Genomic DNA, 136,701 nt, shown 5'->3' on the forward strand with positions numbered 1-136,701 from the left:
ATGACTACAAAGCCTCTGAAAAAGTAGGCTAAAGGAAATACTAGAAGTACTACATTGGTACTTGTCAAGGGACTTGATGATAATAATACATGTGCAGCATTTGGCAAAACAACAGACACCCTTCAGCAAATTAAAATCACCAGAGTCAACAAAGCGCAGGGAGGAGAAGGTGAAGGAAAAACGGAAGAGTTAGGAAAGGATAAGAAGAAGATAGCAAGTAAGGAAAGAGGCAGTGAGGCAAGATGTTTTAAGATGTCCCCGTCCACATAATCATTTTTTAATAACTTCAGATGATACTTAGAAATCATGTGTCTAGTTTTGTGCAGTACAGTACAGTATCTCAGTGTGGGTAGCTCTATCTGAGTCTCCAGTCTGCCTTTAATGAAGTGTCAGCTAATGACATAATCACAAAGAGAGGGCTCCAACCGCTTCCTCTGTGACCTTATAAGACAGTAGTGACTCCAACAAGCCTTTCACAAATCCATCTAGCATTCAGTATAAGATCAGTACACAACCTTGCAACAACACTGTCACTCACCACTGTGGCCTTCGATATACAAAAGAGTTGCTTATATTGTATGCTGAGCACATTGTCACAGCCTTTGTCCTTGATTTCCTTAAGGTTGAGAGTTCAGTCTCAACATGTGTACTTAGGGTTTTGTTTGAGAATGGGAGGTTGTTCAGGTCTCTCAGCAAAGGGAAACTATCAATAGCAGGAGTACTACAAGGGTAAAAGTGAGCTGGATGATGGGGGGATGATGGAAGGAGGCCCGTCCAGACAATTGGTCATCACACTCCTCGGGGCCCTGGCAGCGAGCTCTCTCGCACAGGACGCCGGTGAAGCCAGGGGAACAATGGCACCGCTGATGGTGGTGGCAAGTGCCACCGTTCTGACAGCGCAGCATCGCGTTGTCACACACCCGAGCTGCAGAGACAAAGCAAAAAGGGCAGGGGAGACAGGAAGGGGTGATTAATAGAGCACTCAGTGATAGGGCGGCAGAGAACATCAACAGGCAAGTTCACAGGGCACAAGCTGCCTCTTCTTGTCCTGTCTGCATCGCTCTGTGTCCTTAGAGCACAGCTGACACATTAGGGAGGGTGAAGCCAAGGACTTTTGTGGAGAAGTGTGGTGGAGAAAGAGGAGACGGATAACCAGGGCACATACTGCTTGCAGCCCATAGCCTGTGAAAACCCTTTTCATGAGTTACTGTTTATGACAAAAGAACACAGAAAGACGTTTTATGGATTTATGGATATTTTTAGGAGCACCAAAGGGACTTTAGAGCAAATAATCCTGGCAAAACAAAAGACCAAAGAAACCATGGCAGTGATGAGGTGAAATTAATGATTAGTGAATCAAAGGATGCCAGAGTATTGTGAAACAGCCCCCCTGAGCAGGACAGGAGAATTCAATTTTGCTTCCCTCTGGCACAATGATACTCAACAGAAAGAGGAGAAGACATGGGATGGATACCTGGCTCCACCTGCACCACCACTATCTTTGATATGCAAATAAGCATTTCTAGTGATTCAGCAATTGCTGTTATTTTCTTCTCTGCCTGCGGTTAACCTTACAACAAACAGTACAAACCGGTAAGAGGAAAATAATGTAACATCCAGGACTGCATTGTTCTAGTGGCCACCAAACATTTCTTTGTTTTGATATAGATTGATTAGGATTACAAAAGCTAATATTCACAATTATAGACAAAAAACCCAAGAATCAATTATCCCAGGAAGCCTCTCTGCTGGCAGAAGTGAAATCTTGGAAGAAGTAATATTTGCCGAGTGATTTCAGTGTAATTGGATATCTCTCCCTGCATAAATAGAAATTGCATTTTTGTTTTTCAGTAATGTGGCTCATGCATCCGAATAAACTAAACAAATAGCCATTGCTTCTGCCAAAACTGATTAGAATGGCATAGGTATTGCATTAAACTTAATAGAATTCCCATCCCCCTCACACAGACACCACTGCTGTTTTATATTTTATATGTAAAATGAACTCTATAGTACCCTTACTATGTAAATTTTGTGACTTTGCAGCTTATTGTTTTGGTTTTCTGGCCTGCAACTTTACTGTTTTGGTTCACTTTCACCGCTCTCATAGCGTTTTTGGCAGCAGCAGGCTTTTTTTTTAGGCTGTTTCAACTGTTTTTAGCAAAAAGCACTCAAAAAGCATCGTACACTAACTGGCCAGCAGGTAGACAGACAGTAAGCAACTTACTGGTGAACAACAGTGGAGCATTTAGCAGCTAAAGAGCCAGAAACTTCCCTCAGAAGTTGAGAAGAGTTAGTATTGAACACCAAATAAATGCCAACCTTGATTTGTGTCTGCTGGATTTGTAAATACAGTAAACAACTGTTTAATTACCAGTTTGCAATATCAACTTAAAGTGTGATAATATGTCAGCATTGTGTTAACAGCTTGTTTCCACTGATCCTAGGTGGCAATATTCAGTTATTGCAGGTTTGATCCTACTTTAATTGTAATATTTATAATCAAGCCTAACCCTAACCTAAACCTGCCCCACAACACTGCATGCAAAATGAGCTTAAGCCCAGCTGAAATATGTCTAAGGCTCTGACAGTCTTTCTCCAAGTCTGACAGTACCAAGACTTCTAGTCATTCCACTCATACCCAATGAACACCTTACTGGTGTAAAAGTGTCTTGAACTTTGCTTACTTGTGTCTTGAACTTTGTGTCTTGAACTTTACATGCATGAAAAGAATTACGGATTGCTGCTGTCCTGTCCTCAGTGGGTTCAAGCATTAATGGCCTTCGGCTACACCCTAATCAGTAATGCCAAAGCAGCTAATTTTACAGCTAATGGAAAACACCTGCTCTGTGTGTTTTGGTTAAAATTACCATGGGATCAGCTGAATCTCCATTGTCTAGTCTATACATTAACTTTGTTTCCTGTGGCCGAAGGATAATCTCTGTGTCTTTCAGCAGACCCTTAGGACCATTGTCTTTCTAAAAGCATCTGTAGCCCAATTAGTTTGCTGATGCCAAGCCTTAAGCCTGCGGTATCTTTGTGGAGCAACAGGGCCCTTCTGTCATGACAAAATATAGAGAAAAATAAGTCAATTATTCTGTGTTGTTTAAAAAAAGGGTATGTGTGAAATAATAAAAAGTTGGTATTTTCAGTTACTATCTATTATAGAGATGAACATGTCAGTAACAGTTTGTGTGTGTTGAAACAACACGTGAGACAAATTTGAGATTTTAGGCTATATTTTGGACTTTGCTCAACAATGTGCATTTACACGTGCATAGTAATCTTCAATATAACTAATTCTAAATAATTAAATTTAAACATTTAAATTGAGATATGAAATATAAAATGTTATTATCTCATGAAATATTTTTTTATTATTTGTCATTGTTATGAAATCGTGCAGGGTACAATTCCAGTACAAAGTCTAATCACATCAGCTTCTTCAATTTGTGCATGATCATTAAGCGATTAATGTGGGGGTGATAGATAGGAAGGACAAAGAGCTGAATACAATTTCATATTATTACGTGTGACTGGAGGCATGATGCAATTGAAAGGTGTGTTTCTAAATGTGATTTTGTCTTGTCGTACTGTAACACATTCTGTAACACACTGCTGATTGGATTGTTTTGTCAATTAGGACACAGTTAATCTACTGTGATACTGAATATATTGTTCCTTCTATTGTGACTTTTTTCAGAGGATCTGGCAGTCTGTTTATGTCCTAAACATACTCAGGCAGTTCTCTAATCCTCTTATCTCAGTGAACTCTTGATGTCCTCAGATACTCTGCGACTGAAGTTTCTGAGAAACTGTTTTTTGTGAAAGATATATCGTATGTGGTTGAAATAAGTTCTATTGAATAGCTAACCTTTTTAAATGCGTCAATATCAAAAGGTCTGATATTGCACATTACTGAGTTTTGTTGGTCATGCAGAGCCTCAAACTGAGCAATGAGTCCTCCAAACCCAACCCCAATTTATTCCTACCCTCTAATATGAACCACAGGAGCGTTATATTAATTAGAGAGCCCCTAGAGGTGACAGGAAATACAACCCACAGGGGCGTTTTCCGCCCTAATATCTAACCAAAGAACATGATGCTTAAGTTTTTAAACACGTCATTTATGTTGTGAAACGGTTGCAGTTTTGTTAGGTTGAGAAACAAAAACTACATAGTTAAGTTTAGAAAAAGGTTGTGGTTTGGGTTCATATCTGTACATTTGTTACCTTACTTCACTTCCTGTTAAGCATGTGACCGCCGTTTACATTTTTTTTTTCAAATGGGACACAAACCCCGGTCTCAAAATCTCCGGGATGGGAGAAAAATGTGCTCTAGTTTATTGGCATTTCTTTAAACCAATCACAATCGTCATGGGTGAGGCTAAGCTCCACACATAGCCGCTGCAAAAGAGTTGTGCGAGAGAAAACTCAGATTGGACAGATAGTCTAGCTAGCTGTCTCAATTTACCCTGCAGAGATCTGAGGAGCAATTAACCATAGTCCTCATAAATCAACCAGAGTTTAAAATTCCAACACAAAGAAAGTGGAAGGAAACGGACATCGGCGAAAATACATGCATCCGGCGGAATTTTCTGTGGCACCGGAACAATTCCCGAAGTGGAACGTCAAGGATATACTACCTTACTTCCTGCTTTGTTGCTGTCATAGTCACCGGATCACCTACAAAATCCTGGTCCTCACCTACAAAGCTCTCCACCATCTGGCCCCCTCATACCTCACTGACCTCCTCTCCCCGTACCAACCCTCACGGTCCACCTCAGCTGGTCTCCTCTGCATCCAAAAGTCCAACCTCCGCAGTTTTGGGGACAGAGCATTCTCCAGGGCAGCTCCCAGGCTCTGGAACTCCCTATCCCAAGAGATCCGCACCTCTGAGTCGCTCACCATCTTCCAGTCTCACCTCAAGACCCATCTCTTCACCTCTGCCTATCCCTAGCCCCACGCCCCTCCCCTTTTCATCTGTGCCTGAATCTTGTTTTGTTTTGTTTTGTTTGTTTGTCTTTATTATCTATACCCTGTAAAGCAACTTTGAGTTTGTGAAAAGCGCTATATAAATTCAATTTATTATTATTATTATTATTATTATTATTATTATTATTATTATTATTATTATTACTACGGCCACTAGAGGGCACCGCTGCTATAAACATAAATATGAGTTGAATTGCTGCTTGAACAAACAACTTATGGTGATGTTTTTTTCAGGGAAGCACAGTCTCAAACTGAGTCATAGTATTAAAGTTCCCTCTTTTTTCTTTTTAACAAGAAAGACCCCACAGAGACAGCAGCACCTCCATTTAATTACAGCCAGGGAAATGATATAGTAGTTATTTATACTATAGCTATTCATAGTGATTCATTTAATATTTAAAAAGCCTTTAGAACTATAGATTCACCAGTGCAATTAACTATAACTGGAGACAGTTTTCAGATACAGGATCTGCTAATTATATGCTTTGAGACAGAATAGTGTTGCTTCAATTACATTAGATCAATATCTATTGCCACAGTGTCAGGGTAAGCTCACACCATGTCACCATGCCTCCTGTTATTATATTAACATGAAGGCTTTGTCATGAGTCATGACTCAAGGCTCTGAAGTTCAATGTAAGGTGTCAGCTGCAAAGTAACACTTGACAGTGGCAGGGATACAATACTGCATCTGAAACGAGAAAGTGCCTGATTTTCCTTTCATTCAAATAAAAGTCCTGTGTTAATAAATGTGTGTCAAGTTAGAATTGGAGGATTAGAAAGTTACATTTAAAGCGTAACTCTCGCCAAAATGCAACCTAGGGTCTTTTTGTGAATGTACCCGAGTCAAACTTTCGTTTAAAAGCATATTTAGGACGCCACTTTTAAGATGTACCGTATTTAAATTTTTCTGTCAAATGGCCTTTTGAATGGGAGTAATAGGGGCACTTTTATGCTAGCCTCAAAATAGCTATTTTTAAAACACTAAGGAGGCTCGACACAACATGAAACTTTGCTCGAAGTATCACGGGGGGGCTCTACACCTCAACGACACCGGTGCACAAGGGATATACTAAATCTGTGGCTACTTGTTTTGATATCGACTTGTTTTGACTGCCGAGGTGGTAGCGGCCGGAAACAACAAGAGCTACGTGAGTTGTTCAAAACCTTTCTTTTTAGTAAACTCTGGGTACACAAACAATGTTCTCAATGCTTTTGTTCAGGTGTAGAGCCCCTGGTGATACTTCGAGCAAAGTTTCATGTTGTGTCGAGCCTTCCTAGTGTTTTAAAAATAGCTATTTTGAGGCTAGCATAAAAGTGCCCCTAGCACTCCCATTCAAAAGGCCATTTGACCAAAAAACGGAAATACGGTACATCTTAAAAGTGGCGCTTCTGTCCTAAATATGCTTTTAAACGAAAGTTTGACTCGGTTACATTCACAAAAAGACCCTAGGTTGCATTTTGGCGAGAGTTACGCTTTAAGGAGCAGTTAAAAAAAGGGAAATATTCTCTTTCTTGCTGCGAGTTAGATAAAAAGATTGTTACCACACTCGTGTATGCTAAATCTGAAGCTCGAGCCAGCAGTCTGCTAGTTTAGCTTAGCAGAGACTTAAAGCAGGCTAATTTGGCTTTGTTGAAAAATATGCACCAGCATCAACAAAGCTCACTAATGTATACGATGAATCTTGTTTGTTTTGTCTGTACACAACACGTCAAGAAATAGTTACAGCATGTAACAAGATACAGGGTGTTTTTTTAGTTAGCTTAAGAGGTGCTATTAGGCATATGTTTCCCACGGCTTCCAGTCTGTATGCTAAGCTATGCTATAGGCAAGAAAGCAAATAAACATAATTCCCAAAATGTATAACTATTTCTTTAAAATATTGGTACTTTTTAAGATAATTTAAAAATATCCATTATTGAAGTCCACACTGGTTCACTGTGAATGTTGCATGTTTACGCAAGAGGCAACATATGTAACGATTACCTCTTTTTTTTAATTGTTACAAAATCATTGGTTCTAACAAGATATAACAAGAAAAAGTGTTTTTCATTTTGACCTTCCCAGCAAAAACATTTCCAATCAAACCATGTTCAGGTTGAGATTTAAGTACATTGAATTTGAGAGTTTTCTTTAATGACATAGTTTATAGGTTAGATTGAAGTGTGAACTGTTTTATATGGAATTGAGTTGTTTGTAATCCACTCCAGTACTACTGGTTTCTTTTCACCTCTGACCACAGCAAGCATCTTGTTCCCAGCTTGTGAGTCTAAAGAAGAGAAGGAAAAACCCTCTCTTGATCGTGGAAATCCTGAAAGTCCTCTTTTAATTTTTTTCCTCTTCTGGCTGTGAGAGCAGTGGTGCAGATGCAACTTAACACTCACTACACAGGATATCTGGGCCTGAGGATTATCTGGAGATCAATCTACATAACCCCCCCCTGGAGCCTCTTCTTTCCTTCTCTCTCCTTCTCCTCTTTCCTTTTTTCCTTGTCAACATGGGCCTAAAGAGTGCACCCCCAGAGAGCATTCTGGGTAATTAAAAAGAGGTCATGATCAAATCATGGATCAAATGGGTTAGGAGGCTGTGGACTCTGTGATCATGAGGCATGTGCTCCATTTCTACAGTGTTCTCACAAAGGGTCTGTCTTGTAAGGACTAGCGTGTTTTTTTGTGCATGCAGGACGAAAGCATCTGGGCTTTAGGAAAACAACCTACTGCATACCTCTATTTGCATATTCTACATTACACTTTTTTGTCAGTTCTTTCTATGGATCGTTAATGTCATGCTGAAGTTGCAAAGCCTATAAGCCTACCTTGGTTACGATTTGCAACACCAAGAGATGAAGCATTTGCTCGATCTGTGTAAAAATGGGAAAGGTTATATATTACACTGAGTTGTCGTATAACTATTAGTTATGTAGTTAAAGCACAGGGACAGCATGCACAGGTTCTTATTTTTTATTAACGTTTACAATAATCTGTGAGTTATCTGGGCTGATATGCCTCAGAATTATTAGTGTTTTGGAGCTGTAAATGGACTGATGTAGAATAATGTGCATGCAGCTTAAATGAGTGAATCTTCCACAAGACATAGGCAGAGACATGTACATATGGTAGCTGCTTTTGTTATCCAGTATGAGGAGTCACCTTCAGGCATCAACATGCTTAAGGATGCATGATGGAAGCCATGTCTTCATAAAATATGTTTTTCTTTTCTTTGGCTTTGGGAAAAGGGAGATAAGTGTGGAAGGGAGATACTGATTCTCAATAGTGGCTGCTGATGCAATGGCTCAAACATGCAGGACTCCTACAATATTTTATGAACTATAAATTGTTCATAAAATAAATTCCATTGTTTTTAATTGGTGCATTACATTAATTTCTGTGCAATATCAAAATAAGCCATTGGTTTCCAATTATTTCCAAGAAAGGCAGAAAAACAACATTTCCAAAATATGAAACAGGACAGCATGGTTTTCAAAACTGTTAGCAGGAATGTGAAGTATATATATGATTTGTAATAAAACGTAGTCCTTACAAAAAGATAGACATTTTTTCAATGGGATGAGAAAATTGTACTTGTTTCAAAGGCAGTGTCAGACAAGAGTTAGCCAACACAGGGAGAAATCAATTAGTCAGCATGCCAATTTAAAAAGGTTGATCAACTTACGCACTGGTCCATGATTACTGGGGATACCTGTGGAAAGAGCAAAGACACAATGTTTTCATAAAAGCATGGACTCATGTCATTTTACCAACAAGTCCTTCAAACCATACAACCACATAGGAGCGTTTTCCGTCCTCATACCAACAGTCTGGGTTTTAAACACGTTTTTAACGTTGTGAAGCGGTCACAGTTTGGTTAGGTTTAGTCACAAAAGGTACTATGGTTAGGTTTAGAAAGAGATTGTGGTTTGGGTTAAAATCAGTACATTCTCAAACACGACAGTCTCAAACAGAGTTTTCTTATACTTCGTCACCTTACTTTCTGCTTTGTTCCCGTCATAATTACTATGGCTACTAGAGGGCGCCGCCACAATAAAGGTAAACATGGGTAGTACTTGCTACTTGTACAAAAGATGGGGGCGTTTTTCAAGGAAAGACAGTCTCTGATTAACAGTGGCCATGGCTCTGCAGAGAACCTAGCCACTGCATAGGCCAACACCCGCCTACTTCTGATGATAATAACAGGTCTGCCAATGACAAAATGTCAACAGAATCAAAACTTAAAAAAACCAAAAAACTGATAAAGTATTTTCATTAGCGTTTTAATTTATGTTTCAAATAACATGTTGTCGACAGTCTGCTTTTCTTATTTGCCTTAAAAGGTAGTTTTTTTCCTATCATCTTTGAATCAACAAATATCTGAATCAAACCAGTCAAACAGCATCTGCAAATAATTCATAGTTATTTTGTAATCTTCTCAGTTTGTCAAGATGCTTGCCAATCAAAGAAACCAAAGAATAAGAAAAATGCTTTCAAACATACCTATGATTGATTGTAAAGACAAAGACAAAGACTAAGACTAAGACTAAAACTCAAACAGAGAGTAAAACAGGGCTTGTCTGTGAGCTGGAGCTGACTTTGGCAACCCTGTTGCAGCCTTTGTCTGAAATATGTGTTATCAGTATCTGGCTGTGGATTCACCATCTTTGTGTCACATTAATGTAATCAGCAAATTCTACCCCACAATTGTGTATTGCAATTTCTGATTTTTTCATGCTTTAGCAATTTATCCTTCTGTGATTATGTTTCAGTGGGGTTTTCATATTTGTTTGCACCCCTTTCCTCACTTCATTACCAGTTTGGAGCTGTCACAACAAGTGTTGGGAAGTGCACAACATTGCAGCAGCAGGGAAAGTACAGATTTTATGCTTCAATTTGCCAGAAAGCAACAAGCCACAACTCCTAACTAGTAGTTGTTCTGTGTGAGAAATGGAGGGCAAGCAATATTGCCCTTTGAAGCCAAAGCACATTCTACAGTCTGATCAAACTCTCAGCCCCAACCCCTCTTAACCTGTGAACCTGCTTTGGAACACAAGATGAGTTGACGCTCCCTGCAAAATGGACTGTCAACATAATTCCCAAAGTAATTCCTCTTCTGCTCTGCAGGCAACTAACAACTTACTTTTCTCCTTATTTTAGGGAAGTCTTGGATTTGAATCACTCTCACTCCCTCTCTGCTGCTGACAGCTATGGCCTATAGCAACGCAGGGCTCCATTTCAGGCTTTAATTTATTAGATGAAGGGTCATGTATGTTCATATATCTGCATGTGCAGGGATTTGAATATGTAATAGACCTCGCCCTGTTCCTACCTGCGAGATAAATGACTTCTATGATTAAATAGGAAGACTTGATGACAGATGAAAGCTATTAAACCATAATTACATTTTGTACGTTCAGCATATTTGTCTTGATACAAGGTCTGTATGTTTAATATCCTCATAGGAAATATGAGCTTCACATAATGTATTAAGGCGTGTTACAAGACCTGGGCTTTACTTATGAGAGAAATAAGAATAATTCAAGACAAAAGTGTGTTCATTCAACACCTGGGGACCAATATGTTTACGTCACTTCCATGTGCAACATTATTGCATGTTATGCCACTGCCAAACAAGTGCTAATATTGCTTTTGATATAGCTAGAACTTGGTTTCATTAGTTCAGTGCAGATGCGGCCAAGTGTTGGATTTTTTAATAACGGCCTGTCAATCCGATAGTGAGCATCACATTGCAGGGAGACTCATAACACAGAAGAGGTACAGGGGTAAATCCAGCAATATCTCCTTAGAGTCCACAGACGCTCCAAAAAACAAACTCCCACTCACTCCTCAATCAAATGTGTTGCGTGTGCATGCAACAGAGACTCATAACACATATAAGACATATACAAATGTAATCCTTCAATTCATCATCAACAAATAGTCCAAAGAAGAGCAATCAAAAGCACTGTTACTGCACAAATGTACTCACACCAAATCAGTGGATCAATAGCAATAACACATATCTGTACAAATCTAATCAGAGCACAATGTCTGAGAAATCAAGTCAGACAATCAAACTAAGCATCTGAAAAACCTGCTGTCAATCCCAGCAGACTGCTGCCATGCCAGTTTCTGACTGTAAGGCTGAATCAGTGTGAATGGAGGACCAGAGGGCTAGATCCTCCACCATCTGGCCTCGCCAGGCCGTCCACCTCACGTCCCTGAGTGGCTGTATTAGATTTATTGAGGCAATGAGCCCCCTGCCTCAGGCATGGGATTTGATGAATGTGACTCAACTCCCGTCCAAGATTATAATGGGGATAATGCAAAAGAGCACCTTCTGCCTCAGAGATACCACGTGAACAGGCAGGAAAAATATCCAGCATTAGTTCACACTACTAAATTCATTGTTAAAGTATTGGAAGGAAGTTATGTTTACTTAATAATGAATAAATAAACACATCATGACTTAGCAATTATTAAGTCCCAATAAAACAAACCCAACATGCTCAACAAGTGCTCATATCTAAATAACAAAATAGCTCACCAATATAACTGTTCTAAAAATGACTCTTATGAGGGTTTTCTGATTGGCCACCACTATGGTTCAAGTATAGGTTATGTTTAGAAAGCTAAAACTACCTGTCTGACAAAATAATCTTAGGTCAACGTCCGCTTACAAGCCTTTTGAGGAGCTTTCAACTGTATCTTATTGTCTTCATGAGCAGATGGACTTTGCTCACTTGTCACAGAGATGGCTTGGCTATCATCATGTGACCTACCTATGGAACATATATCAGGTTATAACAGGTGTTCCTATAAGGGGTGGGGGTGTGGGGGGGCAATCGTGAACCCTGTGTCTGTTCAAGGATCCTAGGTGTGAAAGTGGCTGTACTATTTACACAACACAACTTGCTGTCTTGTTTTCACACTACCTGACTGACCGGCGACAGGGGCTCACACACTACTAGCTCTTTCACCAGGAGGAATCCCAGAATGTAGTCCCCAAACTCATGTAAACACACGCAAGAAGTGACACGGGACATGGCGTAATACCATTTGCGAGACAGAATTTGTTTTGAAAAATGTCCACCAGAAACAAGCACTCTGAGTTGTTGGTGGCTGATTTGCAGCGATAAAACAAAAAAGAAAAAGAAAGATCAGACAGAGTGCTTTTAGGGGATGTTGGAGTTGGCACATGCACATGTACACGTACGTAAAGTACAGGCGACCCCTCCCCATGGTTTCCCCTTAAGCGTGATTTATACTGGCCGCAGCCCAGCTGGCGCGCGCAAATGTGACGTCATGGAACCGCCGTAACTATTTATACCCGTGCTGGTGGTCGCGACACTAGTTGCAGTCTTCTCCTGAACAGAGGTGGCGCTAATGAGGAAAGGCTACCGACTTTATCTTTCTACGGACTAGAAGAAGAAGAAAAAGATAAACAACGGCAGAACTGGCAGCAGCATTGCCGTCAATGCTTCGATTTGATTCAATGACCTATTTGGTCGGATCAAGCCTTTCATTAGCCATAAAAGAACTCATCTTAACCCAGTAAGTTTACAAAAGAGACTTGCAGTCACTCTGAGAGTCCTGGCATCCGGTTGCCCGGATTTTCAGCCAGGGTCGCACACCACTCTTTTTTTTTTCAGCGGCGCGACAAAGCGGAAACAGGAAGCATGAACGAGCTCCTGGGCAAACGGATGCCAGGACTCTCACAGTATAATTCACGCTTTAGCCTGTGTCTCTTTAGCCTGTGTCTTGCGCTCTCATTGGCTGTAGCTTCCACGCAGAGTCCCCGACAGCTCCAGATATTTGGCCTGCTTGATATCTGGAATGTGTCTGCTTGGCACCAGTGAGCCTCTGGTCTCGCATTTTTAACAGTTCACACTTCACACTCAAATGTATGCATGTGAGCATCAAGCCAATGGGATGTGCCTCCAATATGGGGATTTTTTTTGGGGAGCTCCGAAAACTGTTGACGAGCAGAAAATCAGGGCTAAGTCCTTTGGTGGGCACTTGCCATAACTTGACACGGCAGATGTTTTGTTACACAGAACTGTTTTTTATTTCATACAAAGTCAATGTAAAGACACGATTATACGCACAAAGCAAAAATGATTATACTTATCCCGGAGCTTTATGAAAATGCTTCAGTAAAGAGACAAAAGGAAAAAGGAGAGAAACTAGAGGGAAATGACTGAAAGAACTGGAGTTTCTGGTGAGTTCTGATTTCAGTCAGAGACTAAGCTTAACATAGACACATACAGTACTGACACACTCCAACAGACACAAAATGGTGTGTTACTACCAGCACCGTCATACTAGTAAAGCTGCATGGATACTATATCTACTGAACATTATAAATACTGATATACTTACATATATTTGCCGTTCCTTTGGGTATAGGGAGGTAGGAGCCCACACTCCAGGCTCTTCCGTGGTAGTGCCTCTTACAGCGGCTGCAGTCCGGCCCTGTGGTGTTGTGTTCACACTCACAGCCCAGCTTCCCCTTGTCAAACACACAGCTGTTGGCATGCAGGTTACACTTGCACCTGAGACAGAAAGATAACAACAAAAGACGGACACATGAATAGGCATTATTCTGCAGCCATTGAATCAATACCCTCTGGAGGGAACAAAGTCTGATGCGACGTGTATTTGTGGGTTTCAAATTTTTTGACGGTAAATTGAAATCCTGGTGGGTTATCTGACTTGGATCGTGCCTCCACAAAGCTTCATTATGCTCTCCTTTAAAAATAACAAGGCCTCATTTGTCGCTGCCTCTGTGGAGAGAACAGCAATGCAAATAAGGTCACTTTTGCCACTCTGCGAGCTAAATGAAAGGCACTTTGTAAGATTCACTAATTGAGCACAAAACGGATCTGATAGAGAGATGATAGCATAAAGAGAAGCCGTGTAGCCTGAGAATTCTCTTTTTTCTTACTCTTCAAAGTTACTGTGTTATTCGGCAAAGGAGCCTTCAGGCAGGAAACCCTACTGGTCGACTGAGCTAGTTTATTAGACAGAACTATAGCAGAGCTGACAGACACTTGTGACCGGAGAGGAGAGAAGGCCTGACAGCTTTCAACACTCAATCAAATCCACCACCTCTTTTGACCACATGGAACAAGTGCGCTTGTATTTTCAAGCTTTTGAAAAAAAACAAAAACAGGTGAGTTGCAGTCTCACTTTTGTGTTTCTAACAACCTGAATGAGCATTATAAATGATGTATTATGAGTGTTGTTTACACCCAGTGAAGAGCCCTGTCAGAGGCAGACCAGGCTGTTTGTTGTCACATGGAATTTTACAGTTTCATATTCCACGTGTATTCCAAATATAATACTCTGTATTTGATTTTACTCCTTAGAGGGTAAAAGGTTACAACTAGTGACCTCAGCTTCTTGGGAGATCGGGGGGTGATACAGAAACAGTTGGAGGGGGGGAGAACATTGGGTGGATCGGACACACTACCCGTCCCCAGGGGTTTGGGCAGCTCATGGTTTCACATCATGACTGTTTGTTTTTACGAAGTGCTTCCGAGGGAAGATTTCTCCTGTTTGAGACTGAGGAGCCGGGTAACTGTTGCCTACTATCAGTAGTGAACATGAGACTGAGAAATGACAGCAGTAGTCAGAAATACATCCATTCTAATTGACTTCCTGGCCTTACTATGACATCTCACATTAATGATAGATAACTGCGGGAAACAAAGGAAACTGTAGCCTGTTCGGTATAGCTGATAAGCAGTCAATGAATAAAGTCTATATGGGTAATATGGTAATATGGGTGTCTGCCAACATCTACTATGGGTGACACTTTATTGTAACACTATTTAGCATTTATAAGCATCATACAAACAAATACTAAATATTTATAACATTACAACACAACTATTGTATTGTAAAAATGTATTTATAAAAAGATATGTATTTGAATTAAAGATATCCTTACAGCTCATTGCAATTTTATAGTGTATAATTATCATTTACTAAATTATTATGCACACATATTTTTATGTAAACAGTGTTTTATAAAAAGAGTAACATATACATTATAGTGTTTTAAAGCATGTATTACCTGTTGGTATACATAACACTATAAATGTATTTACAATACAGTAATTTAAACATACAACATTATATATGTATATGTTAAACTGTTTAAAACAATAATTCAATAACTGTTTAGTTATTGATGTGTAAAGAAAGGGTTAAAATCCTTATCTGTTAACAACTATGTAACAGTGTGTTACAAAAATATATTCACTGTCTGGTATCGATTATAAATGTTAGATAGGGGGGTTTAAAAGGTGTTGCCCCAAAAGGGAAAATTGGGATAATTAAAGTTAATTGGGAATGTAAGTAAAAATACCTTTTTTTTTTTTTTTTTTAAGGGGCATTGTGATTAATACTTTCTGTGATGAGAGGTGCTCCCTTGTAACAGAAGTGCCTAAAATAGCACAAGCATTAGGAACACCAGAATTAATATGTAAAAGTATCACTGCAATTTTTGAAATTTTACAGAACGATGTTGACTGTTTTAATGACTCAAAGTACACACGACACACGGAAATCTTCTGCGACCGTGCAGGAATTTCCATAAACCTTAGATGACCATGCAAACCTTTCAGTTCAAACCAGTTTGCAGTTTGCATCATCGTTTGCAGTTACATGGATTTCCACAGCTACAGCAACATCAACGTTGAAAACAACTTCTATCTGTAAAAGAAAATCACCATCTTTCCTTAGGTTAAATGCTGTCTGACAACATTAGCAGCCATAATGGATGCGACTGAATACCAGCTCGCAGTCACAGCAACTAAATGCTAGTGCCTCTCGCCCCGCATTCCCTATAGTCCCTAACTTTTAATCAATTAAGTTTCAGTCAATTTAGTCCCTTCTCCATAAAATTAATGACTATGTGTAGCTCTTCTGCCATGCAGACAGCAGCATCTCCCTGAAGTCAAGAGTGATGCGAGTTGACCTTCCACTTAATTAAAAACCAGCAAAATCTGGATCCTCGAGCCCAACCGGTGCACGTAGCACGCTGATAGAGTAGAGGATGTGCGCTCAGTGGAGCTCTGGGATGTGATGCTTTTGCCGCTGGCATTGTCATATTGAAATCAGAGAGTTTTTATGTCCAAGGTTTGGGCCACAAGAGGGAAGAGATCCCCTGTACGTCCAGCCTTTTCAACCGGCACCATTATGAATACTCATAAAGTTTTAATGACCTTTTATCCATTGTACAGCCCAATAATAATTGGTGTTATCCATTATACAAACAAGTGACCCTCCCTTAGGAGACACTAGAGATCATCAAGCATCTTTGTCCCTCCTTCATCAATTGTATTTCTTCAGCTGGCGGGGTCAAATGCTCTTAGAAAGGATGCAAAGAACAATGTTATGAATGCCTTTTTTGTTCAGGTGTATGTGTGCGCAAGTAATGGGTAGTAGGAATCATTACAAGACACTACTTAAAGGATTAGGTCATTAAAATCACAAAAAGCATATTTTCATATCGCTATAGTTAACTATAAAAATACTTTATATTTTATTTGTTCAGCAATATCTTTGTCCAGAGAAAAATCACAATTATTATCAATGTGTTGTCAACAGTTGTTATTGGGGCAATAGTAACAAGGACATCAACAAATCAATCAATCAATCAATCAATCAATCAATCAATCAATCAATCAATTTGTATTTGTCACATGAAATTTTACGAGGTACAAATCCAGTGAAATGTAATCCCATCAGCACCTTAAACCATGATTCATCATAAAGCAGAATATGGCCATGAGATTGGCACACAGAAAAAGAGTCACCCAGTTAAATGGCACTTCCAGGATCCAGCCAAGTCTCTGCAAAAGGACACCACTGATCCTGACATCCCGCTGGAAACGAATGCAGGCACGGAGGCCACCAAGTCTCATCCACATTGCCTCTGTTAAATTGTATACATTAAATCTCTCAATGCTGTGAACACTACAAATTAAATTCCCTTTACCTTCTGTGAACTGGTGTGGAGGAAGAACTATCAGAGAGAGATATCTCCAAAAATGGGCAAATAAAATCAAAACTATCTGCAATGGTAAATCCCATTCTAGGTAAGTAAGAAAAATATATATTTTTTAATTTTTTGTTTTCTGTATGGACCATAGCTTTTACATTTAATAGGGTAGACTTGAGGCTTCATATAATTATGAATGATGGTACGACCTTCTTAGTTCTAAATTACCTTCTTTAATCCTCACATAAAAAAAAGAAGACACTATAATGTTCTGCATTTGATTTATGCTGCATCTGGTGAATAATGTGATACTAAATTGTGGCCTGCGAATGGGCATGCTAAATGTAACAAAGGACAAATCATTGAAGTGAAGGTGAGGCTAGTTTATGTTGATATTCTGGAGTAGACAGCAGCAGTGCCCTGTGTCTCCTGCCTAACCTTGATTTTTCCTAGCTGCTTGGCACTGTGTTGACAAGCTCACTATGTTTAACACAGCTTTTCTTCCTTATGACAGCTTCTACTGTAGCATCTCTGATTCAAGACTAGAGAGGAGAACATAACTCGTTAAATAGGAACCTCAAAGAAGAAGAGCCTCAATTGACAGATTATGAATACTTCAGCCCTATTTTAACGATCTAAGCGCACTGCGTGAAGTGCCTGGTGCAGGTGTGTTTAGGGTGTGTACGAATCCCCTTTTGCTAGTTTAACAGCGGAAAAAAGGGTCCGTGCGCCAGGCGCATGGTTCAAAAGGGTTGTACTTAATGTCTTAATCATAGGTGTGTTTTGGGCATAACATGCAATAAACCAGTCAGTGTCATCTCTCATTCCCTTTAAAAGCCAGGCATGTTTGTACCTTGGCGTGTTGCTATTATGATGGTGGATTTGCTAAGCAGGAAGGAGAGATTTTCAGGAGAAGAAACTGATCTGCTCGTGCGTGAAGTGAAAGAGCGCGAGCAGATCATATATGGCACGAGCACTATGCCACCAAAACTCCACGAGGTGAAGCAGGCGTTAACATAACAGTGAAATGCTGCGTTATTGACTTTAGACCAGGTTTTTGTTGGTCAATGGCACAATCACTTTCTGCTGCCTCAAGATAGCAATATGCCAAGAATGCACCTGAACACACCTCCCTGTAAAACCAGCATGCCCATGGGCGCAGGCACATTTGCGGTTTAAACAAATTGGGCGCTGGTCGGGAAATGACAACTGCATCGGTCTTAAACTAGCAAAGACACTTATGTCGGGCTTTGCGCTGCGCCGGGTGCTAATTTTTTTGCTAATTTTTTAAGTTAAACCCTACAGGGACTTCCAAGAAAAATCACATTAAGGCCACTGATTTCATAAAGTCTAAGTTTTGCTCATTCCTGTAAAATATTTTTTCTGGTCTTGGCCACATTTACAGTTATCAAACTTTTAATGGAATAAACTGCAATTTTGCCAAAGTATAATAATCTTTGTTATACATGTAAAGGATACAGCCCTGAGGTAATTGTGGAAAACTAAGAATATGATATAACTTGTCGCATTACCTCTCAGACAAATTAACAGCTGATACATTACACTGAACTCAGTGTCAAGCAATACAACTGTTTGAAAAGGGAGAAATCACAGTTATGAAAGCCATACTACGAGTCTAATAGTCTAAAAAGCAGATTAAGTGATTAGTTATGTCCTGTTAACTGGTGCCTTCAAGTAGACATCATTATTTGAAAATCTGCATAAAAAATATAGGGATTAATATGGCTTTGATTGATTTTAGCTGATATCTTCCTTCAGATTTTCTTACATGCCCTACAAGTCCATCCACACAAGTGTTAATAATAACATAATTATTTTCCTAGTTAGACCTCTCAAGGTCACTTACTCTCCTGTAGTAGGCCTACCAGTAAAGGTTTGTATTTGTACAGGCCTTTTTCACAGAAGCCATTTTTGACATGTAACAATAGGAAAAGCACAGGTGTAAATAGCAAACTGTGCTGAATATTATTTTGCTGTATTGGTTTTAGTGTCCTTGTATTGTGGGACACTTGAATAGAACAGAGCCATCATTAATGTCATTAGCAACACCTGGGCTTTTCCTACTTTAACAAGACAAAGTGACTGCTGTAAAAAAGGCCTGTTGGTTTGGTGACCTTTTATAATTCCTAGCATAGCTCTGCCAACTTCAGCCTGAGGTCCAATTAATAGGAACAACTATAAACACCTGTGTGTTGTTATTAATACGTGTGCAGACCATTGACATTAAAGGAGAATATAAGCATTGGTTGATGTTTCGATTAAAACTGGGCTAAGTTTAGATGAGAAGTTGCTTTGACACCTTGTTTTTTTTAACCATCGCTTCAAAAGCATTTCAGTGTAGGTCCTAACTACACATTGATATTATGCTTATGAGATAAAGTCTGCACTCTCTGTTTTTCACACTTCAATTCATGGCTTCCTTGCTGCTATAAATCTGAGAATATCTTTATTTTGTTTGGCATTTTAGGCCTTTATTTGTGACAGGACAGCTTAGACATGAAAGGGGAGAGATAAGGGGAATGACATGCAGCAAAGGGCCGCAGGTCGGAATCAAACCCGCGGCTGCTGCATCAAGGACTGAGCCTCTGTATATGGGCGCACACTCTGACGCTGACTAATAGACAATACTATATGTGCCTGGTATTTCGTCTTGGTCCCTATAGTTCAACTTGGATTCTCTTTCACTTTGTGGAGGTAATGGTGTGGGTGACCTTATTGATTGTTTGCACCTGTGGTAGGGTATACATCCTGAGGCTCACAGGGCCAGGTTACACACTGATAAAGGGCTGATAGTTAAATGTATTTCTGTACATTATTCCCCACTGCTATGAAGATAAGGAAAATAAAGATAATAAGAATTGCATATTATCTAGTATCATCCTACAAAATGTTTTCTTAAAAAAGAGACTTCTCCTAAGCCATTGCTTAAAGCCTGCAAATGTGTACTGTATGCAGACATTAGTTATTGAGAATTTTATAAAATGTCTGGGCAGAATTTTAGACTGGAAAGCCCCTTTTTCCATTCTATTTCCATCCCATTACCGCTACTCTGACTGCTAAGACTGACTGAGCAAGACCAGTCTCCCTCAGCTCTATATCTCACCTGTTCCCTCATACAATTTGCCCATGGTCAGAACCTGTAATGTGCCTCCATGCTGTATAAATACATACTGAGGTTTCCTGAAACTTTACTCGACAAGACACTTTGAGAGCCTCACATATGCTGACCAGTGATAGCTCTGACAGATATGGAGAGATCAAGGCTGTTGAGGTGGAAACTTTGGCCTTGCTGAAAGTTTTAGAGAATACTCTGCCAACACCTAACATGACAAAGAGGCTGTTTGATGTCTTTAAGATAAGAGGAAGGAACACTGTGATACATTTGAGCTACACAAGGACCAATATAGGAGAATTTCTTTTAAAAATCAGGAAATTGGTCCTGTTTCCATATGATGTTTACTACAGTTGTGGGATCTTGTCTGTTACTGTCCTGTAGGAAATGGCAATATTTCCTCTAGCTAAAAAAACAGAAAACAGAAAAAGCCAAAGAACAATGATTATCATGGTCGATTTAAATACTGGTCAGCTGCTATGTGATGATTATCCAGATCTCTCAGATCTCCTGGAAAAGGAGGCCTAAACCCTTGTCATTTCCTTTACTAGAGGTTTTCAAGCTAAGGTGCTAAAGGTTAGTATATGTGTTACTTATATCTCATTGCCATATGCTAATTCTTTAAAAGCCATTTCAGTGCATTCATTTAAGTGGGTTAAGTAAACTAAGTCTAATAATAGTTATTACAGATGATATAAGGTGGCTAAAGAACTCAAGACATTTAAAAGGTAAATAGGTAAAAGATAAATAGTACAACATTGCTTTAGGTATTCTTTACTGTGAACTACGTTAACTGATACGAACTCAGGGCCCTCCCCTGACTAAACTGGGGATAGGTGGGCTACACATGCCACTTTTCTGTCCACTAGAGGGACTTCCAACATCAGCCTGGCCTTGAAGGGGATCTACGTCATGGCGCATTGCATTTCTTGCATGCCGCTCTCTGTTTACATTATATTCCACCATGAGCACACAGCGACAAACACAAATCAACAGCTAACTCTGTAATGAAACATTATCTAACAAGTGTATTGAAGCTGCTCTGTTGTAAAGGCTAACGTTGCTCGGTTAGCACAATGACATCATGTTAGAAAGAACAGACGAAATGATTTGTCATAAAGTAAAGTAACAACAGTGTTAGCCACGATGCTAACTGCATTGATAACTAAGCCAAACGGTGCTGCCACTACTATTTTAGTGATTTATAATCAAGCTGTTTCTTGCAGATTGTCACGTTACTGAGAATCCAGCTGTTAGAAGGTAATATATGACGTCGATGCTAACTCTGACAGCTGTAGGGTAGCTAACATTACCTTTAGCTGTCTCCATGAAGCTGCCAGCTAAGCTCCTATAACTCGTGACGCAGTTAGGAAACCAGAACGAGCTAACTAATGATAACATAAGCACTTTGGCTTGGTGGATGTCGATTATAAAGTCATGTGAAAACTATTTCCCATCCTTCTTCCGATTTCCAGCCACAGCCTGTCACTTCCCCTGTACTAACGTTACTCGGTACGTAACGTTAGCTCACAATGCCTTGTGTTTCTTACTCCCGTAACTTATTGTTCATCAGATGTGCTTGCTTGCTCACTAACTGGTCAGCTACTAATACATATCGAATCAAGAAAAATTTAATTATGTTGGGGAAACTGTAGCTATTTCATTAGAATTACATGAATAAACGTTACTAAAGGTAACTTGAATAAAACTTGAATGGGTAATGTTAAACACGTCCGTGAACAGATGCATTCTAAACGGCGATGGTGTTTAACAATAAAAACAACTCCCAGAATTCCCTGCAACTTCCCAACGTCATCAAAAGTCTCAGTTTCAGTTCCAGTTTATTTATAAAAGGGACAATGTGCAATTAAAACATAAATGTGACCATTTGATGCATTGCACCAGATTTAGCCTTTGGCTAATTTACATCTGCAGTCCCTCGAAAAACACAAATACAAATACAACATTTTAAAAATTGAAACATCGCTTAATGACTAAAAAGAAAACATTCAACAAATAACAATATTTTACATTTCATATCACTCACACACTCTCTCTCACACACACACACACACACACACACACACACACACACACACACACACACACACACACACACACACACACAGTCAGCCCCGCTCGAGAGACAAGTAAGACCAACAGTTGTAAGGAATGATTAACTAACAGTGTGCGTGCATTGCTGAGTCATTTTTAGGTGATTTTTTAGATTAGCTTTGAAGCTACTAAACAAACCACAACTTTTTACATTGTCCGGGATAGTATTCCATTGGTTAAGGGCTTTAAAAAAGAAAGTTGCCTGCCCAAAGGCTGAAGAGCGAAAGGGTACAGTACAGTTATGTATGGAAGCTATTCTAGTAGACCTTACAGAACCAGCCGCACGGTAAGTAACAAATTTGCACAAACAGGTAGGAGCCAAGCCATTTAGGATTTTGTAGACTGTACACAAATTTGAAAACACTCTAAAGTTTTCAAAAGTACGTAAATTAACTTATACCTTAATGGCTTTTTGTCGAAGACTTTCAAAGCCTGTTTGTACAAGGATTCTAAGGGCTTTATTGTTGTTGGACTTGCCTGCCCCCAACAGGTAATACAGTATGAAATGTGAGAGAAAATGAGAGCATGGAGAAATGTCTTTGCAGCCTCTGTAGAAAGAGAAGATCTAATCTGTCTAAAATTTGCCATGTTGTATTTAATAATATTAGTCATTTTCTTAATATGTTTTTTGAAATTGAGATTTGAGTCCAGTACAACACCTAGATATTTAAATTCAGTGACAGTCTCAATTTGTTCACCCTTGATACAGATGTTTACATCTGGGGTGTGAAGCTTGGTTTTGGAAAAGAACATGCCTTTTGTTTTGCTTAAATTTAAAGTGAGGCATGATTGATCTAGCCATTCGACCACTCCATCCAGGGCACTAGCTAATTTCTCAGCTGCCAGCTGAGCTGATTTAGCATGTGTATATAGAACAGTGTTGTGGGCGTATAGTTGTACCTCTACATGACAATTCTGTGGAAGGTCATTGATGTAAAGACTAAAAAGTAGTGGGCCTAATACAGATCCTTGAGGTACACCCATTGTGCACTTCAAATTACTAGAGCACACATCTTTGATTTTCACACACTGTGTTCTGTTGGATAGGTATGACAATATCCAAGGGTCTGTGTTTACCATCCATTGTTTTGATTGATTATACATCCAAACTTAAACTTAAGCATAAGTTTGGATATGGTTTAGAAACAGCATTTAAACCTTATTATAAATATTTACAGATAAATACAATATAACAATTAACTGAATAAATTAAATATGAATGTGGGAGGGAATTTGACTCATGACCTCAGTATTTCTAAAATCTAAAAAGTCCATTTGTTGAAAGGTGCTAAACTGGATATTTTCTTGTGGATTTTTTTTTAAATGTTATCTGGTTTACTAAAATGTATTTACTCTTTTGGAATAAACAAAATTCATGAACATTCAAAGAATTAATACAGCTTGCATAATGTGATTTGAAAATACATATGGAGTTAACACAGTTAAATCTTAAATCTATAAAAATGTCCCTGAAGGTAAAAGGTTCATAACAGTAAATTAAATACAATATCCATCCTAGTTTCATTAACTAGCATAAGGAAAAAGCCTTTACAGTAGAAAACTCCATAACACATAGTTGCAGGGATAAGGAAATAAAAGACTTAAGGCCCTAACATCAACAACAATAATTTGAGCAGGCACAAGGCATATCCAGCTAACATAATGAGTTTGATGCGTTACTTTACAATGACTCCTTTTGCATTTCGGATGGCATTGAACTCTTTCTCGAGGAGAGGAGGAGAGTCACAGAGTTACCTCATTACACCAGGCTATGTCACCGTGAAATTGAAGAGTCCGATTAGGCTTGTTTTCATCGCTCTGTGCTGTGGCCAATTTTGTCATTCTTCGGGGTGTAATGTTATACATCTCAAGCAAATTGTTTGCGTCCTCCATCCAAATATAAAGTAGCTACGCCATGCCTGCCCAAATTGTTGGAGAAATATTAGGAACGGCTCACAAGTTAATTCCCCCTGCTCCAATTTTCTGCCGAGGCGAAATTAAATTTAAATTTACGTGGCTTGGGCCACTGCCACTGAAAGACTGTGATTTGTTTCAATGACGGGGCCTATTATTGAGGTTGTGCATTGATGTAGGCATACAGTATGGTAATGTGTACCCACCCAAGCAATATGAGGTCCGTCTCATTCATGTGTGCTGTAAGCCACTGAGACAAGGAGGAAGCCGTGAAGAAAGTGTGTGTGTGTGTGTGTGTGTGTGTGTGAAGAAGCATGCAAGTGGTGCTTACTGCATGCGTTTACCTATTACTGTGTAAAGGGTGAAAGTACACACACACACAGACACACATACATAAACACACGTATACACCATTTGAACTCACGAAGCCACAGCAACCTTGTCTGTAGCACTGCTTGTAAAGCTTGATCATAAAATAAGTGTAGCAAAAGGATGTTGATGATTTTACTATTCATGGCTTCCTGCCCACCAGAGACAGCTTATGTTGATGCACTTTCTCTCCATATATTATTTACAAAGAAAGCCTGGGCCTTAATGAGCACTAATTAAACGCTGGAGACTGGGAGATGACTGGCAGAAAACATTGCAGCATGTGACAGACATCTGGTGGAAGATAAGTTAGAAGGCGTTGGCAGAGCCAGAGAGAGCCTTACGGTGGTAGCGGAGTAATGCTGGGGGTCGTGTGAACCTGCACTTTTAAACTCTGTCAATCAAGCTGGCTACAGCTGTGATGGTTCACAGGGCACAGGCTTGGAGGATTGGAGGTATGTATGTGTGAGTGTATACTATATGTGAGAGGCTGGATAACAGCCAGTGAGTTTTTGTGTGCATGTGTGAGTGTGTGCAATTTGTGTTGGCTGATACTGTTATATGTTATGTGAAGGGCAACACTGCAATGTAGCCATTTAAAGTTAGATTCCAGTCCAGTACTAAAAACTGTGTTTACTCTGGCTGTCAGCCATATAAATTTATCCCTTCCCAACTAGTCTTATTTAATTTTTTTTAAATAATAGACAATATAAGATATCCTCTTCAGTAAACAATTTGGATAGCCATATTTAGGTCATGAACCACACCCATAAAAGAACCACCACTCACTACGCAAGTTTTGCCTGCTACGCAGACCAGCAACTCAGCCTGCGGGGACGCTTGATGCCGCTAGCCGGGGAAGGGGACATCAAAAGCAGTGTGAGGAAGCGGAAACGTGGAACGAGGGCAGGAGTTTGAGCTAGGTGGAAAGCTAACGCTAGCCGGCCACCTGTTCCATCCATCCTGCTTGCAAATATACGCTCATTAGACAACAAACTGGACTACATCCAACTTCAACGAAACTCCCAACGTGAGTTCAGAGACTGCTGTGTTTTTGTTGTTGTGGAAACATGGCTGAACAACAGTGTACCGGACTCCGCAATCCAGCTACCCAGCCTGCTAGCCTTCCAAGCAGATAGAGATGCTGCTCTGTAGGGTAAGAGATGGGCTGTGCATATATGTTAACACACAGAAATGCGGTGCTTGTGTCCAACTACTGCCCACCGCTGGTGGAGTTTGTGACTGTTAAATACCGACCATTCTACATTTCCACGCAAATTCACGGCTGTGTTTATACTCTGTGTTTACATCCCACCAAACGCTAATGCTACCAATGCGTTAGCTGAACTTTACGGAGCTATCAGTGAGCTCCAAAGCGCACATCAGGATGGACTATTTATTGTTGCTGGTGATTTTAACCATGCAAATCTCAAGAAAGTTCTTATATTCTACCTTCACCTCACGGTGAACCTAACCCAATCAGTGCTCTGTTACAAGTCTACTTATGCCCTGTCTTTTGTTGTCTGTTGCCTGTCCCTTGTCTGTCTTAAATGCTCTACTTTTCACTTTATGGATAGTCTATGTGTGTGCACTAAATGTAGCCTGTCTCTTATTTCGTTTTTATATAATGTTGTTTTTATATAATGTCGTTTATATAATGTCGTTTTTATATAATGTCATTATAAAATGTTGTTTTTATATATTTTAAATGTGTAACACCACTTGAGCCACGGTGAAACGTTGTTTCGTTTCACTATATGCAGTGTATATGGTTGAAATGACAATAAAACCCACTTGACTTGACTTGACTGCACTCTGTAACCGGTAGGCGCGAAGCAAGTGCATTCTGGGAGTTGCTGTCTTTCATCCACATGAGCCAAAAATACATTTTCTGGCTTTTCTCGGTCTAGAAGGCACCAACTTCTAAAATTATTTCACATTTCTACTACATAAGTGACCCAATTTAAATACACATTCATCTTTCCAGCAGTGAAATATCCCTTTAATCATATCGCACTAAATGGTCTAAAAGCTGTTCACAACTTCAGCCAGGGCCACGTTCAGCCCCGACAAAACGTAGCAACACATTTTTTCTGTAGCGGGAGTGCTTTGAACACCATGTTCTGTGCGCAAGCACTTTTTTTACATACATGTCTCTGCTGATTGGGTATCACCTGTGACACAGCAAATTAACGAGAGACACACCTAACAAACGAGAAAAAAAACCATATCTCAAAGCTGTTTCATACCGTTCTGAGGAAACCTGTCGTTCAACCAGGAAACTGTAGCAAAACGGTGCACATCGTTTTGAGATTGAAAGTGATGCTATTGGGTTCTTGCCTGCGTCTTGTGAAACCTGATGGCTGTTTTAAATGCCAAAATTCTTGTGGAAAAACACTAAATCCTTTTAAAGGTAAATTAGAGAGATTTAGAGAGATTTAATCTAAAATGTAGAGGGATGACATTTAAAAACCAATCAAAGCAGCCTTAAAATCTCAGTGCGTATTTGTAGAATGTAAACTCCTTCTGCCTTTAAACCCCCACATTTCCATAAACTGCCTTAATAATCGTTACCGACTTGCTCGTTAGCTATTTAAAAGTCTGTGAAAATCAGAATTCTTACTGCTTACCGTTCTGCACAACCTAACTATGAAGTCAATCTGGTAACTGTCAGGGACAACAATTTAACTTTGCCAATGGCTGATTCACATAAACAGCAGGCTTTGACAGTGTTCACCAGGCATCAAAACAAAAAGCATCCATCTGAGGCAGCAAATATCCCAAAAGGGACACAGAAATTGCTCAAAGATGAGGGTGAATCTGGGTTCAAAAACCTTTTTGAATGTGAAAATACTAAGGGAGGAAAAAGATGAAACATGGCTGGGTTAAAAACCCAGCTACACGCTGTGCAACTGTGGACGCTTTGCCATATTTGCCGTAGTCTATTTTGCAACAGTAAAAAAAAATGAAATCATTTTCACCCATTGAGCTAAAAATCAACAATAAATGTCATCAAGCTACTCAACAACATCCTTTATAGAGCTCAACAGTCCCGCCCCTCCTCTGAGAGAACTTGGGTTCCGGAAGTAAATTTCCCATTCATTTCTCCCATTGACGTCTGGAAAAATCCGTATATAAAGAGTTTTAGACCATGCCTTAGGCTAACCAGACGGTACGTGACTCATAAGCATACAACGTATCATTTCAAGTAAAAAAACAGAAAATCCCAAAAAAGTCAAAGGTACAAGACTGTGTACATATCTTCATTTCAGAGCGAAGGAACTACTCATCCCATAAATCAGCTAACAGTTAATTCGGCTAACTGCTAGCTGAGACAGCATGTAATAACTTTAAAAGACCCTCAAAATAAAACCTGAAAATAACCGTTAAATATATAACGGCTGTTACGTCAGCTGTAGCTGGCTTTATCCAGTGTTAAGTTTGAGTTAATGCTATTTTAGACTGAATCAAGCTGTCAGCTAGCAGTTAGCCGAATTAGCTGTTAGCTAAACTAACGTTAGCTTCCCGGCAGAGGCTAACGGCAGAAGCGTGGAACAGATCGTAATTCATGCACATGGATGTATTAAGAGAACTTCGTGCAGTGTCGTAAATCCTCGTGACGGATCGTGCAGGCAGCACAGATCGGGTACTGACCCCCCCTCCTCACCAACATGAGTTCCACCAATCAGAGGCATCACCGTGGGATTGTGGGATTGTTCAGGATTGTAGGTACTTACCCAAGACATCGCGAATAAAAGATATTTATCTCAAAACAAGGGTAGTGCCCCATGATTTTTGGCGTCTATATGAGCATATACAATCGCTTAGTCATGTCGGCATGCTGGTTTTAAGTCTATCATCGACAGTTACGATTTTATGGCGTATATTCCAATTTGTCAATGGAGAAATTGCATTGTATTTTTACTTCCGGAACCCACTGTGGGCGGGACTGTTGAGCTCTATTTTCTCATGCTGTATCCTGTCCTGCCATTTATAAGTGGCAAGCTCTAGAGAGAGAGAGGGAGAAACACATAAACATAGTAAGGAAGGCTATTTCTTCAGAAGAGAAGGGTATTTAAATGTCAGTAGTTTAAATGAGGGAGGAAAATATCCTGGCACATTATACAGTCCATCATATGGCGTAATATCATATACTTTCGACAGTTAAAAGGCATATTGTAGATATCCTCAGGGGTTAAAGTGCTCATATTATGCTCATTTTCAGGTTCATAATTGTATTTAGAGGTTATATCAGAATATGTTTACATGGTTTAATTTTCAAAAAACACCATATTTTTGTTGTACTACACATTGCTGCAGCTCCTCTTTTCACCCTGTGTGTTAAGCTCTCTGTTTTAGCTACCCAGTGAGGAACTTCTGTTCCATCTTTTTTGGGAGTCACACATGCGCAGTAGCTAGGTAAGGACTACTACCCAGTCAGAAGCAGAGTATAAGGGCGTGCCATGCTAGCAGCTAGGCAACCATTATAACGTGTGTTACAAAGTGACGCACGTTCGTCATGGAAGTAAAGGCTGGACTACAATACAGCTGTTTGGAGCAATTTATGAACAGTGTTTTTTGTTGGAGATGGTAAGTGCCTTTGGGGTGGACTTTGGGCTTTGTCACTTTGTAAACCTATAACATGCACAAAAAAGATATATAACACAATAAATTAAAGGGAAAAAGCCAAAAAGCATAATATGAGCACTTTAAGATCTTCTAAATGTGGTCCAGCACGGTGCAATGCTCGTCCTATGCACTGTGCAGGAGCTACATTTACATTGTAGATAGACTCTTTAAGTGTAAGATACAGTTGACGTGTGTGAGACAGTACATTTTATGAGCTCAGGATTCCCATCAGAAGAGGGGAATGCAGAGTTTGTCTATAGCTCGAGAGGAACATGGGGGGGGCATATAATATTAGTAAAATATTTCATATCTTATCTAAAACTATTCTTTTGTATCTAAATTGCCTTTGATTATCTCTCATGTATACCTCAGAGGAAAGATTCAGGATATTTTGAGAGAAAGAGCACAGTAGCACTTATGGATTAGCTGCCTCTCATTCCCAGGCCCCACTGCAGCCCTGCAGATGTGCAGCTCTGACCGCGTAGCCAGCCGGTAGCGGTCATGTCTTAATTAACCAGCAGACATCTGATCAATAAGTGAGAAACGATGGAGAGGGAAACGTGAAAGGTGGGACAGCCTGCACGGTTCAAGGTTTTTGTTTTCTGTTGATGTGGAATAACATTAGAGATCGATAGCACGGCTTGCCCCGCCACACACGACTCCCTACTCAGGAGAGGTGGAAAAAATAATAATATAATAATAATAATCCCCCTTCTATCTTTTCCTCATGTCTTCTTTTACTCATAACCTTTCATATAAGATACAAGATCATCGTACAGGAAGATTTTTAGACAGTTGTTTCAGTGCAATGTGATTCTAAGCCTTGTAAAGCCAGTTTTATAAACTTGTGTTCTTCAACAATTCTTAGATTATTTAAGGAGACATATACTCTGGTTCTTTTATGTTGTCATGCGTGGCATCCAAAGCTTCCTAGGATTTCTACTTTAATCGGTGTGCCTGCTTTGATTTCTACCTGCCTTGGGCACTTAAATCTGGGGTTTAATTATGTTTTTCTCAATGGCTTCCAAGAGCCTGCAGGTTATGAGCCTCATTCTTAAAGAGACATAAGAGGAGGGAAGAGTAAGTCGTGTCTACCTGCGTGGTGACTCAGCAGGGATACGACTAAATGAGAAAAGTTTATCTACAGGACAATAAATATTTGAATTTAATAGAGCCTTACTCTTATTATACTTTATATATTTTAAATTGTCACTTGGTGCCCTTTTGTGTTTTTCCTTAGATATTTCTACCATAAATTGAAGCAGAAAAGGCACAAATTAGTGCGCACAAATTCTGTGTTCAAGTAGTTTTCCTGGGGGAGGTAAGAACTTTGCTTGAAGAAATGTTCTCTTTTTAGAGCATGCCATATGAACTTTTCTCTGAATCACTTATTTCTCAGACCCTTGTCCCTGGTCTCGTCTCTCCCCTGTGTGCATCTCCCTCAATGACTTGAGTCGCAATGCTTATCAGAATGCACAGATTTGATTGGCTGAGTAGCATCATGTGAGATGATTTACAATTAATCTGCACGCAATTAATCTGTGAGTTTCCTGGGCTGCTAAACCTGTGCCATAAAGGCTAGAAAAGCTACGCCTGTTCAAACAGAAATGCTCCATCAAAATGTGATAGTTCTCAATATTTATCGGTTATAGGTCCAGGTCAGGATAGGACGGTGTCTGGGTACAAAGGGGATGGAGAGGGGGGATGGAAGGTTAACAAGGGGATGGATTCCGGTAATTTTGCTACCTAGAGTGATGGCATCCCCCCCCTCAAATTGCCTAAGTTTTTATTGTTCAGAGTCGGCTTTCTACTCATCGGAACACGAGACGGATGTAACGTTATCAATCACCAAAGACATTGCTTCATTCACTGTGAAAGAGAGCGGGGTTCACAGCGACCAGAAAGTTTGCAGTGGAAATGGATTCGATGTGTGTTACTGAAAAGGAGAAGAAAAGATATGGCCGCTCACAAGCTCCAGTCCCCTGTGTGAAATTCCACCACCATAACCTCTGGAGGTATTTAAAGTGACAAAAGTTAAAATATAAAACATTCATAAGTTACAAAATGATCCTCAAAAAAGTGTTTTGCTTATAGCTAGAGGTAAATGAGATTGATGATGATTCCCCAAATTAAATGACTTATTAATTTGTGAGAAAAATGCATACATATTTGCAAAGCTTCTCATGAACCTTACACAAACTTGGCAAATTCATATTACTTTTGTCATTTCTGAAATATATAATATATACATATTCATAAAATGAAATATAAGTGTAAAATGAGGCAAAACCATTCACAGATTATTGTGGAAATATAATTTGATGTTTCTAAAGCATGCCGGTCTCCATCCATTCAGAGCTGTGACATTCATGAACACATCCGCAGGTTACCTGACCAAATATTCAGCATATGAGTGCAAGTTAATCAGTGTTTGTGGAGTATTCTGGGAATTCTCGGACAGAATGGTCATTCTGTGATAAGGCTTTCATATTTGGTTGCAGCCAGAAGGCTGCTGAGGCTGGTGGGAGCTCTAATCAGTCTCTCCCCACCCGTCTCTATCACCCTCTTTCGAGTGAGTTACTGATCCACCTCTGGACAAAAATCGCATGTTTATTTTCTTTTCTTTCTCACTGCAAACTTTTGGGGGGAAATTGAATTTGATGCCCAGGGGCAGGATGGGAAATTGAGCAAAATAGCTTATTTTCCTCCCATCCAACCCGTTGCCACTTTTTTCTAATGAATGGTAAAATAAGATATCTGTGGGAGATGCTAGTCTGTGCTGGGTAGCAAACCTTGCAATATAGAACTAATCAATTCATGTTTACAGTATGAGTGTGAATATTGGAAGAGTGTGTCTGACTGCAGAACATGTATCTCTCTGATAGGGCTAAATAGCAAATATCACTTGCCACCATTATGAATGGCATGTGTTCATGGCATGTGATCAAATACATCAAACATCATGAAGTGCTGTGTCATGTTCTTTGCAGTTATGACAGCTCATGTTCAGTGACTAGCAATAAGCAGTCAAATATTATTAAAACATACTAGAGATGTCTGAAAATGTGTGTTATTTAAAGCATAAATTGTAGCATAAATAGCTTGCTCAAAAAAGGAAACCTCATAGATTAAACCATCATTCCACTTATTATTAAACAGGGCAAGGCTATATTTGGAACCACGGCCTGGCAATTCTGAATGTCTCCACGTTTCACTAATGTGTCTCTGATGATTACCATTTAATCAGCTGCAAATGCTCTTAATTACAAGATTAGTCTCCTACCAATTAGCCAACATGCTAATGGTTCTAATCTGCCATAGTAGTCGACTGAATTCTAATTAGGGACTAACTGTTTCAATTCACCGAGGGCCCATCTGATGGGTCATTACCAACCAAGTTATCCTCATATAAACCAACTGCAGCAAGCAACACAGGTCCCATTTGAAGAGCAGCTGTAGAGGCTTTATGACTACCACGTGGGCCATTTCCATGCATCATGAAACGACAATGTTTCCATTCCCTGAAAATCACAGAGGCATTTTGATGACTCACTGATGAATATATTATACGCTGCAACATTGCAAGCTGTGTTAATGACATAAGCAAAGGAATCTTCTTAATCTTACTGAAAATGTAGGTTTTAAAATTGGAAAATTAAGAAAACTTTTACCTTAAGTGGAGATGGAGGAGTATCCAAATTCAAAGAGATTACATACTTTAACTAAAGCTGCATCTTCATCTTCATCTTTTATATTAACAATGAATCAAATTAGTATGTGTAATGTGAAAGAGCAGTAACAAACCAACAGAAATCACCTCTATCAGCTCTACAGACCTTTTTTTAATGCAGTTTTGAATTGTTTTTGGTTTTCTGGCCTGCAAATGCATTATTCCATCATCCTCATTTACCAGCTATGAAATCTGATACACTGTACAATACCCACTCAGCATGAAATGGCAGACAGACAAAAGATAAACTAGTTGAACGTAGTATAATTAGCAGCTAAAAAGTTTTCCCCTCAGTTGACCAGACCAGAGCTAAAAGGAGAGTGAAAATTTGACTAACATTAATAAGAAACATGACTCCAAATGGATGCTAATTTTGCTACGTGTCTGGTGGAATACAACAGTTTGCTATAAATTTAGACTTATACGTAAGCTTATATGTCCATGTCGTGTTTGTACTGCTGCCCCCAAGTGGCCAAAAATCACTTAGTGCAGTTATTTCTTTTTTTTGAAGATTATTTTTTAGGCATTTTAGGCCTTTATTTTTTATAGGACAGCTGAAGACATGAAAGGGGAGAGACAGGGGGAATGACATGCAGCAAGTGTTGAGGAGTAAACCTCTATATATGGGCGCGCGCTCTACCAGGTAAGCTGCCCAGGCGCCCACGCTTAGTGCAGCTTTAATGAAACTGAAGCCATATATCATGTGCTGTCAATTAATCATACTGTTATTCATGTGTTTATTATTACGTGAACATAACTTTACACTGAACATTACATTGCAAAAAATAACCAGGCTATGGAAATAAAATTAGCCACACAAAAGGTTCCCTTCCTAAAACACAGCTCACGTTTCTTATAATCATTCATCCAGAAGAACTAAAAAATTAAGGACATTTCTCTAAAAAGAGCCCTTAAATCATCATAATGAGCAATAAAACTTCAAAACTACTTTATCAGTCTCACTTAAATCAAGTCTTTTGTCTTCATGGAGACCGTTAAACCTGCCTGTTTCTATAGCTAATGGTAATATACCTGGACAACCTACAAGACTTGACTTGTGGCTAAATTTTGCTTCACATAAGATTCCACACTAGTTGTTTTACATCCGATAAAAAATAAAACAAATACAAATACTTTAAATTTCTTTATGTTCATGTATTGTATTCTTATAGCTTTTCTCTGCTGTCTTGTGTCCTCCATGTCCCCTGTATTGTGTGAAGGTAAATAAACTAAACTGAACTAGTTCCATTGGACTAAAAAAAACAGTATTAAACATTGTATCACATATGATTCTGTTAACAACCTTAGCAGCTGACTTCTGCTGGCGATTTAGGAGACCAGTGTATATTGCAGAAATGTGTGTTTGAACTGTGGATTGTGATATCTGTGGGTGTAATACATTTGAAATAGTTAATTAATTACAATAACAAACTTTGTGTAATTATACAAAGTTTAGTAGTGATGTAAACATATTCATCAAAAGTCGAAGTAATCGAAAGAAAACATCTATGTTGTTATTTAAACTGAAAATGTAACCAAAGTTACCTGACCCAATAATCATATTATGGGATTATGAGATGTCTCTGGAATCTTAATGTGTGTCTGCAATAAAAAATGCAAAGAGACATGTATTAAAACTCTTCTCTTCACCACACCTCACAGGAGGCAATCTCAGCCTTCTGTCCTTGTCGACTTAGGGTTATAATAAGTAATTTAGGGGAGTAGAGTTCAGTATCTGCTGAGGCTGCTCCTTTTTTAGGGTTATTTTAAAAACAGAATTTTGAGCTGTTTTGAAATTACTCTGGGCCTTAAACACAATTAGGAATTCTCCTTATCGAAATGCATTTATAGAATTCCATTCATGTTTAGACTGTGGCAGTTCAATTTTCTAGTCAGTTGATGGTGTTTTCTAAAATCATAATTAGCAACATTTTTGATGTTCCTTTGTGGAAATGGGAAAACACATCAGATTTTGTTGTGCCAAAACTGGACCATTAGAACAACACCAAGAGAAGGCAACTTTTACTCAAAAGAGAGAAAGGATAGGTTGGTTTATACCAGAGGTGGTGCCATGTACCACGGAGAAGCCCCTGTCTTCAGGTTTTCATTCCAGCCGATCACCTCAGCAGGTGATTTCAATAATGAGCTCTTGCCCGCTACTTGGAGTAGTGTTAATTAGTGTGTGGTGTCTTTGTTTGGAATGAAAACCTGCAAACTGTTGGCACTCAACAGCACAAGGTTGGCCATCCCCAGTTAATACTGATATTCCGTGATAATTATAATGCCATAAATTCTATCAATCCATCCATAACGTCCGTCAATATTGATAGACTTTATCTTATGCTGAGGACTACAGGAATCTCAGGAGTATTGATATAGTTCCTCATCATATAATTCATGCTATTTGAAAAAGTAGTTTTCCCTAACAAAGGACAATTTTAGTTTACAGAAAATTTCAGGCTCTTTTGGTGCAAGTTTCTTGTGAAAAAAAGACCTCCACTTAGGTTTTGTCAACAACTGTGCAAATGAGTGCAGCATGCACTAGCAAAGGTAAAGAAGCTTGCAAACAGGTAAACATGGATGTAACCCATGCACAATTTCCAAGATTGAAATATCAGCTCTGTAAATGTTTCATGAGGAAGGATTTGAACTCATGTTTGTTTAGACCTTAAGGATACACAGTTGTTTTTGGTGAAAAACACTGCATGCAAACATAATTTTAGTTTGTTTACCAGCAAACTCAAATCCTTTTTAGATATGTTACAAATGTATAAAACGTAACTGCAAACTGAAGCTGCTGTAAAAGACAGCTTAAGCTTTTGAAGCGACCAAACTTCAAGACTTCAAGATTTTATTCAATGCAAAAACCAGTAAGAAATATAAATGGGTTTACCTGCCCTGCACCTTGATGTCAGAGATGGCGTAGAAGTATCTGGACAGGTTATTCTCATCCACCATGGTGGCTCCAGTGGCTGGCTTCAGCAGCTTAATCCTCAGATCAGTGATGGTGAAGAAGTCCCTTAGGTTCTTGGTGGTATCCAGCTGGCCGTAAAGTGAGGCCATGTTGTGTAGCCGAGGCCCGGCAAAGAGGGCAAAGCGGTCCTTTATCTCAAAACGTACTGTCTTGTCATTCTTCCACACGTAGCCTCGGGAGTAGTCCTCAGTGCAGATGATATCCAGCAGGGTGCGCTGGGTGAGGTCATTGACTGTTTTGGGTTCCATGGTGAAGGCGTCCAGGCAGTCGGTGGCATAGAACTGGTAGGGGGTCCAGGTCCGGCCGTAGTCGAGTGACTTTTCCAGGACCATCTGCTCCGGTCGGCCTGATTCAAAGGTCAGTATGATGTCGTCAGTCAGCTCGATGGTTTTGTTCCACGACAGCGTGATGTTAACCTGGAGGGGCTTTGGGTATTTCTTCCATGAGGTGGACTGCCAAAATGTTGTAGGATTGCGACCCTCAAAGTCAAACATCAACTCTGGAGGATGAGCCAGCTCCTCAGTGGTAGCATCACATTCATTATTGCACATATAAGGATTCTCCTATAAAGAAACAAATAGATACACACATATAAGTACAGATTGCAACCAGGGTATAAAATGTGTATGGTGCAACTCTTAGGTATTGTATAGTTACATTTGAAATTTGAAGACTAATTTGAATGAGTTGTTACAAGAGTAATGCCCAAGATAAAAAATGTATCTGGGCTTAAATTCAGGGACACTAGCCTATACAATACAGAGAGAAATATGAAATCCAGTGAGTACATTTTTTTCATCTTCATGCTATTTGTTGAACTCTGGGGGTGTGATTCAGTGCTGCTTTTTTTTTATGAAAAGGTATCAATAACCAAAGACAAATTACATTTCTATTTTTTTAATATCACAAAAATTGCAAAAACTTTCTTTTACTCTCCTTTTGGTTTTATGAATGGAGGAAACTGTCAATTGTGGATTTAGTATTTATTTCTTTAACATTCAGATATGCAGATTGTATGTGTATACTGTTATATATTAGCAAACTCATGGCTGTCTTTTCAAAAGAAATGCAAAAACAAATATGTTACACCTACAGTCATTATACCTGAAAGCCAGGTCATAAAACGTATGTTTCCCTATTAGCTGACAATAGGTTTAGGGCATGATTTAATAGATTTGTGTGTTAGACTGCTTGAGATTATTGTTGACTCCTTTGGATTGTAACAGAGAGCAGCCCTCGCTGCTAGCTGTGGAGTAATTAAGTCTAAAAATCCATGCCCTGCTGAAAATATCTGGAATTTTAATCAGTACACCATTGTGCAAAAAACTAGGAACAAACTAGTAGTTTAAGGAAGGGAAATTAAGCAATTAAAATGTCAATAAGGTATTTAGTTTTGCATAAAATATTTTGAGTAAAAGTGAAATGCTAGGAACACTTGTTGGTTATAAAGCAGCTTGCTGTAGTAGTCCCACCCTCACAATTACAAACCCTAAAGCATCTCCCAGGTCGGGTGTTGGTCCACTTTCCCTCGAAACAACGTGATATCATGACTTTGCGTAAACATACACTTCCTAAAGCCAACTGGCGTGTTATCTGTACGCATTTTGAGCTATCTGCGTGTATATCTACGCTGTATACAGCAGACGGCAGCGTAAACATACACGCCACTTTCTAAAGCCACGTGGCGTGTTATCGTGAGGCTACGTGTTATCACGAGGCTACCGAAGGCAAACAAAGGAAACATCACATGCAGGACTCAATCCCTGCTCTCCTGGGTGCAAGTCCTGTGTTTTACCCATCCACCACCCCAACTAACCTCCCTATGTGGATTTTCGCCCTTTCATACTACTCGCTACGGCGTCAATTCACATGCAAACGCAAGGTAATGTAAGTCAATGGAGGCCAAACAGCGTTGATAAACATGCTGAAAAGCGAGTGTGCGTCTTCATAACACGCCAATAACGGCATACCAATTGGCGTGTCATACATACGCCACTTCATGAGATCACTCTGCTCGAAAAGTTATTTGCTTTTCCACTGCCTCGTTGGCTCAACATCCAATCATGATTCACCCACCGTACTCAATAACACTACTATCACATTCAGGCAAACGTGTATTTTATAATCTGCGCAAGCAATGTTGGCCCTAGAGCTGCAGGAGACAATGACCCTCTCATTATCATGACACTCGTTCAGTGCCATTCCTGCCTACACTGTCACCCAAATTGCCAGTGTAATTGATATTCCTGTGTGGTGTTTCAGCAGAGATGGGAATGGAATCCCAATGAGTGTTTCTTATGAAACACGCAAAGGGACATGCATTTTTCATGGGCCTGTGTCTGCTCTGTACCATAGACATGCACTGAGTCTGGATGTTTGTGTGAGCATGTTAGTTGGGGAGAAAGAGGAGCTCTTGATATGTTTGTGTTTGTTTGTGAGAGGGATAGAGTGCTCTGAATGAGTTTGCTTCTGTGTGCACACGCAGTATGTATCCTTGTGTGTGTGTGTGTGTGTGTGTGTGTGTGTGTGTGCGTGTACGTGTGAGTGAATGGCAAAGAGGGAAAGAGAGCGAGAGAGAGCTGAAACAGAGCCAGAAAGCACAAGACACACTTCAATTGACATTCCTCTCACCTCTGCTCCAGGAACAATGAGGTTAAGTGCAGATGAGATTCAGATCAACTGTAAAGCGGTTCGATAATCAGCAATCATCTGACACTCGCACACGCAAAATTATCTAAAGGTGAGAACAGTGCTATCTGCAACATTACTCGCTCATCTCTCCGGTATTGCAGTGCATTCAAAGGAGACTGCAACTTTGTTGAGTGAGGATCACTGGCAGGAATACTGATAAGCAGACGCCATTATATATATTTTATTTGAAAAGACCAATGGCTGCTTTTAGTCTTTGAATAAGGACCCTCAATTTATCTCGCCCAAAGAAAAAATGTATTTAATATTTTATCTTCTTCACAGTAAGACCTATGTATGACTACCCTGTTTTAGATACTGATCTTGTCAGTCCATTTTATTTCCTGTGACATGCTATCATGTCCTCAGCCACAGTACAGTAGAAGCGATAACAATGGGATGAGGTAGAACAAGACTAAGGAATTGTGGGTCACTAGGCCTGATCAGCTGACTCAAGCATTGCATGATTCAATTAGGAGGGTAATAAGGGTTATGCTGCTAAGACAGAGAGCATAAGAGAGAGTGGGAGGGAGAGAGAATGTATAACATAGTACACTTTTTTTTTTTAAATCTTAGTTGCTGAAAGTATTCTCTCACGCCCTCGCACACCCACACATGCAAAGCCAACATGTAGCTTGAAAGGCCATACTGAAAGCAGAAACAGAGAAAGAGAGACAGTGATCTGAAAGAGAGAGAGTTCAGGGGTAATAGGGAGGACGTTGATTGCTTGAGTTTGACCACAGGGAAAATAAATTGTACTAGTCAACTGTTTGCCAATAATGTGTGCTGAGGCTCGTTATATTCCCTACTTGTGCTTGAACAGCCTTGGAGGTCTGGTCAGAGCTCAGACCTTGATTGTCCATGGAGAGTGAGGGAGGAAGAGTAACACAGACGTGTAAGAGAGTGATTTCTTTGTTGAAGAGCATGAATTTTCACTTTCACAGGTTCGGGGGAGTAGCGGGGGGGCTGCCTGCATCTTCTGAAATGGGAGCCTTATTCACAGACGATATAAAGAACTCAGACTGCAGCATCGGTGGCTTATGAGAAAAACTATTTCCTGACTAAATAGTAACAAGCAGAGTAGATAGAAAAAACTGCTTTAAAAGCAGAGAAATTAGCTTCATCATGCCAGCAGAAGTGAGACTAGTAGAAAGCAAATATAAATTCAATCCATCATTCTCTCAATGCCTGCCTCGACTTCAGGCCTTCAGGGAAGTGATCATTCTAACCGTTCACATATGGGAGCTGGCTGTGGACAAACCTTTCATAAAAGCCCTTTCCATCATTAATAACACTCAGTAATGTGAAGGCACTTTTCCAATTTAACAAAAAGTGCATGTAAAGTATTTACTTTCTCCTATTAAGGCCCACCATACTAGAATGCCTTTATACAGCCCAGTGAAGGTGGAATGATAGAAGCTTAGACAAAGGTCAGGCCCTTTCATTGGATTTCCTGTCTTGGTTATTTAACAACAAAAACAGTGCCTTATGAACATCAATACCTTCTGTGGTCATTTAAGACCTAGGGCTTCAGTACTCCGCCGCAGGGCAGCTATTGAAAAACAATAAACCCTCTCAGCTTGATCCTTTACCTGTGATCATGGCTGTGGGAGAGGGATATAGTCTGCAGAGAGTTAGAAAGAAACCGGAGTTTTGTACCAAAATGAGATATCGACCAACTGAAAAATGTTGTACAAAAGAATAACTGCCATAAAAGTATAATTTAGCATGGATTACTATTGAAGTTAAAGGTTATCGTAATGCCACTTTTAATCAAAATGTAATATTTTGATGATGTAATTAGATTATTGAAAAATACATTAATGCGTTTGAAATATTATAAATGTGTTTTGATGTCTGGATGAAAGCCCCTTGCAGATATACATACACTTACTCGTACATTCTATCATAATTGTTAATGCTAGTTAATAGTAGAATATCATATCACATGCCGTATGGCATAATTATATGATCCTTATGCAATGCTGCTTTATTCAGTTATTATGTTAGTTATCTCATACAGCATATTTAAAATGTTACATATTAATACATATTTGTTCTAGGTTTGTAAGTTTAAAGGATCCTTATGAGGTCATGTCATAGCAGTCAGATAGTCTTCCTTAGTCCACACCTATTGACATTACATACAGCACTGCAAGGGCTTCTAATGGCCTGTCTCTTCTTTGTATTGCTGACATCTCTATTGCCACCATGGCTGCTGTGTAACTGAGCCCAGCTGGTTTCTATCAGTGCTATATGATCTGTCCGGGGGCAGTGGCTTAGTGCAGCAGGCCTGAGCAGCAAGTCTGTGGCTGGTCGCAGCTAATGATGTCCCGATCTCTGCAGCCTGTAAGGTCAATTCAATATCAGGGTGTCACACAGCAAGAGAGCAAGAGAACAAGGAAGAGAGAGAGAGAGAGAGAGAGAGAGAGAGAGAGAGAGAGAGAGAGACAGGGACTTGAGCTAATAATGTGCATTCAAATGGCATCGTCAATGGAATATAATAATAACAATAAATAATTTAAAGTTTCTATTATAGGAATCAATGAACAGTGACAGATCAAACAACACAGCACAACACAGCGCAAACCGATTATATCTTAAACTCTTTGAAATATTGACACAAAAATGTACTAAAAGTACAGCCTAGAAATCTAGACGCACCCTAGCGGCAGCAAATGTAATTTGCAGCCAGGGGGTCTAGCAACTCTTCGTTGGCTTACGAGCTGGAAAAGCCAAACTCCAGTCGGGCCAAGCACATTGTGTATAGAGTCGGTGGGCGGGCTTAACATAATGATGGCAGAGTTAGGACGGTTCCGCGTGAATTCCATTCTACTTGAAAACAAAGAAGATGGCTGCTGCTGCTGGCGAACAGCGGTCTTTTGAATCGGCTTTGGCTGCGACTCTGGAGCAAGCAAACTGGAGTTGCTGCAGCTACCTCTTGAGGGTCCACTGAGCTAAAACGGCAGTTTTCGGGGCAAGTTTTAGAGTGCCTTTGTGCCTCTTAACAGACACAAAATGCAATTAATATATCTGTGCAACATGAACAGGGCCCTAACGTGACAACAAGATGCGTTTTCAACTCAGACATTGTTTGAATTCACCTACCCAGCCTTGGGTAGCTTGGCCTGTTAGCTGCTAGCTGCTAGCTGCTAGCTGTTAGCTGGTAACTGGTAACTACCGTCCGTGATAAGTGTGTTCAGCCAGGCTTTCATCAAATCATCACACAGCAGTTCTGTGTGTATTTGTAGCTCATCCATTTTGTGATCGATTTGGTTGATGAGTCGGAGGCTTGTCAGTGTCGATCTGGGTGGTAGTTCCCTTAGCCGGGCAAGCAGCCTTCATCCCCGCCTTCTGCAGCAGACAAAAATCCCCTGAGCACCCAGTGGTCTGGTGGATGTCCTCCAGAGAACAGATCATGCCTTCACGACGAAAAATTGTAGTTCATTTCCCCCTCAAAAATAGGTAATTGAGCACTGTAGTGGTTATGACTATATCAGTGACTATGTAACTACATGGAAACGGGATAAATTATGTCTGTGGCTTGCACAGTAATAGCGTTACTGGCTACAGGCTAGCTGTAGCTCACGCTTGGCAGCTGCTTCATCTACCTGTTGCTCTGTCTGTCTGGTTCTTTCCAACTCTTGTGAGGCTAGTTCTTTGTCTGTATAATCAGGTTCGGACGACCATCAAACTCAAAAGGCTCTTCCGTGTGTTGTATGTCTGCTATATTCTCCATAGTTACGTTACTCCAAGCTTCTTCCCTTGTGAACAACTCCGCTCTTCACTCTTCACACACTACGCTCCGATCTGCACACTACTCTTTACCTTTTCCTGCTACAACTCTATTCCCAGGAGACAGTGCGAGGCTACAGCTAGGCTTCAGTAACGCTATTACTGTGCAAGCCACAGACATTGTTTATCCCGTTTCCATGTAGTTACATAGTCACTGATATGGTCATAACCACTACAGGGCTCAATTAGCCCTACCTTTTTTTGAGGGGGAAATAAACAAAAAAATGTCGCCGTGAAGGCATGATCTGTTCTCTGGAGGACATCCACCAGACCCCCGGGGCTCGGGGGATTTTTGTCCGCTGCGGAAGGCGGGGACAAAGGCCGCTTGCCCGGCTAAGGGAACTACCAACCAGATCGACACTGCCAAGCCTCCTACTCACCAACACCAGATCGATCACACACAAAATGGATGAGCTACAAATACACACGGAACTGCTGCGTAATGATTTTCACAAAAGCCTGGCTGAACACATTTATCACGGACGACAGATAGCAGCTAACAGCTAGCAGCTAGCAGCTAACAGGCCAAGCTACCCACTGGCAGGATCAAGATAGGGTAGGTGAATTTAAACAATGTCTGAGTTGAAAACGCATCTTGTTGTCATGTAAGGGCCCTGTTCATGTGGCACAGACATATTAATTGCATTTTGTGTCTGTTAAGAGGCACAAAGGTACTCTAAAACTTGCCCCGACAACTGCTGTTTTAGCTCAGTGGACGCTTGTACACGTAGCTGCAGCAACTCCAGTTTGCTAGGACCGATCCAGGTCGGGTTTTTTTCTATCGAAAGTACTCGCATAGCTATAGCGATCAAGATTAACGTAAAAATTGGCTGGAATTCTCCTTTAAGCTTGTCTTTGAGAAAAGAACAAAGAACGGCACTGAAGTCATTCAGGAGTTTTGCCGACCGGATACCTTCTTCGTTGCTCTGGTTGGTTGTAGCGCTATCCTATTGCGTGCAGAGGGAATTTGAAAGACAACCGTTTATCCGCCCCTCGGATTGAGCCCTGCCAATGGTGAGTTCCCAGACCCAACATCTTGATGTGGGTCTGGCTTGTCAGGCTAGTTTTCTCTCCTAAATGGACTATACTGACAAGACCCACTCAGAAAACATCTAAGACAAATGCAATGCAATTGCAGTGCAAATACACACATTATACAAAACTCCATGCAAACACTTAACACACTAACACAGACACACAATGATGTGATGTGAGGAAGATGTTCAAATGAGGGACATATAGCCTGTGAGACTGACAAAGCGTAACCTCTTGTTGATGTGATAAATGATCAATTCTCTGGCCAATGACAGCTCCAGTTGAAGGATGGGTGCAGGCAATCCAACCAATCAGTTTAGTTGACAGATTTCTGGACTTGAAGCTCAGATCACAGATTGAATTCAATTCTAGCCATCTCCTTTAAGCCGAGCTTGTTATTTCACCATTGTGACATTTTAAAATTTGATATGGGCTCACTGCTTTGTTTCTCTATAAATCACCCTGTGACACTTTTTGCTTAGTAAATGCTTTTTAAATTAATTTGGCTTGACTTTTTTGACTGATGCAACCCTTTTCAGGAAAAAAAATAGAATAGAAATATTGTGTTATCAGTAACTCAGTAACCAAACAGTCCTGGGGGAAATTTATTTTGGGTATAATCAGAAGCCCACGGCATATAAAGAGTTCTCTCAGTACATAAATTGAAAAGCAATTCAGTCAGAATCCACATCACTGGAAGGGTATAATAATGATAATATTTAACACAGTTTGTCAGCAATTATAACTTCAAATTGAGGGTCAATCCAATAAATACTCATTTAATTTTTATTAGTTCTGTATTTGCGAGTTTCCACCAACCATCCCACCTACATAAAAACAGCACATACACATAATTACACCTACATTGATACTGTATATGCATGAATACATGCAATAAATACTGTATAGATAGGTGAGATGCTTGTTTAAGATTAGAAGTAATAGCAGGGCCCTTCCAATGCAGAGGTGTTTTTTAGGAATCTGAAGTTGAGGATGATAATAATGGAGATGAGTGAATGTACATCCACCCTCTCTCCCTCTTTATCCTCTATTATTCTCTTTCAAGTGGGCAATAAACACAAGCGGTCAGACGATCAGAAAAGTTGAAAACAAGCAAACAGTTTATCCAGATTATCTAAACCACTTCATCTGGAGATGTAGCTGAATGTGATAACACTCGCTAAAGGCAACGGAACTCAAGTCATTTCATATTTCAAAGTTGAAAGTCAGTCTGTTAACTGTGACTTGTGTTTACAATAGACAGTTTGGGTAATTATTTTTTAATTTACTTTCATTTTGTCTTAAAAACCTACAGTATATGATCATCTGACTTCTTGGTCCCTTGATTTTGTTGTAGCATTGCATTCCCCAATTTCAGGAATTAACCTAATTAATTTCGAACTACTACGAAAATAAAAATTGTACTAAACCTGAAATTCCCTTTAAATTTCAAAAAGGAACTAGACTTCACCTACCTTTACGGTGCACCATTTGAGGTAAAGCTACAATGTGAAACATACAGTAATATAACAATAATGAGTCTGTGACCTGTGTGTACTTTCCTGGTTTGTTATTGAGTCCTCTTCTGTAACTTCCTCACTACAGAGCCTCTGTGGCTGCGAGAGAAGTCTCTCCCACTGGGCCCGAGGTGTTGCTGGATTAATCAGCACATCATCCCACTCGGCTTTACACCTCCTAACCTGTCGCATGCCACCTGCGGACCTGTCGCTGGCCCTTATTCATGGGGTTCACCAGAGGAGCAGAATTTGACAAATGACAGCTTGGCGATATCACTTGTCTATGATTCAGTGTTTAGGAAGTTGAGCCACATCAACAAAAATGGCGTTTATTTGAGCTCAAGCACCACTTGGCAAAATCACAAGGTGCTGATTTTAAGACCACAATAAAATCTCAACTTTCAATCAGTGCAAAAGGGCAAGCTCTCTATGCCCTGCACTCACATGGAACTTCAATATAACTGAGGATGATATGTTTGTGGCGATACACAGAAGCCAAGCTAAAAAGGATGATATCAAGGTAGATCTCAGTGGGGGGTTTTTTTTGAAGAGGGAATGCTCAAGTGTACGGCAAACACAGGGACTGAGTGTTGATCCTTTCAGGGCTTGGTATAAGCCCTGACGGAAGAGACAGCTCAGATGAGCCATGGTGAGATATTGGGAGAGTCAGAGTTTTGGCAGAAACTCAATAGAGCTTTAATGACCTGCAGTCAGGGCCAGCAGTGGCTCACAACAGATCCAGGCATTTCATTCTTCTGACCTTCAGAAGAATGAAGGACAGGAGGATTGCTCATCTGACCCGTGAGTGCACCATCATATCACATCTGCGGTTAGAGGGTTATGAACGTCTGAGACCTGACAACAGATAATCGCCATTCAATATCATGCATGTACAGCACAAAAGGACTATTCTACTAGCCAACCATTGGCTTACATTCAATTTTGTATAGAATGAAAATCAATTAGTCCAAACTTTATTGAGTATTGTAATCCAGTGATGGCCAACCTAGGGGTCCTAGGATAATTTTGAAGGGTCACAAGAAGGACTTTTTTTGTGAGATATTTGATACATTAAACTCTTTAGGCCTCGAACAATTTAAACAATCAGAGAAGGAAAAACTGTTCAACTGCTCATAAATGGCATTAACCTGTGATGATGTTTCACATTAATCAAGAAGAATGGTCAAAGTTGGTGCTATAGAGATTAGTTTATCTTGACTTTTATTTTCTAGTATATATATTTTTTTTATTTAACCTTTATTTATTCAGGGGAGTTCACTGAGAGGCAGCCTCTCTTTTGCAGGAACGCCCTGATCACATTCACACAGTTGCACACATTCACATCTGGAAGCTGCCTAGCACAACTCTCATAGTCTGATCTGCTGGCCACTGAGCAGCTCCACTGGAGTGGTTGGGGTTAAGGGCCTTGCTCAAGGGCACCTTAATGGTATTAATGAGGGAGGGACAAGCTGCTCTTTCCTGTAGAGAAAGATCACAATACCATTATTGCTAGGGTTTTGATTTGTAGGTAAAAGTTGAAATGACAAATCAGGGCCCCATTTCAGAAAGCAGGTTTAGTGAAAACTCTGAGTTTGTTAACCCTGAGATGAGGGAAACTCTGGGTTTTCTGTTTCAGAAAGAGAGGTAACTTAACCTCAGAGTCAGTTACTATGGTAACTGAGCCTGTGAACCTAACCTGGTCGGGAGCAGGTTTTCTTCAATAAACCTCGAGTTTCTCTCAGTCTCCTCTCTCTGACACAGCGCTCTTTCATTTCCTCATTCATTCAGTCTGTATCAGGCGCATCTTAGCAAAGTTTGTTATCTGCATGAATAAAAAAACAGTGTTGGTTTATTAACCATGTTAGGCAGACTATAAAACTTTTTATTTATTAAAACAAGACATTTCCTTTTGTCGACGATCCCGTTGATGAAGAAGCTGTATTACTTCTGCTTTACTTCGCAGGGTGTTATATGTCGGGAGATGATACTGAAGCCCCGACATTTTAATTTTCAGATAACTTACTATTTGAGCGGTATCGTTTTTCTTCCCAGTCTGTTATGCACCCTAGGCTGCATAACCTTATCCGTCCTTATATCACTAACGTCACCCATCTTGGGCATGCTCTACATCCCAGCAGATTATTTGTGTCACATAATTTTTTTTTGAAAACGGCAGTTTTCTTTACAACATTGGTGATGCGGAGCATTTTAGTAAAGCCACTGTAGCAAAGCGCCGTCAGAAGACTGTGACTCGCTCTGAAACGTGTTTTAAATGTTTTTGTAGTGTTCCCTGGACACAAACCAGTAAGAGCCATTAAAAATATGTTCCACATGATTGCAGGTGAATGAGGTAAACCCTTTGAAATAAAAGATTATGAATTATAATTCTGTTAATGATGGTGCTGCTGAGTGGGATTAGTAGGTGTAGTGCTTTTTCGCCTGCAGTATTGCACCTAAATGAAATTGATTATAGGTTTGATATAATTTCACCAGTAATATTAGGCTATAGCCTACTTATGATTAAATATGATATACACTATATTGGAATATACGCATTTACTCTAGCAGCACTTTTCTCCCATGCAAATTCTCTCTCTTTGCAGCAGCTGCTGTGTTGTTTTTTTAACTCGCTGTATGTGCGCATGAGTATTTCCGCCGAATTGTTTATTTGTGGTTGTTACCATGGTGAATCGTATGTATCATCGCTCCATTCATGCTGCTTTTTTATTGTGGTGGCGCACGCGTGTGAACCTACTCTGAGTTGATTGAACCAACTCATATCAGCTGTTCTGAAATCGAAAACTCAGAGTTTCCCATCTCAGGGTAAATCAACTCAGACATCAGGTTTAGATTCAGAGTTTGTTAAACCTCCTTCCTGAAATGGGGCCCAAGTTCCTCCAAGTGTCATGTGTGAGGCTGCACACAGCCAACAACACAATGAATATATATGCATCAGGTGGTTCAGTAAACAGCACATCAGAGGGTGCAGAGATGATGGCTGTAATGGTGCCATTGTCTGATCAAAACAAAAACACAAACTTCTCCTGGTGCTCATGTTTCGATTTGTCACATGCCAAGCACTCCGCCCTTTGGATCATAGCCCTTGCCAAAGCAGTCCCTTTGAGAACTGCAGTACAGCCAGTCTGGGCTTTTGAAGTACACTGCTTGGCAAATAAACTGCGCCGCAATCCAGCCTTGATTGGAATTCACGGGGCGCCAGTAGACGAGGGGAAACGCACTCCACATTAATTAACACCTGGCCTCATTATCTGTCCCATGTGGTAGAGTCCCACTGGGGTACATTTAACACAGCCTTATTTATTATCATGGGGGATGGTGGTGGGCTTTCATGTGTGTGCATTTGCGTGCATGTGTGAAAATCTCTGTCTACATACGGAGAAGTGAAGCTAAGTAATTAGTACATATGTATTTGTTGTTTTGTGTGTATTTTTTTTATCTGTATGAGCATTCCTGTATCTTCCTATGTATTAGTGTGTGCGTGGCTACATGATTCTGCATGTGTGAGCTTGGTTGTTTGTGGGATTAGATTCCCTCTGATGTCAGGATTCAATAAAAAGCTTTAACATTGCTATAATGAGAGGGTGTTTAGTCTCTTTGCTGGATCTTTCCCTCTCTTTGCGGTGCTCTGTATTCCAAATTAGCTTTTGGATGAAACACTGCCTGCTTGTATGGTAAGAATTGATATATCTCTTGTCAAGATACTTTAGAGGGAATACTTAACAAGTGCAGATATTTGTGTTGAAATTAAACACATCAGATGAGTTTTACAAGCATCTCTTCTGATCCTGTAGAGATAGAGTATGGCATTCACATTCAGTGGCAGTCTTTATCTTTGGATAAAACCCATTTGACAAGATTCATGTTATAAAACGTATAACAAATGTAAAGTTTTTTTTAAATTTTATCACACTGCACAGTCTTTGAGAATGTTGTCTAACAATGTAACTTCCTTTAGAACTATTGTTTACATTATGGTTTGTGCATGACCATATATACATGTTAATGAGCTAATGAGCTGCTGGTAGATAGCATGGGAAAACCCTGACGAACTTCCGGAAAATTTGAGATTTGCTCTGCAAGTCAGTCTGGCCAAGAGCCCATTCAAGCCCATTTCCAATTTTTTCAAATCGAGGCACCAATCACAACCGTTGAGGCGGGCTTTACACGATGACGATAGCGCAGCGATGGCAAGCAGTTTTTTGTTTACATTCAACATGACGGCCACCGCACTGAAGCGCAACTGCGTCACCTGGATCGTTGGTCTGATTGGTTGACGGACTATCCAATTGCAGCCAGAGGCATTTGAGCAGCGTCCGTTGGGATGTGAATGAAGCTTGCCCAGACCCTCTCTCAGTTATAACTGAGAGTGGGTCTGGTGTCAACCAGGCTAGCTGGTAGGCATATAGTGAGAGCTATGCTAGCTGTTTTCCCGCTTTTAGTGTTTAGCTAAACTAAGGTAATCACCCCATCAAGCTCTGGCTCCATACTTGATGCACAGGCATCGTTGTAACAATCCTCTCGTATGACTCTTGTTGTGAAGAAAGAAAATTTAAGTTTTTAATGTAAATATAAAATGCTGAACACCTTTAAGCACCATCAAGATGATTTGCAATTGGTCATCGCTCCTAATTTGTGTGTCAGTGTTTCAAACTATTTTAATCCCGGACGAAAGCACCATATAAAATTACCATTGTCTCCACGAGTGACTAAACTGATAATTGCAAGGTTAGCTGTCCTTTGCTAAGCTACCAGACTTCTGTGTGTTCTAAATCTTGATTGTCATTTATCACATAAGTAACAATTTACTATGTAACCCAGAATTGTTCACACAAACCCACATTTCGTGATCTACTCTATTTCACTCCTATTCGGCCTTATAGTGTGATACAATTTAAAACAAAATGAAAATGAAAGTGTAATCCATTTGTTACCCCAGAATACCTCCACCCTAACAATACACTGATATTCTAAAATCATTGCATTATTGATTTTGACTCTTGCTGGTTTCATATAAGCAGCTTTAAAAAGCGCAGAGGGATTCTGAGTGCTCTCTCATTGGGAAGAAAATCAGAGGAGACAAACTCAGTTCTGAGCCTTTTACAATGAGATGCAGGGGTCATCGCAGAGAAATTGATAGAAACTGGGATGAAATTGAGAGAGCGAAAGGAAAAACAAGAGACAGCGAGAGTGAAATTGCTGCATTGTTCATCAGTGTGTTAGCTCATTGTGTGTCAACTCATCCTCCCTCTTTTCAATCTGCATAGTTATTAGAGGCTTTTATTAATTTGAAATGCCAACGAGACGAATAAAGCATTACTGAAATGTCAGCCCTTTCACTGAGCATGATAAAATCGCATCAGCCACTTTTGGAAATGGACATTTTTCCCTTCTGCACTTTTATCCTTACCTCTCCCTCTCTACAGCACAGTGTCTTTCACTCTTCCTCAGAGATCGATATGGCCTGACAACATGATGGCTGGGTTTCCTAAGGGGTGGTGGGTCGCAACAGTTGCCTCTCATCTCACCATTATTTCTCTCTTTCAAGTCTTACCTCTTCGACTCAATTCATGATTTCTCGCAAACAAAATTACAAAAAAATTCTGCTGTGTGATGCTTGACCTTATCTAGGGGATGTTAGAGGGAACACAATGCAAAGTTAATGTGCTGCACGTATTAACAGCTGTAAGGTGTAGTTCAACATTTTGGGAAATACGCTTATTTGCTTTCTTTCCAAGAGTTAGATGAGAATATCAATATCAATGTCATGTCTATGTGTTAAGTATAGAGCTGCAGCTTAGATGTATTTAGCCTAGCTTGGCATAAAGACTGGAAACAGTGAGGAAGAGCTAACTTGGTTCTGTCTAAAGACATTTATCTATGAAAATGAATTGATTTCAAGAAAGTTTAACAGTGATAGATACAAACAAAAAACTAGGGTAGTTATGTCATAAAAATGTGTTTCATACATACTAGAAACATTTTTCCAACAGACATGTCTGAACTAGCTGCATTTCTTGAGTTGTGACCTTTAACCTGGTGTTTGTTAAATGGTGTTCAACTGCTTAAAACAGAAACGTTATATTAGAAACAATATTAGACAAATTTAAATATAAAAAAACTAGAATCCTTACCTAGATTTATAAAGTAAACCACACAACATGTTCCAAGGCTGGATTTCTACTGTAGTTATTTGCATTACCGGATATGTCAGTGTGATTTTGAATGAGTTTTTAGCACATCACCAAACATTTAGAATGTATCCTTCGACTGAAATTTCACTACGCAACATTAAGCCACTGCAAGAGACACTACACATTTGTGTTATCCTACAATATCCTAATGGATATCACATTCTAGCTATTCTATTACATTCAGGAATAGGTTATCTGCTGTGTTTCCATGTTAAAAAGGCAAGTGTGGCCTTTTTAAAAAGGCTGTCTTGTAACACAGACTTTTGAGGTTAAAGCTTTTAAAGAGTTCCTCTCCCATGAGATAAATGCTTGATTGCTTGACACTTCCCAGTCTGGCCAAAATTATAGACTGTCCTGAGGGAGGGGAAGTCCTTCACATTCACATGCACTTCACTGCTAAGAAAGAAAAAAAAAACCATTGGCAGATGGGTGAGCCAAGTTGAGTTTTTTTGGGCAGCAACAGAGAGCAAGCCTGCCAAATAGCTTTGGAGTAATTAAATTATTGTATCTTTTACAGGAATCCCATTCAGCTTGTCAGACATAAAAAGATGCTGAATGTGTGTACAAGCACTGAAAGCTGGGATAGCGCAAATAATTCAATTTAATGGTGAAGGGATTCTTTTTATTTTTCAAAATTACAGTGTGGACAGTCCTGTTACCCTGTTATTTCTTTATTGAAAAGGTAGAGCTGAGATGGACATGGCAAAACAGGAGGAACAGGAAGCTCTCTGAGGGGGGATGAGTCAATATCAAGCTAGCTGAGGCCCACGGATCGCCACAACAACGTCATCACTAGGAAAGTACTTCATTCAAAGCTCTGAATTACTGTCGCTCTGAGAACTGCTGTCTCATTGGTACTGACAGGCACCACACATGCTGATATAAGAAATTGTTGAGGTGTAAGACAAATACGGTAATTCAACTATGAAACTTTCATACTTGTATTACAGTATGCCTTTGCCAGGCAAGTGGAAAAGATGATTTGGCATGTGAGTCTACAGCAAATTATTTAAATGTTTCTGGACTACTGGAAGCAAGGAAGCTGAGTCATAGTGAGGTGAAAGGATTTCCTTTAAATCATTTCAAAATACTATCTAATCTCCTGCAATTTGGGTGCCATAGAAGTAAATGCTAATGAGATTTGTCTTTGTCATTGTGCTTTAAAATTCAAACCTAAAGGGAATAGAAAATATTGAATCCCTTATGTCCATTGATCTAGAATAAGAAGTAGCGATGCAGTCAATTCACTTTTAGTTGGCTGATTTTCACATGTAAAATTAAAACTACAATTGGCAAACGTGTAGAAATACAACTGTCCAAATCACACAAAGAGGGTTCCAGTTTTGGCATTGTATGATTTAATCTAGAAGGCTAGTCTCACAACTAATACTATATGACCTTTACTTTGGTATGAGCAATCCCACACTGTGTGGTTTGGTGAAATGAGCACACTGTGTTTGTTTATTTATGAAACAATTTCTGAGTACAAAGTTTTTAATCAGGTACAAATTAGATATACAATATTCACAACATGCCATGTTTTTTTTCATAGCTTGACCTTCACACCCAATGGAAGTGTCAGTCTGATTGCAGCCATTGATACAAGTCCAGCTGGTCAATAGCTACATTGAACTCGATGCATAGGGTAAAACGTGTCCAAAAGCTGATTATCAACTAACTTCAGCCCAAAAGTGCAGTTGTGATTTTCTTTCTCACACATCATTACCTAATTGTGACTGATAGGGCTTATTAAACGAAGCGACGTGAAAGTACAATGTGATCGATCAATCAATCACCTGCTGAGCTGAATCTGACACATCCTGTTGCATCAGCTTGTTAGCAATGTGGTTATCAATGTCGTTTCTTGACTGTTTAAACAATAACCTAACTCTAAATATAAATACTTTGCTTTGGAGTGGTACTGCTCGCTTTCCTTAAAGCGCCCATATTATGCTCATTTTCAGGTTCATAATTGTATTTTAAGGTTGTACTAGAATAGGTTTACATGGTTTAATTTTCAAAAAACACCATATTTGTGTTGCTCTCTCTCACTGCTGCAGATCCTCTTTTCACCTGGTCTCTGTTTTAGCTACAGAGTGAGACCTCTTTTCTTCTTCTTCTTCTGTACTATCTTTGATTGCACTCGCACATGCGCAGTAGCTCAGATGTAGATCAAGTCAGCTAGCTAGCTCCATAGACAGTAAAAGAAAGGCTGTTTCTCCTACTTCGGTCAGTTACAAGGCAGGATTAGCCGGGAGACTTCTAAATGAGGGCGCACATGTAAGTAGTTCTTTTGTAGATTATGGTGAACTTGTGTGTGTTGTAGCAGTGCTTTGCTATTGAGAACGAGGTAGCATGCTACGAGCTAACGGTTGCGGTTAGCCACCAATCGGCACAACTTGTGACGTCACAAGCCGTGCTGATTTTGAACAGCTCACCCAGAGACTGAAGGCAGGACACATTCAGAAACTGTATCTCACTCAAAACAGCATGGATGGATTTTTTTCAAAGTTTGTATGCGTGTGGAAGCACCAGAGACACAAAAGAACACCCCAAATCCCAGAAAAAGTGTTTTTTTCATTATATGGGCACTTTAAAGCTTTTTTAAAAAAAAAATAATGATGGATTTTCTAAAAAATTTAAAATTTCTTCTGACATTAGGAGAGGCACCACAGGTCTTAAACACTGTGGGGAAACAAGACTTCAACTACAATTATGTTGGTTTTACCATGTCATAATAATAAAATGTGTTCTGATATTTCTGCATCACTTGAATTAAATTAGCCCAGCCCCAGCTGTGTTAAGTGAAAACACACGTCACAGTTTGACTACATCATGTCAAACACAGTGGACAAACATAACATTAAAGTCCATAAATGTTTGACATTGTGCCATGCCACCCAGTGGTTTCATCAAACGTCAGTGAAAGTAGCAGAGTGTAAAATAGAATATGAGAACTGTGCAATCTGTTTCACAGAATGATAGCTGTTTACAAAACATATTATATTAATAATATGTATATTAGAGAACTTGAATAAATAAGATAATGTACTGTATATATCTGACAATGATTGTATAAGTAATAGACAGTCTGATGTTATTGTAAGTTCAGTTTACAGCAACAAAAGGAAACCTGCATTTGGGCTCCTGACGTCCTGACGCCTACGAAAAAATATTCTAACCTGTCTTTTCAAGTATTATGTCTACTTAAATTTTTTGTTTTTAAAGAATGAATGCATATGGTTATAGGCCCTCATTTCAGACAGCAAACATGCATTCAAATGTTAAGCTGTTCAGACAGACTGTCTAGTCAAACCACAATGCCCATCACTTTCTTTTATACTGTATCTTCATGCATAGTTCATCTGTGTTTGTATTTACAACCCTCTAAGAATTAACCTGTCACAGATCCCAGGGAATAATGCCGACATATCTCTATTTGTCAAGTGCTCATTTCATATGGAGCATCCAACCTCCACATGTTCAAATAAGGCATGGATATTATGCATCATCATCTGACAGAAAATAAATTAAAAAGCCAGGAGACAAAAGAGGTGGCAGGCAAGTGAAAGAATAAATCATGACACCCTGCTCTCCTGGAGTCAGGGGACATGTTGCATGTCATCTCGGTGTCTTGGTACGCAGTGGTGCGATGATGATGTGCTGGGCAGGGCCAGTTCAGAACAGAGTCAAGGGCACGGGGTTGACGGGAAGCTAAACGCTCCAACTGTTTCCTGTCCCCAAACAAATAAATGGATGAATGAATGAATGCCCTGCCCCCCCTCCCTCCCTCCCTCCCTCTAAGTAGAGGGTATAGGGATCAAATAGGCAGTTTGTGATCACAGACAAATTTGTTCCGATTTACTATGTAAAATAACTATCTGCCAAATTATTTGAGTGTCTGTGAAATTAAATGTATGTGCTATATAATGCCCGTAAAAAGTCCACAATAGAATGAAAAAAGTAATGTTTCCTGCACGGACAATTTATGGGTGTCAATTCACTCTACACTACAGAGTAAACTACTTAGTGTCTATTATACTGTTTAGGGATTAGTGAATAAGTACACAATGGACTGATGTTTGCAATATCTATAGGTTCAAAATAAGTTGAGTTGGCTAGTTGGATAAAGAAGTAATCAAACCTCACTTAAGGTTAGGGTCAGGGTTAGTATAATTAGGGCACTCAACCCTGTAGCCTAAAAATCACGCTTTTATGCAACTAGTTTGCATTAGCAAATACATTACATACATACAGGCATTAAGGTCAATTTCCAAAAGATGTTTTTTTTATTCCTCTTTTTAGTCAACTTTTGCATGGGTGTCCTAATTCTTTCACATGACTGTATATATATATATATATATATATATATATATATATATATATATACAGTGTTGGGGAGTAACGGAATACATGTGCCGGCATTATGTATTCAGAATACAAATTATGAGTAACTGTATTCCGTTACAGTTACAATTTAAATAGTTGGTATTTAGAATACAGTTACATTGTTGAAATCAATGGATTACATGACGATACTTCTCTGTTTCATGAGTTTATTCACTCTCGCAACTCCATGCATTTCCCAGAAGTCCCAATATGAAAACGAAAAAATGAGCTATTTGCGTGATAGAGGTAGAGATGGAGCTGGAACCGGCACAACAGAGCCAGGGCAGGAATGTGTTTCTATCTTGGAAATTCAAACAGCATTTCACATTAAATAAAGAGAAGGGAGAACAAAATATAACTGTGCAGTGCAACCTCTGCTTGCCAGCAACCAACTTCCTTTCAGCGTCCAAATTCCTCCACCTCCAACCTGAAGAAGCATCTTAAAGTAAGTTTTTTTTTATTAGCCAAGGGTAGTCGTCTGCTGTAGTTTTACTGGTCACCTTGCTATTTTATAGTTGACGTGCGACTTTACATTCTCCTACATGCTGATTTACTATCCCCAGAGCCGTTGAAAGACTAGCGCCGTTTGACATGTTAGCTAACGTTAGCTAAAATTAGCTCATGGTAGCTTAGACTGCGGTTAGATTTTTGTAGTATGCAGTTCGGGACTACAAATACAACAATCTATCTGCTTGTTTAGGTACACATTCAGCCAGTTGGAACAGAAGAACACACCAGAATAGGCCTGTTTAGTAAGCTGTATGTGATGGCCGCATTCCTACACTTATAAAAAGCAATTCAATGTGGAAGTAATCCAAGTATTCAGAATACGTTACTCAGATTGAGTAACGTAACTGAATATGTTACAAATTACATTTTTGGGCATGTATTCTGTATTCTGTAACGGAATACGTTTTGAAAGTATCCTTCCCAACACACACATATATATATATATATATATATATATATATATATATATATATATATATATATATATATATATATATATATATACACACTGTATAGATATACAGTATATTGCGCCTATAATATTAAACAAATGATTACAGCAGCTTAGATAAATAAACCTAGATTAACCTAGACAAAAACTCCTGTCTCTAGTTTCGCTTCCTGAACTTTCACGGATAAAAAAAAAAAAATCCTTAATCCAGGCAGCAATGACATATCCTCCACAATGTAACTGGCAAAGCAAGTTAGTAGTATATAAACATATTTTGTAGGAGAGTTGAGGAAAGGTTACTTTCCTTTCTCTTGTCCGTAATCAATTTATCATACTAAAGTCTATTAAATCAATTCTTATGGGCATGTAAGTCACAGATTGAAAGTTCACAATGACTCCCGTCATCTGCTGCATTGACTGTCAATAACGTGGTGGTCTCCGAGCAGTTTAGTGGGAGCTCTCGTCTTGTCTTTCCTTCCTAAGCCTCCGAGGGGGCCGTGTGGTGAACTGGCAGCAGCAACTCCTTTCATCCATTCTGAGAGAACTGAATAAAGTTCAGAGGAATTATAAGAATCTTCCCAGTTAGACTTAGAATAGCTGGAGTAAGCACCATTACTGAATCAGTCACACAAATGTTTATACAATTGCCAACGTGATGCTGATAAATCAGCATGGCTGCAGATACTGTGGAGCATGTGGGCAACTGACACCTAACTCAAAGCTCACATTCATTCATTTAGATCTACTGCCCAATCACTATAGATGTTGTTGGAGAAAAGAGGGCCTCACATTTTCTTCCTCCAAGATATTTCCCTGCCAGGTTTCAAACCACCAAAAAAAGGTTGTGAAAGGTTCTCTAATCAGCAGGGTACTAATCCAAACACTTCTCCACCATGGCAGTCTCAGTTAGAAATGCTTAACAGGGTGGTCTATTTAACAAAACAGAATATATTTACCCAGCAGATTCAGATTGGGAACATTTTAAGACCCTGTGGCAGCCATCTGCCAAACGCTTATTTATGTTTTGTGGATAAGCATGTCCATGCCCATTACTTGGCAACTACAAATGATTTAGTTTAACTCTGAATTGCATGAAAATTAAGCCTCCTCTCTAAATGAAGTCCACGTAATGGCCTGCCACGTTAGCGAATTGCCATTAAATCCACCAAAGCAAACCTGATTTGGACTTAAGAGAGGGAGAAAAGTGCTGTAATTAAAAATACTCTCATGTCTGTTAACCATATCCAAAATGATTATGAGAGGTTTTAGCGACAGATGACGTCCAACTGGCGTTCTGCATTAACAGCTATTGTTCATTAGGGCCCATATGGTGCAATATTGTAATAATTGTCTCGCCTATGACCATTCAAATGGGTCTAATTGGATAATTTGTATTAATCTATAAAAATGCTGAATATCGAAAATGTCTTTTTTTCCTTACAACATAATGCATGACTTAGAAATAATATACATATTTGGAAAAGTAATGGCAACTAATCCAACCTTCCTCTTAAATGACATGTATTTCAATGTATGTGTTTGCATACTGTGTGTGAGTTGAAAAATACCTTAAACCAGTGTTGAATGATAGTGAGTGACAATGCCACAGTGCACCACAGGAGAACAGCTTTAATACCAACACATTTTGAAGAACCCCTGAAGGTCTGCAGCTAAATTTAAAAACAGGGCTAATTCCCTGATGTAGAACACCTGTCCCGTTTATCTTGGACTCTATTACTTGTCCTAAACATTCAAGAGAAAGCAGGCTTAATATTAGAACCAAAACCAAAAGGGTATCTTTACCATTTCATCCAAAAAGTAAACAACCTCAAACCTTTACTTATAAAAGATCCACTCTTGAATGATTAATACCCTTTTCATGAGCAAAGGCTGTCATAACTTTATTCAGCAGAGCTTAGTTTGGACAAAAAAACATCTTTGAGCGACAGAGATGGGAATCATAAGCACAAGAATGAGTGACGGGAGGGGGGACGAGCCATCCAGGATTCTTTGACCATCCGTGATTAGGGAAACCAACTCCTGGGGAAAGTGATTTGACTAGGTTTACTGCAGGGAACTTGGTGATTGGCTTAAAGAGCTAATTTGCATGCTGCTTTCATCTCCAACAAATTCTCAGGGAGCACCGGTGGATAAGGTCACCAGTGTCAGTCTGCCTGTGTGCCAGCTGAGAACGTAAACAGATCAAATGCACTCGCCGTTTGATCGAGTGCAGGAGGAACCTGTGTTCTTGATCATCTGGACAATGATGACCGCAAATTCATGTCAGAGGTGATCCTGGCACCTTGACAATCAGGTGTAGGGACATCTGAACAATCACATAACAAAACCTTTAAGTCAAGTCAAGGTACAGCTTGAATGTACACAATGTTAAGCGGTGTAGAATGCTATATTCTATCCATGAGGTGAACAGGATCTTTTAAGCCCAGTTCAGACCAAAGATTCGCAATGAGACTAGTTGAAACTTGCAATTTCTTGCAACCAGCCGGTCTGCAGCGTTCTAAAACCTGCCAGTTCACACCAATGTGACTAGACGAGACAGTGTATCATCTCCATTGCAACCACTATTTGTACTTCCGTTCTAACTTCTGCATTTTAGGCTTTTTTTTGCAGCTGGCTATACCATTCGTTTTGTCTAAATATGAATGTGGCTAACATTAGTGATATTGAGATGCTTGCTACAGTTGCATTTCTAGTAATGAATCAGCGAAAACACGTTTTATTCACTGCTTTGTTCTAACACCGCTGGGCGCACCCTCTCTTCAGTCACTCTCTATCTCGCTCGACCATATGACGTTACCGTCCTTTCGAGTGGTTGTTGAGGCTCCGTCTAAAACTCTGCCATTTCGACCAGCTGTTGTAAGTATGTAACATAAAAATAAAATGGATTATGGATCATTTTATTTCTATAGTTTGTAGCTGATTTTACCAGCTGGCTTCTCTATTAGCTGTTGAAACAGGTGATGTCCCTTACGCATAGACGGCACCAGGGAGGGGCTAGGGGGTGCTGTAGCTACCCCTAGGATTGCCATAGCACCCCCTTAGCACCCCCAAGAAATTGCTGTGGTTGATTTATAAATAAATAAAAAATCGTTAATGTGTAAATAGTATAATTTATATTTGAAAAATGAATAAATACCCCTCCTGTTGTCTTTGGGTCAAATTTGACCATTTTCAAAGTTTCTATATCAGAACATTTGGATTTCTTTCAACCAAATTGCCCAAAAGTAACATGGAAGGTTCCATGAAATGCTCTTCACAAGTAAAAGTAAGGATCAGTTTACAACTTGTATTGAATTTTTGGAGTTTTATTTAATTTTATAGAATTATTCTGACTTCACTTTGACAGTCTGTGATTATCCATCAACATACGTTCCTTTGATCTTAAATATTAGTCAAAATATATCATACTTTCTGCTTTTTTAACTCAAAAGTTAGATATAATTTCATATAGGCTACATGTGGTGTATTGACCATAAATTCCACAAAATGAGTGTAAAACTAGTGGTAATAAGTTGTTGTTAGTGTATACTGGTGGAAGTGGAAAAAAAGCGTTGAAAATGTCAAAAAATACTACAAAAACGTTGAAAAAAAACCTGTTGAAGAGACAAAAACGCGGCAAAATTAGTAAGTGTGACCCGAAAGGACAACACAAGGGATACATTAATAAAACAAACCGATTATTTTAGGCTAAAAAACACAGGTGATCGTATTCGGCCAAACGGTGCAGCACACATTGAACTTTTGACCTTACTTTCGCAGTAACGTATTCACAAAGAAGAAGAAGAGCTCAATAGTTGGAGCTGTTAGGATTAGAGAAGTCAGTCTAACGCTAGCAATGGATAGTTTTTTACTCCCTAAACGTCAAAGTGTGGAGCCTTTATCAAAATCTGTAATGAGACTGAGAGATATGGTGAATTTGTCACCAACCGGGATGAAGAAAATCGGCCGGAGGAAGGTAATCTGACCACGGCTGTGATTGCTGCTGAGGATGCTTAACGTCACCCTGCTGTACATGACATTAGACCAGGGGATCGCACAGCCAGGCCACAGTGGGTGAGTCAGCTGATAGGGGTCCATGCAAGAACTTTACTCTTATCTCTGTCTCGTAGAAGAGCATTACAGTGAACATGTGTTTTACAGAAATGTGAATAAATGGATCACCGAATCTGAAGTTATACAGCGCACTGGACCTGGTTTATTTTTAGCCCAGAAAACATGTTCGCCGTCAGTGGCTTATTTAGATATATTTAGTCACTACAGATATGGCTACATTATTTTGACCATACGTGCAAGTGTGAAAACTGTGCGAGGATACATGCGCGTGTGTGTTTATGTGTGTGTTTGGCTATGGGTGGTGTATTTGGCCTGCTGCATTAATCTTCTGAGCCACTGTATGAGAGTTGCAGTAATGATTGTTTGAACCCGGCTTGTTGGCTGGTATTTGAAATATGTTTGGTGGGCTAATCAGAGTTCTATGGTGCTGTTGTATCGGCAACTTTAAATCAACCTCTCTCGTTCGCTCGCTTAGTAAACCGCGGCGGAGGTGGGTGGGCATCTGCGCGAATGTGTGTAACATTAGCCTATTTGTGTCAAGGAAAACTCAAAATTCCAGAGCACCCTCACTTGAAACGTCCAGCAACCCCAAAGCACCAGCAAAAGAACATCTCTGGCGCCGCCACTGCCCTTACGTTCTTATCTTAGTTTAGTTTATATCAATCAGTCAATCAGTCACATAAATACAAAATCACTTACATAACATAAATAGTAAAAAAAAACAAAAAAAAAGTGTCACCTTAGTTCATGCAGTGTCATCTTGACTGATTTATAATCAATACTGATCGAAAAGGTTGAAGCATCCCTTTACGTCTTTTACGTTCTAAAACCAGCCTCTGCGACTTGAACAGCTGAGTTGCAGCGAAACCATCAGCTGGCTTGAGTTGAGCTGAGACGAGCCGGTTTAGACCGCTGCAACTTTTATCTGCGACGTTCTGAAATGGTTTTGTCTCCCAAATCTTTGGTCTGAACTGGGCTTTATGTCATATGTCGATAATCTTTGTTTTCATTGACCTGCAGTGTTTACATCAATATCTAAAACACAAATAGTGCATTTATTTAATATGGTGATTTAACTGTCTACTTATGATTGGAATTTGACTTTTTAGTTGACCATTAAACTATATAATGCGTTAGTTAAGTGTTCTTTCATTCATGACTAATTGTATTTCATCGCCTCTGGTTAAAATTTACCTATAACATTTTAAAACTTTTTTTGTTTTGTTTTTTAGATTCATGAAATCACATTTAATTATTTGATAAGGCTTGGGAGAATTTTGGCTAACCAACTGAAACAATTAAGTACATCATACTTAGAAATAATGTAACCAGACTAAGAATCTATAGTAATAAATCAAAAATCTGAGGCTGAATTAAGGCAAAGCATTGAGAGCTTAATGCTAACATCAATATCGTAACATGCTGACAATGGCAATGCTATCATTTAACAGGTAATGTTTACCATGTTCACCATCTTATTTAAGAGTGCAGTATAACCATGCTAACAATTGCTAATTAGCAATAAATATAAATTACGGCTGAGGCTGATGGGAATGCTATTAGTTTGGCAGGCATACGGTCATAAACCAAAGTATTGGACACACTGAAATTCTGACCTGATGATGGCGTTAGATGAAATTCAGGGGATCACCAGTTACTACAAATCATCCTAAGGGGAGCATAAACATATGTACCATTTGTTTTTATAGCAATCCATCCAATCAAGACATTTCACTTAAAATTACAAAGTTTACGTCGTGGAAATGCAAGAGGAAAAGTAAAAGGATCACAAAAGTCATTGGGATTCATCATCTGGGAACCATGAATATCTATACAAAATGTTTTCCCAATCCATCTAGTAGATATATATATATAGATATATATATATATATCTATATATATATATATATATATATATATATATATATATATATATATATATATATATATATATATATAACTGGGTACAGTAACTGAAAACTCTGACGATTCTAATGGCCCTGGAGGAAAAACAGCAGATCACCTATGACTGTAGGACTCTGGGGAACATAAAGGTCTTTACAAAATGTCATGGCAATCCATCCAATAGTTGTTGGGATATTTCAGTCTGGACCAAAGTGGTGGACTGACTAATGACGAACTGACCGAGCGACAAACCGATTTCCCTAAAGCCAGGCCGCTAGGGTGGCTAAAAATGTCCACAATTGCACCTCTTGTTTAGATGGAAACAAACACTCACAGTCCTGAAGAGTCCCACAGCCCCTAACTGGGTGTGTAGCATCAGGTATTAATGTGAGTGACATTATTTCAGTGCTGGAACAATCAGGATTATCACATCATCCACCAATGTCAAGAAGACAAACACATTATTTGGTGGCATTCTGCTCCTGCAGGTTAGCTCTCTTTGAACATTAAAGTAGACTCAATGTATCGTTACCATAACCTTATAATTTAAATTTCAACAAATCTCCAACAAAACCTCTTGATTATATCATTGTAACTAGCCACTAACCAGACAGGATAGTACAAGCAATGGGTAAGCAAGCATTATTCTCTAAAAAGTGACCAGTGACTGACCAGTCTCCATCAACAGCTGAGCTATAAACAGCTAATAATACCAATACTAACATAATACTGGTAATTAATCGAGTTTGAAAATACACTGGTAGTAGTATCTACAAATGTTTAAATTAAACATTTTAATTCTGAAACAATAACTATGCAGCATATTCTGCCAAAGAAAAAGAAAAAATATATATATAGTCAGTATAAAGTGAGGACTTGTGAAAATAATGAAGGCAATATTTATACAGTATACTGAATATGATATTATATATCCAAAGAAATGACAAGTAAAACATGGACAAAGTTGTGACAAAGCATCTTTAACTACCAACAGTTACTGTAGTGAAATGAAGTATCAGTCAATTTGTCTCTATTTTGCTCTTTATACTCTGTGTTAATGTTGCGTACTCAGGATAATCTAGTGGACTGATAAAGGTTTCACTGTTAGTTTTGATATAAAGCTTCACAGAACGTCACACACGACTGGTGACCGGCTCCTTTTTCATCCTACAGTGGCATTAAATGTCTCAGTGCCATCTGGAGCTGAGAAAAATAAAAACTCTCTTTTTAAAGATGCCCATTTTAATTGGTAAATATTTACTTGCAGGAGCTCTCGGGGGGCACGCATGCACACGACTTCTAATAAAGCACTTTAAAGCCTACGGGCTCTTGCTGCTTACTTTGAGTGTGATTCTAAACAAATGCAACCTGGGGTTGAACTGTTGATAATGGTTGATAAGGGCCAATGAAATACAACGCTAAACACTGCAGTTAGCATGCAGTGCATAATAACTGCGCCAGTACAATTACCTTGTCACTGTTTACCGTGTGTGTGTGTGTGTATGTGTGTATGTGTGTATGTGTGTGTGTGTGTGTGTGTGTGTGTGTGCAGTTCTGAGTGTAGTTTGACTGTGTATGTGCAATCATATTGACAAGTGTATCTGTGTCTGTGTGTGCTTATGAATGTAGGGCTGGTTGGCAAAATCCAGTATCACAATATTTTGACCAAATATGTTATATTATTATTTGAGGAGGAATAAAAATAACATTAAAGTTCTGCAATTGCATGCAGAGTTGTGCGAGAGAGCACAAAATATATCAAGGGAGCCCAAAGAGATTGAAATGAAGTTTTTTCTCCCATTGATAAAAGTGTCCCTTCTATGGCTTCATAGAAATTACAAAATATATACACACAAGACATTTGTCAACATCAGTAGTGTCGGAAAACTTTTAATTTAACTCAGCTAGACCAGACAGATGAGCTCTATGACTTGTATGCTTGTATGCTTGTGCATGTCAGTGTGAATGTGTACTTGTTCCTGTGCATATGATTGGGTTTGTGTGTGTGAGTCCATAGATGCCTTTAAGTGCGTGTGCTCATCTTCTGTATCTTTACACCTGCTTCTCCATGATTGTGCATATATTGATGTGTGTCTGTGTCAATTTGTGTGTGTGTGTGTGTCTTGTGACTGCTGCATGTTAGAACTTGTATTCTTACGTGCACACCAGGTCTGTGTGCACATTAATCTCTGCTCCAGCATGTTGCCTTGTATACACTGCTCTCTCTCCCTGACCCAGTATGCTGTGTGATCCTGCCTACAGCCTCATTTGTCTCCATCACGGGACAGGCAAGGTTTCGACTCACCAAAGCGCAGTATGTTTCTGGCGGATCTCCACACGTGATATTTGGGGGGTCGAGGGCCACTCGCAGGTACTTTGTCATGTCGGTGGCTTCTGGCTGACAGGCCATGTAGTCCCACGTCAGGCCCTCCTCTGTATAGATCTGGGACTTGCACACATCATAGTGTCCCCAGGCCGCCGGGTAATGTTGCATGGCATGTGCCACACTGGTGCACACAGCTTGCAGAGTGAACAATGCGGGCCAAAGCATCTCTGATCTAGTTCTGTATGGTGTCTGTGGAACTTTTTTTGTCTTTACAGCTGATGCTTCGTCACAGAAATGACAATATTGCTGAGAATTTTCTAAATTAACTGCAGCTTTGAACGGTGCAATGGTGCATTTGGGAACTGTGACAGCATGTTGCTACTTTAGTTTGAGCAGCTCCAGGCAATGGTTAGCACTCATTCAGTTATTGTGTCTTTGATTGCTGCCACTTCTGCCTGGCTGATGAGGTGTGTCAACAAGGGAGCTTCTTCACAAGTGTTGGGCGTTGATGAAAGGGTCAACTAACGGTCAGATGTGATGTGCAGAGAGGAGTGATAAGTCAGTGGCTGTCAGATGTCTTAGCTTGATCTCCTGTCAATTGGAGTTTTAGCAGCAGTCAGCATCCTAAAAAGACAGAAGAAAATGACAGTTTGGTGAATCAAACAGACGGCATAAACACTGTTATCATCACTATTAACAGAGGTTCTACATGGTTTAGGAGAATGAGGTGGATATGTATACGTGCATCTTACACACACACATAATATATACACAATGCAGGGCTCTGCTGATTATATGTATCCCTCATTAATAACCTTGCCAAAATCACTGTATACAATTCAAATTGAGCTTGTTCTGCAAAGCCTAATCTCCATTTGATTTTCATACAAAAAACGCTTATTTCCATGTGTCAAGTCACTACATTTAATGTATTGCTTTTTCCGATTTTCTTGCTCCTGTATTGTAGAATGCGGAGTTGCGTTTGTGCCAATGCCTTCAGAGGCATTTTGGAAATATTAAAGTAAAATTGGGAGACAGAAATGGTCTATTTGAGGAATTGCATGTTTCTCAGAGCTATCACAAGCCATCAGTCAGATTACCTAACTCATCAGGTAATAGTGCCTGGCAGCAGTCAGGGGAGACCCACGCAATGTCTCAGGTACAACGTGTGTGCAGTAGTGGAGAAAATAAAACTGAGCAGCTATATACAGCTGCCTGCAACACAGTAATGACAGAGTAAATAGGAGTTAAGTTACTGTTGAACTGTCAATGTGCTCAGGTGGCCTGAGGTTTTACCATAGAGAAAGGAAGTCTATATTCCTGCGGGTGGCTATTCAGAAAAATTCACTTACATTTCAATTGAACCTCTGCCTACTTAGGGCACAATTTCAACAAGCATGTACCGGTTATGCTCTTAAAAAGCCCATTACAAGTTTGCAGTGTCACATCACATTTCATCTTACGCAGATTCAGACTTGAAAAATGCCTGGCACAAGCAGCTGGTACATGCAGTTGAACCAGTAAGTTTCCGGTCAGCAGCTTTCCTCTCTACCCTTCAGGCTACAGCTGCGTCCCTGTGACTGACAGTTACTGCTGCAATAAAATGTTTCAGGTAAAATGGGGTTTGAAGCGTATGGAGAATCTTTTATGTTCTGAGGAAGGAGCTGTGTCAAGAGATTATAGTTTTTATCCAGAGATTATCAAGTCAAATCAAATTAATTAACAGAGGGATTTTAATAAAAAGGTTTGACGTGTGAAAGGAGAAAGACTCAGATCAGATTTGAGAAACAGAAACTTAATGAGTTGCTGTGGCTCGCACCTGCAGGCTGGTTTCTGGGCTCCCTGCTTACACATGGAGGCATTAGAATTCAGTATTTTAATTGGCCAGCTTGTCTTGGACTAACAATTGTGCCAATTCGAATTAGTTTTGACCACATCTAAGGTAATTACTGCTTTCCTTCTTCGAACCTAATGCCCCTTTTACAATATGACTACAGGCTTGAATGCATTCCAACTGTAATGACAGATGTTCATCTGAGGCAGAAATATCATCTACACTGCAGACCCTTCAAAGTGAGCCATGTCAGGAGGTATAAATGCCAGACTTCTGGTGGGAGATTTTGGCTCTTTAAATGTGTGCTCATGTCAATCAACAAGACTCCTAAGAAGAGGCCAATTACAAATTTGATAAAACAGCTGGAACTCTGAGTGATAAATAAGCCATTTCTTTAAGGGGATGCATGCATCAAAATTCATGAATATAACTGTCAGTGATCAGATATGCATCACGGAATGGACCACTCTCAACTCACATGGCCACACACGCATGCACACACACATGCACGCACGCACGCACGCACGCACGCACGCAGGCACACACACACACACACACACACACACACACACACACACACACACACACACACACACACACACACACACACACACACACACACTCTTAGGTTTACCACCTTTCGTAATACTGAGGCAGACTTTCATTATAAAGACAGTTAAGCAGCTGCTCAGTAGACTGTGGTTGTTCTGGGCAGCTTCCAGGTATGCATGTGTAACTGTGTAAATATGATCAGGGTGTTCCTGCAAAAGAGAGGCTTCCTCTCAGTGAACCTTCCCTGAATAAATAAAGGTAAAAAAAGGTTGCTTATCTTATTTGTATTTAATAATTCAAAGCTAATAAGCAAATGGGGCTAACCACAGGAATATTGGATTTAATTCATGGAGCATACAGATAAAAGGAAGGTCTCAGGATACTCAGTGAACCTCCGTAGACAGATACCATTCAACATTAGAGCACTACTAAGGTGACAGGAAAGGGGAAAAAAGCCTACAATATCAAATGTTTACAATCTGTGTAATGCTCAATAAAATATTTCACACACAAAATTTGGAAAGCTTATTCATCTCCTATACAGGTCCAAACATAAAAACCGTCACAATCTCAGTTAAAATTACACAGAAAAGACATAAATACAATATACACCAACATTAGAATGATCTACCTTTGTTTCCTCCACCTTTGCATCTGTCAAAATGCAAAGAAAAGCTCAGGAATGTCATAATTTTACTGAGAAAGAATATGAAGTCAGATTCTATATTAAAAGTCATCAATATTTGAGCATCTCTCCTACGCAGGGGGAGAGAGAGCTTAGGGTGACCACCCCCCCCACCCTCTCTCTCTTTTCCTTTACTTGTTTTTGAAGCCTCTGAAACACCCCCTTGTGTCTGCTTGCATTTCATTCCCTGGGCAGCTCAAGCATGGCAGAGTGTTTTAAAAGTCAGCAGGCAGCCGTGCCCCGTGGCTTATATTGGTTACAAACTCCCAGCCAGACTCTTAAAAACCATAGCAGGATGTATTCCTTTCATTTTATAGTAATCTGGCTAAAGTGTGGGGTCGCTCTCTGTCTCTGACTGTGGCTTTCTGTTCACCTCTTGGCTCCCATACAGGGCAAAGTGCAGGGGAGCTGTCCATGGTGCTGAAATACAGAACATCATATCCTTCTGTATGCTCCTGTGCTCCACAGTGCCTTTAACACTGACATCAGTATTTTCAAGATGACACCTTTATTGATTTTAGAATAAAAATTAAAAAAGTCTCTGACAGCCTAAACTGATGCTACCTCTGTGGTTTATCATGCAATAATTTGCTATTTTGTTGTTTTGCCTTTTTGTATCGAGCACCTGTATGGTCAGGATTTTGGATGCTCACACATACAATACTGCCTTGTTATATTTATTGATTTTGCTGACTTTCAACCAATAACTTCTGATCCATAGCCAGTTTGAGCAGACTGATGCTTTGTAGCAGGCTGATGAGTGCAACAATAAACGGTTAATGTTTCCAACATTCTCCGTGCCAAGAACAAACCCTTCCATATGAGTCACAGTGGGATCTACTGGCAAGCAGGAGCATGTCTGTACTGGCACACATTTGTTTTCTTATTGTTTTTCACTCCTTCATTTCCTCTCTCTGGGTCCCTCATTCAATTTCAGTCCTGCTCTCGCTCTCTTCAAACCATTCTCCATGTCTTTGTCTCTCAACAGCATTCTTGCTGCACTATACCCAAGCACATAATGTATTATAATTAATGTCCAAAGGCTGTACCTTTAGCCTCTACAATTGGAGTGCCTTTTTATTTACAACAAGGACTGGCTGTGCGTCCCTACAAATAGTTTCCCTGAGAGGATGTGGTTGATGTGGTGACAATGTGAGGGTTCCTCAGTGTGGAGCCCAGCTAGAGAGCCAGCCTGCCTGCACCACTGCCACATGAAATCTGATGCCATACATTATTCAAAGTTCCTCTCCTGAACCACTAACATGCAAAAACACAGAATATGTTGCCCACATTTAAAATCCAGGACATGTAACATCCATGCAATCAGAAACAAAGGAAAGAGATCAAGGCAAAAGTCAAATCATTTTATATTTTGTCAGGTCATATACCCAGTTTAAATTAAAATGCCAAGAAAGCAACCATTTATCACAAATTAGACATGTAACAGAAGCTGTGCTCAGTATGTTCTGGGTCAGATTTTGCGCAGAGGCGAGGCACACCTAGATCTGATTTTACTGACCTGCTGCGCAACAGGTTAAAGTCCATTTTATTTTATTTAGGCAATTAAACGAATGATGATAATGGGAGTACATTTAGAATAACAACAGCTTTAGATAAAGTAATGCAAATCCAGATTTATAAGCTCCCATATCTTGCGAAACAAAGACAATTTCCTCAATACAGTAAAACTTATTAAAGAGGAAAATGGTAAAACGCTGTTGAATGGTTTTATTCTATTTCATGTACGCCGCTCATTCCTTATTCATTTAACCCACTTGAAACCTGATTACAGTTAAGTTCCGCCCATGAAACAGCCCACTATAATTACTCTATAATTGCCCATTTAGTTACGATTGTGTGACGGTATGCAAAAAGGAAAATGACTAGTCTGATAGCTCAAAACTAAACAATACTCACATTTAACTTACACTCCTGGGACGAGCTGCTCATTCAACAAGTTATTTACAGCCAAGAGTAGTTGCAGAAAGATTTCCATACGCCTTTTACTGATTCTTCTCTTCCCAATAATTCAAATTTCACCGGATGGACCAATAAAAGCGATGTATGCGCAGAAAGCGCGCATTCACATGAAAAACACAACGTTTTCCCTTTCTCTCAACTTTTCTTTAAACTTTTGCGTCTCACTAAAGCTGCCTTTCCTTCCAAATAGCGTTCCGGGACTCGCTCATATTTAGACCTTTTCTTTCGTGCTTACACACGCCGCCGAATATCGACTGGTGTCCACACAGGCTATTTGGCTTTACGCAGCGCTGCTCTTGGCTCAGCGTTCATCGGAATGGTGCACGAAAGATACTTCAAGTAACCTTTAAGGGGATTCACAGTGGTCGCAAATTCGTTGAAGTCCATAAACGCGTATTAAAACACATCCCAATGGAGAGCCACTCTTGGAGTCGTTTGGATAGATTTCTCAGCCCAGCCGAGTTGTGGTCGGGAGAGAAGCAAACAGATAAGCAATCTTTCTAAAATGGAGCCACTATGTCCAGTTACATACGAGCGCTCCGCCGGGTCCTAAAGATAATACTGACTTGCTTGTAAAACTCAACTTCAACCGTTGTTTTTACGCGGTTGTTAATTTCGAGCAACTGCGCCAAATATTCAGCCTTCCCTAGAGCAGTTTATTGTGATAGGCGATACAGTGTTTTGCCATCAGGGCTAATACTGTGTTTAAAATGCAACTCGCATGATACGAATCGATTCGCAAACGTAAACATATCTGCAGGGGCACTAGTGGAATCTTCTATATAAAGTTGCCCGATAATTACTCTGAGCTGCATCGCTTTCTACAGCTGCGTCCAAACAGCCCAAACAACTGCTAGCCTAAACGCACTGATGTCATTCGGAAAACACAACAGTTCAAACATTGTCGACTACAGTATACATTAATAGTAATTGCAATCCTCACCTGTGGTAAGGAATATCACATAGGCAAATCAGACCTAGAGTAAACTGATTGAGTTTTTATTATCACGTCTCAGGAGCATGACGGGGGATGCATGTGGAGAGAAAATACACCGAAATGTAACAGAGGTAAGTCCTCAGGACAGAAAAAGTAGGCGACAACACAATTAGAATGCAGCCTAAGTTGCAAGAATTGGATCGCCGAAGAAGTGAAAAACAACTACGTATATCTAAAAATACAAATATAATTATATATGCTGAGAACCGCCCGGGGGTCACAGACACAGATTATTACCAGATCACCACCGCTTCAGAACTCGATGCTTTCGGATAAACAAAAAAAGATCTTACCTTCCATCTAAGAATGTGTGGGATTGGAGCTGTGCTGCAAAAAAAAAAGAAGAAAAAGGAAAGGGAGAAAAACTCCTCTGGCCGGATTTGTTGGTGTAATTATTTGGCGAATTTTGAAGGCAGAGCTGAAAGAATAACTACAGTTAGTTGCGTCTACCAGGCTCCCTTGGCGAGGAGTCATAGATGTCACCCCACAGCCGCGGTGACAGGTCGCTTTGAACACGCATTTTAATTGTGCTGTATTGCCAACTGGTGGAGATTGCACGATAAGAACAACCGCGCCCATCTGAAGGTCATCACAGTAATTGAGTGGACCGTGTCGGTGCATAAAGGCTCAAAACTACTGAGTTTTAGCATCAGAAACTCTAACCCTTATATTCTCCATTCGTATTTTTAAGAGGTGTGTAAAGTGATTGTGTTTCTTCAAAGACACAGAGCAAACAGGGACTATTTTTTTCTGTTGGGATTTGTAAATCGTTTAACAAGAAATGCAAATGTGCTGCTCCGGAAAGCTTTTCAGTTTTCTTACATTATACTGTCTTTACTGTCTGCTAATCTACTTAAGCCTGCATGTTCAGCACCCTGGACAGCTCTTGCGCCCTGTAGGCAACTTCACAACATGCTGGAGTGGATTGATGAATGTCACTTTCAATGAAGAAAGTGACATATTAATAATTGAAATGATGCTTGAAAGCACTTTGTAACAGTTGTTTAGAAAGAAATTTGTTATGAATCCAGTTTATTATAGTAAGAAATTTGGGGATCCCAATGGTACCTTCCCTCCATCTTTTTTTCTAATATTTAGTCATTCAGTTGTCTTTCTCTCCTCCCCTCCTTACATCTATTCATCCATTTTATTTCAAAATTTAAGAATAAACCCATTGGAATGAACCATCTTGTTTTCAAGGTGTCCATTTAACCATCTTTGTTATTTTCATGTCATCTCTTTCTTTTAGATACAGTATCAGAAAGTACTAGTCTACATCAAAACCTCTTTTCCTTGCTCTTCATTACTCTTTTTTGCAGAATATACGCTAAGCAGTTAAGTGTTTAAAATGCCCCCTAAATAGAACCACAGCCCGTATTGATTTCCTGCTAATTAATATGCAATGAAAGACCTGTAATCCCATTAAAAAGTGACAATGCCATTTCTGTTCTGATAAAGGCAGATTTTGGTCGGGACCAGAGCTGAATGACAACAAGTCTCTCATCCCCACTGAGATAAAGTGGCTCACATTGTATCAGAGGGCTCAGCCTTTGCTTGGAGCGACTGCTGCTCTTGACATTTCCATTAAATCATTCCTCCAGGAAATACTACCATCCCGCCCTGACAGTCACATTTCCATGACTGTGCTCTGTCATTTTGATTATAAGCAGTATAGATAGATAGATAGATAGATAGATAGATAGATAGGTGCCAATTTCTCAAAAACATTAGTGGATTATGACTACAAGACAAATAGTCTACAGCCATGGCAGTAGCTCTTAGGCACAATGTTGACACGCTAACATGTTCACAGTGAAAATGCTAACATGTTTAAGTTTAGCGTGTTAGCATGCTAATATTTGTATTATATTCAACACAAAGTACATCTAAGGCTGATAGGAGTGTATTTTTGGTGTAGATTCGTTTTACAGTCATTTGATAGTAGAATTATTTGACAAATAAGAAAATTCTGATTCAATTTTATTTATAGTTTCAAATCATAAAAACAGTTATCTTGAGACACTTTACAGATAGAGGAGGTCTATATCACACTATATCATTTACAAAGACCCAACAATTCCAGTAATTCTCACAAGAGCAAGCATTTAGTGCGAGAGTGGCGAGGAAACTAGGATGGCACTAGATGAAAAGTTAGAGGATCACTAAAGTGATTACAACTCGGTACCAAATGTCATGGTAATGCCTCCACTCCTCCAAACAGTTTTCGATCATTTTGCTCAAAACCACAAATACCAACCTCCTAGTGGTGCTAGAGGAAGAGGAAGTCAGAGGATCGCCAACATCAGTAGAAGTCATTCTCTTAGGACCATAATTGCTTGGAAACAATTGCATGGCAATCCATCTAATAGTTGTTGAGTTATTTCAGTCTGGACCAAAGTGGTGCATCGACTGACTGACCGTCATTGCCGTTGCTACAGCAATGCTACTAGATTGGCTAAAAATAAATGTCCAAAGCCACAATGTAAAATAAATATTCCACATGAGAAATTCAAACAATCACAATGATCTTGTGGGTTTCTGTTTTTGTTTTACCTATTTTTTATTCCATAAACAGTAGTAGAGGAACAACTAATAGACCACAGTTCATTGAATTTCAATGTTTGCACACTACAGTAGTTTGATGTAGTAGGAATAAAAATAGCTGCAATAGAAGGCTCTCCCCACTCCCTCACAGCCTCCATGGGTCAAAGGCTGCAGGGTCATCTGAATGAATCCACAAAGCCTGCTTGAAATCACATCAGAGAGTAAGGAATTCCTCCATAGCTGCTCCAAGGTTTTTCAGCAGTGTGCTACGGTGTACAATGAGGATACAGAGGTGGAGTCTGCCCTCTCACCCTCTGCGTGTCCTCTCCCTCGGTGCCACCGAGAGCTTACGCTGACAGAGATGGAGGGTTTGCTGTTTGATTCAACTCTCAGGGGTCTGTTGATAGTTTCAAAGAGGAGTCCACCTGCCACTGCTTTAATCAGCCGTGACCCCAGCTACATGTTGGAAGACTGCAGAGGGGGACGGGATCAGCAGCCCTTTAAGTGTGTGTGTGTGTGTGTGTGTGTGTGTGTGTGTGTGTGTGTGTGTGTATGTCTTTGTGTGTGAGTAGTCAAGGGAAAGAGAAAGAGAAGGAGGGACATATATAGATAGAGAGAGGATGAAGAAACATTCCGACCTAAAGAGATATGATGGGGAGAATGAATGTGTCTGTCCAGCCACTTTTTAACCCCATTGTCATCATGTGTGGGTTGAGAGACTATGCGCTGAGAGTTGGAATAACACTTGTTTTGATTCCACTCAGCTCCAGGCTTCTTTTTTTTTCTCATGAAGCATTTCTTTCAGGTTTAAATGTAGTATTAGTGTATCTAATCAGATTTTTCTCCAGAGGTGGAGCAGAGTAAATCAGCATGCAGGCACAACTTATGGCTGCCAAATTAATTAAATTTATTCCGAAGCCTTTCTTAAGGCCAAAGTTGTAATTATGGCATTCAATTAGAGGGGGTATAAATATTGGATAACTTCCAAATTCCCAGTGAAAGTTAACCCAAAAGTAGTTTTTTCAGGTATTGGTGATTTACATAAAGATCTCAGAGTGCTTCTGGCTTTAATTAAAGCAAAACTCACATACCACTGACAAAAATCGCTCATCTATTGTAGAGTTTGGGTGAGAAGGTTGTTATAACTGTTTACGTTTGCTGATTGCATCACCAGAAGTCTACTGATAATTGGAGTGAAACTTTACCTTTAAAATGACAAGTTGAGCAACCGTGTGGTGGAATATGACAGTGTAGCTTTTCACCAAGTAAAATTTGAGTGGGTTGTTACCACACATCAAAAGTCTCAGTGTACAAGAAATACGTGACTTTTCTGGAGAATATGCCAAAGCCACTGCAGTGCAGCTTAGAACAGGAAGTGATCAGGGCAAGGAAGGAGATGGGAGAGTCAGGAAACTCTCTTTGGAATTAGTTCAAGCACTGCTGTGTGTGTGTGTGTGTGTGTGTGTGTGTGTGTGTGTGTGTGTGTGTGTGTGTGTGTGTGTTAGGGAAAGTAATGCTGTTTTGAGACACTAAGCATAAAATGTATTCATTAAGTTTTTAAACATCCTTATTACTTCTATGGTAAACATGTAACAGATAAAATGTACTGCAATTACTTCTATGTCTTAATAACCTCTATTAGTTACCAGTACAATTAGCACACGGCAATGATCATAAACAAATCAAACCATAGGGATTGATAGTCTTGTCCCATTTCTGATTTGTCCATCAATTCAAATTTGTCTGGTGTTGCACTCATTGATGGCAGTTTCCCCAGCTTGAAGAAGCAATTTACCCATTAGAGCTTTGTACATAGCATTAAAAATGGTGACGCCATCTGCCTACAAAGCTAGCTGGCTCTCTAGCTAAAGCTGTGAAAAATAGCAACAGAAATATAGCCACAAAATAGGCAACAAGTATGAATGGGATTGACACAACTGTATGAAAATAACCTTTAAATCAGCATGTTTCTTTGACTTGACAACATTAAAGAGGACATTTCATGAAAAACTGTTTTTCATACTGTATACTCATATAGTGCTTATCTGGAGTGCCTAACAATCCACACACTGTGAAATAACGCAACCCAGTCAGTTTAAGTGGGCTTCCTAGATCAGAAAACATGGGATTCAACAAGACATTCAGATTTGGCTCCACCTACAGCTTCAGAACTATCTTGCGTCATATTTTTCTCGCAAGCCAATAAGAGCAGGCTGAGCTTTTTGAGAGCTTAAAGAGAGAGGCGCTAAAACGGAGCGTTTCAGACAGAGGTTAAATACAGGTATATTCAGAAAGACAGAATGAGAAAAAATGATGTGTTTTTTGAACATTAAATCACGTATCCATGTTCCAGTAGAAACCCAAAATACAAGTATTAACCTGAAAATGAGTTTATGTCTCCTTTAAGTTAACTGCTCCTAGGAACTCCTGCTGCAAGTGATGTCAGCGAGATGGATTCTTCACTTACTACTAATTGTTTGGGGCAAAACAAAGCAACATCCTTTTCTCAATTGTTCTACTTCTACTTCTGTATTCAAAGTTAAATTGACCTAATTTGGCTGCAAAACTTACTGGAAAACCAGGGTAGTATGTGCTTCTATGGCTTACGTAATTGGCCAAGAGCGTGCAATCACACTCTCCATTTAAAATAATTTTTTTGCTCTGTACAACGACGCACTTGCGCTTTTGATGTGAAAGCCCAGAAACATGAACAAAAGGTCAATGCAATACATTTTTGATTATAGGGTTAACACAAGTGGTGTTCCTCAAAACTTAGACCACATTACAGATGGCGAGCATGTCACTGCTTTTTGTTCCCCTTTCATAACTGGCATCATTCTGGATCTTTTCAAAAGTGATTGTCGTTTCTAGTCTATACACACCAAGCACCAATAGGATGCTCTGACGGTACCTGGACTTGGCTTTGTTGCAAAGAAGGCAAAGGAAAACAATTTTTCATTATAGACAGACAGTAAGACAGACAGACAGACAGGCAGACAGGCAGACAGACAGACAGACAGTAAGACAGACAGACAGACAGACAGACATGACTGACTACTCTTTACACTCTGGAATCAAAAGTCTTGTTGAGTGGGTGGTACACTTCCCTGCCAGGTATGAGAGGCAAGCGGGTGGCACCTCAGCTGCACCAGAACCAGGGCATATAAGCAGCTGGAGCCCGGCATCTCTTGCCTTGAGAGAAGCGGCCAACATGCCAACCTCTCTGGGATCTGTGCTACATTTCATAACATGATAGATGGCACGAACAATTTAGTTCATTAACAGCCCTCCTTAATATTTGAGAGGAGATAAAAGTTTTCTTTTAGGATGAAATTTATACTCTAATGAGGTGATAACTGTGAACTATTCCCATCTGAGCGATAGGCCCATTGACACATTCAGATTATTTCCTGCCCTTTTGCTTCAATGGACAAATGAGATGATGCTATTAAGTGTTTAATTGTGGCTGTATGTACTGACGATGGCTTATGCTGTACTTGCCACAGGCATATTTAAAGTTTCACAGCAAGATGACTTTAAAATAAAAATTGCTTAAGTGCTTAACGTGTCATAAAACAATCACTGCTAGTTTTGGAGGTGAAAAAGAACATCCCATTAGGTAATAGACTGCAGGAGGCTTTTTATGTTTTTTTTCTTTTGCGGTACAGCGTTGATTCCAACAGCTCTAAGTTTTGATTCACATGTCTACAAACCAATGTGAGCCTCTTGACATTTATTAGGTACGGCATGCCAAAAAGTCCACATATTCCCTGAGGTTCTTTTGATTTGTCTTGACAATGTTTAGACTTTTTATGTGGTGCAGAGGAGAGCAGATATTTCCTTGCAAGATTTCTAGTGGATTGAGAGTACGATGGTGTTATATTGCAGATTAGAAATGTGGAATAGTTGACCATAACGTGTTAATTGCTTTGTGCCTTGATCTTTGCCAAGATAACATTTGGTGAATTTTAAAGGCTCATTTACTCGGAAACTGTGGTGTCAGTTGTTGGAGCATATTGTACAGTTTATGAAATTTATAAAATCTCTTTGTCAGAGGGAATAAAAAAAACAACAACATTAGAATGAATCAGACCAAGACAGTATTTCTTGGCTCGACATTTATGTCTTGAAGTTTTTCAGTAGTTGTGTGATCACTAGTCTACTTCAAGAAAGACGATGTGCACATCCATGTAGTTGCTGGTGCAGGACAAATAAATATTCAAAGCAAGTGTAGTCCGCACAACAGCTGGATCGTTATGTGTGCCTTATTTGCACAAGTAATGTATTTTTCCGGAGCATCCAGCTGTTGTGCGGACTTCACTCACCACTAGTATACTTCCCAGAAGGCAGCCTTAGATGCAATATATCCCAGAATCAATTATGTATAAATTGGATTATATTACAGAGAACAGTAGTGCTGAATATGTCTAGTAGAGGCACTCAGAAGACAGTCATCAGAGTGTAACCAACTAACGCTGGGCGCATGTTAACACAGTTTAGCACAGACAAACGTTGCTGCTGTCATTAATTAAAATTCCAAGCAGCCATTCATTATTCTTTGTCGCTAATACATGCATCTCTCTATTCAACAGGCAGTGCCGTGTTATCCCACAAACATGAAACTATTAATGGATTAGACTTTTTTTGTGTTCTGCCTTATTAATCACCTGACTATAAATTAAGCCTGCACAGCCTGTGCTGAGCTTGTTACTCTCATATATCATGCTATTTGTGTCTGTCACGTTCGGAGCGGTTCATTATTTCCAACATGGACCATTGGCAGCCGACAAGGTAGTCATTGACCTCCACCTAATCTACTTTTGATTGAGGGTAACACATTTGGATGTGGAGACTGCTTGCTAATGTTTAGGTCCACTTAGAGAATATTGACTCAGAAGGTTAGAATACACTGTAAAATCAAGTTCATATGTTGATTTGTGTGTCTGTAAATGCTTGACTAAGCATCCACTCACACATGTCTAATGTGCTTTTCATTGAGGTTAACTTGTTGGATGTTTAAAAACCACAGGGACTTGTGCTGCTCAAAAATGAACTCAACCGCTGAAGCTGTTCAGAAGTATCAGGAGGAAAAAGATCACATCTTCAAAAACTCTTGCGAGCTCAACAAATAACAAAACCTCTCTCTGGCTCTCCTACACTGCACTGCATTTCACTTTGAAATTAGAATAGTAGATACATTGGCTGAATGCTCTTTCTGACATTATTACCCTGCGTTTCTTTAGCCACTAAACATGCCTACTGCATGTTATATAATACTTACAAATTACCCAGCATGGCTTCTGTAGCCTCTGGGAGTCCAGACAACCTTAGTTGTCAAGTCAATTCTAAGAGCAAATCCAGCTGAGTTTGAGGTGAGACAAGGTCCAGAAGCCATTACTAGGCTTGCCACGGTAGTCAGTGTTACACGTTGGGGGTCGGGCATACACTGATTACAATTCTGTTTAGAAAGAAAACCTATTTAGTTAATTTTTGCCTATTAGCGGCCCCCGTGAAACTGCTCTGCTTTGTACAGCGTCACAGCACAGAGTAGTATGAGTCAGATTTCACTCATCACCTGACGAGATACGATAGGATCACTGCGCCGCTGACTGAACACCCCAATTAGTTCAAATATAAATATTTCAGGACATAAGATAAATACCTGGTCCATAATATTACCTTCAAGTATTAGTAGTATAAAAGTATAGAGTATAATGTATGGATGTGGAGTATACGTATGTTGAGTATGAACACCATTTAAAGGATAGGTTCACATTTTCTTCAAGTCAATGCACTTGCCTATGTTGAAATTGTTATTGAGTTATGCTGTTCTTGGTTGTTCCTCCTGTCCATCACGGCCATTAAGTGATTCCTTCGTAACGTAAGTGATCACAAAATTTTGTGGAAAAATGTATTCTGAAGTTCAGCCAAAGTTTATATGAGGCTTTATCAGTCTGAGTTAGTCAAATCAAGTTGAAGATGCCCCTTTCAAAGTTACAGTTGTTATGACATTCCCTTTCCTTTAAGACATTTTCTAATCACAAACAAGTATCTACTTCAGGTCTATCTGTCTGCCTTGTATTCTTCCACTTCCAAGTAATCAGTGCAGAGGAACTGACAAATCAGTTCAATGTATGGATGTCAATTATATCTAAATGTTTCTATAAGTGAAATGTTTGTATCTTAGGATACAAGATGAAATAAACTGCAGTTTTATTTAATGTGTTTTAGACAAGTCAGCTGTCATCCGTGGCTGGGACATGAGGAAAATATTTTTGTCAGAAAATGCAAGAAAGCAGCAGTTTTCAAGTTACATAAGTCAAGACCAGATGCTACGTAGAATAATACTGTATTCATATGAGTTTTATGTTTGAGCAATATGACAATATTTAGTGTACCATGAGATGATATAAAAAGAGATTTTCCTAAACTCTCCTCTTAGCTGTCCCTTTAATATATTTAGGTGTATGAGGCCATTGTTGGGCAATATGAATGAATGAGCAGGTCTACTTTATGGCAATATGCTTTTTATGATTTTGGTATTAAAGTGATGAAGTATCTTGATTTGCCAGGTGTTTAATTCACTAGATTATTTAATCTGTAAACAAATCTCTTTCAAATATGTTTTTTTATATCTTTTTAATATATGTTTTTTTTATATAAATTGTTTTTTTAGGATATCAATATTTCAATATAAAATAACATTCTGGGATAAATTAGTTTGCTCCTATGGCCCACTCGTACCCTGACATATACTTCATTTATCCATACCACCTTTCAATAAATGATGCCTAATGTTTGCTCATGCCTTATTAGAAAGTAAGAAGCATACAAGCCTTTATGCATGACTCTATTAACATGTATACCTGCTGAGTCAGTGGTTTATTAGATGGATATACCCATTTCCCTCTAATAATGACTTACTAACATTTATACCTGTGATCCATAAATATTTAAAAATGGATTTCCAACATTTATATCTGCATGTGTTTATTAATTCAGCCATTCATTGTTATGCTGCAGTTAGAGAACAGTTGGTTTGTCTTTACTCCCGGTATTAACAGGCCTCCAGCTAAGGTATTTCATCAGAAACTCAGGTGATTAAAAGTAGAGGGGAAGCAGATTTTGCATAGTTGTAATGTCTTATCCACAAGTTTTCTGGAACATTCCTTGAGCAGACTTTTATATGGAAGATAACTGTCATCACATATTTTTTTTCTGCCAATCTTATCTCCCCCAAAAACATGATATTTTTGGAGATAGAGTTACTGTATTTTACAGGCTCACGTATCTACCCATAGGGTTCTCTGTTCTCCCTCTATACTACCCCTGATATGTATGGTGCCTTTATTTATTCCACCCACACAAACAGATACATGTGCACACAAGCACCCTGACACCAAAACACACACACACACACACACACACACACACACGCATCATTCCAACAAGAATACACATATTTGTAAACACCGCCCTCAAACGGAGGCATCCTCGTGAAACGTTTCTTGTTGTGTTGTCTTTTTCGGGTTTGCCACGCTACTTGAAGTAACCTTTCTCATTCTGAGAATCTGCAATGCAGGCTGTCTTCATTTAGGTGTTTGTTGGGTGGGCAGGGTGGAGACTGCATTATTTATGATGAGGCAAACCAGCAGCAAGTGATAGACACCAAACAGACACGAGAACAGCCCCTCATACCAGAGCGAAGCAATCAAACACAGTCCCTGTGCATTTAGTGACGCCTCATGACACCTCTTTTCATTTTACACATAAAACATTGCATCCTCTCCTGCTGAGTGCCTCAGAGAGGACAAAAATGAGAAGCTTCAGAATTGGGAGTCCTAAGAGAGCGTGTCAGCATATCTCCCCCAAATGTTGGTGTAAAAGTGTTGCAGCTGATTTGTCAGAAAATAAAGGAGTGTGTAGGAATCATGATAAACATTTCTCCAGATGAACATGGACACCTCTATCTCCACCCCTCATCTGGAGGATACATTGTTTTCCGCAGAAACAAAGCGTCACATCAGCGCTGAAATAGGCAGCCGTCTCCTTGATATAGACAGATCTAATGAATTCATATTACAATGCAAATAGCACCTCTCCATTATCATCCACCGCTGAATCCTCTTTGTTTGTCGGGATTAACATTAATCTCAGAATCTGAAGAGTGGCCTACAGAGACTTACTTGTGTTGTTCATGTTATGGAAAATGAATAAAGCATGAAGGCGAAGTGTTTGGGTGCAGAACAGGCTTTGTGGAGAAGACAGGGATGGGTTGGGAGATGTGGTGGGTGGATAGGTGGGAAGGGGGTGTTGTGGGATGGAGGGCGGTGTGGAGGCCACAGGGTCCGCAGTTCAGGTCTGTTGAGAAATCCTCAGTATTTCTTCAGTATGCAAGGCATGTGCTGGAATCCGGCGAAACCTGTTAAATATTAAACGCCAACCACCTGCAGTTTCTCTCTCTCTTTCTATTCCATAATAGAGCCCAGCCATCGAAGCTGTGATATGAGTGATGGTTGCATAACAGAGAATGGTACAAGGCATGTTTACAACAAAACCAACACATAACCAGCCAATGTGTCTATGTAGTTATCAGGACATATATTCTGATGACTAAATAATAAACTCAAATTGTACTTCTACTTAGATAGATAGATATTTATTGATCCTTTCGGAAATTCATCTTGCACCATACAGCTCATCAAATAGACACACAGACAACAGACAGCTCATTAAATAGACAGACAACAGACCATAGACAACAGACAACAACAAGACCAATAACCCCCCCCGCACAACAACAATACACAGTCCCAAATATTGCCACATCATAAAATAGTAACGTTTTATACTTAATCACCAGTTTTCCCTAATATCATGAACGCCTCTTAGGGAACTGGCTGGCAGGTTGTTCTTTTCAACAAAATTAGAATTTCTAAAAATTCCTCATGGTCACAACGCAGTAATAGCTTCAATTGTGTATATTTTACCTAATTAGATAACCGCAGGCTTAACATTTGACAGATAGATAGTTTGTTGATCTTTTTATTCCTAAAAATTGACTTCAATCCTCGAAATGGATTTTGGTATTTCTCTGGAGGCCCAGTGTTGGCCTCATTTCCTGATCAAAAGAGTTGTCTCTTCCTGTCTGGGACAGATCTGGGATTAAATGGCTACCTTTGATGATTCACTTAGCAAAATTACAACCCTGTCTCCAAAGATTACCCTCCCCCCTGCCCCCCCCCCCCCCCCCCCTCCCCATTTCTGAGGTTCTGTCAGTTAAAATACTTAAATTTAGATGTCAATTTAAAATCAGAGCTTTATTGTTGTACTCGCTAGATAATCAGACTTTCTTCTTTTTTTTTTTTTTACTTTTAGTTAGATAATGAAAGAAAAAATGTAGAAAAAAATACTAAAAATGTAGTTTATGCTATATTGTCAGTCAGATAAAAAAAGAAATTACATTCAGAAACATTCACAGACATATTTTGGTTACATTTAGATATAAATAGTTATGTCAATAACTCAAACATGTACAAACAGAATGTCCCCATGATGGCAGTCTCAAATGAAGGCAAAGGTTAGTTTAAATATTTAAGAGTTCAATACCCAGAGGTCCAAAGGAAGATTATTTCCTAACGCAAAGGCTTTCAAGTGGAGGAGCAGAGTTCATGACCCGAAAGAAGTTGAGGGCAAAAAACAAGACTTTCACCCAGGAAACGGGGTCCGTGTCCTGGGAGAACTACTTAAGCGGACCGGTGTTTTAACCCCAACCACAATCTTTTTTCTAGACCGCTAAACATAACTGTCATGTGACCGGTTATTATGTGACAGTCACCGTAATTTCGTAGGATATCATACAAATAGTTGTGCATACGTTTTCGTATGATATCATATGAACCCATTAATGAGAATATGTGACGTTTAAATGCAGTCCGAGAAAAGGCTACCAATCTCAGTAATTGTTTGCACATTCTGTTTTATTTAAGACAATTATTTATACTTATGTAAGATAGTAATGAAATATTAATGTAAAATACTACATGTGACACCTTTAATGATTTAATGCTATGACTGTTCAGGTGCTGTGAGGGTGTCTATCCACATTTGAAACAAACACAGAGACACAAGAGTGGGATTGACCAGTGGCAAGTGAAATAGACAGCAAATTAGTGTATTTCTCAAAATTTAATTTGGGCAAATATGCTGCTTCAGTGTCTCCTCGGTTTGCTTTTGCAGTTTTCTCTATAACTAAAGCAAACACTTCAACACATGGAAGTTCAAACACTTAAACATGGAAGGCAGGAAAAACAACAGCACAGTGGCATTGTGGGGAATGGCAGACGCATGCAGGTTAGAGAAGTAGTTGTGTTGCTTTTATGACACCAGTTTGAATCTAATCTCTCTTCACTCCCTCGATGTCTGTTGCTGGAATGCTTTAAATCAAGGTGCCGTATCAATCTCGACAAGTACCTTGTGCTGTGTTTGTTTTAGGTTGCACTTATTCAAAAATGATGGCCCGAAACTAAAATGGCTTTGAATTATTTTCAAAGGCTGATGTATATGGACTGTTGTGTATTATTAACATTTTTGTAGATTTGTTTTCTGATAAGATAAAACGTAACCAAATGTAAAGCATAGCAGTTGTTTTGTGGTAATGTTCTTCTCTACAGGATAAGGGAAAAAACAAAAACTGACATGCTGACAAAAGCCTGGATTAACACCCGATGAAGCTAGAACCACCCTTTCTCATCAGTACATTATATCTCAATAAAGCAAAAGTCAACAACATCCCCTATAATAGAGCAGTCCGTATATTTCCGCTCTAACTATGTCATTCCAGATGTGTAATTAAAAGCGAATCCCATTTTAAGGGGCAATTGTGAATGTGACACTAGTGAAGGCTATGTGGCCTTTTCTTGGGTAGGGTAGGGTTGATAGTGGTAACAAGGTCCTACAGGGCACTTTTAGGGTCCATTTCAAATGTCGCCATTATGTCACTGTGTTGCCTGACAGCTGTGAATGACAGAGACAAAGAGGTCATAAGAGGGAATTTCATCCGCTCTCCGGCGAGGGGCGAGACAAGACATGTGCACCTCTGTCAAGGCAATCCAGAGCTCGGCTGACAGATAACTGATACCTGGGCTTTAAAAGAAATGAGAAACGAGAGCAAGTCTAGGGCATCATAATCCCTTTGGAAAGGTTTTCCATCTGTCACAAACGTTAGTGACCGGGCTTGGGTAATTTCCCCACAGGATTTACAGAGAACATAAAAAAGAGCCATCTAATGTTCCCCCTACCTCAAAGAGCCTGGCGGGTAGACAGTTGCAGCAGTGCCATGTATGGAGGGATATATGGATCCACCCTTTTCATTTCACATGAGAAGCCAGGGTCTATGTTTGTATGGCTTGATAGGCTTCTGTGGATAGCTATTGTTTACGAGGATCAGAAGTTACATCACTTATATCCAGACTTTATTGTGCTATAGCAAAGTTTTGATGCCACAATATTGTGTTGATTTCAACAAGCTGTCACCACATACAGTTATCACTCCCTAGTTACTTTCACAATAATGGACATTTGGCTGATGGCAACATCTGAAAATAGCCACTTAAGCACAACAAATCTGATTGGTACAAAATAGATAAAATAATAAGATTGTTTGTTCATGTCAGACCCTGTTGCTCATAGTGAGAATCTGGTTGAGCCTGTGTGATCTGGTCTTGAATAGGTGTCCTTTTGGTAGCACTTTATAATAACTATCCATAATTCATCATTTGTTAAGCATTAGTTACCTATTAGTTAATGGTTTGTTCATTATTATGTATTTATTGTTCATACATAATTTATCATTAGTAAAACATTTGTTCACACAGTTCTAAATGGTTTGTTCATAGTAAATAAGCCTATCTAAAAAAAATAAGTTTGTAAGTACATGATTTATACTTAACAAATAATGAAACAACCATTTATAAATGAAATCATTTTCCCATTATAAACCAGTTGCAAACTATTACTAAATGCTTTGTTCATCATTTGTAAAGCATTGCTCCTATGTTAATTCTCATAAATAAAGCATTTGTATACACACTCATAAATGGTTTGTTCATAGTAAATAAAGCTCTCAATAATTATGTTCATAAATAGAAGTTTGACACTTAATAAGCATTGCAAAAACCATTGGTAAATTAAATAATTTTCCCTTTATAAACTATCTACAAACTATTTGTCAGGAATCCTGCTTCCTAGGTTCACTTTCTGCCTCAGTTTCTGTTTTCACCTGTGAGTCTGTTTTTCTGAGTTCCTGAACGCATCCTGTCTAGTTGCCTGGTGACAAAGTAAGGTGGGAGAATCTGCAATCACACTCACCTGTATCTCATCTGCAATCTGCACACCTGGTCCTGATCATCACCTCCCCACCATTTAAGCCGTGAACTGACATCCATTCCCTGCCGTTATCCTCACCAGTATGTTTGCTAGAGTGCCAGTTAGTAAGTTTAAGAAGTTTATTCTGCTCTTTTGTGACGTTTTACCGTTGCTAATCTGCCTGTTCCTCTGTCTTCAGTTTTGGGACCTGGAAGATTCTCTCCATCACCGTCTGGTCGTCTGCATCACCTTTATTACTGAGTCTGCACTAATCCGTCAGCCGACTCAATTCCACCCACTGCCTCACCAGCTGGATTCCCCTGCTTCCACGTACCAAAACCAAATAAATACTTACCTTTTTTTCCACTCTACTTACCTTGTCCTTGTCTGCTTTTGGGTTCCTGTCCTAGTGAAGCGTGACACTATTAATAATTACTTTGTTTATCATTTGTAAATCATAGTTCCTACATTCATTCTAATCAGTAAAGCGTTAGTAAATACAGTTAGTAAATGGTTGGTCTATAGTAAGTAAGCTCATGTAAAACGTTTATCAGTTGATGTTTTTAATAATTCCTAAATGATGCATTAACCATTTGTAAATGAAGTCTTCTTACCATTATTAACTAGGTACTCAGGAATGTATAAGGTCGGTTAAAACTAGGAAGTTAATGATTAACAGACTATCTACACCTACATTTGTTCATGCCTTAAATAAAATGTTATGATTTAGAAAACGGCCTAAACTAATAGCTGGGGTGTTAACACATCTGTTACAAATACTTACCAATAATGTAATCCATGATTAACTCATGAGTTACTACTGGTTAGTTAAGTATATTGTGTGAGCCCATCTAAAGTGAGCACTTTCTATACTTTACAAAGCATTTATAAATGAGTTGCAAAGGCTAACAGAACCTGGACACACACATGTATTGTTCTATTTGGACATGCCTTCAGAAATATGCCTATGGATAGTTAGTGTGTTAATGCATCTTTAACAAGCACTTACCAAAACATCAATTCATGATTAACTCATGAGTTACTACTGATTAGTTGACTACATGGTGTGAGCCCATCTAAAGTGAGGACTTGCTATGCTTTACAAAGCATTTATAAATGAGTTGCAAAGGCTAGCAGATACAACAGAAACACAAGTAAAAACAGTATTTGTAAACCTTATTACGATGTAGTAAGAATGTAAATTTATGAAATAGCTCGTAGTAGTGTTATTTAGTTGATATCAGTGTGAATTTGGACCAGAACCTGAAGAAAACGAGATTGTTAAGAGCCAGAGAATTGAACATCAATAAAGAGACTAGGAAACCAGGATAAAGTTTGAGAAGTGTATTAATATACACAGAAACATCCATCCATCCATCCATCCATCTTCATCCGCTTATCCGGGGTCGGGTCGCGGGGGTAGCAGCTCCAGCAGGGGACCCCAAACTTCCCTTTCCCGGGCCACATTAACCAGCTCCGACTGGGGGATCCCGAGGCGTTCCCAGGCCAGGTTAGAGATATAATCCCTCCACCTAGTCCTGGGTCTCCCCCGAGGCCTCCTCCCAGCTGGACGTGCCTGGAACACCTCCCTAGGGAGGCGCCCAGGGGGCATCCTTACCAGATGCCCGAACCACCTCAACTGGCTCCTTTCGACGCAAAGGAGCAGCGGCTCTACTCCGAGCTCCTCACGGATAACTGAGCTTCTCACCCTATCTCTAAGGGAGACGCCAGCTACCCTCCTGAGGAAACCCATTTCGGCCGCTTGTACCCTGGATCTTGTTCTTTCGGTCATGACCCAGCCTTCATGACCATAGGTGAGGGTAGGAACAAAAAACTGACCGGTAGATTGAGAGCTTTGCCTTCTGGCTCAGCTCTCTTTTCGTCACAACGGTGCGATAAATTGAATGTAATACCGCACCTGCTGTGCCGATTCTCCGACCAATCTCCCGCTCCATTGTCCCCTCACTCGCGAACAAGACCCCAAGGTACTTGAACTCCTTCACTTGGGGTAAGGACTCATTCCCTACCTGGAGAAGGCACTCCATTGGTTTCCTGCTGAGAACCATGGCCTCCGATTTAGAGGTGCTGATCCTCATCCCAGCCGCTTCACACTCGGCTGCGAACCGATCCAGTGAGTGCTGAAGGTCACAGGCCGATGATGCCATCAGAACCACATCATCTGCAAAAAGCAGCGATGACATCCCCAGCCCACCGAACTGCAACCCCTCTCCACCCTGACTACGCCTCGATATCCTGTCCATAAATACTACAAACAGGATTGGTGACAAAGCGCAGCCCTGGCGGAGGCCAACTCTCACCTGAAACGAGTCCGACTTACTGCCGAGAACCCGTACACAGCTTTCGCTTTGGTCGTACAGAGATTGGATGGCCCTGAGAAGGGACCCCCTCACCCCATACTCCCGCAGCACCTCCCACAGTATCTCCCGGGGCACCCGGTCATACGCCTTCTCCAGATCCACAAAACACATGTAGACTGGTTGGGCATACTCCCAGGCTCCCTCCAGGATCCAGGCGAGAGTAAAGACCTGGTCCGTTGTTCCACGACCAGGACGGAATCCGCATTGTTCCTCTTCAACCTGAGATTCGACTATCGACCGAACCCTCCTTTCCAGCACCTTGGAGTAGACTTTACCGGGGAGGCTGAGAAGTGTGATACCCCTGTAATTGGCACACACCCTCTGGTCCCCCTTTTTAAAAAGGGGAACCACCACCCCGGTCTGCCACTCCTTAGGCACCGTCCCAGACTTCCACGCAATGTTTAAGAGGCGTGTCAACCAAGACAACCCCTCCACACCCAGAGCTTTAAGCATTTCTGGACGGATCTCATCAATTCCTGGGGCTTTGCCACTGTGGAGTTGTTTAACTACCTCAGCAACCTCCACCAGGGAAATTGATGCCAATCCCCCCTCATCCTCCAGCTCTGCCTCTACCATAGAGGGCGTATTAGTCGGATTTAGGAGTTCCTCAAAGTGCTCCTTCCACCGCCCTATTACCTCCTCAGTTGAGGTCAACAGCGTCCCATCCTTACTGTACACAGCTTGGATGGTTCACCGCTTCCCCCTCCTGAGGTGGCGAATGGTTTTCCAGAAGTACCTTGGTGCCGACCGAAAGTCCTTCTCCATGTCTTCTCCGAACTTCTCCCACACACGCTGCTTTGCCTTTTTCACGGCAGAGGCTGCAGCCCTTCGGGCCCTTCGGTACCTTGCAACTGCCTCCAGAGTCGTCTGGGATAACATATCCCGGAAAGCCTCCTTCTTCAGTCGGACGGCTTCCCTGACCACCGGTGTCCACCACGGTGTTCGTGGGTTACCGCCCCTTGAGGCACCTAAGACCCTAAGACCACAGCTCCTCACCGCAGCTTCAGCAATGGAAACTTTGAACATTGTCAACTCGGGTTCAATGCCCCCAGCCTCAACAGGGATGCACGAAAAGCTCCGCCGGAGGTGTGAGTTGAAAGTCTGTCGGACAGGGGCCTCCTCCAGACGTTCCCAATTTACCCGCACTACCCGTTTGGGCTTACCAGGTCTGTCCAGAGTTTTCCCCCACCCCCTGACCCAACTCACCACCAGATGGTGATCGGTTGACAGCTCCGCCCCTCTCTTCACCCGAGTGTCCAAAACATACGGCCTCAGATCAGATGAAACGATTATAAAATCGATCATTGACCTTTGGCCTAGGGTGCTCTGGTACCAAGTACACTTATGAGCATCCCTATGTTCGAACATGGTGTTCGTTATAGACAATCCATGACTAGCACAGAAGTCCAACAACAAACAACCACTCTGGTTTAGATCAGGGAGGCCGTTCCTCCCAATCACGCCTCTCCATGTGTCTCCATCATTACCCACGTGCGCGTTGAAGTCCCCCAGCAGAACTATGGAGTCCCCCGACTGGAGCCCCATGCAGGACTCCACTCAAGGTCTCCAAGAAGGCCGAATACTCCGAACTCTTGTTTGGTGCATATGCACAAACAACAGTCAGAGTTTTCCCCCCCACAACCCGCAGGCGTAGGGAGGCGACCCTCTCGTCCACCGGGTTAAACTCCAACGTAGCGGCGCTCAGCCGGGGGCTTGTGAGTATCCCCACACCCGCCCGGCGCCTCACACCCTGGGCAACTCCGGAGAAGAAAAGAGTCCAACCCCTATCCAGGAGTATGGTTCCAGAACCAAGACTGTGCGTAGAGGTAAGCCCCATCAGATCTAACCGGTAGCGCTCCACCTCCCGCACAAGTTCCGGCTCCTTCCCCCACAGAGAGGTGACATTCCACGTCCCCAGAGCCAGCCTCTGCTGCCCGGGTCTGGTCCGTTGAGGCCCCTGACCTTCACTGCCACCCATGTGGCAGCGCACCCGACCCCAGCGGTTCCTCCCACAGGTGGTGGGCCCATGGGATGGAGAGATGTCCGCCACGTAGCTTTTTCGGGCTGTGCCCGGCCGGGCTCCGTGGCAAACCCGGCCACCAGACGCTCGCTGACGAGCCCTCCATCTGGGCCTGGCTCCAGACGGGGGCCCCGGGCTTCCTCTGGGCAGGGTCACTTCATCCCTTCCTCGATTTTTCATAGGATTTTTGAACCATTCTTTGTCTGGCCCCTCACCTGAGACCACTTTGCCTTGGGAGACCCTACCAGGAGCACAAAGCTCCAGACAACACAGCCCTCAGGTTCATAGGGACACACAAACCTCTCCACCACGATAAGGTGATGGTTCCTGGAGAAGCATACACATATACAGATAAAACACAGGTATGAAAAATAACAACTAAAATAATAAAGTGCGCACATAAAAGAAACCCTTTTCAGTTCTATGAGCTCAATTGTTCTTTGATGACAAGAGTTCAGAGATGTTCAACGTTGGGACCCATATGAGTTTGGTTTCTGTTTGCCCTACCACCATGAAGAAGGAATCCAGGGTAATCTGTATAAGTTCAGAGTCTCGATCCTGTAGCTCGCCACCCAGCCAACTGAACTGGGAATCTCTAAACCCTGGAAGACTCTGGGATCTGAAGAGTCAGTGTGATCCAATATCCCTCTCTGGACCGGACCTCCTGTGCGTAGCGCTTCTCAAATCTCCACCTCCTCCACCTGTAGATAAGGCCAAATCAGTTCTCTCAATTACTATTCAGTAATACAATCAATTGCTTAGGCTACAATGAAAATAAAATGAGGTGATAACCCATATTGAAATATCTAAATCTCTATTCAGTTGTACAACCATTCTTAAATGTATTCTCTTAAGTATCAAAAGTATATAAATCCCTTTCATGTATCAAAAGTACATTTATATTAATAGGTAACCTTTATACAAAAAATACATTTCTAATTCAAGTTGTATGGGACCTACCTTAGTAACATTAACACTATTCTTAATATAATTGCATAAATGCAGGTAAAAATCTCTCAAATTGTATTATTTTCCCATAACTTAAGCTACAGTGTTGTAATCTAGAGGCATTAAGACATGCGTGCTTACAGATTGCCCTGGATTCCTTCTTCATGGTGGTAGGACAAACAGAAACCAAACTCATATGGGCCCCAACATTGAACATCTCTGAACTCTTGTCATCAAAGAACAATTGAGCTCATAGAACTGAAAAGGGTTTCTTTTATGTGCGCACTTTATTATTTTAGTTGTTATTTTTCATACCTGTGTTTTATCTGTATATGTGTATGCCATGTTTCTGTGTATATTAATACACTTCTCAAACTTTATCCTGATTTCCTAGTCTCTTTATTGATGTTCAATTATCTGGCTCTTTTCTTTTCTTCAGGTTCTGGTCCAAATTCACACTGATATCAACTAAATAACACTACTACGAGCTATTTCATGAATGTACATTCTTACTACATCGTAATAAGGTTTAGAAATACTGTTTTTACTTGTGTTTCTGTTGTATCTGCTAGCCTTTGCAACTCATTTATAAATGCTTTGTAAAGCATAGCAAGTCCTCACTTTAGATGGGCTCACGCCATGTAGTCAACTAATCAGTAGTAACTCATGAGTTAATCATGAATTGATGTGTTGGTAAGTGCTTGTTAAAGATGCATTAACACACTAACTATCCATAGGCATATTTCTGAAGGCATGTCCAAATAGAACAATACATGTGTGTGTCCAGGTTCTGTTAGCCTTTGCACCTCATTTATAAATGCTTTGTAAAGCATAGAAAGTACTCACTTTAGATGGGCTCACACAATATACTTAACTAACCATCAGTAACTAGTGAGTTAATCATGGATTACATTATTGGTAAGTATTTGTAACAGATGTGTTAACACCCCAGCTATTAGTTTAGGCCTTTTTCTAAATCATAACATTTTATTTAAGACATGAACAAATGTAGGTGTAGATAGTCTGTTAATCATTAACTTCCTAGTTTTAAACGATTTTAGTACCTAGTTGATAATGGTAAAATTACTTCATTTACAAATGGTTAATGGAATTATTAAAAAATAAACTAATAAACATTTTACATGCTTACTTACTATAGACCAACCATATACTAACTGTATTTATAAATGCTTTACTGATTAGAATGAATGTAGGAACTATGCTTTACAAATGATAAACAAATATATATAAATATATAAAGGGAAAATTATTTAATTTACCAATGTTTTTTGCAATACTTAGAAAGTGTCAAACCTCCATTTCTAAACATAATTATTGAGAGCTTTATTTACTATGAACAAACCATTTATGAGTGTGTATACAAATGCTTTATTTATGAGAATTAACATAGGAGCAATGCTTTACAAATGATGAACAAAGCATTTAGTAATAGTTTGCAACTGGTTTATAATGGGAAAATGATTTCATTTATAAATGGTTGTTTCATTATTTGTTTAGTATAAATCATGTACTTACAAACATATTTTTCAAGATAGGCTTATTTACTATGAACAAACCATTTATAACTATGTGAACAAATGCTTTACTGATGATGAATTATGTATGAACAATAAATTAATAATGATGAACAAACCATTAACTAATAGGCTTGTCTAACAAACCATTTATAACTGTGTGAACAAATACTTTACTCATGATGAACTATGTATGAACAATTAATAAGTAATAATGAACAAACCATTAACTAATAGTTAACTAATGTTTAATAAATGATGAATTATGGATTGTTATAAAGTGCTACCGTTCTTTTTACTTCCCCTCATCCCACCCTATCTCCTAGGAATTACGTTTATACACACACCAAATTTGCAACACCAAATATGTAATGCAGAAAGGATTACGTTTTCTGTTAACATAGTGAGGACATTTTGAATAATAATACATGATGAGGCTAGAGATTCTCATCAACATGTAGCACCATTTCTCCTTCATCCATGGAGGAAAAGAGAGTCTGTGGTGGGTTTTCAGGGAGTTACTGCTTTTCTCCTAGTCACTGCTGTCCCTATCATGCACCTCATTGAGGGCAAGACTGGTAGGTCTTCTATGCCGGTGGTGATGTGCTGAGCACAAAGTCAGATGAGACAGATAGGGTGGAGTGGTGGTTTGAAAAGAGGTGCATGGGTGCATGTTTGAAGAAGGCATCCTGGACTTTCAAGATCTTTGAATGGAAGATATAAAAACGGCTATTTTGGCAGAAGACAAAGGAATGATGTTGTCAGTGAACATTTTACTGATACGATAATTAATGGGCAGAATAATCAATTATTATTAAAATATGAGGTAAATATCTTGAAATCTAAATCTAAAAGTGTAAAGATGTTGTTGTTTCATAATGTAAATTTGATGCCTGACAAAAATCCATGACCGAAACATTGTTTCTCTAATAACGTCTTTGTTGACAGCAAATGTGCATGAAATCAACCTTTTTTTTGCATGACCAGTGAGAGAGAACTAGTTGAATGACGGAATGTCACAACAGCAGTGATCTGCTGCAGCATTCTGGATATTAAGATGTAGGCATGGACAAATCGGCTGTGGGGTCAGGGGTCACTAGGGCTCATTACCCTTGACAAGCTTCTACCTTCTATAATTGGATATTGCATCATAAATGGTGTTGTTCCACAGAAGGAAGGAGACACAGATCTGGCAAAGGATTTGCCTGCGGGTAATATTAATGGGCCATTGCTTTCTTTTGTGTAAGGAGAGCTCCACACAGTTCATATGCAGTTTTAATCTTTTGAGATGGCTTATAAAATACAAAAACAAAAAAAACAGTGTTCATGTCTGTATATTCTCTATGGCATGGTATGTATTTATTAGAAGGCTGTGTAATTTGCTCTACTCTGGAACCAGCGATGTCAACTATGTTTACAAATGACACTCAAGGTCTCTCCCTGTGTCCTTACTTAGCACTAGGAGGAGACCTTTGCGTCTGTGAGACTGTGGTTTGTGTTTGAGATGTTGTATTTCAGACGCCTGCTATTTGGCTTTCCACCACCAACTGTTTGGCTGTTGGCTGTTGGATAGCTGGTGGGTGGCATTTGCTGCTGGAGTGCTGTTGATGTGGAAGAGACCTGTGGATCAAGAAGAGACCTGTGGGTGTGAGAGACAGATGCCTGGGCCTACAGGGTTGCGCTCTGATTCAAACTTTGTGTGATACAATGCATGTTTCCACCACCTTTGCTGAGAGGCAAAACTACGTGGGAGGTGACATATTTACGCAATGTTTGATGTGTGTCAGGTACAGTACAGTCTGCTCCGGGGAGAGACCTGTGGTTCTTAGGTACAAAAATCTGAAAACACAGTCAATAATAATAGACTATGATGAAAATGTATAAAGCCTATGGAACGAGCAGGCAAAGCCAGGGAAAAACACTAACACATCTTGTGAGCCACGCAACACGAAAGCAAAACCGGTAGAGAAAAAACATCCTTGGAATTATGCATTGGAAAAGGAACTATTAGAATGAATGGGTGCTGTTCTGTTGTCCAGTGTTCAGTTCTCATACATCTATATATCTACTATTCATCTGCGGTCTAAAGATCTGAGGGGTCGCACAATGATTAACACAATAGGAAAGCTTTTTACAGACTTTCCAATAATAAGAACAGGAGCGTTTTCCATCCTCATATCTAAATGTAACAGTCGCGGTTTAAACACGTTTAGGCACAAACACTACTTTTTCCTCTGTACTCACAAAAAATAAAAATAAAAAATGCCTCCTTACGCAGAGTTTGCCGCTCTTCTACTTCGTCACCTTATTTACTGCTTTGCTCCCGTCATAATTACTACGGCTACTAGAGGGTGCCACATAAAAACGTAAATATGAGTTGTAATTACTGCTTGAACGAACCACTTATGGGGTCGTTTTTTTGGGGGAGGACAGTCTCCTCACAAGCATTACAAATATGTTGAAAAGCATTGACAAGTAGACTCAGCTTTTTTATAGGGTTCACAAGCCTTAAAAGTAGGGAAAGGGGACTATAGTGCCAGTCTTATGTGACCACTTATATAGTCGGTCTCATAGTCGGTGGCATTATTACGGCATGGGGTACAATAACCGTATATGTGTAAAAACAGAATGATTATTGTTCACTGAGCCCAAGGCCAAGGCCATTAGCCCAACCATTTCTAGGGTTTACAAAGAATGGTCTGAAAAAGGAAAAACATTCAGTATGCGGCAGTCCTCTGGGCGAAAATGCCTTGTTGATGCTAGAGGTCAGAGGAGAATGGGCCGACTGATTCCAGCTGATAGAAGATCAACTTTGACTCAAATAACCACTCGTTACAACCGAGGTATGCAGCAAAGCATTTGTGAAGCCACAACACAAACAACCTTGAGGCAGATGCGCTACACCAGCAGATGACCCCACCGGGTACCATTCATCTTCACTAAAAATAGGAAAATGAGGCTAAATGAGGCAACTCACCAAAATTGGACAGTTGAAGACTGTAAAAATGGTTGTTGCCTGGTCTGATGAGTCTTGATTTCTGTTGACACATTCAGATGGTAGAGTCAGAATTTGCCGTAAACAGAATGAGAACATGGATCCGTCATGTCTTGTTATCACTGAGCAGGCTGGTGGTGATGGTGTACTGGTGTGGGGAATGTTTTCTTGGCACACTTTAGGCCCCTTAGTACCAATTGGGCATCATTTAAATGCCACAGCCTACCTGAGCATTGTTTCTGACCATGTCCATCCTTTTATGACCACCATGTACCCATGCTCTGATGGCTACTTCCAGCAGGATAATGCACCATGTCACAAAGCTTGAATCATTTCAAACTGGTTTCTTGAACATGTCAATGAGTTCACTGCACTAAAATGGCCCCCACAGTCACCAGATCTCAACCCAATAGAACATCTTTGGGATGTGGTGGAACGGGAGCTTTGTGCCCTGGATGTGCATCCCACAAATCTCCATCAACTGCAAGATGCTATCCTATCAATATGGGCCAACATTTCTAAAGAATGCTTCCAGCACCTTGTTGAATCAATGCCACGAAGAATTAAGGCAGTTCTGGGGCAAAAGGGGGTAAAACACTGTATTAGTAGGGTGTTCCTAATAATCCTTTAGGTGAGTGTATGACTCCACCTGAGGTCAAAGAATCAGGATTACAAAATGTAGCTGTCAATTTATTTTTTTATCGTTTTTTTTATGTGTATTTGAATGTGTTTTCACTTTCTACTTGTTTCTCTCCATATTCTAAAGATATACATGTCCAGTCAAGTGGAGACTCATAGGTGTGAACGTGTGTGTGTGTGTGTGTGTGTGTGTGTGTGTGTGTGTGTGTGTGTGTGTGTGTGTCTTCCCTCTGCTGAACAGATCACTAAAACATTACCACACATCCTGAATGGCTGCCATGCTTACAAGGGAATGTACATAGCACGTCATGACAGAATAGTGGATCTAATACTGAAAGACATATCAAACCATTTTTCACCTTCAGTAAGAATATACAAAAATGATTGTGTAAAACCATCAATGTTTCAGCACTGCAATAGTAACTCTGATACCTTCTCACACCTGCTTGCTAATACACCAGATGTTGTTGTGATCAATGAGGAGTCCAGTAAGGTGTTCATTTTAGAGGTTGCATGCACCTTTGATCCTATTATGGAGGAAGCTTTTTTGACCAAGGTCATTAAATACCAACCACTTCTAAACTTAAACAGCTTAGGACACACACATAGGCTGGTTGTAAAAGGGCTTTATCAGCTTGGGATGCACAAAAAGAGGGCTAAACAGCTAGCAAAGTACTGTGCTCTGTCTGCTATCTTACGTAGCCGCCATATATGGCGAAGACGCTGTTACTTACACCCATAAGAACAGAGGGGTATGCTTAATACTATGAAGACCTGCTCTATGCCAGTGGCCCATGATTTTGTACATGTATTTAACTGCATTGCATCTATAATATTTATGTCTCTATAAAGTATTCTTTTCAAGTGGACTTAAATAAATTGTTAAAATGTGTGTGTGTGTGTGTGTGTGTGTGTGTGTGTGTGTGTGTGTGTGTGTGTGTTTTAGCACTCGCTACACACACATTACGCTACTCTATCAATGTTTTCAGGCCAATGTATACTGGCATGTGCTCGGGCCTCTGGACTCTAAAAAGGTCAAAGAGTGGGTCTAAAAAAGATGTTCTCCATAAATTATCTATTTCGCTGTCAAAAATTACCAATCATGATTTCAAGGCTTCTAATAAAAAATATAAAACAAGTCCCCATTGTTTAAATTGATAAAACTGAAAGACTGAAATAATTTCAGGCTTACCTGTTTACTCGTTTTATCCTCTGCTAAACAGGTAAATGTGGCTCAGAATGGTAATGAGAGCAACAGTGCATGGCCTTGAAATTATGCCTGTCTGATGCTCACCCTTGAGACACAGTTGAACAGTTCAGCACTGAACCAGAGCGGAGCAGCGTGAATGAATATGCACTTTGACTGGGTGAGTGGAAACCATACCCCCTCAGCCGGGCAGTCTGACAGCCTCCTGCTGTTCAGCACTTGACTTGTGGCAGCTTACAAAGTTTTTTGTTTTTATTATGTATGGTATGTTTTGGTGCATCACAAGCTAAGCCATTCTGAAATGAGATGAGCAAAACTTTCTTGATTAGGTTGTTAAAGGGGCTCAGCCCCCTTCACCGCTTTATTATTTGGACAATTGACAGGGAAGCTATTTGTACGTATACAGTACACTACAGACCTTGGTCAAACAGTTTTCAGATATCTTTAAAACTACATTCTGTAAGAATTTCTCCCATCTAGCGGTGATATTGTATATGACAACCAACTGAATATTACTTTCTAGCTCTTCCTCCTATGGTGGCCAAACCCAAAATTAGCTCTTTCCATCATTTACACGCAGCTGTTCTAGCCACTCCAATATTAACTTTGGTCTTGTTGCTTTGCCTGTCGTGTTGTTGTTTGTTTTTCGCTTCCCTGGCGAGTAATCTCCCCCTTGCATTCGTCACGGTGCCAATAGGTGTAAGAGGGCGAAATGCAGCGGTATGTCCCTCTTTGGCTAATGTATTTTAAAGATGGAGGCGCTGCCTGGCTGCCGTCATTCGAGCAAGTCGCTTGTATGTATTCTGAATGATTCTGAATGGCAGATTCTGCGCTTACGAGAATACTTTGATTAGTTGGTGGAAGTAATTACACATGAATGAGTACATATTTGTGAAAGAACAACGTTTTTTTTTTTGCTAAGAATTAACTAAAAAAATTTACACAATGTAGGTTTAAAGTTATTTAACCTGGTTACTCTAACAGTAAGGTCCTTTGGAGTCAGAGCCTTGCTTCATTGTAATTGCAGCAATCAATGTGGTACCTATTAGTGTGGTACTATGGAGTTATATTCCTATCTTTATTCAAGAGTGCATTCTTTCAATTTGAGAGCATTTCTCACTGATATTACGTTCAGATTTTGTAATAATAATATTAATATAATAATAAGAAGATTTATAAGTGTGCAGAATAAGTCTGAGTGCGAGGAGAAGGGCCAAAGCTTAGAGCAGGAAATCTGTCCAAGCAACAAAATATCTGAGTCCAAGCAGAAAGTTTGAGCACAAGCAGAGCAAATCCAAGCACGAGCAGAGACTATTTGAGTGTGAGAGCAAGGTTTTGAGGGAAATTATTACAAAATCTGAATGTAATATCAGTGAGAAATGCTCTCAAATTGAAAGAATGCGCTCTTGAATAAAGACAGGAATATAACTCCATATGGTACCTAATAACTTACACCTTAAGTGCAGTAGGTGCAGGATGCAATAGAAATGAATGATGATAGGCTTTTTGACTAAGTTTTTGGAAAATAGTTTTAAACACACACTTCCTACTATCATTCTGCGAGTTCCTACGACCTAGAACAAGTAGTCCGGACAGGAAATAGCGTGGGTAGGGTTTTAAGTGTAACTGTGGAAGCTAGCATGGGTAGTGGGCTAACAACAACAGTCCACAAAAGTCATACAGCATTTTATTAAACACTTTGCTGTCATTAACATCTACTCATGCCCAGATTATCCATAAGGGCACTTGGACCAGTGCCCAGGGGCACCAATCATTCACAACCAGTGGGGGGGCACCACATGACACAAGCTTTATCAATGTTTTCCATAAATTGTTATTCACTTGAAATTGTTGAAAGACCATACATTGCTTGTTTATGAACACTAATTTCACAATAATAATAATAATAATAATAATAATAATAATAATAATAATAATAATAAAACACATTATAAATAAATCAATATTACATGACCACTATCACTCCCCCTCCCCAATCTGTCAGAGGTGAGTTGGTCCACAAGTACGCGCAAATGTATCATTTGGGGGATAGGGGTTTTAACAATAATCAAAAGTGGCCAGTTTAACCCCCCCGAAAATGTTATCATAATGATGAATGTAAAATATTAACTGTTAAAACAAATGATAAGTGGTTGGCTTTCTTGATTCAATGTAATTGGCAAGCAAAGAATTTTTTTTTCACACATGGTTTCTCTTTGCATAATGAAAATGCTTTGTTTTTTTGGCTTTCTGCTGGGCTGATGTACTGATGTGTATTGATTTTGACATTTTGAATTGAGTGCTGTGCTTTTTTGAATTCGACATTTTGAATTGCGACATTTGAATATAGTGCTCACTGCTCATATGCCTACATGTATGTAGTTGCACAAGTTAGTAAATTACATTTGAGAAATCCCCTTGACTATGTCTGATATTTTTGCCAGGAGGACAGCACGGGTAAAAGGGGGCCCAGGGGCACCACCTTGTCTTAATACGGGCCTGCATCTACTGTATCACTGTATTTGCCCCCACTGCAGCCAATCAGTATCCCTTCTTTTTTGTTGTTGTCTAACCCCTTAATTAAAACGGGCTGGACATTAGGGAGCCTCACCATTATGAGTGTCAACATCAAATTAAACGAAAGAGGCGGGTCAGTTCACGACTGGAAGCAAATACGCCTTGCCCCATTCCTTATAGAAATTGACAGGGAGTGAACTCTTGTGTGACTGCACCTTGAGTCATCAATTACAGGAGAAAAGAAAAGGATCTTGATATATAAATTAGGGCTGCAACTAATGATTATTTTCATAGTCGATTAATCTGTTGATTATTTGCTTGATTATTTGATTAGTTGTTTGGTCTATAAAATGTCAGAAAATGGTGAAAAATGTGGATCAGTGTTTCCCAAAAGCCCAAGATGACATCCTCAAATGTCTTGTTTTGTCAACAACTGAAAGATATTCAGTTTACTGTCACAGAGGAGAGAAGAAACTAGAAAATATTCACATTTAAGAAGCTGGAATCAAATAATTTTTACTTTTGTCTTAAAAGATTACTCAAACCAACTAATTGAATATCAAAATAGTTGCAGATTGATTTAAGAGTTGACAACTAATCAATTAATCGATTAATCTTTGCAGCTCTAATATAAATATTCCAAAATTAATTTGGACATACTTGAGATATAAAATGATATACTGTATGTGAATAATAAATGTAGAAACACAGAATAAAAACCTAATATAACACTTCCTCAAAACTGTGCTCACATTTGTTCACATTTTACATAGACAATAAAACATGCAAATATTGTGAAGTGGTGCTTTGGCTGTATTCATTTGTCCAAAGCAGCACTTGTATCACTTTTTCAGAAATAAAACCCTTACAGTAGGGGGGAAGTTGACTCACTGTAATGCACAGCACTGTACAGCCTGTCACAATGAACAGAAGCTCAGTCAAGCGAGGAGAGAGCACCATGCGGAGACAGGCAGTGACCTCGTGGGAAGGTACACACCATCTCAGTTCATGAAATGGCTCCAGATGGGAACTGGCAAGTGGCGAAACAGAAGAGAATTGTATCGACAATCTATGCCTGGGCAGGCCCTGAGCAAGGCCATTAGCCATGTCACTGAGTCACCTGGGAAAGCTCCGTCAGTCTGAGATTTCACTTCACCTGAGTGTTGATGGGAGCTCTCTACGGCCATTCCGCCTAGCAGCCAAACACTCAGGCAGAGTCCCAATCAAGACGCTGATGAGAAAAACACTGCAAAACTAAAGTATTAACTACCTCTAATGAAGGGAATGGATTGGGATAATGGTCTTGTCCCTGTGCACATCTCCCTCTTTTTAATGAGATTATTACAAGGTTCTGTTCTGTCCCTAACTTTTACTAATTCAAACCATATATTGTTAGTACCTACAAGTTGGGAGACTATTATCACCAGAGGGCCCAGCATGTACTTTGTGAGTTACCTGCTAGCTATCTTTAAAGAAAGGGGATTTGGCTACAGAAAAGGTTATTAGGACTCATGTGAATTTTAGTAGTTTAGTTTAACTAAATCAAACAAAACAAAAAATTAAGTGACCAAAGAAAGGACATAAATGAAGCTTATATGCAAATATGCTTCAAGCCAAGTAATATCACCTATGTTCCTGGTTTTAGTTGAAAGTTTAGCATCATAATTATGTTCTAGTTGGAGTCTGTTGAGTATTTGGTTTATACCATTATAACAGGCATCGATTGGCCATCTGGAGGCTGGTCTACTTCTGTGGGCTGCACATGCTTTACACTGGTCGAAAGCTTCTTTTTTTTATCGGCCCGTAGAGAGAAGAGAGATCATATGATTGGCCCACTTGTGTGTCTTCCATGTGAACACTGGCCATTCACATCGTTGGTCTTTGGCTGACCGTCCCACAGAGAGGAGAAAGATCACATGATGTGCCCACTGTTTTGTCTCTCATCTGAACACTGGCCAATCACATCCTACTACAGCCCACCTACATCCAACCATAGAGATAAAGCGCAGTGAAGTCCCGCCCCTACCGGCAGGTACAACAACTCCACAAAATGCCTGTAGATAGCTAAAAACACGATAATTATTTTAGCACTCCAGTCTACCAGAGAGGACAAGTTAGCTGTTAGTAAGCTGTTAGTTTGTATTAGCAAGCTTAAGAACTTGCAAACATAATACTATAGCTTTCTGATTGATCAACATTCCACTATAACACAAGTTGCATACTATGTAAAAAATGCAACTTCAGCTTAGCCTACAGACTTTATAGTCACTTGTTCACTATACAAGGCATCTTGATGACACCCATGCCCCACCCTCAACCTTTAGCCATCTTGCCATCAAGAGCGAGGCAGCCTTTTTGATTCTGTGAGAACATTAGCATACCATCTTACTTACCACTCAGCAAAGTGGCAGCATTAGGGGCTGGTATGCAGGGTTCAAAATTAACTTTTTGTCGACCAGCTGAATGACTAGTGAATATTTAAATTTTACCAGCCACTATACAGTTTAGATTACCATTGTTTTTTTGGCTGGTGATTGAAGCAAATCTACCAGCATTTGGCTGGTAAATGGTGCTGATTTTTTACCCCAGTCCAGCATATATATATATATATATATATATATATATATATATATATTTCTAGATCATTGCAGTGGTCTAATCACAATTTCACCATCTTTGACAGTCAAAAGTGAGCTAATCGTGGAGATCTCTAGATGATAAAAACAGAACTGGACAAGCTTGTTGCTTGATGATTCTCAAAATCAAAAAGCACACCTATGTTTTTTCCCCATCATGTTGTTGTGCCTTGATCTGTAGATCAATGGAGATACTGTACAGCAAAGATTACTGTTTTCTTAGAATTAATTGAAGCAAATGTATGGCCATCCAATCATTCACATATTTCACATAATAGAAAATTAACAGAAACACCTTAAAGAGCTGCTTAACAGCAGCTGGAAATCTTGATTTTGCTGACGTCCAATGTTTTAACTTCTCACCTTGCTGCAGTGATGTAAAGTGTACTCCAGGGTGTGGTCAGTGCTCTATAGCACCACTGTTGGGTGTGGTAACAGAGCACATGTCTGACCACACTGTGGTGGCCTGAGTTACTCTTCAATGCAATCTTGGATAACTTATTTCTGTAGTGACCAAACAGTGACACTCTACAATCTCAACTTTAGAAATATCTACTAGCACATTTAGATGATGTTTTTTTTTTAGTTTTATAAGATTGAAAAGCCATCCCATGTCTATGAGGTATGTAACAACTTTTCAATACTTGGCTGAGGAGCTTTAAGTGAGCACTATGCTATGTTCAGGGGAATTTATAACTATACCTTTTTTACTTCACAATGAAAAAAACTATTTTCTAACATTTGTCTAGATGCATCACTAATAAACACCGGTATTCATGTTCCAGTTTGCTTCTGATGGAAGGATATGTGTGATATTTTGTATCTGAAATGAAGATGAAGGTTTCTTAGACATCAATTCATACAGAATTGACTGTATTTGCTGATATAATTTGGGTCATTTGCAATCCACTTAATACAGTATTTTCTTTTGAGTATAACAAGTCCCAGCCCGGTCTCATGGCGAGTCGTGTAAATGTCACGTTATTTGTAATCTATTGATACGTGTTCACAGGCACGTTTTTCTCGTTTTTTACCCTAATCACAACCGTCCCGTTATTGTCGCGCGTCCCCTGCGGCCGTCTTCCGGCGTGTGAGGCGCCCTTTCCCCGTAGGGTTTTTCCTAAACCCAACCTCCGCCATCCCGTTATTGTCGCGCGTCCCCCGCGGCCGCGGCCGCGGGGGACGCGCGACGGCATATGGTGCGTCCTTTTCGGCCGTCTCCCGGTAAAAAAAACGTGCCGTGAACACGTAAAAATAACGTGACATTTACACTTAAAAAACGAGAAAAAAGTGAACGTGAACACGTATCAATAGATTAAAAATAACGTGACATTTACACAAACTGCCGTGAGACTGGGTTGCAATTCCAGACCTATGCTTAAAGCATGGAACTAAAAACTGACATATTTGAGAGTTTAACAATATGTTACAGGCCATCGCCATGTTGTAAAGTGAGCATCCAACAGCTGTCCCCACTTTTTGACAGACTGTGATGTGGAGCTCGCTTAGCAATGCTGAGAGAGGGTCTATTCTGATCAGCTTTACTTGGAGCCGGGTATTTGGAGTGAACACTGTCAAAACCCTCTGCAGTCCTCATCTCAGCCAAAGACAACTCGTGCCATAGCACATCAGTCAAAGACAGGCCTCAATACCTCTGTTGCCATGAGAGAAAATTTGGTGCAAGAGTGTGAATACATAAAAAAGTTTGCAGATGACATTTTTATTTAACGCAGAGAGCAAATACACCTGGGTAGACAAGCCTCAATCAATTTTTAATAAATCCCACTCTGCTAGAAGTTGTGAATTGAATAACAGCAAATGGGTATAAAACATTTCTTAGGAGAACATTGAAAATATTCATAGCATTTTTTAAATGGTACCAAGACGTTTGGCACATTGACAGAGAGGCATTTTTTAAAGGTAATAGGATTGTTTGATTAATAACAAACAGCAAGATATGAATTGCACTTACAGCACATTTGTCTGTGTCTTGTTACCTCCCTATCCACCCGTCTGCCAGCATCTCTATGCATGTGTGCTTGTCTCGCACTACCGACAGTATGTGTTGGCGTGTGCCTGTGTGTACGCATGTGTTCGCCGTCTGACTCCATAAGCCAGGGGAGTCGAGGGAGTTGTCAGAAGGTGGTTGCCCTGGTTTCCTTAGCAAGAAAGATGAGCACAACCCAAGAGGCTTGTGCAGGATATTCAACCTGCTTGATTGTAGCAGAGAAAAACATCAAAACAAGCTTCCAAATTGGTGAAATTCACCACCAAAGCTAAACAAAGTAGATCTGATAGTAGTGGTGCTAATCAACACCTCCACCTTTTCTTTTCATGTTATGCACCTTAATGCACCTAACTTATTAGTCCCCATCTGATAAGTAGCAGCTATTATGACAGAGGATTAAAACTCTTCCTCACACTTATCTCAGCTTCTTGGAGGCAGCTTGTTTGGTGTGCTCCCGCCTGAACTGTTTCCACCAGCTGATGGATTTTGCATATCCCTAGCGCAGCCTCCTTGGGCTTCACTAAATGAATTAGGGAGGCCTGAGTAGCTACATTTTTAGCTTCATGCACTAGATGCACATTATCCTGAGCCGTTGAAAGCCTAAATACCTGCTGGGCCTTGCTATGACCGTTCAGCTGCCATCAAGAGCCCGCAGAGAGGTCGGAGAGGAAGAGAGACTACACAGCATAGAGAGAGCACGCAGGAGAGAGTGGCTGATGACAGCAAAATCGATTAATTGAATGAGTGGACAACTCTTGCACGGATTGAGTTCCACTGCTGTGATAAAACAAAGTGCACATTATGTTTTAAAATGAGTAAAAAATGAGTTAAGCACCTAGAAGCCCATCAATGATAGGGACTGCGTTCACTGCCTCACATCTTTTATAGCTGCAGAAACTCCCTGTGCTTCGCTGCAGCTCAGACAGACGCAGAGGCACCAGAAGACGCCTTTGCTTTTCCTCCCCGGAGATTCACATCCTCCATCAATATTTAAGTTTGTTTACGTTTAGCTGTTTCATTTCATTGACCATGCTCAGGCTACTTTCATATTTTCTTTACTTATCCTTGTTAAAATGTCATAATGCAGCAGCCCTCTCCAGTCTGATTTGTGTGTTGTTCTGTGCAGAACTCTAATGCTAAAGTATATAGTTATCTTCATCTCTAGTAAAGTGATTCCATAACAGCACTTGTTTACCTTGAATTATTGTTGCTTCCCTAAAAGCGTCACATTCACTGCACGCTTAGCATGACTGTAGCCATTATCAGTAGCATAATCAAACTCTGCCACGCAATGTTATCCCTAATAACATCCAGTTTATAGCTCACTTAGCTGAACACTAGTTAACGATCCGTGACAACCCTATAACTTTCACAAGAACCTCACTGGTTTGCTGCCAGCTTTATCTGCAAGATAACCAGATCACAGGTGCACTACATCAGTCTTTGCTCATGTCAATGGGATTACATGTCCTCTGTAGCGCAAGCTGTACAGAGGGAGGGATGGAGCAAAGAAGCTGGGGAAATAGGTCAAGCACACTGATAAGGGCAGGTGTTCTTTTGAAGATGTCTTTACTGTCTCTAGGGGACCAAGTACAGCAAAAACATTTTTACTTCAATGAAAAAGCGAAAGCTTCTGTTAAAATCAGTGCAGCGGTTCAAGGGGATCTTTCAATAGATGTTTGGTTAAAATCTAATGTGACTGTTACTGCATGTCTGAGCCTTGCAATTAATGAACTTAGGAAGATGCACCCAGCACCACCTTCGTCCTCTTTTTCTTAAAGTGACTATATGCAACTTTTAAATGTTTCTGAAACGGTGTAATTTTTCATTTGATGATCATAAATGACATGTAACAGCAAACGAGAAAGTGAAACAGTGAAAAGAACGCTGTTTTTTATGTAGTTTTTATTAATGCCTTTGGTCGGGTCCCGCAAAGTCACAGAATGATTTTCGGCATGTAGACGGCGCTACAGAGCACACAATCTGAAGGGTCACAGATTTCGGCGTAACACCGGAAAAGCCTGTGTGAGTGAGTATGCAGGTAAAAGGTAGCAGGAGATTTCTTTATATAGGCCTAATTGTATTTTAATGTTATTTTAGAAGTTAGCTGTTGTAGTTATGGCTGATACTGGGACAGGGCCATCACAGAGAAAAAAGGAAATAAACAAAAAACAGCTAAAAGGGAAAGGGAAAGGGAAAGACGATGGACGTTTTATTCCTTTTAGTTTGTGTTTGTGTTGGCTTACAATTTTCTTTACCTTTGTCCCCCTGTAGCCTACTTGTGTAAAGCATCCGTGGGTTTCAATCTCCTAGGGCATTGGCTGATGACACAGTGACAGTGATGCCTGGTTTAGCTCACGATATATCCAAAGTAGGCTAAGTTACCGTATGCAACACTTTAAATGCATATTCTCTTATTGTAAATTAATTATTTTCTGTCTGTGCAAAACCGGTAACGCTAACTCAGTAATCTACAGTGGGCAATATTGCACCATAAAGAAAAGACCACACAACAGCAATACAAATTACCTTCAGAGGTGCCCTTTTCCCTGAAGCACCCTGAAGACCATTACAAATAGACAGATCTTAAGGGTCTTATCAGTTCCCAGATATGAAGACTGCAAAGTTGGGATAACGATCTTGTAAAAAACCTGCATGCTTGGTACAGAAACTGATACTGAGAACAACTAGGAAGCTGCCATCAACACTCACAAACTGAATAGGATAGAAAACTACTATTTCAAATTGAACAGCAAAACATTAACAGGCTCTAAAAGTTGTCTAACTATCAACCATACTGTAGCCGCGAGTCTGCAGGCAACCATGAATAGTAGCCACAGGCTAACAAGCAATGAGTTTACTGTCTGACTCTGGTACATGAACAAATCGAGCAGAATAAATCTTCTGTATTCTTTTATGGGAAGCATCGAGGGCTGCAAGTTTGTTCGAGAGCTGGTATCAGCAGCTGTTGAGTTGAGTTGAATTGAGTATGTGGGTTTTGTAGCACCGTTGCTAAAAATTAAACTCGGGGGAAGGAAACACAAGCAGTCAGGTGATCAGAGGTGTTTTAAAACAAACCTTGAGGTTGGTCAAATTTGCCTTCCCTGGTAAATTACCTAAATTGTCTGTTGTAAAACATCACAAACACAACAGTTTACAGATCAATTTCCTGGTTCATCATTACCTACTGTACTAACCACAGTGCACACAGTTTTTCTGTACAATGAGGCATTGTTATTGACATTTCAGGTGTGCTCACTTTGGGTTTTCCCTCCAAATAAAGTGTTTTAGATAATCTTGCTAAACTGTTGGCTAGCTGTCTCATTGTCTGATCACTTGTGTTCCGTGCCTTGGGGAGTACAGTGTTATCATAATCAATAGGAATTATGGCCAAAACTATGAAAAATACCCAATATGTATTAAACAACAATATTCATTTAAGATTAAATCTAATGATGTCATCAGTTAGAAAATTAAGAAAAGGAAGTCAAGTGAAGTCTTTCTTATGTATATAGCTCCAAATCACAATCTGAACAGCATGTACCACCCTCTGTCCTAAGACATTTGATTTGGATAAAACTTAGCCAAATACTTTACCAAATAAACTTTACCAATAGTAAAATTACAATATGAAAAACCAGAACCATAATAATATTGACAGATTGCAAACATATATGAAGGATACAGCCAGACAAGTAGTTATTAACTTGGTAAAACATAGAAGATCTGGTATCTGGATCAAAACAAAACAAAATATTATAGAATAAAGCTCAGTTTAAAAGCTAATTAAATTTCATTTGGGAATAAAGAAACACAGCTGTCTTCCATTCACTCTTAATACAGAGGCTTCAGACCCCCTGATGATATCCCAAACCCTTATGTCCAAGCAGGGTTTTTGATTAAACTCTCCTCAACAACAGGAGTGATGTATTGGATTCTTTCTTAATATTAGAGATGGTCCGATATCATTTTTTGCTTCCCGATACCGATTCCGATACCTGAACTTGCGTATCGGCCGATACTGAGTACCGATCCGATACCAGTGTGTCATATATTTTATTATGTTTTAACAACTGTATACTACTATCCCTGTATGGATGTGATATGATTTCTATCTTTGTTATCGGTCTGGCTCAGGTTAAACTCTTTGTGAAACATGAATGCCCAAGAACTTTCTTTTATTATGCAGTTTGACAGTCAGTTATAACAGAAAAAGAACATAAATAAACTATTTTAACGTAGATTTTCTTTAGGGCTTTATTACGTGGTATCGGATCGGTGCATAAACTCCAGTACTTCCCGATACTGATACTAGCGTTTTAGGCAGTATCGGAGCCGATACTGGTACTGGTATCGGAACATCTCTACTTAATATACAGCATTCCATTTTAATGAGACATGTTCTCAGGTGTAGCCAGAGGGATGATGTCATTGTGATGAAAAGCAAAGTGGTCATGTCTTTCATGTTGGCAATCCCTCCATTAACTAACAGATGAAAGAGCAGCTAAAGAAAAAAAGAGAGCTGGTCACGCCGGATAGAAAAGACAAAAGCTAATGCTTAGAAGAGGATTTCAAGGACAGGTGCCATTGTATCTCTCCACTGACAATGAATCTGTCGACCCCTCTGTCATCTTGGGAAGTAGCTCTGACCTTGGTGATGGATTTTGCGTTTTGCATTTGGCATCCTTTTGACTTTCCTCCAATGCCGACATGAAATAGAATCCAGATACTTTGAAGTGAGGTGTCAAAACACGGGTCCTTGCTGGTGAATAAGTTATGACAGTGGCTGTTGTGGTCAAAGTTTTATTCTTCTTCTTTGGTTGGAAGTTCAAAACATATACTGTACTGCTCAGTTGGCTTTCACTTGATAAATGATATGATAACATACAATTAAAAAAAGAAAGAAAGAGAAATAAAAGAGAAAGGTTTTCTCTTCCTTTCTACCCTTTTAATCACCTTACAATCCCTTAGATTTATTTTGTGACCCTTTGGAGGGCCCAACCCCTAGCTTGGGAACCAGTTGACTAAACTAAATATATATTAAAGGCAGGGTTGGTAACTATTTCCAATATACTCTTTACACCGTGACAGCAATAAATAACTCATGGGCTCTATAAAAGGAGTAAAAAAAGATCTGTCATCTGCAGCTGCTGTAATCCTGGAAAAACGCGGTCTGCTTGAAAAGAACCAATGAAATGCCTCCTTGCCCCGCTGCATGTACTCTACCCCTCCCGTGTACGAGCCTGAGCTCAATGTGCGTCATTGCCGCATTGCTACCTGTAGTCATGTTTGTTTCAAACATTGGGTATGATAATATTAGGTGTTTGCTTATTGGTGAATGAGACATGAAGTAAAATTGCTGGCCTTTTCTCCACTCCGCTCTGAAGCAGCAATGCAGCAGTGCTCGTGCACGTCTGTGTGTGGATGGGAGCCCCGAGGGCAGGGTGAGGGGTTAGATGGAGCCCAGAGGAGATGCTACTTTCAAATCTTGCTAGCTTTTCAACATTGGCAACCCTGCCTTTAAGTGGTGAAAAATAGCGCTACCTCGACCAGTTAGAGCATTATGCTGCCACACATGATTATATAATGTCATATTCTGTAATGTAATTCTGCAGACAAGTACTTTTTCTTTTAATTCTTTAAGAACATTTTGCTGATTATACTTCTGTACATTTACCAATTGTTTGTAGACTTTTGATGCAGTAATTGAGTATTCTTTGTTCTTAAGTAAAGGATCTGACTTCTTCCTCCACTGACAGTTATTCTAAATATGTATTCTGTGTTGCTGATCTACAACTGCAGGGTTGTGAGTGGGGGAAACAATCATCATAAATGAGCTGCTACACAGATACGTTATTCCACTCACACACCTACTGTTTAGCCTTCTGGAGGCGTCGTGAACCAACTTCAACAAAATGTGAGTGACAGGAAGATGCACAGTTAACATCACCAGTGAGATACAGTGTGCTCTCCCTCTCAGTGTTTTGCTTTAAAGCGCCCATATTATGCTCATTTTCAGGTTCATAATTGTATTTTAAGGTTGTACCAGAATAGGTTTACATAGTTTGATTTTCAAAAAACACCATATTTTTATTGTACTGCACAGCTCTCTCTCACTGCTGCAGATCCTCTTTTCAGGTCTCTGTTTTACCTACAGAGTGAGACATATTTTCTCCTGTGCTATCTTTGTTTGCACTTGCACATGCGCAGTAGCTCAGATCATAGATCATGTGAGCTAGCTCCATAGACAGTAAAAGAAAGGCTGTTTCTCCAACTTTGGTCAGTTACAAGGCAGGATTAGCCAGGAGACTTATTCTAAACGAGGGTGCACATGCAACCCAGTCTCACGGCAGTACGTGAAATGGTCACGTTATTTAATCTATTGATTTGTGTTCACAGGGACATTTTTCTTGTTTTTTTTCGTGGTGGCCAGCACGAAAATGTAAAGTAATGTATTTCAATGGGAAGCATATTTCGTGATCACCGCACAAATAAGGTAGGGAGTAGTATGAAAAGCCAAAAATCGGCGTGTAAGGCGTCCTTTCCCCGTTGTCGCGTGTTCCCCAGAGACCGCAGATCGTGTCCCGGGGTGTGACGTTTGTTTTCCCCGTTAATCTTTTCCTAAACCCAACCTCTGAATGGATGGTTCCCATTTCGTGCTGGCCACCACGAAATAAACGAGATAAACGTTTTGTTGTACACGAATCAATAGATTAAAAATAACGTGACAATTACACAAACTGCCGTGAGATCATGTTGGCACATGTAAGTAGTTCTTTTGTAGATTATGGTGAACTTGTGTGTGTTGTAGCAGTGCTTTGCCATTGAGAACGAGGTAGCATACTAGCGCTAGCTTGCTAACGGTTGCGATTAGCCAGCTCGTTTTGGCTAGTGACGTAGAAAGCCGTGCAGATTTTGACCAGCTCGACCTTGACCAGAGACTGAAGGCAGGACACATTCAGAAACCGGTATCTCACTCAAAACAGCATGAATGTTTTTTTTTCAAAGTTTGTATGCATGTGGAAGCACCAGTGACACAAAATAACACCCCAAATCCCAGAAAAAGTGATTTTTTCATAATATGGGCACTTTAAATTCAAACTCAGCTTTCTATACAAGCACCTGTTTATAAGGGAGGGGTTATTTCCATCTGTTTCTGTAAACACTCTACATATAGCTCATTATATTGATTTCAAACAAGCTATCATGGATAGCAATTTAGCTTGCCAAGATCTAATTGTCTATTTCCCCAATGTCACATGATGGTGCGTATTTGCTACATCCTCCCATCTCATCATCTCAACATTCCCATCCCGCCCCCTCATTAAGTCAATAATTTCTTCAGATGCTCTAATGGCTCCTACACATTGTTATGGGGGAAATTTAATTTGTGTGTAAGAATAAACACTCTTGGCACACAGACGAGTAATTATATGTTTGGCTAAATAGATTATTAGATAGGCTTGAAGATAGATTAGTGCATGTGTGGAATATTGGTATTGTTGGGAAATACAGTAACCTTTAAAGAAATAAAAGGAATTGAATTTACAAAAAATGTGTTACATATTTATACTATGAAAACAATTGAAATGTTGCTTGATTTATAAGTTAATGAAACCGGAAGAAATTGCCCTTTTTGGACTAATTAAAGGGTACGTTTTCAGGTTTATTCAAATAGTTGGTGTGTTTACAATATTACCTGCAGCAGTACTATTATATATCTTCATTCAATAAGATGAACTCTCTCTGGAAATCTCACATATTGTTTCAGGTCATACAGGACTACTAACCTCTGACAGAGAAAGAAGTCTTTCACTATTGAGGTCAAGCACAATATAGGTGCAATATAGTCACAATGAGGCTTTAATGTGTTTGAAATGTAATTATACTTACGTTAGCGTATTGATTCACAGTATTTATTTTTAAATGATATTGACCAGACTAATAATGTCTTCAAGTAAAATGCATGAATGATTACATTTGTAAAATCACAGGGTGTGGTCAAGTCTGTACACATTGGCATCTCATCATTGTGGGTCTTACAATGATATAGATAAATCAACAAACAACAACACTGACCATTTTAGCACATCAGTGGAAGTTTTTATCAGTGGAGTATCCAACATCCTGAGACTGTGACAAACTGAAATCTTCACGCGGCAGAGCCTGAATGATTTATGCATTTGTCATTTCTCATTTGTTGAAACAAGGTGTCAACGTTTTCGTTCCATTGCACCAGTCAAGCCTGCAGAGACAAAGAGGTAAGGATAGAGCAAATGCCCTTGAAGGGAAGAGCAAAGTCAACTTGTCAATTTGTCCAGGTGCGTCTCTATTCTCAAGTATGTGTCGTGAAGGTGCAACGCTAGTAGACAATCACCTTGTGACTCACTTGTAAATCCTCTGTCCTTCCAATATTTGATCCCACAGTGCATACATGTACATTGTCAAAGCAATTGCTGTTTTAAGAGAAATTATCTCAGTTGCTTTTGAAAATACCCACTTATGGCAGAAACTGATGTCAACTGCTTTAATCCACTTTGACTTTGATAAAGAATTAATTGAATATCTGCATAATTCTTTCTTTGACTACAACATTCAAATGAAATTGCTATGTGAATATTGCTGTTTGTACATATTTACTCGTATTACAAACCCCCCCACAGCCAATCTTCTTACTGACTTATAAGAAGATTAAATAAGGTAGAAAACTTCAAAGTCAAGCTGCTGTAAAGTGAAAAAACAAACAAAAACAAGATGAACTCCAACTGAGAGGGATGACTTCAGTTAAAGTCCATACTGTAAAATCAAATATGACACAGGATTTCATCATTGCTTCTCACCCCGTCTTCCAGCTGTGTTATATGTTGTGATGGTCCTGCATCATGGCTAGTTTTACCCCAATACATTGATTGTAGAAAGTACTTCAGTCTAGCAGTAAGAAAAAGGACGAAAAAGGGAATGAAATGGAAAAGCAAGAGAGAAACAACACAACCAGTCATGATATTTTAGATTACTTGTATTGTCCAAAATGTGGCTAGTTCATATGCACATGGCATCACATGCATGCAAAAGTGTGCAAGGAAGTACTGTATTCACACAGCTCAATCTTGCATATACTCACATACACCCACAAAACTTTTGGGGAAGCTTGGCCTCATCCTGTCAGTGCAGGCGCTGACAGACAGGCTTTTGCTGTGTGTCAAAGGAAGTGGTCCGGTATAGACTTGTGGGATTCACTAACTGAACACTGAACAGGGGATAAAAGAAGGTGTGTGTGAGAGAGAGAAGGAGAGACAGATAAAGAGAGAGAGAGAATGACAGAGACATAAAAAGAGAGGCCGAGAGGGAGAGGAGGAGAGAAGTGTGTGTGTGTGTGTGTGTGTGTGTGTGTGTGTGTGTGTGTGTGTGTGTGTGTGTGTGTGTGTGTGTGTGTGTGTGTGTGTGTGTGTGTGTGTGTGTGTGTGTGTGTGTGTGTGTGTGTGTGTGTGTGTGTGTGTGTGTGTGTGTGTGTGTGGAGTGCCCCAGGCTAAACCACATGTGAAGATGGCAGGGCCTGAGAACTCCCTGCTGCTGGGGAACAAGACAAAACAACAAGCCCAAATGTATAAACTTTAACACCATGTCCTTCCTTGTAAATACATGAACAATACTCAAAGCTCACATTGACATTTCACTAACTCAGTTTGGAATAGAGCACCTTTACATTTTGGTTCACATGCAAGTAGTGCTGAATTGAGACACACTAGGCTAAACTGAAAGGTCTTGCTGGATTTTAGACAGAGTAAAGTCTAAAACACTAGGTGAGTGCACATGAGTTTATTGCTAACAACCTACAATTATGTGTAGGGGGTTAATTTCTATGGCTGAATACACAATTTCCCTAACAATTATTGAGGCTTTGATTGCTTTTCCTGTGAATTTCTCTCCACAGGCTGAAGCAATGTACACAGGGCTGTTGTAATAAACCAAAAACAGCTAACAAATTAGCTGAAATTGTTAGCAGCTAACTATCTTACTATCTACAGTAGTAACTAACCGTAGCCAAGGAGCACATCATTAACTAAGTGCATTCATTTGTGGGGTTACAGGTTACATTAACTAGTAGCACAATCACATCATCAGTTTAGCTCTTTCCTGCTTTTTTTGTAGACAGTTACACTACAGCAACCCAACCAACCATTACCCAATATAGCATTACATTTGCCAAACCCATGTAAGTCCTCATCCTAAAAGCCTTTACTGTTGTAAAGTTAAAAGTAAAAACATACGATTTGAAAACATGATCAATGTAAGCAGCCAACATTTAATGTATAAAGGAAATAACAATCACATGTTTCTGTATCATACTCATAATACTAGGACTAACTAGCTCTACACTGCGTTACAAGAACACATGCTTCTTTATTTCTATGTCTTCTACATGGATTATCAGCTGATGAGGATGCTGACTTTTTGCCTGGGACATGGCGCTTCAACCTTAGTTGAAATCTGATGTATGCGGATATAAGATGCTTGCTTTTTTCTTTCTCTGTCTGGAATACAGAACCCACCGTAAATTTTGAGAGGTAAACCCTCCTCCATTATGAGTATAAACTGCATGCTGTGCAGAACGAAAAGTTTAGTAGCAAAAGGTGTAGCAACAGTAACTAAGGGCCGGTGCAGGGCTTAGTGAATTGTCAGCTAACTAAGGAATTTAATTATTTCATAGTTTAAGTTAAAATTGCTTATTTAGATGTGGACTGAAAAAATGCAAGCTATATCCTGTAGCACTGTAAGGAAATCGCTCAACATACAGTATCACATCACCTACAGACATTTTCAAAATCTGAGACAGGACAGAGACACAGGATACTTTGAAAGTCAAAAGGTTAAGGGCATAGGAAATGATTCCAGCACAATGGTAGTCTGCTCAATGTTCAATTATTGCTGATGAAAGGAACATTTAGTGGGGCGGACATCAGAGAGCGGGATTAGTGAAAGTGATTTCCTTGTCCTGGGTTGTTTGACAAAGTCTGCCTGTAATCCTCTTGAAAACTTTGCTGTTGGCTTTCCTCTAAGCTAAGGATGGCACACAGAGCAGAAAAAAAGATGTCCACTTATGTCTTGAGGAAAAGTAATCCAAGCTATAGGCTACACACAAAAAGTGTAGAGGGTATATATTTTTTAGGCAAAGCAAGGCAAGGCAGCTTTATTTTTCAATTTTATTTTATTTATAGTATAAAATCATAACAAGTGTTATCTTGAGACACTTTACAGATAGAGTAGGACTAGACCACACTAGTCCTACTCTATTTATTTTTATTTACAAAGACCCAACAATTCCAGTAATTCCCCCAAGAGCAAGCAATAGCAGTGTCTAATGCGATAGTGGCGAGGAAAAACTCCCTTTTAGGAAGAAACCTCGGACAGACCTAGGCTCTTGGTAGGCGGTGTCTGATGGTGCCGGTTGGGGATGTGCTGAACAGTGGCAATAATAGTCACAAAGATAATGGAACAGTGACTACAAATGGTAGTCGTAGTAGTTTATGTTATATAACAGGGCACTGAAGGGCGTTACAGGATGTAGCGTGGCACAGTACAGCATGGGTGGACGTAGCAAGACGCAGACACTTGGCAGGATGCAGCCGGACGCAGTCGGACACTGCAGAGCATCGCCGGACACTGCAGGGCATTACAGAGCGTTGGACCACAGTGACAGTTCCAACCAAGATCGTGGTGCCACCCTAAACCAAGGGAATATTCTGGGCGGGAAAAGAAACATAAGAACTCCGGGGAGTAAACTCCCCAGAGCTAGGTTAGTAACAAGCCTTTCTGGGGCAAGGATGCACACAAATGAAAACAAATGGAAAGAGAGAGGAGAGAGCAGCTCAGTGTGTTACAGGAAGGAAGGAACTTCCCCCGTAGTCTAGAACTATAATAGCATAACTAATAGAGGCAGGTTAAGGAGAGGAGCCTGGTCGGGCTAGAACTCTCCCCAACCGGATCGGGCTGTACTGGCCTGCCTCCCTCTACTCTACTCTATTCGCTCCCTAACTATAAGCTTTATCAAAGAGGAGTGTTTTCAGTTTATTCTTAAATATGGTGATGGTGTCTGCCCCCCGAACCCAGACTGGGAGCTGGTTCAACAGGAGAGGAGCTTGATAGCTGAAGGCTCTGGCTCCCATCCTACTTTTAGAGACTCTAGGAACCACGAGAAGCTCTGAATTCTGGGAGCGTAGTGCTCTAGTGGGACAATAAGGTACTAAGAGCTCTTCAAGATATGTAGATGCTTGACCGTGTAGAGCTTTGTAGGTCAGGAGAAGGATTTTAAATTCAATCCTGGATTTTACAGGAAGCCAATGCAGAGAAGCTAATACAGGAGAAATATGATCTCTTTTCTTAGTTCTTGTCAGAACACGTGCTGCAGCATTCTGGATCAGCTGGAGAGTCCTAAGGGACTTATTTGAGCATCCTGATAATAGGGAATTACAGTAGTCCAGCCTAGAAGTAACGAATGCATGGACTAGTTTTTCAGCATCGTTTTGCGACAGGATATCCCTAATTTTGGCAATGTTACTAAGATGAAAAAAGGCTGTTCTTGAGGTTTGTTTCAGATGGGCGTTGAAGGATAAATCCTGATCAAAACTAACTCCTAGATTTCTAACAGTAGTGCTGGAGGCCAGGGCAAAGCCATCCAGAGTAGCTATATCCTTAGATAATGAAGTTCAGAGGTGTTTGGAGCCCAACACAATCACTTTAGTTTTGTTTGAGTTTAACGTTTTAAAATAGACTATTCCTATGTAAAAAGTCACATAACTGATTAGCGACTACTTTCTCAAGGATCTTGGAGAGAAAGGGAAGGTTAGATATAGGTCTATAGTTGGCTAAGACCTCAGGATCGAGGGTGGGTTTTTTCAGAAGAGGTTTTATCACAGCTACTTTAAATGACTGCGGTACATAACCTGTTAATAAAGACATATTATACTATTTGTATAGCACATTTCAGCAACAGGGCAATTCAAAGTGCTTTACATAAAACAAAGAGCAGTTAGAAAACGATAAAAAAAAAAAAAAAAAACATTTCTCCGACCACAGGTGCTTTTGGCACCGGTTACTTGGTGTTTTCGTTACCCATTACAAGATTGCAGTAGTTCTACTTTTCACTACGATATAGCCGTCGCTACAAATCTTAGTTTAATCTCGGTAAACCTTGCTAAATCCGGGACAGTTCACAGTCTGTCTCTTGATAAGTTCACAGAAATATCTGACAAGTTCACAGACGTTGTCTTTCTTATTGACCTAGTTCACAGACTAAATCTGACCAGTTCACAGACGTGGTCCTCGTATGAATAATCTATTGTCACACCCCTGTTTTGTGAGAGGTAATATTTCAGAAATATGTCCTTTATCTGTATTGTCAAGGCTTTCGCATAGCTCTCATAGCCGGAGACATTTTGTTTCTCTTCCTCCTCTAAATCCTGTTTTTAATCTATGTCACACCCGCGTTGGAGAAATTCTCAGAAATATGTCCGTTATCTGTTCAAAAATACCACTAGATAAAAGACAAGAATAAAATTGACAGTACAGTATAATAAATTAAAGAATTGAGAGATAGAATACGCGAATAAAAGTTACAGTGCAGTATAAGAAATTAAACATTAAAGAGCAGTTATAGAATGTCATACAGTGTCATCAATGCAACTTCAGTATAACAAATGAACAAGAAATGAGAGTTGCTGTGGATCTGCAGTTTTCTGGGAGTTTGTTCCAGATATGTGGAGCATAAAAACTGAACGCTGCTTCCCCCTGTTTAGTTCTGGGGACAACAAGCAGACTTGTCCCAGACGACCTGAGAGGTCTGGGTGGGTCATAGTGTAGCAGCAGATCAGAAATGTATTTTGGCCCTAAACCGTTTAGTGATTTATAAACCAGCAAAAGTATTTTGAAATCAATTCTTTGAGGCACTGGAAGCCAGTGTAAAGACTTCAGAACTGGAGTGATGTGATCCACTTTCTTGGTCTTAGTGAAGAGTCGAGCAGCAGCGTTCTGAATCAGCTGCAGCTGTCTGATTAATTTTTTTTATGGAGACCTGTAAAGACTCTGTTACAGTAGTCAAGTCTACTGAAGATAAAAGCCTTTAACCCTTGATATATTTTTAAGGTGGTAATAGGATGACTTTGTAATTGTCTTAATGTGTTAAAATTCAGGTCTGAGTCCATGACTACACCAAGATTTCTGGCTTTGTCTGTTGTTTTTAACATTGTCGTTTGAAGCTGAGTGCTGACTTTTAATCGTTCCTCTTTTGCTCCAAAAACAACCACCTCAGTTTTTTCTTCATTTAATTTAAGAAAATTCTGGCACATCCAGTCATTAATTTGTTCAATGCACTTAGTCAGTTGTTGTATTGGACTATAGTCCCCTGGCGATAAGGTTATATAAATTTGTGTGTCATCCGCATAACTATGGTAACTTATTTTATTGTTTTCCATAATTTGAGCCAGTGGAAGCATGTAGATGTTAAACAGAAGAGGCCCCAGAACTGAGCCTTGGGGAACTCCGCACGTCATATTTGTATGCTCAGATGTATAATTACCTATAGACACAAAGTAGTCCCTATTCTTTAAATAAGAATCAAACCACTTTAGTACTGACCAGAAATGCCATCCAAGTTTTCCAATCGGTCTAGTAATATGTCATGGTCGACCGTATCAAATGCAGCACTGAGATCAAGTAATACTAAGACTGAAATTTTGCCACTATCTGTGTTTAAGTGGATGTCATTAAAGACTTTAACAAGAGCTGTCTCAGTGCTGTGGTGTGGTCGAAAACCCGACTGGAAGGCATCAAAACTGTTTTTTAGTGACAAGAAAAGGTTGAGTTGTTGAGAAACCGTTTTTTCAATGATTTTACTTAAAAATGGAAGGTTTGATATCGGCCTATAGTTGCTCATTAGTGACGTGTCTAGATTGTTCTTTTTTAAGAGTGGCTTAATGACTGCAGTTTTCAGGGCCTGTGGAAAGATACCTGAGAGAAGAGACGTGTTTACAATCTATAGAAGATCTGTAGCCAAACAATTCGAAACATTTTTGAAAAGGCCCGTTGGTAGAATATCAAGGCAACAGGAGGAGGTTTTCAGATGTTGTATAATGTCCTCCAGGTTTTTACGGTTAATCATATGGAATTGGGTCATATTGGAATTTGTTTTGCCTGGACACTGTGACAACACATACACTGTACTCAATATGGAAGCACTGACTGTTTGTCTAATTTTCTGAATATTGACTTTGAAGAAGGTGGCAAAATCATTGCAGGCCTTGGTGGATAAAAGTTCAGATGCTACTGGAGGGTTTGTTAACCTATCGACAGTAGCAAACAAAGCACGTGAATTATTATTGTTTTTGGCAATAATGTCCGAGAAGAAGGACCGACTTGCATTCCTCAGTTCCAAATTACAAATGCGAAGTCACTCTTTATAGGTGTTGTAATGGACCTAGAGATTAGTTTTTCGCCACCTGCGTTCTGCTTTTCGACACTCTTTTTTCTGTTCTTACCAGTATGACATTTCTCCATGGAGATCTTTTCTTACCAGAGACAGCTTTGACTTTAGTGGGAGCAATGGCATCAATAACATTTGTAATTTTACAATTGAAATTGTCTACAAGCTCAGTGACTGAGACCCGGGGTGGGTGTGGAGGAGAAAAGCTGAATGAATGTTTCACTGGTGTTGTCAGTGATATACTGTTTTCTTATTAACTTTGTTTGGACACTTTTGTACACAGAGATAGTGCAATTAAAGAAAACACAGGAATGAGCAGAGATCAGAGATCATAATACTAATGTATTTAGTATCAGCTGAAAATTAAGTGTGACCTAAATTCTAAAGCTTCTGTCTGATTTGTTAGCCAGTTCACTGTTGCCTACCACTGGCCTTACTTCTATAGTGATTTATTGGTTAACAATGGTGAATGGTTGAATTGATTAATTAAGTATATAGGAAGCATAATAAAATACTGAAGCATGGATGAAATGTCATCTCCATTGTCCTCCTGATAACAAATCATTAAGTTAAATAGAAAAGGCAGCTTATTTTTTTGCTATTCTTAAAAGTAATGATAACGGCAACAATCTACACAGTGGAGACAATATGCACAACTGCACTGGGTTATTTTGTATGAGGAGCCCATAAAACAATGCAAAAATGAGCTGATGATCATTACTAAATGAATGCTTAATGCAAACATGAATAGGATATTGCTAAAAGTACTGATGCTTTCCTTTCCAGAATCATTTATGTTATTAATGTTTTAGTAAGGCACTTTTTTGTAATTCTTCCCAAACACTACTTTGACTATTAACAATATATTCAGATGCATTAAATCTTATATTCTGAAAATCAAAATGAGATTAGGTGAAATTGGTTTGGGTCAAATTCAAGTCTAATTTCAAAACGTGTCTTAAAATGTGATTGCTATTTTGTGGCGGTGTCTCATTCAGTTCAATGATCCAGCCAAGTGGATCCAAAGACGTGGATTTACGTAATAAAACTTACCAGCAAACAGTTACTATTTGAATAAGACAGGAATATAAAGATGGAGCATGCTCATAGCAGTGAGATCCTGACTGCCTGAGGCTATCACAGAGGAACGATCTACCCCATAGTGTCCTTTCTGACAGGAATTTTTATAATTATAATAAATATTTCCTTTTCACATTTGCATTGTAAACCGATAGATAGATAGATAGAGAGATGTTGACTCCCTCCCAGCATATTGTTCTCTGGCTGACCTCAAGCGCTAACCTTACTGTGATCAAAAGAGAATTTCCCTACAGTGTTCAATACAGTATTACATTTTCTGGCTGATATCCTACAGGCAGCACTTGTTGGGTAAAAGTCAAAAGAGGGTACCTGCCAGCCATGCTAAGTTTTTTATTTTGGGTAACAAAACTATAGTTGGGGATGTCTTCACGGACCAACAGTGGGTCCCTTTGAGGGTATATGGTGTATTTGTTCTTGTTTTTTAAGAAGCTGTAACCATGTTAGAATTTTAGATTATGGCCTGGATTCTTTACTTTTTAACTAATAGAACACAAAGAGTGAGGGTAAATGGAATTCTTTCTGACCAGGTTTCCTCCTAATGGCTCCCCACAAGGATTTGTGCTTTCGCCCCTATTATTTATTTATTTATTTTAGCAAATGGGAAAACAGGACCATCTTAAAGTATGCAGATGACTATGTTATTGTTCAGCCATGGCCTGGTCATTGACGACTTTGTCAGGTGCTGCGAGGAGTCCTTTCTTCAATTAAACATATCCAAAACCAAAGACATGATCATTTATTTTAGTAGACATGCCCACTCACATGAGGAAACTGTTCTATTTCCACATTGGCAAAACCATGATGACGTTATTCAATCAAGCTTTTATTGAATCAACTTGATCTTTTTCTTGGGTTTCTATCTTTAAAGAACAGAAATTGTCAAATGGTCTAGTAGGCCGATTGGTGAGTCACAACTTAACCCAGTGTCCCTGTACAGTACACCAGACAGTTACAGCAAATAATCGGCTTGATTTTTACTTTGCGCTATGTTGATTATTTAGCTGTTGTTCAGCAGCAATTTACATTTTTTTAAGTACGTTTTTTAAGGTAAGTATTTTTGTGATCTCACGGGTGTTTATTGTCTTACCAGACTTCACTTGACTTCTTCTTTCTTAATTTTCTAACTGATGACATCATCAGGTGGAGACAACTCAGAGGAAGCGCTATCCTTGGCGTGGCGCACCGCTCAAAAATTGCTGCTGAGCGCTGCACTCAAAGTTACAATTATTTCAACGTTGACCTCATTGTCGCTGACCTTTAAAGGCGCAATCATGAAATGAGGTAGCCAGAAGGAATGATGACGTATACCTGTGCTTTGCCTCTGCCTGCACCATGCTCTGCTCCCTACCTCGCGGTTTTACCTCTGATCATGTGTAGGCGGCTTTAAAGCTGCACCAGCAGTCAACGTTCTCCTTTTACCATGAACACATGCAAACAAAAAGAATTTGCCAAATGCAAGTGAGATTAAATCAAAAGGATATAATGTACATGCAAATATTTAATCTATTGGTATTTTTGCAGCATACAGGGTCCAGGGTATACACTTGTTTGATGCCTTCTAAAAAGAGTGGAAGACACTTGGCCAGCACAAGCAGAAACAGGAAAAGCCATGAAGACAGCACCAGCAACACAGCACACTAGACAATGTCACAACATTTAGTTCAGTAGCTATCTGTGTCACAAGTTGCAGCAGTTATAAACATTCGAAGCAACAGCTGAAAGACAGGTCTATGTTTTGCCCTTAGGGACTAAACATAGGAGCTCAAATATCTAAAATGCTTCACTCTAAAACATTTAAGGTCATCCTGTGTTGCTAAGAATTTTGGGTTGATTCTGAACTCGGCCACAGCGATAGCACCAGTAAAACAAACTCCTATGACTTAAAAAGACATGCTTAGAATTTATAGATCATTAGCACAAGAGATCTCTGATTAAATTCTGATAAGATCATGTCGAAAGCGCATCAAGGCTACTTCTTTTAATCATAAACATAACATGTAAACCCACTCTTTCTTCACTAAAATTGTATTAACAATAATGTTGCCTGGAAATAGAAATTGTGCTGTGTACATTGCATTTGTCCTTTATTAGAAATGTATCTACACAATATTTAATAAAACTCTTCACATGATATTAAGACCACACCTGCAATGTCGAGGTCCTGGTGTACAGTATGTTTCAAGTTATTTGAAATGAAGGTGCATTACTGCTTTAATCTCCACACTGGATTAAAATGCCAGAGACAGAGTCTGGGCAAATCCATAGCTCTCTATTCATAGAGGAGTGCTGGCCCCTACTCATATGTATAATCTGTTTAGTATGCCCAGGCAGGTCTAGTGCCTTTCCTTCAGATGCTCATCCCTTTTCTCTCCATCTATTGAATTGTAATAGGATATTTAAATTTAGAGAATGATGTTACACATTAGGGGGTGAAGAAACAATTCCCTGTGGTGGCCATTACTCCGCAGACTAATGGGGGAACACCCTGCTGAAATATACAGCGTAGTGTTATCTGGTGACAAATGTTTGTTTTACGCATTGTGGTTTTCACATTGTGACCTGCAAATTGATATTTTGGGGATTAACTCTTCCATGACTCTAAACGGTAATGTAAAAAAGCCTTGAATTCTTTTGTTTGATATTATAGGTGCATTTCCACATTTATATACACTACTGTATATAAATCATTTAGGAGGATCAAACCAGCAAAGAGATTAATAAACTTAAAATAAAAATATTTTAAAGCCAAATCCATTTACAGACAAAAGCCTGGTACAATATGCTGAAATTATATAGTAATTACTTCTATCTGTGCTGAAATAAGTATTGTAAAGAAAAAATATTAATTTAAAAAATACTTCAGGCTGACTTTCTATTTTCATATTCCAGGCCATTGCCCTTCCAATTATCTTTCCTTAAAGGCCCTGACACACCAACCCGATCATCGGCCGTCGGACAGTCTGGCAAGGTCGGTGACTCGAATCTGTTCTGTGTGTTCCGTGCCGTCGTCCGTCAGAGGGGCCATCGGCCTTCATTTGGGCCAACCTGACTTTCTGGGTCGGAGGGCGGGCAGTCGGACTCAATGACCAATCTGATTGGTGGAGCGCTAACCCGGAAATGGTGAGCGGGATGAGTGACGAATGCCTCTCAAAATCTTACCTAAATCTTAAACTGACCTTTGTCGATCTGAAATGAAGACAGATTCAGCAACTGTATGGCCTATTTCTCACTTAAAATGTTTTCAGAAACACGTTTCAGTGAACTATTTTTGTAAAATACGAGATCGTATTTCGAACAAGCCACCATTATCGGTCAGCTGGTAAACCAGACCCACGTGACGCGTTCGTCACTTCCGGTTTTCATTTTTTGTATTACGTCTCTCGCACGCGCAGAACGTACGCTCAAGTCAGCGTTGCTTCGGTGTGTACCAAGGCACTTTTTGGACCTCAGGGAGCCTTTTCTGCCGACGGTCAGCCTTTGGTTTGGTGTGTCAGGTCCTTAAGGAACACCACCAATTACTCACGTTATGTTGTTAGTTGAAGGGGCATGTCTTTAATTCTATATCAAAACCACTGTTAAAAAGAGGGCAAAAAAGAAGACTGCACACTGAGAATGAAACATGTGTGCTTGTAACTCCTTTGCTTAACAAACGAGTAAATATACTGAATATGCACCTGATAAGAAAGACTGCTGAGCCTTCTGCTGAATGTAGAGACAAAAGTTTTGTTTTCATTAAATTGTTGCACAATTTTTAAGCAATTTTCTAAAATCTTTGTCACAATAAAATGTGAATCAGTGCATGTTCAATAATGTTTAAGTGGATGTTGCAAGATTCTGTAATTAATTGAGCGCCATTGACATTGCTGCTTCCCACCTAAGATACAATGTGTCTTTTCTGTTGTTTAGTCTTCATCTCTATCCGTTTGGCATACTAACCTCAACTGCTGGTTTGACATTACTGTGTATGTCACTGAAAAAATAAAACACAACTCCGAAATAGATGCTAATAATGCTCTGTCTATGCTCAATGTGTAAATAGGCGAAACCTTTGCCTTAATGACTTTTTGTGGTGATAACAAGGTGATAACTTGTCACTGTTGTGGTTATAGCTTGTTCTGCTGCTTACAAGAGGTTAAAACAATCTATTGTTACTCCTTTAGATATATGGTTTTAGTTGTGTAACCAGACTTAAGTGGTCACAAGTGGATATTGAAGGACTAAGCTCAAACACATTTGAGGTCAAACCTTTACAGATACAGTTGGTTAAGTTTGGACATTATTTCTGCTGTTTCTGTACAAAGCATGTATTTCTGATGCAAAATAGTCCGATATAAAACATAATACACAGTTGCACAAGATTATTAGGAGATAATTTTGCAACTTGTGAATCAAAGTGATATTGTTATATTTGTGGGACTTTTTCGAAGCAGCAACAATACACAGCGTAAACCCACTCTTCACTGAGTGAGTGGACAAAGTGTGCATCAGTGGTGAACTTACATAGTAACACAATCATGAGTGGATTACCAAACAGGCCTAGTGGGCCCATAAGCCAGAGCCTCTGTGTGAAGTCCCTAAATACTTTACAGTTCTTGTTGCATAGTCAAAGGGCTTAGTCATTCATGTCAATAACAGAGCCCCAAAACGCACGCACTTTGGAGATGTCACAAGGAAGAAACCATAATTATACAAATGAGTACTCAAACATGTTGGGGAGAAGTGTTTCTTGTTTTTCAAACAATTAAAATGCCTTTGTCAGGGAAAACTCTAACATGAATAAGGGACCTTTCGGTATTAATGGAATGGACCACTGGAGGAAAATAGGGGAGGGTCGTGTCTTTTTATTCTTTGCTGAGGGGAGGGTCATCCAACATTTTTCAGTCCAGAGGGGGGGGGTCACCCAACTTTTGTATTCTTGAAACAGCAAAATTTCAAAGTGGCTTGTTTGGTGCATATTTTTCCATGTAGCTCTCTCAGTCTCTGCCCTCCTTCGCTACCAGATGGGTCTGACCCATGAGTTTGCTGTGCGGCAGGGGGAGCTGCCCCCCTGGTGGCTGAAACGGATAATTGCATTGTTTAAAAAATGAGTGGAATAATTCTGGCATGATCAGATATTTTATAAATATCTTAAATAACACAAAACAACTAAATGGTGGTAGGTAATACATCAGATTTCATATACTGCTTTAGTAAAAAAAAATATTACCTGGCTGATGATGGGAGCAGCAAGACGTAAAAAACAAAAATGACTGTTGTACTATGTCTGGACATCTTACCGTGCCAAGGTTGCAATAAAGGTTTCCTAAATGCCACATTTGATGTCAGCTTACTAATTGATTGCGGGTTTTGTGTAGATTTGGACTTTTATACGTTTATTCCACTTTGTTTAAACTGCGAAGTGGAGAAAGCCTAGTGACAAGTCCATAGCAACCAGTTTGTGTATTGAATATTACCCAGAGTGCCTTGCTGAATGGTCTCAATATTTTATTGTTTTATTTTATGTGAATACTAGTTTACTAGAGGAGTAACTTAGTATTTGAAGTAATGCAGTAATGCAGGAATTGTGCATTTAGTTTCCATGCTTATTGTGTTTCCACAACAATGTTAGTGAGTAAATCTACTGAAATGGCCACCACACCATAACAGAGGAGTGTGATGTGTCAGATCAGAATGGGGAGGTTTAGTCTTGTATGTCATAGCTGTAAAAAAAAAAAAAACAATGTAAAACTGTATATATTTACCAAATGCAAACCAGTACAGAATGTATTGATAATTTGTTGGGGGAGGGTCATGCCATTTTTCCAAATTGTTTTGGAGGGTCATAGAATTTTTTTTACTGGCCTCTGGTGGCCGCTTATTAGACTGTTTATTTAAAGCTCCCATAGTATGCTCATTTTCAGCTTCTTAATTGTATTTTAAGGTTGTACCAGAATAAGTTTACGTGGTTTAATTTTCAAAAAGAGGAGGGTCATAGAATTTTTTTTACTGGCGAGGGGAGGGTCATGTCTTTTTTGGCTAAAGGTCCCAAAACTCCTCCGGTGGCCCCTTAAATAAATAACGAACAGTCCCTAACATGACTGTGCCATTACATTAATAAAGGCATTTACATTGTTTGTTTAAAAGAGAGTGTCTTGGAGTTTTCTTTTAAGTTATGATACAAGTGAGTATTTATCCTCTCAGTGTATCTTCAGGACTTTAGAGGGGCTGGGTACTCTATGCAATATGTGCCCTCCAACCCTGTGGGGAGAACTCAAAGCAAGTGCAAAACAACAGCAATAGAAGCTCTGTCTTAGGGGCCTCAGAGGTGGTCACAGACAAGGAAATCCTGTTAATATGCAGGCAAATGTGCCCATTGTCTCATAATCCGCCCATGAACACAATACACACAATGCATAGTATGCTATCATTTTCACTGGAGATAACGAGCTGATAAATGCACATTCAGCATTGAAGCACCAATACCATTTACTGTATCTCTTCCCTGGGTCAACTTTAGATAGTCTTTATTATTTTAGTGTGTGTCTGTGACCTAAACAGTTGATTTGTTTTGAGTTGATTAGTTCATTGTCAGGATGTTAAAATGTATAAATTCAGAGTTCACCAATCTCCACCAATCTCCACATCTCATAACATATGCATACATAACATCTATCAACGTATTTGTGCTCCAAATATGTCACAACCCAAACATCAGGGAGCCTCCATCACATCCATCTATCACACAGGAGTCAACCAAACTGCAGGGAAGCTTTGCACATTCGTCAGTGTGTGAGAGACAGAAACAGAGTTTTCTCCTCGAAGAATAATAAATGATTGTATGAAAGAAAAACCATCATACATGAACTTATCTAAAAGGTTTCTGTAGAAAAAGAGAGCCATGAAAAATGTCGATCTCTGCTTTAGCAGGAAACATTTTTGCCCATGTGTTTACTCTGACACTCATGAGGTTCTCACATAAAACATCCACTTCACTCAGACTAGACAGACTCAACTGTGTACAGCCTTTAGTTTGTAATACAAAGATGCTGCCATATGAATATACAACAGAAAATAATTAATAATTTTGGAAATTAACAAAAGAAACATATTTATTATATAAACACAAAGGGTGACATAGAAGCTTTAACAGACACTGTATAGTACAGAAACCTAAACTAAACAATTACACTTTAAAATGTTTGACGGAACAAGACAGAGATTGTAAATTAGATTTGAAATGAATTGTTTAAGTGCTATTATTCAGAATGTTATTGTAACAACTACACATATTTATATGTATGTCTGCATATGGTGGTGTGTTATGCACTCTCTACTCTCAATCTCGTAGAAGATTTTATATTTTATAAGTTCATATTCAACTAATTTGCAACAAAAATTAAGTTTAAATTGTTATGAACAGCATCTAGCGATAAAATGTGGCTGTTTGTGATTGGATGACTCTGTGCTTTTTAACTTAAGCTAAGATTTCTGACATATGCTCAAAACCTGAATGATACATTGCTAAATCACCCTTCTTTACTGTTTAACAAAATATTTTTCCAATATTCAATGTTGGTTGTCAGCTATTCTGTGACATAAAGTAGATACTGAAACAATTGCTGTAATGAGGCTGGTGTTATTATTTTTCTTATTTTCAACTAAACTCATTTTTGAAAACAAAGAACAAAAAACAAAGCCAACATCGCATTTGTGGTTGTTTAGACCAAACATAGCCCTGCATTTAGAAAAAAGAAGAGAAAAAAGCAAGCGTTGGCATTGGTGATGCTTCAGTTACTGGTGAGAAAGTGAAATACAATCCAGAGAGTCCAGTTTGACTAACAGTGTGTTGCCTCATCAGTTCAATTTTAGTCCAAAGCCTTCATTAGTAAAATAAATCACATAATGACAAACAAGATTGTGTTTGACTTCTGTGAGCGGTTCAACATTTGGAACCATATGCACAAATATCCTAATCATAATATTTAGCCAGGTTTAAAGGAAATACGGCAAAATCTTTCTACAGCATTGCAGCATCAAAACAACAGAAGGTTACTAGAAATGAGAGAAATTTGTGCACTATTTGCTAGACTCTCAAAATCTTAATGGTGACTGACAGCCATAAACACCTACATACATAAAGTGTAGTTCAAAGGTTTTCATTTGCATCCACAACAAGATGGTTTTTGACAATTTGCCAGCTGCTCACTGTGGGAAACTTTCTACAGATAATGATCCTCCCTGACAGATTTGGTGCAATCAAACTTGTTTCTGCAGGTTCTTTTCATTGTGCATACTCCACCCTAACTAGGATAATGCTTGTGTGTCCAAGAGAACGTTTAAAAAGGTAATACTTTGGGATTGCCATGAGTTTGTAAAATTTGTGAACAGCTTCTGAAAGAGGCAGTAAAATGTCTAGACATGTCACAAGTTACCCAGTTGATAAAATTGTGAGTCATTTTTAGAATAAGTTTCGTTTTCATGTTTTTCCTATGACTAGCCCTCAAAGACAGATGTAGCTGTCGACAGGAGCTGGTATGTTTAAAGCTGTCCAAAGGAAGAGAGAAACCCAGGCAGGGAGTGATAGAAACAGAGACAGATTGACAGATGGAATGAGAGGTGCCAGTGATTCATAGCATGTCAAAGAGCCTTGTGATGGTGAGGGGGGAAAAAAGAACCTCAATCTCACCCTAAGAACAGTGGCATTGTTGTTCTATTGTTCATTATTCCAACCACATGTGGTTTGCATGTTGATGCGATGTGGTGTTAATGTTTGAACCAGTGCACCTTACATCTCAATTTGTGGCAACAAAGGGTAGCTGTAAAAGTAACACTGGATAGATTCGCTGTTGAGCAAATAACTGAGTGCATGTTGAGGTTAGTGTGGCATTGTATTGCACTGACGACAATCTAAACACAATACAATGGGCTTATTAGTATTTTATCTATGTGTGGTGAAAATAAATACTGAGAAACAACACAATTGATTATAATCATTCTAAACAAAGGCATATAGATTATCTTTATTTTATTTTTTATAGCTAAGCAATTTCCTGAAAAGTGGTTTGCTGTAGAGTTTATTGTACACACACCAGTAAATAGTGCATTTCTTGGGACAATTTTCAGCCACGGATGAATATGCATTTGGTGCTCTAGTGAGTATTTACAGCAGCAGGATGGTTTATGAGATTGTCTCAAAATAAACTATTTGCATGTTAATAAAATATGTCAACTATCCATGTAGCTCACTAATGTGTTTTTGGACAACTTAAATGTTTACATCACAGAATGGTAAGCTATATCAGGCTTTGGCTGCACAGGCAATACATGTTAGTTAGAACATCATTTTTTTGTTGACGATTTGTTGACGGCAAGAAAAATATGAATTATAGTTTGCTTACCCATGAAAGAGTGAAACCATACACTACAAAAACCCAGTAGTTGCTGTCTAACAGATAATGACCAATGATTCTACATTCCAGTGCTGTGATATACTGTAAGCAGGAAGATATTAGCCAACAAAGCAGTTTAGCACTTTAAATGATACTTCAGATTCCTTACTCCTTGTAATATTGCTGTGTAAGTGCAGTATAAGTAGCTTCTCACTCCAATCCAACTGAGTCCTCAGATTGCAATCCTTTTCCCAACACAGTCAGGCCAATCGACAGCACAATTGATTTCCTGATTAATGTCCCGGCCCACCTACTAGCATTGAAGCCTAGAGACATAATTTCCTTGTGAGCATGATCAATAGCTGCATCTACATAAATAAAGGCTGGAAGAAAATACATTTTGTTTAGTTAGGGCACTGAGGCCAAACACCTAGGTAATAGCTTTTAACCTGTTTGCAGCCTCTGAATACTTTACTAAATTTACGTTACAGAGTGCATACTGGGAAAACAAAACAAAAAAGTAACAATGCAAAAGATTAAGTAGAATAAATAAACAAATAAGACATTCAAGGTTTGTAGGTTATGCTTAATACTCTCTTGCATTATGCGTTGTGTTGAAGAGAAACACATACAGAAACTGATTCGACCTGCGTGTAACATTTGCTGGTGACTACAGTGCTACATGGTGGTGCGGAAGTTGCCTCAGTGCTGGACTGCTGACCTCTCCCTAGCGTGCCTTTACACGATGAGCAGAGATAAAATATGTAGCAGGCAGTCATCTAAATTTAGCTTCCAGCTCTTCCATCATCACTTTCTAAGTTTTGTGCTTAAAAAATGTATCTTGGACTCATCATCATCTCCTAAGTATATTACAGGGTAATGTCTACAGTGTGAGATAAGTGGTGAGTGACTTTGACCTAAAAAGGTTACATTTGAGTTCGTAAAACAAGAAAGAGAAAATACATATATTGTAATATACAGAGCAGATATTTATCTGAACATGCTATTTAATTTCATTTGGACCTAGACACGGTGGTTTTTATCTTTAAAGGTTGTTTTCTCGGATGCACAATGCTTTTCAATAAACGCTTCCAACATATAAACCTCAACAGTGGCTATCATTTATCGTCGCAGTCCCTGGTGTCGCAAAACGACCCTAAACAAAAGCTGTGATTCATTTGTAGTATGCCCAAGACCAGTGTTGTTTCCAGCCACTGATGACTTTGAGAGAATAATTAAAGTTTGGGCTGAGTGTTGCTCGGGGATATTTTACATGCAGTAGAAGGGATGGGACGGGGAAGCGGCCAGAGATATTGATTACTGCTGGGATTACAGCACCATGAGCATCGCTCTCTGTCCAACAATGTAATCATCAGCCTTCTACTTGTAATGCGCAGGTCGCCACAGCCTCACCAGGGGAAGGAAGGAGAGAGGCAGAGGGGGAAGTGCAAGTGGACGCAGAACAGATGGATAATGTTTCATCTGCCATTGTCCTTCAACTCATGATTAATTTAAGGTTGAAATTTGCAGACTGGGAATTGTTTTTTAATGTTTTTAAAGGTTTAAAAGAGCTGTGACACACTAATTACTTGGATATCAGTGCCTGGTGCGTATTTAATGTAAAAATATCTTGAGGAAATAATTGTTTTGTCTAACACCTGCTCTGTTAAACGAATTTCATCAATTTCTGTGGAATAGGGCTGTATTCTTCCGAGAGTTTAAGCCGATTGTTTCTCCTTTGCTCAGTGACTGTCACCATGGCTGCTAGTTCTAGATTGGATTCAGAGAATGCATTGATGTAAGTTGGCAGATTCTTTAAAAAAAAAAAGCTCCTCTTTGCAAGTTTAATCTTCATAATGCATGACAGTGCTGACTCAGCAGTTTCCCGTACTTTTAGACAAATATTTTTTACATACAGTATCTCTCAAAACTATCAACTTCCTCAGTAAGAGCTGCATTAAATTCATCCCATATATATTTCTAACCAAATATCTTTCAAACATTGATTTTAAAATGTTCTTTAAAGTGTCACATCCTACTCCTCCCTCTCCACATTCAGCATTGAATCGGTGGCTTTATTTTTCATTACTGTGATGCATTTGTTGTGGAACTTGTTGTGTAGGAAGAGTCAGGTCAGTCATCTGGATATATGAATATGAAAAAAATCATATAGCAGTTATTGCCAGATGCAGAACACTTAGTGATGCAATCAAATTCTTGCTTTGTGATCTGATTTCAGCCGTGTGTAGAAGCGATCATCAGAATGACCTCTTTCACACATTATTATGTATTAAATAATACTGATAACAGCAGCTTTAAGTCATATTACAAATCTGTCAGACTTAAACATTGAGACATGTTATTACAGAAATACATTTAGGTTTACTTTTGTATCTGTGATAGATTTTTAAGCCTTTGCCTCCTGAGATTTAAAGGCGTAGTTTCTGTCGCCCCATGAGGAATTCTTAGTAATGACAACTACACTGTTGGTGCATCCACATCACGCAAGCCTTCCGTGATCGCGCACTCTTCAGAAGAGGTAATTATCTTCACTTGAGCTTCTTTGCGCGAAAGTCGCCGGATGACACCATTTTCTAAACATAGCCATACTTCAAAGTACAGAGAGAGTTTTGCGGAGCTGATAGTTTTAATTAGCTTTGTATCAACTGATTTGGCAATGGCTTGAATGTAACGAGCGTTCATTATTATAAAAAAGTTACGCACTAAAGCTTTAAAGTCCCATTTGTCAATGTATGACCATACAATTCCTATATAAATATTTTACATTATTGTGGACACTGCACAGTCAGCTAAGTAACTGTTCTTTGTTTGAATGCACTTGCACTTTGAAGAGGAAGTGCTCTCGAGGCGGTCAAGGGTATTTTCTTGGAGTTCTTTGAGGCGCCTTAGCCCTGGGGCGTCCCTTGAAACAACTCCCCATCTGAGACAGAGAAGCCAGGACATCTGAAGTAAGCGGGCCAGGTGACATCACGGTGTTCCTGTCTTCTCTTTGCAAAGTGGCACACTTGCAAACTGTCTGGCAAACTTTCCTGCAACTTCTTGACATATATTCTTATATACATGTTACTTCTAAGGTTAAAGTGTGTTGGAGTGGAAGGTTTAGCTGTCACACTTCCTAGTATGTTGTTTTATAATATCCACCCATATAAAAGGCCCCTCTTAGTGCATTTACTCTGTATAACCCACACAGCAGTAAATTCTTTCTGTGTCAGCCCTGACTAATTATTAGAAATGATGACAGTTTTAATTTGTACTGGGTAAATTGATAAAAACAAACAGAGTGTATGTCTTCTCTTAAGGTTTGTATGTGTGTTGCATGCTGGGACATATTTATATTAATGAATCAGATGGCAGCAGTTGGTTTATCATCATAGAGGAGAGGAAGCAGTCAATGCTGTCAATACTCAATCGAGTCATGCCTGGTGGTGGTGGTTGGGATGTGGACCTGATCCTGGATAATGACACCATCCAGCCTCATATGGGGAAAAGTGGAGCTATTCGTCCTCGGGGCAGTGGGAGGGTAGGTAGATAAGCCTCCTCTCTGTGGCTTCCATCTGACTAAATAGGATGACCAAGGAAACTGTGTAGGAGTTAGATACACCAATGAGAGAGACACCAAAACCTGCAAATGCTATTTTCGCGCAAAGACAGATATGCAGACGTGCTCAAACTTTACTCTCATGTGCCTGTAAAAGTAGAATGGACATACAAATTTGGCTTGCAAAAAGTCTCTCTCTCAACTTCCTCAACAAAACAAAACAACAGAGAACAAAAAAGTCTCCTCAAAACACAACACCAATTCTAGCTGAAGTACAGCTGGCATGTAAGCACCAGTAATAGTGTTGGGTCACCCCTTACAGATGCCAGTCAGTGAGATTACACCATTTGTTTAAATACAGCCTGGTCAAAAGGATAAACTCAAATCAAACGGAACTGAATTGCCACCTCAGTTTCCACCGTTTGTGTGTTTGCACTGGCAGCAGAAAACAAGGACAACTGGCACAATATTGACAATCATCAAACACAGATGTTCAAACCCATGCAAAGGTATTGCTGCTTATTTGGTTGTCGTCCAATGTGCAGAATTAGATAAGAAAACTAAAAATGAAAACATTGATTATCAGTCATATAGTCAGAACAAAAAAGTGGAATTTTCATCAGGCTCTCAGTTGCAAAACATTCCCATTTAGGTTAGGGTTGAATCAACTCTGTGTTAACAACCAGGTTACATTGCAATTTGCGATCAATTAATGCTCTCCCTAATACAACAAAATGAATGTGTTGGTTGTGAAACTGAGCAAAACATCCGCTTCATGCTCGATCTGCATCACGAAAGACAGATAAAGCAGGAGTGTGAATTCCTTTGTTTAGGGAAAAGAGCATCTGCAGGGCTTCTCTGAGGTGGCACTTGTCATTGAAGGAGTAGAGAGAGATAACCTGGGGGGCTGCAGATAAGTGAATCTAAAGACCTCAATAAAGCCAAGCCAGGACAGGAGAGAGATGCAGGCAGGTATTAGTCCATCCATCATTTCCTTTACCCGATCAGAGAGTACAAAAATATACCACTTTCATCTAATCTGCCTAGTTCTTTCTATCTTTGTCATCGGTGGCTTCAGATAACCGGCAGAGGCTAATCCCTGGCTCATTGACAACTCGAAATGATGGGCGATGTGGGTTTACTACTGAATGAAGAGTCTTATTCTCTAGTTTTAAAGGAAAAATAAAATAAAACCTGACCCTCTCTTTTTCCTAGTATTACAAGCTCACCCCAAATGTATTATTTTATCTAAACCACATATTTGTTACTATTTGGTTACCACTATACTACTACCATCCCTAACAAGGAATCCATAAGCAACAATCACAATTAATGTTCAAATATATATATATATATATATATATATACACACACACACACCACCAGCCTGAACTGTACAAGTCAGGATGTATCCATGTCTTCATGTTGTTAAAGTCAAATTCCGACCCCACCATCTGAATGTCGCAGCAGAAATCAAGACTCATCAGACCAGGCCACATTTTTCCAACCGTCTATTATCCTATTTTGGATAGTCTCTGTCAATTGTAACCTGAGATTTTTGTTCTTAGCTGACAGGAGCGGCATCAACAACCATGCCACGTTCAAAGTCGCTTAAATCACCTTTCCTCCCCATTCTGATGCTTGGTTTGAGCAGAGCAGATTGTCTTGACCATGTCTACATGCCTAAATGCACTGAGTAAAGGTGGTCAATTGTGGCCTAATGATTCTTACAACAACACTGAAATAACTTTTGCTATCATATTAAGCAGACATATAAAGTCTCACAAAATAGTATAATTCAGATGTGCTATCAACATGATTTTAGCTTCAATGCATCCTGTATCATGCCAACTCATGATGTACTGAAACACCTCAAGATGACACAAACATATTTGTACAGTTGCTTTCTGTTTGATGTGTCTAACAATGAATGGTTCAGTAGAAAGAGATGCGTTCAGAGATCATCCATTCATTTTCCTTACAATTTGAAGGTGGCAGACTAATTGAGAATTTCACTGTTAAGGACAAGCAACAGATCCAAACCTTGAATGGGGCTATTGAAATTTTGAAACAGCAAACAATTAGTCATGAAGGAGAGGTGACAAAATGCAAATGTATCAATCATTCATTTGATAAAATTACAACAAGTTTGATAACAAGTGCAACAAGTCTGACTTGTGCTTACATCAACATGCTGTAGTATAATGTTAGCACTTATTAAACAGCTGCTTTGTGCCAAAGTGGCACTGGAGATATTGTAATTACAAATGGAGCACAAACTAATTACTGAACATGTCTGGCAAACATTGTGTGATGGTATTTAATGGTGGGTGAGTCAGACTTTTCAAAGTTGCAGGAATGGGACGTTTATGGATGGACAAATGTGGCAATATTAAAAAAGTAAATCAGATTTGTTTTAATGTGTTGTTATTAAAATCCTTTGCAAACTTACGATTTTTATAAACTTAAATAACTAATTTGAAAAATAAAACTCCTGTTACTCAGTCCATTTTGTGATTGAGATGATGGGATACAGAATTATTCCTCAATAGTATACTTGTATAAGTTGTCAACCACATTTTAAATTTGGCTG

At 39.6% G+C, this 136,701-nt stretch overlaps 1 protein-coding gene across 1 annotated transcript; it reads right to left on the reverse strand.

The window, feature by feature from the left end:
* Positions 1 to 678: 678 nt before the first annotated feature.
* LOC144526432 (netrin-G1-like) lies at positions 679 to 65,004 on the reverse strand. Its single transcript, XM_078263910.1, has 6 exons — positions 64,744 to 65,004; positions 35,782 to 36,425; positions 13,368 to 13,540; positions 8,668 to 8,694; positions 7,811 to 7,855; positions 679 to 925 (listed from the first exon to the last, which is right to left on the reverse strand). The coding sequence occupies exons 1-6, from the start codon at positions 64,987 to 64,989 to the stop codon at positions 690 to 692; spliced, it is 1,371 nt and encodes a 456-aa protein (XP_078120036.1). The 5' UTR covers positions 64,990 to 65,004; the 3' UTR covers positions 679 to 689.
* Positions 65,005 to 136,701: the final 71,697 nt, after the last annotated feature.

Source organism: Sander vitreus, chromosome 12 (assembly GCF_031162955.1).
Source record: "Sander vitreus isolate 19-12246 chromosome 12, sanVit1, whole genome shotgun sequence".
In the NCBI taxonomy this organism is placed as follows: domain Eukaryota; kingdom Metazoa; phylum Chordata; class Actinopteri; order Perciformes; family Percidae; genus Sander; species Sander vitreus.

Excerpts from the sequence above, each read along its gene's own strand:
- LOC144526432 (XM_078263910.1), bottom strand. The coding sequence starts at position 64,989 with ATGCTTTGGCCCGCATTGTTCACTCTGCAAGCTGTGTGCACCAGTGTG. Across the intron at positions 7,856-8,667 it reads CAGTAATCATGGACCAGTGC|ATCGAGCAAATGCTTCATCT; the intron begins GTAAGTTGATCA and ends ATTTTTACACAG. Across the intron at positions 926-7,810 it reads TGTTGCAAATCGTAACCAAG|CTCGGGTGTGTGACAACGCG; the intron begins GTAGGCTTATAG and ends TTGTCTCTGCAG.